The sequence below is a fragment of the Cryptomeria japonica genome, chromosome 5 (genome assembly GCF_030272615.1).
Source record: "Cryptomeria japonica chromosome 5, Sugi_1.0, whole genome shotgun sequence".
In the NCBI taxonomy this organism is placed as follows: domain Eukaryota; kingdom Viridiplantae; phylum Streptophyta; class Pinopsida; order Cupressales; family Cupressaceae; genus Cryptomeria; species Cryptomeria japonica.
This window is the reverse complement of record NC_081409.1, coordinates 87,752,469-87,896,647: the sequence shown is the minus strand read 5'-3', so window position 1 is coordinate 87,896,647 and position 144,179 is coordinate 87,752,469. Positions and strand designations below refer to the sequence as shown.

The 144,179-nt window shown below is 37.0% G+C and overlaps 1 protein-coding gene across 1 annotated transcript; it reads left to right on the top strand.

Annotated features, from left to right (window-relative positions):
* The first annotated feature begins 72,617 nt into the window (after positions 1-72,617).
* On the top strand, positions 72,618-141,816 carry LOC131054704 (translocon-associated protein subunit alpha). Its single transcript, XM_057989262.2, has 8 exons — positions 72,618-72,870; positions 99,761-99,931; positions 100,083-100,133; positions 100,755-100,843; positions 116,143-116,220; positions 116,406-116,609; positions 141,154-141,222; positions 141,400-141,816. The coding sequence occupies exons 1-8, from the start codon at positions 72,822-72,824 to the stop codon at positions 141,466-141,468; spliced, it is 780 nt and encodes a 259-aa protein (XP_057845245.2). The 5' UTR covers positions 72,618-72,821; the 3' UTR covers positions 141,469-141,816.
* The last annotated feature ends 2,363 nt before the right edge of the window (positions 141,817-144,179 follow it).

The window sequence follows — 144,179 nt, the reverse complement described above, 5'->3', positions numbered from 1 at the left end:
GTTATTGATCTCATATAATCCCTCCAAAGTTTTGAACATTTCTCTAGATGTCTTCAACTTGGAGATGATAGGCACAAGGTTATCCTTCATTGAATCAATCAATATCTTATTGGCCTTCATGCCATTCTTCCTCCATTGTGTTTTATCAGTCTCATCGGAAGGTTAAGGCACTTATTTCTCCACAAACTCAAGAATATCATTTTCTTCTAATGCAATTAGAACTCCTTCCAAGAGGTGAAGTTTGAGGCACCATGAATTCTATCTTCAACCTTGAGCCTGTTCACCATTTTTTATGCAAAGATAGATGCCCTAAGAAGAAGAGAAGAATATTTTGTTGTTTAAAATAATTATGATCACGATCTTTGCTTAGGCCCTCTCTGATATCATGTTGTTTTTATGATCAGATGTGAAATAAATAGAAATGTAGAATTGATAAACACTTTAACACAACAAGTACCCCAGGAAAACCCTCGTTCTTGAGGGAGAAAAACCCAGCCAATGATATCTCTTATATTATTGAATAATGCAGAAATCTATTTTTACAATTTGGTCCAATTTAAGGTCGATTCAATGAATATAGGTGCCTTTCTTAGGTGCGAACTACAACAGATATAAATCTCCTTGCTAAATGTCAATATGAAGCAATATGATAATATGTCAAAGATGATTATCGAATATCTCCTTGAGTGCGAATTGCTCTTCTATCAAACTTGATTTGTTGTAGAAGTGAAAACTTCTCTTGTATTTGTTGGATCTAACTTGAAGAGAATTGGATAATCAAATGAGTGAGAATTGTCTTTCTTGTATACAATTCGTAGTGTATCTTCAAGGGAAGTCGGCCTCAAGGGGGATGACTTTTCAAATAGAAATGGTGTGACCTTTTGTTAAGTCGACCTTAGACAAATGATTAAATATAAATTATTACATGGTGTCTTCTCCACTTCAGATGACTTAAATAAATAATGAGTTATTATTTACATGGAGGCGTCTCTTCACTTGAGTCGGCCTCAGATATAAATTACTTTAAAAAAAATTATTTAATATTTATTTCTTCCAAAGAATCATGAGAGAAATAACTCCCACTGCTAAACATGAACACCATCCACTATCCATATGATCCCTATCTCACAATCCAATTACCTTGTCATAAATAGAGACTAGAAAAGGTACACATATTTGAGCACCTTCCCACCATCTACCTACATCAACCCATCCAATATATCTCCATATCATTCCTATTCATCCATGAATCTCATTCCCTTTGGAAGCAATTTGGATGTCAAGCATAAGATCCATAAGTCCAAAAATACTCATGCATCTAAAGATCAACATGTCCAATTTGAAAGACATGTCAAATAAAAGAAAATTTTGATCCAAAAGCAAACAACACTATCCAAAAGGTCACAAAGGCCCATTAAGAAAAAAGAAAAATTGAAAACTTTGTGGATTCCTAAATCTTTTATAGAAGCAATGCATTCCAAATAATGAGAAAAAAGAAAAATCAAAATCAAAATCAATGTGGATTCTCATAAAAGCATTGCATCCCAAAGAAAAATAAAAATTAACATCCAGACTTGTTGTTCCAAAAGCTTCATTCAATCATCCATGTACACATCTCCCACTTTCTAAATCTATTCTTCCATCATTTCCTTCATCCAATTGGGTCCTTATGTCTGAAATTCCACATCCAATCCTCCCTCAAATTCTTAAAATCCAAAATCCACTTATCTTTCATCACTCCACCACCCTTCAAGGTGTGTATCAATGTTGATCTTAAATACATTTTTATCTATCCTTGCAAAAATCCTCCAACATCCTATCTATTATCCAACACCTATTTTCCATCCTTCCATCCCTCCCATTCCATCCTTTCATAAATCCTTCATTTGTAAAATAGGTGTTTGTGTCATTTTGTCACATGCTCGCCCATGCTCAATCTTATGTTCAGTCCATTTCTTACATATCTATTCATTATATGCTTCATAATTTGAGGTTGTTCCTATTTTAACATTATATTTTGGTTAGGATTTGTACTCGACTTGGAAGAGAATCACTTATTGTATCTTGATACCAACTATAGACACCTAAATATGCACACTTAATTAAATGAATTTTATTTGTTTAATTATCTTTTATCCGTGTATTAATTAAACTAAGGTTTATTTAATATATCCTTTTTCTTCTAAACCAACAATTAATTAAATTCAAACATTTGATTAATTCCCCTTTCTTCTATTAATTGAATAAATTCTATTTATTTGATTAAGTCCCCTTTCTCCATTTAATTAAATCTACAATTAATTAAATTCATCTTCTTGCATAAAAATAAATTAGTATTTATTTATAAATTCCCCTCCCACTTGTGTTTTTATACAAATACAAGTTGTGTTTATTTTAGTTAAAATAAAACTTTTTATTTTAATTAAAATCCTATTTGTCCCACTTGCATCCTCCTACAAAATCCACTTGCATCATAAGAATTCTTCTAGAACATCTCAAATCACACTTAACTAGCCTAATTTCTTCTAATCATGCCACATCCCTAAATTTGGGGAAGTCACTTCTCCAAAATTGGAAGAAAGTCTTCTAAATGCATTTAAGAGTTTATCTTTTTCAACAAGTTAACTTGTTGAGTTCCCCAAATTTGTAAGGCTCTTACAAATTAAACTCCAAAGTCTTCCAGACCATTAAAGGCTATTACAAAAGCCTTGAAGGTTTCTCCAGCCTTCACACAAGCTAAACCTCAAAAGTCTTCAAAGAGCTTTTAAGAGACTTACAAAACATCACCTCTTCAACATATCAACCCATCATGGCTTGTCCCTTTGACCATATTTCAACTTTGCACAAGAGTTGAACCAATGGATAATAGCCTACATCCTTGGATAAAATCTTTATCCAACAAAATAACCCACATGGGGTTAACCATTATATCTTCCCAAGCATTTAATATTTCCTTCCTCTCCTCTCAAGCAATCTCATAGTGACACTTGTCGACATGAGATTGGGTTGAAAAACTCACATGGATTGATAACTTTCAATCTTGACCCTTCTGAAGCCAATTCAATCTTGGCCATCTATTTCACCATTTTTTCTATAAATAGAGCTCATTTCCTCATATCAAGGATCCCATCTTAGTTATTTGCATATAAGCTATAGTTAAATTATCTTGTGCAGGTTATCAAGGAACTCTATTGCCTTCTTTAAGCATTTAGATCATTTTAATAACATCATAGCATAGATTATATCATGTTAGTTTCATTTCCATGCTAGTTCCGTATCATTTTCATATCAATCTCATGCTAGCTTAATATCACACTAATCTTTTTATTTTACACCATATCATAGTTTCGTATCCATAGCATATCACTAAGATCATATTTTCATGTATTTAGATCTTAGATTCATATATCTTGTATTCTTTAGGTTGTCATCCTAGAGATCAAGTGCTCTTCCAAGCTGAGAGTTGCCTTGAATCTGAAGGATCCTTGGAGATAGAGGACAATGAGACATGCTTAGAGTTTTGTTTCATTTACTTGTTTTATGATATTGATCTCTAACATAATGTCTCATTGGGGTGTTTGATTTGTTTGTGACTCTCTTGTAGGTGTCACTCTTGTGAGCATACATCAACATCATTTCATTACCATAACTCACACACTTCATTAATTGCTCTAAGTCGATGTGGTTTCCTAGGTGAAGACGTGGCTAGTGAAAAATCTTAAATCCTGCTTCAACAGCACTGTAATTCTCTTACCCACATGAGCTTCATTACTTACAAGCCAATGCACAAAAGAATGCATGATAAGAAAAAAGAAATATCAAAAAGATCAAAAGAGAAAAAGAGAAAACTAAGCAAGAAGAGAAATAACTAGAAGAGAAAAGCAAAAGAAGCATGAAATGTAATATCAAAATGCTTGGCTTTGGGAACATGCGAATAATTTCATTGGGGCTATGGATGTTTGACTAGCGATGGAGCAATATTAATGAGATTATAGCGATAACCTCTTCAGGTCTATGGATGCTCGCTTGTAATGAGACTCTATCCAGGATGCTTTTGAAGTCAAAATAACTCTCATAGCTAGTCATGTTGGATTCTAAAGATGGCATTGATCATATGGACCAGAAAGAATGAATTTGCACACACATGGGTAATCAAAGACTAAGTACCTTGATCCAATTTGGAATTTGTCTTCCCTTTTAAGTATGCTTCCTAGTCACTAGATATGTTTGGTTGAATTTTTCAAAGGTTCTAAGTGTGGGTTGGGTCTCTATCTTTGAAATTTTTTGGAAAACTTATTCAAGCAATGCTAGATATTGTGAGGATTTTACACATCACCCTTTTGCAAATGGATACCTCTATACTTGGGAGCAATTTTCATCCACTCTATCCTTCCTACCACATCTACCATTATCCTTCATCCACTATCTGTCATCCTATCTATATTTATATTCCATTTTCCATCTTTGATTTTGAGAAAAATAAGGATCTTCATAAGCATCATGCATCCTATTTGCTTCACATTATACATACCCTCTAGTCCTTATCCCTTATCATATCCATTCTTTCCTTTTGTCAGCTTCTCCTATCCATATCTTATCTCCATCCATATCCCCTTTTCCAACCTTGATCTTGATCAAAACTAAGGACAAAAAGAAAATGCAAAAATATGGTTTCAAAAAGCTCTTGATATGTCCCTTCATGTGGACCACATGTCATTCAATGCACCATGCCATTGTCTTTTACTGTCAAATCCCTTAGCTTGGAAACATCTTATCCATCACAAGATAGTCCTTGGAAATTAACTCACCTCTGATTCCATAATAACCTAACTCTATATTTTATCTATACATTTCCATCCCATCAATTCCTTCATACATTCATAATGTTTTATGCCTTTCTTGACATTGGGGAAAATAAATGCATCTTACTTGAGAATAATTCCTTACATTTATCTTTTAGCTTAATCAGTGATCTAGACATCTTTCCAAAAAATGAAAAAATCCAAAAAATCATAAAATGTCCTAAAAAATCCAAAAAAATTATAAAATGTCATGAAAAAAATACAAATGAAATCTTTAAATGTCTTCAAAAAATCCAAAAAATTATAAAATGTCTTAAAAATATCCAAAAAAATCATAAAATGTCATGAAAAAATCAAAAAGAAAAAGAAAAAGTCCTGAAGAAATAAAAATAAATCATAAAAAGACCTCAAAAAATCAAATAATGTCCTAAAAAAATCCAAAAATATTACAAAAACTTTAAAAACCTAAATATAAAAAAATAACCAAAAACACAAAAAATAATCCATCAAACACAATTCATAATAAAATATCCTTTGCAAATGACAAGCATTTCAATAGACACAAAACGTAAAACATATCAAATCATTGAGCTTAACAAATCATCTATCAACAAACAAACTACCAAGCTAATCTACAACCTAAATGATCGATTGTCTCATCAATCAATCAAACCCTATCAATCAATCATCAACATATCTTATATAGGAAAGGGTACACTCAAAAACAGACAGATCAGTCTTACATGGGGTATTCATTCTTTGAAACCAGACATTCTTATCAATCATCAAGCAATCAAAACAAGACACAAATCAGTATGGCTATTGGATTTTGTCCTATTTAGTCTTATCTTTTATTGATTTATCTTTATTGATTTATGATAGGTTATGTTCCTATGCTACTCGAGGATGTCCACAAGTGACTAGAGGAGCAGGGATGGTTTGTGGCCTTTTTCTTTGTTCGTTGTTTGTGGTGTGAACCGATGAAGTTATGGGGCACATGTATTTTGGGTGTCTGTATTGGTACATTAATTCAACAAGTATCTTATGCAAAAATGAAAGTCAAGAATAGCTATACTTGTGAATATCGCACATACCTCAACTCTTAATACAACCACCCTAGGATGAATGGATTTGCTTCTTGTTTGCAAGTGTTTGTTTCTACAATGGGATATTATTAAGACCTTGGTATTTCATACCCTAGTATACAAAGCTCCATTACTACATAATAAGGCTTAATGATGAAAATATTGCGCTATAATAAAGACACAAGAATTTGTGATAGTTTCATTTTCTTATATCAACTATTCTATTCATCAATCAATTCTATTCCCCAACATTCTCCACTTCTTACTAATTATTCTTCACTTTCATAATATTTCATCGTTCATCCAACTTTCATCTATCATTTGTCTTATACAAGATGTGTCATTCCTAAAACCAAACATTTTGATATATCAATTGTCTTATACAAGATGTGTTCTTCCCGAAACCATACTTGATCAATCCAATCAATCACATCAATCTGATCAATCCTATCAATCTGATCAATCTGATCAATCAATCAATCTATAGATCATTCCAACCATCTCTTCTATCCAATCAAACCCATTCATGTTATTAAGTTAACCATTCTTCTATCTTTCATACAACATTCTTCTTCTTTCAAGAGATCATTCATGCCTTTAATGCACAAACAATCTCTCAAGGGAGCATTACACCCTACTATCATTGGGGCACGCCGAGGCGGGAATTTTTTTTGTTTTCTTAGAAACAATGTTGTTCTAACATTGTCTCAAAGAGGGGCAAATGTAGACACCTAAAAATGTCTCATGATTAACTTACTAATTATTCGTCTTTATTTAATTGATATAACTTTCCTTCTAAATTAATTTAATCATCACATTTCATCATAATTAATTATTCAATTTCTTTCTATCTTAATCATTTAATCATTCAATCATGCAACCTCCCTTCCCTTAAAATTAATTAAATAATTCCCTAATTAAATAATTTCTTTAAAATATTTAATTAACTAACTATGTCTTCCAAATTAATAAAATTTCTCAAATTTATTTAAATTTTTTTTTCTCTTAGTCCAAAATTCTAAATAACAAAATACTAATTTCATCTCATGTGCATGATATTAGATATTTTCGAAAATCAAATTTTAAATCTAAATTTTAATTAAATGCAATTTCATGCTAAATCCTACAACACATGTAAATTTCTAACTAACACTCACCCCTGAGTTCAATTGTCAATCACCTTTTCTGACTAATTAATTAATTCAATTAACTTCCTCAATCACCTTTCAAACCCTTAATCAACTTTTTGAACAAGTTCATCCATTCAACTTGCTTTAGTTTAACTTTCAATCAATTTTCTCTCAATTAATCATTACCTTTGATCAAATCAGTTTGCATATCAATTTTCTCTCAATTAATCATAACCTTTGATCAAATTAGTTTGCATATCAATTTGAACTATTGAATTTTCCTTCCAATTTCTATAAATTTAGCATCATTCTACTATTTTGATCAACCAGTATCTTCAAATTATTCTACCATAATTCTACAAGTTTTCAAGTGTGACTCTAAGAGCCAACATTCCACAAGGAAGATAAGAGAAATAGGAGCTTAATCAATGATGGATTGTGTTTGATTTGATTGATTTATTTTCATTGTTTATTTTAGCATTATATCTTATTGTGTTTACAAATTGCTTAATTAGATTTGAGTTTTGGTGGTTAACTCGTTAAATCTAATTAATTATGTTAATTTTTTTCTTGTAATACACTAGGCCACACCATTGAAAAAGAAAATTCAGGATCTAGTGAAGATGACTATAGAGCATGATCCAAAGACTCAAGTGTCTCCTTCAACGATAAAGAGACCTCCTCCAAATATTGTACATAAGTATCCACAATCATATCAAAATCAAAAGAATGATCATGTAGAGAGTAAACAAGAGGGTCAAAGTGCTCCCTCACAAGAAGGAGCATTTGTATCAAACAGAAGATGAATATCATCAATGGTGTCTCCCAAATATGCAATGTATGACTCCACAAAAAAGCCTCCAATGTTGTCAAGTGATCATCCCATGAAGCTACGTTGGAAGAGAAATTGTATCTTGTTGCACTGAATCACAAGAAGCCAAAAATGTAGCAACACAAGCATCATCAGAAGCAATAGTAGATGTGATCTCAATAGGAGGAGAAGGAATAAAAGACAATAATTTTATCACATGTGAGAATACCCAAGTTCAAGCAGCCAAAGTTCTCTTCAAGATCAAAATATGCACTACAAGTGTGATCATCATTTGAAGAATTAAAGTCAGATCAATAGGAAAAAATTCTAAAAAAGGAGTACAACTGAGAGGCATGATCCAACACCCAAGTGGCAATTATAGCTCTACTCTCCAAGTCTCTAATGATAAATGAATCAAGAGTGAAATCCACAGTCTTCCTTGTTGTACCATGAGTAATTTGATAGATGGAAATGATATTATTTTCATGCAAGGTACACACAACACATCCTTGAAGGTGTCATCCCAAATATCAATAGGTTCCTTCCCAATTACATGTATGCATGTGTTATTCCCCATAAAAATAGGTGGCAGGGTTTAGGGTTTAGGGTTTAGGGTTTAGGGCATGTTTCAAGTCTCAAATGATGTGAGCGTAGACTACAAAGATGCCTTATGATGAGAAGCTCCTAAATTTAGAAAACATCATCCTGAACCATGACTTGTAGTAGCATAAAGATCTTGTGCTTTGTTCTTAATTGTCCTAGAACGGTGATTCTTTTCCTTGTCAATTTTTTATTTTTTTGGGAGAAGAAGATGAAGTAGACATTCTTAAAGGCAAACTAATTCTATTTTTCTCAAGAAGATTCATCAATATCCTTCTTATAAAACTAGTGTTCTTCATGTCCTAGCTTCTTTTAATATGCACAAGTAGGCTTCTCATTCTTAGATGATTCCCCCTTAGGAGAGGGAGAGGATTCAAATTCTTTTTTTAGCTTGTTTTTTTTTCTTCTTTTGCTTCTTTTTGGGATTTCATGTTTCTTTTTTTACCCTAGACTCAATTGCCACCAATTCTTGATGTGTAGAAGACTTGATTAGACCCAAGTGAATTAGCATTTCTTCCTCTTGGATTAGGAGATTTGCAAAATCATCAAACTTAGGATCAACATATAATGCTCCCAAATAAAGCCTATGTGTATCAAAGCCAAAAACAAATATTGAATGCTCAAGGCCAAGCTTGCATGACACATCAAGAACTAACTACAAATCTTGTTTTTTAATAATGCATTCCTGTAGTTATGTTCTGAATTTATTGATTTTGGAGATGTAGTCTTGGATGTGGTAAACAATTCTTGGATAAAGATTCATCAAACCATTATCAATCTGGTATCCCAAATTCTTATCAATTGCACCATATAAATTTTTAATAGTCTCATATGCCTCCTTAGGTGTTTTACATGATTCAATATGAAATTGCAAATCAAATGAGATTAGTGAACATACACATCCAAGTGTTTTGCCCCTTTCAATCTCCCATTTTGATAATGCATTCGGATCAGTTCGTTGAGAAATTATTTCCTGTAGATAGGAAAAATAACCTTTTACCATGAGATAATTTTGTATTGATTTCTTCTAACATGCATAATTATGTGATGTTTGGAGTTCAATTTGAGATATTTCCATCATTAGAACACAAAAATATATAAAATAATGAAATCAACCATTGTAAGGTTGCCCCCCAAATTCACTCAATCAAAGAAGCCCCCAAAAGCAATGATTGGGAACTTTATAATTAGTGTGACTATAATGGCCACTTGCAAAATAAAGGCAAAGTGGAATTTTGATTTCAATGATTATGATTGCCACAATTGGGCTATATTATACTCAAATCAATATGTAAAGATCAAATTATGATCTATGCATTAAATTTGCCAAAAATAAGCCAAAAAAGGTCATGTGTTGAAAACAAAATTTTTAGTCACAATGAATACAAACTGTTAGAACCATTGTGAAATACAATAAAAATTATGCACTTTCAAAAAAAATTGCACCTAAAGAGGAGTCCATGTGAGCTTGCATGAAGCCTCTAAAGTTGCAAAGAATTGATTACACAATTTTCTAAAAAATCCATATATGAAAATAAAAAAATACTTGCACCATTGTAAAGAGCACAAAATTTTACCTCAAATAAAAAAAAGAAGTCTAGGGATATCACTATTTGAAAATTGTCTACATAGCTATGGTGCTTGTATCATCGTGGCACCACCAACTTCAAATGCTTGTAGATTTGACCTCTGATATTCGATTTGGATGAGGAAAATTTTGAATTTTTCAAACCTTCTAAATCCAATGGTGACATTAGATTTGACCCAATAAGCTCTCATTTTCACCTACAATACAAAGCCATGAATACAAAAAAAAACTCAAAATGGCTAACCACATGCACTCTAAAAGCTCTGATACCATGTAAGATTTATCTATGAAGGTGTCCACTTAAGATATAGAGGCCTAATGGAAAGCACAATAGAAAGAGAGAATCAATATGACAAGAATAAATTATATTCCTATCAAGATGCAATTCCATCCATCAATAGAATGTGTTAAGTACATAGGATAACCCTTGGTGATATAGGCCAAGGTGAGACATAAGATTGCATAATATTATGACAAGTGTCTTAATCTTATGAAGAGTAATAGTGTGATATGTCCACTAAAGGTGGATCACCCACCTAAGGTGGAAAAGTGATAACATGATAAAACCACTAAAGATGGAAGTCCCACATGAGGTGGAAAGTGATAACGTGATAAATCTGCTAAAGGTAAAAATTTCCTATGTGGTCCCTAAGTAAGCTTAAGTGACATTTAATAAGAACCTAGGTGAAGAGATAACAAGTGTACCACACAAACAAATCTCTTAGATCAAACACAACATGTGTATCATGTAATAATGTTAATTGTGGATGTAAGTTTATCTATCCAAGAAGATCAAAATTCAAATATCCATTCCCAAAATAAGATATTGACTTAATAAACTATCTATTGAGATCCTCATAATGCCATCATAATATCAATTCACATGCACAAGGAGATAACCATGTTATCTGCCTCTCAAAATGAATCCTCTAGAACTAACCATATATCCATATCTCAAGACCCATATATATAACAGTTAAAGCATAAAACATAACTCATCTGAAATAATTTTGGGCAAGTACCCTTCCAAATTAAAAACCACCAAGTATACCAAGAGTGGTGAATGAGAATGATACTTTAGGATAACTTAGTCACCATGATTCACTCCAAGAACAATCTCCTCATAGGTCCATGTTAAACTCATTTCCAACTAAGTTGTAGCTCCTTAGACTTTCTTGTTGAAACCTCATCAAGAGTATCCATCTCAACACATGCCTCTAATCACAAGATAACTCCTAGCCTCACCTATGCCTCCAATTATCTATGAGCACCTATAATGATGTAGGAGCATCCTTAATAGTGGATTTTATTTTTGGAATTGACAATTTGGTGGATAACAGATGGGAATTAGATGGAGTGGTGTCTATATTTAGAACTATTTTTAGCATTGTTGGCTGATGCAGGGACATGGACAACTATCAAATTTAATTTTAGAGGCGTTTCAACCTATTTTGGGTAAAAAGGGAGAGGGTTGTAGATATAAAAAGAGGATTTTATGTGATTTTATGGGAGAAGAATAGACTTTAGAATCATGGTTTTTTGTCTGAAAATGAGTCTTTGGCATTGCAAGAAGATATAGTTTTGTATTAGGCTTGGTTGTTAGTTCGTTGGGAAATATTATAATTTTTAGTAAATCTTACAATAGGTTTTGTCTTGTTTTGAGTAAGTGAATTTTTTAGGTCATTTATTTGATCATACGAGGAAATATAGAGTGATGTGTGTATTATTAGTCCAATCAAATATCATCAAGATCTTATTAGTTCAATCAAATGTAATCAATATTTTAAGGTGTCAATGTGTTTTTATTTGAATTTTGTGTTTAGCTGCAAGGATTGGATGTCTTTCATTAAATACTTGGTCCTTGCCTGCATCATATAACCAATCAATCAATGCCAAACTCCAAAATGTAACATAGAATCATCATAAAGCAATCAATAAAATGATCATGTACTCAATACAAAGAGAACCAAACAAGATCAATGTCAAAGCTCCAATCTCAGCAATTAGGAACATAAACATGACAACATGATCTCACATATCCATAAAGAAAGAAGGTCATATTATTCCTCTATGAACATATTAAATTACATGTATCATGTCAAAACTCTAATCTACACAAACAAGAGTATATAATTACATGACAGCAAACATCATATCAAACAAGGATAAGATGTTAAAATACAAAGCATAAACAACATCTCAACCAAAGACTCTAAGAGTCCTCCATGGTTCCAATTTGTCAACATCTCCAAATCACTTTAAGATTACCCTCTTCTACTAATGAATTCAAATTTATCAAAGAAACCTCACTATATATGAGATATAATCCAAGAGTCCATCCATGACACTAACAATCACTGTAGAATATCATCCACCATCAAATGGTGAATCTAACAACATTTCCACAAGCTCACACTAAACCATGATACTAAGCTCTCCATGGAATCATGATAAACCATCCTCTAGATAACTCAACACGAAGAGATCCCAAAGGGGAGAGTCAAACCATGATCTCTAAACTAATAAGATGCAACTCCACCAAGCATCACAATCACAAGCTCCCACTAAAGTGTGTAAATAAACTATTCATGACATCATGATAACAATATCCTTACTGGGAATCAATTAAAACCATGATCCTCAAAAAAGAAGATACTCCACCATAACCAATCAAAAATAAATCCAATAAAACCAATCCATCACTGTCAAAAGCTCCCACTAAAAAGTGTAAGCAATGAAGTGTAACCAAGATATCATGACATCATGCTACAAGCCCATAAAATTACTATATAGCTACTATAAACAACATCCATCCTCTCATCTCATCTCAATGCATGAATGACCACAAACAAGGCCAACTAACAAAGTCTACATCAACACCAAATCAATCACATGGATATAGATAGTCCACATCTGATTCATCTCAATGCAAGTGAATGTTAAGGTAATTCATAACTCACATAACTCAAATATCCAAGACCAATTAAGCATGCAAACTCAACATCTTGTTAATAACCTACAAACTAAGATAACCAAAAAGATAAATTATATATCTCAAGACTCAAACACCAGATCAATGACATATCCAATTTACCAAAAGATTCCATATCCAAGTACCATAGTGAAGGAACCAAACTAAGCATCAAAGAGATAAGAAACAACTTTCTAACATCAAACAACACCCCTACCAAAAACCTCAAACATGATTATGCTATGCCAATACACAAATGCATTTGCATATCGTGACACCATAATCAATAGTAATGTTGTACCTACTCTCAACTATCACCCACTCATGACTCGAGTGTCAAATCATATTCAATCATGTCCTCAAAACTAAAGACAACCTATGTACCTTTCACCATTAAAACCCAAACTCTACAAAAAAAATTGAAAACCTATATTAGAAAGCACCAAATCTTATAATCAGTTATATCATCATAAATATCACATAAAAAACATGCACTCCCTCAAGGATTTGTCTCTTGATTCATTTGGATGCTCACACAATCACAACCAAAATATCAAGCACCTACAAGTGAACAAATGAGTACCCAAGTCTCTCTCTACTCATCAAACTAAGAATCCAACAACACCACTATGAAGTAGACCACACATATATGCCAAAGTTATGTTCAAACCATATATTAAAGAACATCTATCTTTCAAGCTCCAAAAACTAATCAAAATGGAAAAATTAAGGAACCAAATCTATACCACTACATATTGCTTGAAAATATCTTTTCATTGAGTATAAGAAGTCAAAACAAGGACAAATTCGATGAACGTTATGTCCATTTGAAAATAAGGTCTCCAATTTGGCCCTATCAGTGGTTGGTCAATGGCCCTCGGATGGTCGGCCAATGACACCAGGGGTTGCACCACCAACACCACAACTAGGCAATGAGTGGTAGGTGAGAAGGGGGGTCAAACTCGATCGGTTATAGATTTTAATTTAATTTACAACAATAAAAAAATTAAAAAATAAATATTGTGTTAAATGTTTAATATAGCCATTTTAAAAATTATTTTTGGGTGTTGCATGGAATGAGCACCCACGGGACCCGCCAACCTATGGGACCAACAAGATTTCAGTTTGTAGTCTTATCAGTACCTACTTGAGGTATGGGGTGGGGGTGTAGTTTGCAGACCTCCCACCGATCATTATTTTTTTTAACTTTTAAATACACTACAAGTAAATAATTTATATAAGGACCTCTTAAAAAAAATCATTTTTTAATTTTCTATTCTCTACAACACCCCCAATTCCAGTTATACAGTTGTATGACCATACCTCTAAGGTTGGGAGCTAAACATTTTTATTTTTTTTCAACTTTTAGAAATAGAGAAAATTTAAATTATTTTTATATCTCTACCATCTTGGATCTAATGGCGAGGTCCATTTTGCCCCAAGGGGTCATCTACAACACTCCCCCCATAAAACCCTCATATGAAAGCACATCCAAGAAATCTTTTTGACCCAACATTTATTAAGCCCCTAATCTACAACCAACTCATTATAACAAAAAACCCAAAACCCTTAGACCTACAATAAAATAACCTACAAATGTGTTTGTTTTCTTGTGTATGCCGGAAAATGTGATCTTCCACCTGCAAGAAGGAAAACACTTCAAACACACCAATGAAGCATTGTGTTAGATTGTTAGAAATCAAAATACAAGAAATGAGTTAAAACTTTCTAAAATTGCCTCATTGTCCCCTATTCCTAAGTATCTTTGGATTCAAGCTAGCCCTCACTTGGGAGAGTATCTTGATCCTCTAGATGTTAGCCTAAGGAACAAGTTATGAAGATGCAACTAAGATTCTAGAAAATTGATAAGATGAAGAGATGAAGATGAAGTATGAAAGCTAGATGATTAGGATAAAAATATGAGTTCCAAATTGAAAGATAAGGATTCTATGTGATTTAATTAAATTAATATGAGGATGCAAGACTTGTAAAAGAAATGAATTAAGCTAAAAGATGAACTAAAATGAGTCTAAATGCTATGAGATGGATGCTTGATGCTAATTCTTGGATGCTTGAAGAAGACTTTGATGCTTGGTGATGACAAAGAGAGCTCCTTAACTTGCAATGTGACTATAATTTTGATGCACAAAAGACTTAATGAATTGGGAGAGAAATGGGCTATATTTATAGGGAAACTGGAGAAATGGATGGTTGAGATTGAATAATCTTAACAAGGGCTAGGATTGAAAGTTATCAATCCATGGGAGGAATTCAATCCAATCCCAAGTTGACAAATGTCACCTTGAGATGTCTTGAGGGGATGCTAAGCAAGCATTAGATGCTAATTAAACATTTAGAGGTAAACTCAAGAAGTGACATCATTGGATAATGCCATTAACCAAGGAGGCATGCTATTACCCAAGAGGTAAACTCTTGTGCAACATGGAAAATGGTCAAAGGGACAACCATGATGGCTAAGGGGTGTGGGCTTGCAAGAGGCATTAAATGCCTTGGGAAGGCTTTTGTAAGGTTACTTGACCAAAGAGGGAAACCTCTAGTGGTTTTGTCATAGCCTTATAAACTTGGAATACTCAACAAGTTAACTTGTTGAAAAAGGTAGAGTCTTCCACACACTTGGAAGACTTTCCCCATTTTTAGGGAAATGACTTCCCTAAATTTAGGGATGTGACAAGATTAAGGGATGAAACATGATTATGAAGGGATTAGAAGACTTCTAGAAGGGGATTTAGAAGAATAATGGAAAATGTAGGATTTTGCAAGTGGGTGAGGGAAAATAGGATTTTTTGGTAAATAAAATGATTTATTTTAGCGAAAAGGGTTGCAACTTGCATTTGTAGGATTTTTCAAGTGGGGTTACTATTCACAAATAAATATGGATTTATTTATTTGTAAAGGGGATTTTTAATTAAATGTGAATTTAATCAAAAAGGGGGAAAGGGATTTTAAAATAAAATTTATTCAATTAAATGGCTAAGGGTACTTAATTGAAAGGCTAGGCTAGAAGAATAGGGTTGAAAAAAATGTTTAATTTGATTAATGGGATAATTAGAGGAATAGGGATATTAATTAAACCTTAATTTAATTAATTTGAGGAATTCAAAATGAATAAAATTTGCTTAATTGATTGTGCAACTTTTAGGTGTCTACACCTTGTATTGCCTCAAATCTTTCTTGCATAGCCATGGCTTTAAATTTGCACGGAATCCACTTAAGCTATGGTTATAACTAAACTTAGAATCTCACACCCACAACCATAAAATCTTTGATACCAATTGTTAGGTGTGTTGGATATTGTTGCTACTAGGATATGTTGTTATCATTGATGTCAACATATTCCTGTGTTTTGGTGATTTGGTGATTGCAAAGAGTTGATTTGGTTGGTTTATCTATTTGGGATGTTGAATCAACTAGAGATATTTCATTCTTTATTGATTTCATGTTGTTGTGTGGTGATTTGATCGGGTTATGGATTTCAGTATGAAGACTGTTCTTTAGTGTTCAATAGTTGGCAGAGTCTAGTATTTGATCCATTGTGCTCTGGTACGATCATATCTTAAGTTGCACATTTGGGAGAGTGTTTGGATGTTTATGTGTATCTTCATTTCAAATGATTCATGATTTGACGCTCCACAAGTTATCTTTCTAGTCTAAATTGTTGATGTTAAGTGTTCTTGAGTGTTAATGTGTGGATCAATGAAGATTTGAATAAGTAGTGTTGGTGCAGCTATTGTGGATGATTCTAATGTGCTTGTTGGTATTTCCTAATCGTGTCCTTTTTGTTTTGGTGGTCTGCATTGATCTTTGTGTGTGACATTGAAGATCTTTTGGGCCCGGTGATATTCTTCATGTTATGTGATATTTTCGATGTTGTGGCGTGGTGTGGTTGATCTTGGCAAGATTTCTGGTGGTGTTACATGTTCGAGGATTTTATTTGGGTCCATGCTATGTCATCTATGGCATTTTATTGGTCTGGTGGTTTGTTTATGTATCATGTGATGTAATTTTCTAATTAGGTGTTGAGGGTTTTGAGTCGACCTTGTAGTCAAGGTTGATGTTTTGTATAAATAGGTGTTATATTCATGTAATTCATGTGTGGTGGTTTTGTTTTCATTATTAGAGAGTGGTGTATGTGTGATTAAGCGAATTCATCTTTCGGTGTGGTGTGTTGAGCATAGATTTTTGCAGAGTAGACAAATGAGCTTAATTGGAACTGTCATCAGGCATTAGGAGATGCTATTCTTTCAGTTCATCTTAACTGGATTTTAGTCCCAATGTTATTGTAAGGTAGTGAACCTTCCCTGAGGGTTGGAGCCTTCTGGTTCATTGTATTTTGAGTAGTGAGCTCTAGGAAGTGTGCCTAAATGCATGTGCATTCTTCATTGTAATATTTGTGTATACTACTACAGAGTATCATCTTATTGTGGGTAGGTTCCCACCATGGTTTTTCCCTTAACCAATTTTTCCAAGTCAAAATCTTGGTGTTATGTGTGTTGTTGTTATTGTGTTCATCTCTATTTTTTGTTGCAAATGATTAGATCTAAAATTGTGTTTAATTTGTTTAATCCGGTGAAAACTGATTCACCCCCCCTCTCAATTTTCCTTCATTGTTGTTTACAACAAGGTATGGCATTGTAATATTGTATCCCTATACAATTTCATAGTCACTTATGCCTCACTTTAGTTTTTTAGCCTTCTATGCTCTATTTATGCCTTATTTTGCTCACACAAGCTCCAAATCCATAATATTCATCTTCTACTCTATGTCATGGTCTTTGATACAAACCTAATGAAAAGGGCACCAAAATACCCTTATCCTCTTCAATAGGGGAAACTAAATGCCCTTGTCCTCTTAGACAGGGGTGCCTAAATGCCCTTGTCTAGGCGAAAAAGGGCCCAATTTTGGACCCTCCAACAATCAGAAAATGTGAGCGGGAATTCCTTTTTGTGTCTGTCTGCTTAGTAATTTCAAACATGTTTCATGAGGTGAGGTATAAAAACAAGCCTTACCCACTCATTTCAGATATCCATCTCACATCTCTTAATAATTTTTCCATTCAATTATTTGAATTCAAGTGAGAAAGTGATCAAGCATCATCAAGGCAATGGAGGAGAGGTAAAGTATTTAGACTTCAAGCATTCATAATTTCATCGATGATGAAGTTCTCATAAAGACATCTACGCATTCCTACATGATAACATCAACACTTCTATGAAGACTTCAACACAAAAAAGATTCATAAAGGTACACTATTTCAATTCAATATTTTAATTTCAAATCTATCTTTTTTCCTTTCAAGGCATGCTTTCCATTTCAATATCAATTCAATTATAGGGTTAATTCCAAACCTAACTTTTGACCTAGACAAACCCCTATCAACCCAGCATCAATTTTCTCTCTACTATGTGCAGGTGACAGATTTAGGAGATGCACAAAACCTACCCTTTTAGAGGCAAAAAAGCAAGGAAAGGTCAATTGCCCACCATTGTTCGACACCTTTTTGATGAAATTTTAGGAAAATACCCAAAATTTCATCCTGATCCCAAAAATATATTTATCGTCCATATCTAATGTTGTTGGACAAGGGCACCTAAACACCATTGTCAGACATTTACAAGTACAAATTTTAGACACAGGTTCCTCTCTACTTCCTATTTCTAGATTTGTACTTTATGTCTACATATCTAATCGGAAATTGTTTATGCATGCTAATTATTATCAATTTCACATCTTTAAACCTATATCTTACATTCATTTTAATTCATTTCCATAGCTCATTTTCAACTCAATCCCAAGGAGTATTAAACTCGCCTTGTGCTCAGTCCTTTTCAATTAGATTTGAAATTGAGTCAATTGAATCCATTCTCCTTCCAAATGTAATTCTCAGAGATAGGTTTAATTTATAGTTTGCATATATAAACTTGTGAACCCCATTTCCAACCTTGACATTAGGAAATAATGCATCAATATCTAGTTCATTTAATCTATTTCATACATAACCCATGAGAGGAAAGCATGCACACAAGCTTACAAAATAACCATTATTCATATATTAGATAGACAAGCAACAAGATTACACATTCTATACCTTGAAAAAACCCTTAAGAGGGAAAAATCAGCCTCCAAAAGCATTCATACTCCATCTTATTAATCAATAGTAAAGAAATACATGCACTTTCAAAGTCACAATGAATACTTTTGAAACATCAAGCCCCTCAATGCATCATTCATGTGTACAAGCATGAAACCACACATCCCATGCCATTCTTCACATATACACTCTTCAGAAAAAGACTCAACACAATGACAACTAGGCCAAAAACCCCAACTAGCCAACCTTAAACCACTAATCATGTGTTTGATTTTATAGACATAATCTCACACAAATACAACCAAGTGGTTTTGTAAAATAATGGAACTTATAAGATTGGGTACTAAGTTTTCACTTTATGAGATATCTTTCATTAAATATTAAATTAATTACTTTTCCCATGTGTGACCCAAATAACATTTCCAACCCAATTTTACATGCAATACGTAGAGTAGCCCTAAGAATGTTAACCCCATTGTGATGCACATATCCCCGGGTCCCTTAGGTGTACCAAAAATAATAATAACAATAAATTAAATATTATAAACATTATGCAAGGTGTACAACACCTAATCCTAACACACATGACACCAACAACTATTGCAAAAGACATAATCAAAGATTATCCATGACTTCCTACACACTTCAACAAAACAACAACTTCGAAACAAAATCTTGAAACAAAGAATATAAAACACAATATGTAATTGTATAAAGTTTCCACTGAAAGTGATATTGATTTATGCATGGCTTCATGGTAAATATCATTACCGAAAATCAACTAAAAATGAACATAATTTCTCATGCACCATAATCTTCTACTAAAGTTCAAATGAACAACTATATCAAGTACTCTCCAAAAATTACTTTCTCACTACAATCATCACATGAATGTAATAATGGTGACCAACAACAAGTCCTACCAAATTGAATCCTCTTTAGACAATTTTCAAGATATGCAAATGTGTAACATATCAAAGGAGAAATACATAGCTAGTGCTCCAATCTCAAATAACTAAAAGATTTAACCCCACATTAGTACCATGCAAAATAGAGATAATAAGTCATAACATGTGGATTTCCAAGACTCAAACGCTAGAATCAATGCTAGATCTAAATTTTCAAACAAACCCACACATGAGTAATCATAGATCAATAAGAACCTTCCAAGCAACCATGCAAACCTATAATTGTCTTCGTTTAGAAAATCCTAAATACAATCTTCTCACATATTTACATACTCCAGATCTTGGTTAATATGTAAAACCTGCAAAACCATCTCCATAATTTAAAATCCACTTAAACAATAAGAAATTCACATCAAACATGTCATATGAATGATGAAACAAGTACAAAACTACAAACCCAACATCTGGAAAATAAGAGAAACTACAACTCAACAAGACAACCAAGTTATCTAGGAGCTTAAAACATGTAAAACATAATAGCTCCACAACTCATAGAGAGTTTTGTGGGGTAAAAGTACAAAGTTGTGTCACACTTTTATAAAGGAAATGGCCAATGCTAATTTTGATGAATAATGATGAATCAGTTAGTACCAAACCAGTACTGAGAGGGGGGGCTGAATCAATACAGACAAAAACTTTCCCTGAACCAGTTTGACTACAATGACTATACTTAACAGGTAAAAAGTAACACCGGTCTAAAACAGGGCACTATTGGTAAAACACACTGAGAGTATGAAAGACATAAATCGGTAAACACTTAGATCTCTACACAATTTAATATCTCATTTCCACTTCACCCGTATGCATAAACAAGTAATATATCATCAGAAACATAATGATTGTCGGTTCAACATGCTTTACCACTTGACAGAGAATATTAAAGAATCACATGAAAAGCATCACACATGACACACTGATTTTTTGCGTGGAAACCCAACTAGGAAAAACCACAGTGGGGATGAATACCCACATGCTATTCTTTGAACTCTTCTAAAGTCCGCTCTGTTAGGAGCCTAGTCCGATTAAAGACTTTTACAAACGGTTCTACTAGGAACTGATCCTGCTAGGGATCACCCGGTTAAAGGATGGCTAAATACCTGATTAAAGGTTAGAACCCTGTTAGAGATTACCTCGCAAGAGGATTTGAAGAACTCATTGAATTGAATCACCCTGTTAAAGGATTTACACAAAAGCCTGTTAAAGCTACCCGGTTAAGAGATTTTCCAACTACTAAAATGGTTAGAAGTCAACAAGTAATACACTGATATGATAACAACACACAATGCTAAGGCAGATCCTCTTTAACTCCTTTGCTCCTGCAATCACACTCTGTAGGTATCAACACACTTCTCTGGTCTGGCAAGAATCAAGTATATCTTCACTTGGATACACACATAACATTTGCCAACAACTTCAAAATGAAAAACATCATCGACCTTATAGGAAATAGACAAGTCGGTAGCATAAACCCTAAAACCTAAACATTTAGGATTTACAATTCAATCGATTCAACCCTGACCATTAATTATACTGCTTTGAATACAACAGTCTTGAACAAATCTCAAGACATTCTCCAACGTTCATTCTTTGCCGCTTCAAGAGGTTGATAACCCATCACGCGTTCTCCGCCATTTACAGAGACTTTGCGCATTCTTGAGGTAGATAAGATCAATCTCCATGCAAGATCCTCAAGGAAATCCTTCACATGCACAAGGCTGACGTGGCAACACTATCTGATCTTCATTACAATGCTAACTCATCACAAGATGTCATCGGTTGAATCACACATGCTTGGAATGCATCAACCGGAAACCCTAAAGTTGAGACTACCAACCGGTAGTTGTGCCAAATGAAACCCCAATACAAAGTTTCCCATATATATCGGTTCTCATTCCAACATACCGCTTCACTTTTTCACATATACCGGTTCACAATATCATACCAGTTCTCTTGCCAATTTGCTTACTTCAAAGTACCATTTCATACTTCAACATATTGGCATTAATGACAACATACAATATCATCATGTCATCAAGCTCTGCACATATGCCAACAAATTCAACTTTTTAAATTGAATCAATAGAAAGTGAAATATATGTTTTGAATTTTGAAATTATGTAAACTAATAAAATGTATATTCTTTTGTGTATTTTATTTTTGTAATTTATAAAAATTTCAAAAATAATTTGAATATACTTTTGTATAAAGTAAACATTATAATTTAGTTGTTGATAAAATGTTGAAATTGAAGTTACACAAGCCACCACACTTTATTTAATAAATTTTTCATTTTTTTCTTCAATTTTTTTTTTGTATATTGATAAATTGGAACTTTAGTGCATGGATATATATTTTTCACTATTTTTTATAAATATATATTTTTCAATAAATTTGAAAAGTTGCATATACTGAAATATAGCTTCTTTCATTTGCCGCCACCTTTTTTATTCATTATTTATCCAAATTAGAAAAGAAATATATCATCTTCACATAGATTATTTTCTCTAGTGCATCGTATTTTTTTCAAAAAAAAATTCAAAATTTTATTTTTTTTCTTGTCAACATAATAGCTCCACAACTCATAAAGAGTTTTGTGGCTTATCTTCTAGTGCTTTAATGTAACTGTAGACACCCAAAATTGTTCGATCTAATTAAATAAATATCTTTATTTATTTAATTAATTCATTTATCCTCTTCTAGCCTTATGTCTCATTTAAATAAATACATTTATTTATTTAAATTATCCTTTTCCTAAATTAAATAAATATCTTATTTATTTAATTGATCTCACTCCTTCTATTAATTAAATAAATCTTTATTTATTTAATTAATTCATTAACCTTTTCTATCCATGACACATGTCATTCATCTCTTAATTCCTATACTACCTACCCCTCTCATTATTTTATTATTTTCTTTACCTACCCTCTAATCATAGCCGACCTCTTTTACACCTCTCAATCTTATCCCTCCATTTCATATAGTGTCTTCTATATAAGGAGATGCTTCCTTCATTATCAAAGCCTAACCACTTGATCAATTGACTACTTGGCATATGCGATCCTACTTGCAACCACATTTCGTTCTTTGTTGAGCTCTTGTGCACATAAAATCTAAGAGCAAATATATCAAACAAGATCAATGGAGATAGGAAGAATGGAGATTCAAACCCTATTGGACATGTGATGGTATAATCTTTGTGATTTCATTTGATTTGCATTGTCTTAGGTAATCTTCATATGTTATGGTGGATCTTTGTTGTTGTTAGGCTAGGGTTTTTGTGGTTGAATTCATTTAGCCTTTCAATATCGTTATTGTTGTATCCATTTTCACCATATACAGTAACCATGGGCTAAAACCATGAATCCAACATGAGCACTCCATTTTGTAGTCTATATAGTTGGTGTTTCTCCATGTAACTAGGATGTCATAGGTGTCCATCCAACATGAACACCTTCTCACTACACATGACCACTGGGTAAAGGAACAAAACCACAAAGCAAGAGGATACCCACATGCTATCAAACAAGATCTTAAGATTATAAAAATATAACCAACTCCATATAGATCCATAATCATGAGCTTCTAATGCTCAACATAGATCACACTAACAATATCCATGGTTTACAATCTCACAAATCTGCAAAAAAAAGTTAAGTCAAATGACAATCATTTTAGCCCCATAAACCTTCAACAAAATTTACTTCTTTCTAACAAATTCCTAGAAGCTTGTCAGGTTAATAAATAAAAAATAGAGGAATATCAAGAACCAATTAACCTTCAACTCTAATACCAAATGTTGAGAAATATGCAAGCTCAAACACCAAAGGTTGTGAAATCAATCTCTATCCAATAAACCAATGAGACACAAGAATTGGAAAAATACAACATGAAAATTTTAAAATTAGATACAAATATAAAATTAAGTTGCATCCATTTGGAATAACCATGATTAGATCCTTCTTCTTTATGATGCTAAAAATCAGCCTTCGTATCATGCTTATTAACAATACCTTAGGTGAACTTATAACAACAATAAATAAAGAATAATATCACCACAAGATAGAAACAACGAGACATAAATCAACAACATAATATCATCACATTACACAAGAGTTATGTGGAGAAACCCTTACACGAAAAAAACTCCACCAAGAAGAGAGGTCAAGTATGAATTATCAACTAATAAATGTGATTAAATACATTCACTTTCATTCTTCTTTTTGCCCCCAACATGGAAGCACCTATGTACCTATGAACAACCTCCTTATGCCTCCCACCTATCCTTGTTCTTGTAGAGTAATTCTACATTCAAATTTTCCTCATAATTTCTACATCCAAAGAGCTAAACTTATAGAATGACAAGAGCTCAAAAACTTCTAGAAAAATAAGTTAAAAGGACATTAGTTTAGGATTCAATACTTTCCCTAAAAATTGGGTTCCCAATATTGAAAGATAAACATTACATTATATGTAATAAATGACATAATGCCAAGAGACACATGTTTCCTCTTCCAAGATCCCACTTGGAGAAGCCCAAAATTGTAACGCCCCGCTATGAGGCCCAGAGCACTAAAAACATAAAGAACAAAGAAAATACGAATAATTTTTTTTTTGTAAAGATAAAACCATTTATAAGAAATGAGATGCATTCAACATACTATTAAAAGTACAATGATAACTATCATAAGTCCTCAAGGCCCCATAATGATATTACTCAAGAGAGAACATAACCAAATTTACAAATCAAAGGAACCATCATTAATATTTACAACATCGTTAAATTGCATAGGAACATGGTAAAAATACATTGCCATGAGATTATTCATAGAATCATCAAAATTTACATTACAAGGAATCCCATAAGGATAAAATCTCTGAGAGTACAAGTATATGATAAAGTACAAAGATCTGCATCAATAAGCAAGTCTTCAATCTTCCATGTGTCATCTTGAACTTGATGAAGGACATACCAAAACCAACTTCCAGAGGCCCAAGAAATCCACATGAGGATAAATAACATAAGAAACCACTAGATATACAATACGGAAGAGTATCATCACTAGGTTGTCATGAGTTACCCTGATGGGTTTTCATTAGGTCCCAACCCCCATCCTGGGTTACCCTGGTGACCTCTACCGACCCCCGACCCCGATAAAAACTCTAGTGGACCATACCAACCTTTTGAAGGGACAAGATTGGTGGATGCCATTCTAGGCCTTCTCTACTTACCTCAAACCTAAAAGAGTGTATTAGAATAAAAGAGGCAACCGTTAATCTTTTTAGTGTTTTCTAGATACCCACCCAAGTTCATTAATTAGATTGTCACTTAATTACGGTGACCACTTTGGGTCCCCGTCAGGAGAATGTGGCTTGAGAGAGGTCGCCTGTGAGACCTCTTAATGACATGTCAAAAAGGGAGGCAGCTTACATGAGAGATTTGATGAGGACTCAGCCTCCTAAATTCAATGGTGCCAGAACAAGTCTTGAGGCAAAAAATTGGCTGATAGAGCTAGACCAGTGTTTCGCTATGCATCCCTTCAACACCAATACTAAGGCACGATGTGCAATCATGCATTTGAGGGGTTTCGCATCCACTTGGTGGCAATTAGAAGAATATAAGTTACATATGGACATCAGTACCATCTCTTGGGAGTTGTTTGTAGAGTGAGTGGAATAATATCTTGGCATGCAAATTAATGGGGAGTTGCAATTTTGGAAAGGATATCTCCTTGCTTTTTTGAAAAAACAAGGAGGAGAATTGTTTTTGGGTATTCTCGTGAAAATGCTTTGTCTGTGAAAATTTGGGGTTTCTTTTTTGGAATTCTGAAGGAAATTGAGAGATTTGGGGTAAAGTTCCTTAGAAAATTGAATTACGTCGCCTGGATCGAAATCACTGCAACACCAGGAAGACACCTTCATCCGTTTGACTCCAGGTTGGAGCCTCTTTCAATTTGGTTATTCTTCGTAGCATAATGGATTAAAGAATTTCAATAGGATTTTGATCTTTAGTTTTCTTTGTTTCTTTTTGTATGTTGTTTGAAATCTATGCTCCAACTGGGTTGTTAATTCATTGTCTATTCGAAGAAAGGGGTTGTTTATGTGATACTTTAATTGCATGTTATGCTTCTTGTTTTCGAATAATCGAATATTCTTCCTTCTTTCACAAATAGTTGCTACCGGAAAGCATATGTCCCTTATCGTTTTGTGCTTTGAATGTATGCATGGCTTATTGTATCATATAATTATGTTGAGTTTCTCTCTCTCTCCCTTAATTCGTTTTGTTATACTTTCGATTCGATTAATGTTCTGTGCAGATCGGTTGACATCAACCGGTTAGTATTTTGTGTTTTCTGAGCAAAGTTATTTTGGCTTGCACCTCCATCATTTGATTTTGGCAAAAGCGATATGTAGACTCCCTTCTAAATTATTTTGTAATTCAATGTTGTTGCTATTCGCACTACTCATTTTAGTGATCTCTTCACCCTCCTTGTTGTCGTACCATCACAAGCGAGATGTCTACCTTTCTCTGTTTTGTGCCTTTTTTTTCCATCAGCGATCTATCTATGCAATGTGTTGTCTTCTCCTTTTGTTTTTGGTTACATTTGTTATAATCGAATTCCAATCGGTTCTCTGTTTTATTATCACTAGCTGTGAATAGTGAGTTTTGGGGCCTTGACCCCCCCTGTTATTTATACTTGTGCTTTTGTGCGATGGACCCCGGTTGCTATATGTCCTTGTACAGGCTGAGCAACCGATTCTCAAATCGAGTTGCACAAACTGTGAAATTCCTAAGTCTATCGTTTTCCTTTGTAGTTAACGTTTAGCAGATAATCGATTCATTTGAGTCTATTGATTTGTCTTGTTAATCGATTTATGTCAGTTAATCGACTCAGTGGAGTTTATCGTTTTGTTTTGTTATCGTTTACCTTGAGTTAATTCGATTTATAACTTAATCTTTATATTTACATCTGTGGGTATACTCCTTCCTTGGCTCTGTTGTTGCCTTATTTTTAAGGCAGGTGTTATGTTTTTTTCTTTGTTCCTCCGTATATTATTCTCAACATTATTTGTGTTTCAAGATTATTGTGTGTCGCTTGTAAAGAAGTCGCTTGTAAAGATTAAAACAAGCAGAGAATCGAAAACAAAACAACAGAAAAGAAAACACACAACACAAGGTTTAACTTGGTTCATCACTAAGTAGCTACGTCCACCAAAAACGTAGGGAATTATCTTATTAACCAAATATTTAAATACACTATACATTTAGTATGGGCTGCACTCAGCCATTTATATAAACATATCAAATATGAAATGAAGAGTCTAGGGAAGACAAACAGTCATGACCGTTGGGCTTCATATACCCAACAATCTCCCCTATGAAGGCCAACTAGCACAGCCATGCACTGGCATCCCCTGCTTTCCATTTTGATCCTTACGGAAGTAGACCCATCAAAGATTTGAGCTTCACAAAACTTTGTTCACGGACACTGCGAATAAGTTGTCTCCAAAATAGATCCAAATCAAAAACATCTTCTCTTATGCTCCCCTTCACACGGAACAAAGTATTGAAAAGATCATTAACTTGTTCGAAAATGAACCCTCCATCCTGAAATGAATCATTAAGCACAAACATGCTATGATCATCTGTGCTCCCCCATGACAGAACATTAAAAAACCTATCATCTTCGAAAATAGTAACTTCAGACAGATTACAACTTCACCGAATAACGCTTCTTTGATCATGTCCAGAAACAGAGGAGCATTATTATTGGTCTTCACCTGTTCCAACTCTCCCTCAACGTTAAAGTGTTTGTTATCCACGTGGGCAACTTCACCGGTCAAGGCCTGAATTATCCACTTCACCAACGGCCTGACTGAACAAAGCGTCCCTATGTAAAGAAGTCGTTTCATTTTCTACAAATTGAAACCATTCGGCAGGAGATTCAGAATTCCCAGAACCGTTACATTCAAATCTGTTACAAATCCCCCTACCATTAGGTGTGTCAGGGCCCAGGCAACAAACAGATGATTTGTTAAATGATTCTCCTCATATTTACCTTTGACAGGAACGCTAAGGTTTTCCAAAATATCTCTATAGAGGCACTCAATAGTTGAGCTTTTCACAATCGGCGATACGCCAAGCTCATCATCAGACGTGTCCAACAGGTAGTCGAAGTTTATACTCGACTAAGGCATACAAAGTTGTGAATACGAGAAGGTAAGATTGGGCGAGTCCAATTGTGGCGTAATATTGGGGCTACCTTGAAGTGTATCAGAGAAGATACTTTTGTCATGGGAAGAAATCATTCTCCTATTGTCCGAAGTGCTTATTTTGTGATAGGAATTCAATGGTGGCACAAACACCATCGGTTTCACCCACCTTTCTATCTAAGAAAACCGTGAATCAAATGGCAATTCCCAGTGTTTAAGCCCATGATACTCAGCAAAATCGTCACGTTCTAACAGGTGATCCTCGAACTTGGGGATCAGACCCCCACCGCGCTCGTTGTCATGACAATTTTCTCTCACGGAATAGTGATTGCAATCACGATGCCCATTCCTATAAACAGAGGTCTCTTCAATCGAGCTATACTCCCTTTCAAAATAACTTTCTCCTGTAGGGCCAGTGACATTTGCAACTTTGGAAAGTCCATCATCGGTTCACTCGACAGCAAACACCACCAAATCGCCCTTCTTATCAAAAGGCTCTTCGGTTTCAACGACTGTTATGGGCATTTTAGGAGCAAGGGGAATCTCTATCTTGACTTTACTTTCAACGAGTGATTCAAATTGCTTCTTCATGCAGCTCCTTACAACCTTAGGCTATGTTTATGCTATCATCCACATCCATCCAATCAGATTGGTGAATCATATCTCCCTTCTCTGCCCATGACACCTTAAACCACTTAGAGCGATGCCTAGTGTCCTTCGCTCCTGTCAATGGTTGCGTTCGCTTCAACCCAAAAAATCATCTTTGCCCTTCTTCATCTAAGTCCATAGGTTCGTAGTCTTCTATAAAATTATATGTGCAATGGTTGTCATCATCATGGGAGTGCCTCTTTATTTTTGTCAAGGCCATGCCATCTGCAGAGCTCTCTGAAGCCAAAATTTTTCCCAGGCCTCCTTGTCCTGCTACCTCACTCCAATCTGCACCCTCCTCATCCTGAAAGTCAACAGCAAATTCAACTTGGGTCTCCAATGCCATACACTCTTCCTCTCGCAATCTCTTGAGTTCATCCTCTTCAACAACAACCTCTTTTCCAGCATCTTTATGCTCAGAAATTTCAGCGTCTATAGAGGGACTATCACTGCGTTCAACCTTCACCACACGAATGCCAATAACTTCCCAACCATTAACAATTTGGCCAATAAGTGCCAAAGTTGGCTCAAGAGGATAGTAAATAAGAATCCCAACATCCTTTTCCTTCGCCGGATTCTCCTTTTCAACTGAGTTCCCCTCTTTCTTCCAACCATCCCACCAATGTACGCGGCGCTCGAAACATAGTTTTACATGGAACGTAAAACTACCATAGAAATTATAAATTTTACCTTCTCCTTCTTCCTCCATCTCTGCTCAAGCCAACCGTGGCTCTGATACCAATTGTAAAGATTAAAACAATCAAAGAATCGAAAAAAAAACAATAGAAAAGAAAACACACAACACAAGGTTTAACGTGGTTTGCCACTAAGTGGCTACGTCCAACAGAAATGCAGGGAATTATCTTATTAACCAAATATCCATATACACAGTACATTTAGTATGGGCTGCACTTAGTCATTTATATAAATATATCAGATACGAAATGAAGATTATGGGGAAGACAAACAGTCATGTGACCATTGGGCTTCATATACCCAACACCGCTGGCTTGCGGTCGGGTTCATTAGGGTGACGGCCCCCTGTCTCTTTTCCTGTGAATTTCATTTTTTCCCTCTTCGTTAGTTATGTGTGTGTGTGTGTGTGTGTGTGTGTGTGTGTGTGTGTGTGTGTGTGTGTGTGTGTGTGTGTGTGTGTGTGTGTGTGTTTATATTTGAATTCAAACCTGATTTATATTCCTCTTATTGTGGTATTCGATATGTTCATCAACAAATTCAGTTTCCTTATTTTGTGATTATATATATATATATATAAACTTATTATTTCCTTCAAATATTTAATTCCATGGTTAATAAAGTTAGTCTAAAAGTTGTATAATTGGGTTAGAAAATTCTTCAAGTATTAAATGATGAATGTCAGTTTTAATTGTGTAAAATATTATTAGCAAGTGGGATATTGTTGAACTCTAATAGAGTAATTTAACTGCTTACTTTAATTTAATAATTCAAATCTCATTGTTGAAACTTCCTTGGGTAATCTTATTATCATTGTTAATTATCTTTGAGTAATTCTTTGTAGTTTCCTATCATAGGATCTATTGTACCCTTGTCTTGCCTTGGTGGCTTATCTTGTCATGGTGTTAGAGTATCATTGTTTGGGACCAAGAAGATGTGGGTTATTAAGTGTATAGCTTCCAGAGGTTAGGGGGTGATTTTGAATCCTTACTATGTTTTGTTATCCTTCATCTCTTGATGTTTTAGATCCGTGTTTATGAAGATCTAGAATGTTAGATATCCTTGCCTAGCTTGAGTTCATAATTACCTTATGGTTATTTTGTTCTAGCAAGTGAGTTGAGTCTTACTATATTCGGGACCTTGTCACCTCGTGTTTGAGAGTGTTTTGGTCTTGTGATGTACTTGTTTTTCCTAAGTGCAAGTCAAAGGGGAGTGTCTTTCATTGGGGGTCGGGACCCAAAGTGGTCACCAAGGTAACTCAATGATTTTTTTGTAATTAAGTGACAATCAAATTAATGAACTTGGGTGGGTAGCTATAAAACACTAAAAAGATTAATGGTTGCCTCTTTTACTCTCAAACATTCTTTTAGGTTTGAAGTAAGTAGAGAAGGCCTGGAATGACGTCCACCAATCTTGTCTTTGAAAGGTTGGTGTGGTCCACTAGAGTTTGCATGGGGGCCGAGGATCAATAGAGGTCACTAGGGTAACCCAGGATGGGGGTCGGGACCTAATGAAGACCCATCAGGGTAACTCATGACAACCTAGTGATGACACTCTTCCCTATTGTATACCTAGTGGTTTCTTATGTTATTTATCCTCTTGTGGATTTCTTGGGCCTCTAGAAGTTGGTTGTTTACTTTTGAGTCTCCTGTGATATTAGCATTATGAGTTCCATGTGCAGTCAGTCTAATTGAATTTCTTATGAGACATGTTGGTACTCTTGTATACTTTCTTTTGCCTTTTGGGTCTGGTTGATACCTCCTAGCATGGGGGTTGGACCTATTGGTACCACATGGTTGGGTGGAGTTCTATTCACACCCATTGGGTTTTGGTACATCCTTCATCATGTTCAAGACATGATGGTATGTGGAAGATTTAAGACTTGCTTATTGATGCAAATCTTTGTACTTTATCATATACTTGTGCTCTCAAAGATTTTATTCTTATGGGATTCTTTGTAATGTAAATTTTGATGATTCTATAAATAATTTCATGGCAATGCATTTGTACCATGTTCCTATGCAATTTAACGATGTTGTAAATATTAATGGTGGTTCCTTGGATTTGTAAATTTGGTTATGTTCTCTCTTGAGTAACATCGTTATGGGGCCTTGAGGACTTATGATAGTTATAATTGTACTTTTAATAGTATGTTGAATGTATCTCGTTGCTTATAAATGGTTTTATCTTTACAAAAAAAAATATTCGCATTTTCTTTGTTCTTTATGTTTTTAGTCTTCTGGGCCTCATAGTGGGGCGTTACAAAAAGTCATTCATTTGTCCTTTTCGATGTCATTAATTATCTCATTCTAGGCATCCACGTGTGGGGAAAATAATATTAAATAATTGTATTCACAACCCACCTTTACTATTGTTAATGGAACCCATCATCCTTTATGAATGTATTACAAACAATAGTGGGAATAAATATTATAAAATATTTTATCAATACACCCTAAATGCCCGAGGACACATTCCATAGATGTTGGAACCATGCAATATAACATAGGATTTACAAGGTAGATGACACCTTAACCGTGACACTTTCTCTATTGTCCACCCCCTTTGCACATCATCCTCTTATTTCATACATCTTTTCCCACCCTCCATCCTTGATGAAACTACATGTAGTTGGGGCATCTCATCTCCTATCACCATTCATACACTCAATGCCCCTATCTCTTACATGCATAATCCCTCCATCCTTCCATACTTGTCTAAAGACTTGGTTTTCCCTTGTCATTGTTTCCCATCCAATCCATTTATCCTCCCTCCATCCCTCCACTCCAAACATCTCAAATCAATCCATCCAAATGTATTCAATCTAATACATATATAATCTAATAATAAAATTTATTACATCATCCTAAAACAACCATTGGTTTTGATCCCAAATTAGTTGATAATCCGTTGATCCACTTTAATCCAATTATCATCAAAGGGATAATCATTCCCGATTCTTGGGATATGCATTGTTCTTATCGTTAAATTTACTATCCTTCTCCTCATCAATCCATTAATTGGTTAATCATTTTTCAATTCTATTGATATAATATTGGTTAATTTTTGGCTTGTTGTGAATGCTTACTAGCTGTTTTTGTTTGTTATCATTGTGTGCATCTATCATAGTCTTTGCACCATATTACCACAAGGGAATCATGGTTTTCCATGTTACAGTGTCATAAGACATATGTTTACATTTGACTTTTTGATCACCTACTTGGCACATTGTCACCTTGATTCCTTATATCTTGGTGCATAATATCAAGTATAATATTGAATTGAGGTTGCTTATACTATTATATCACAGCTATCATCATACATCCTTCCTCTTCATTCATCTCTCAATCATCCTTAGCTCCTTCAAACCATCTCCATTATCATTTCATTCTTCATCGTCTAACCCTCCCATCATTTCGAGAGCACACCCATGTTCTTTACACTAGACTATGCTCTTGAGGGGGCATACTAAACTCCCTTCTCTTAAACCCTCCTCAACCTTTTATTGATTAAGGTATCATGTGACTAGTCCTAATCCCTTTCTACCGATTATTTATGCGTCTTTGATATAACATCACTTTTAACAATCATGACACTATATCAAATAGGAACAAAATATAGACACCTAAAACTATCCATACCTAACCACACTTGACTTCACTTTATCCTAACTATTTATTAATTACATCGAGAGGTGTATTATGCTCACATAATGGATTGACAGATATCCGTGATTAAAAACCCCCTTGATTAAAATTGACACTCGCCATAATTACAATTAGTTTTATTATTACTTAAATAAAAATAATTTAAATGACTTTAATCCCGTCAACCACTTATAATAAGAGTTCTCAAATTAATTATTTAATTTTTTATTATATTACTTTATATATATAAATAGAAACCAATAAAATATTTACTAGATTTTATTTCAAATTAATGTAAATAAAATAAAATAAAATAATAAATTAATTTAAACAATTTAAAATAATTAAAATTAAATTAAACAAGTGTAATGTAGTGACGAGTACTTGCCATCATAATATTTGTTCTAATTTTTAATTATTAAATCGTAATAAAAATATTTATTTTAATTTTTAATTATTATAATTTTTAATCATTGTTATTTTAAAATTATATTAATATAATTATATTTATGCAATATTAACTACCCTTATTTTAATAAAATAATAACATAAGAATAGTTAATATTGCATAAATATAATTATATAAATATAATTTTAAAATAACAATGATTCAAAATTATAATCATTAAAAATAAAAATAATATTTTTATTACTATTTAATAATTAAAAATTAGAACAAATATTATGATGGCAAGTACTCGTCACTACGTTACACTTGTTTTAATTTAATTTTAATTATGTGTGTGTGTGTGTGTGTGTGTGTGTGTGTGTGTGTGTGTTAAGTAGGGCCAACTTCCATTATATTGATAGCAACAAAATTATAGAATTTATTCAAAAGAAATAAAGTATCGAGAGAATCCTATATGTCCAGAATAGTTATACTACTTTCAAACTTGACGCGGAAAGATGAAAATGGGGAGAGCTTGACAAAATTCCCCATACTACTATTCGATAATACTCGCATAAAAACCAAAAATGCTGTCAAAACTGAGAACAAAATATATTTTTTTCTTAAAAGCTTGATTCTAATTTAATTTTAAAAAATTCAATAATTATAATTATATTAATAAAATTAATCTCAAATTTAACTACGCCAAAAACCTATTACACTCACATAATGGATGCACAAATATGTGTCAATAAAAACTAGAAGCATTAAATTTGACATGTTGTGACACTTAAATGCATGAAAAGTTAAGAAAATATTTTATTTTTTTTCTCCTCTCAACTACCACTCACGCTGAGTTTAACTATTTTGGTTGCCTAATTACACTCATAATGGATGCACAAATATGTGTTAATAAAAACTAGAAGAATAAAATTTGATGTGTTTGTGACACTTAAAGGCATGAAAAGTTTAAAAATATGTTTTATTTATTTTCTCCTCTCAACTACCACTCGGTTTAACTACTAATCAATTTTGTCTATACTAACAGTTAACCCAATCTAATATTATAATAATAAGATAAAGATATAGATTTTTTTGTTTTGGTGAAGAGTTTAATAGAAATATAACTAGCACTTGCACCTCGTTGAGGTGCAATGGTTACGCTGATAGCAAGATATGTTCTCGGTAATATATTGGAGGATGGTCAAAAGCTGGAAAAAAAATTACCTTTGTTAGGAGTAATTATTTAGAATACAATTGAATTGAGCTTGAAATGTGGGGAAAAACTAAATATGAATAGATGCAACTTATGTTGGCAATATTGCATTATAACAGACAATGAAAGATTGTTGGCATTTCATAAGAATATTGAGAAGGTTGTTGATGATTATGGATATAACTGATTAAAGATGTTTACTGTCTTGATATTATTATTTTCTCATTAATGTCAAGAAATTGATTTTCTAATTCAGTATGATGTTGCCATATCTTGAGAAGTATGATATGAAGATTATAAAGATGTCAGTAAAAGACAAAGGAAAGAATATGATGAATAAGGGGATGAATAAGGTATTCAATGGGCAACTAATACCGAGTCAGACAATGATGAGATCATGATGTTTTAGATTGTTTTAACATCATACATATGTTGTAAAATATAAAGGTTAATACTATACTATGTTATCAAGCAAGGAACCTAGTCGGTAAACCCTAAGGAACCTAGTCGGTAAACCCTAAGGTTATCGCTATCGGTTAATGAAGGCGAAATGTCTACCGAGTGAAGTTTAGTATTCACCGAGTTGTTACTGAGTTGTAACCAAGATATAACAGAATGCATTAAATGTTTACATGCGGTATTTAATGAAGGAAGCTGATGAGCTGGAACTGATCAATGATTGGTGAGCCGTGGAAGAAGTTTGTTACTAAGGCAATGGAAAGTTGGCATGAAGATCTACAGCTCAGATTGAACCGCAATACCCGACACAAGTTCCAAGACTAATATGCAAGTTCCAAGGTGGGGTAAAACGTTTTCAGATCGAAAAATGCATTGAACCTAGACAAGATAGAAGATCTGATGGCTATGATTGATCATGGGAAATGTAATCAAGGAGATTAAGCGGTTACCTAATTGTTTATAAATAGGAAACTGTTGATAAACAATGTATGTGGGCAAGTGTATGCACAGGGATGCTACATAGTGATTACCGAGCACAGAAGCTTGAAGACCTGTTAGAATATCAGAGTATAGAAGCCCAGCAAATAGACAAGATTAGTTCTATGTCTAGATTGTATTGAACAAATAGGAATTTGCTTTAGCATTTTTGATGTGAAGTTGCAAATAGATTTTATTACTATTATTTTGTGAAAGTGACAAAAAATCTTTTAACCGAGTGGACTTAACAGTCTATTTGTAAAACCGTCTAGCAAGGTGACATTCTGATTGAGTGTTTGAAATCCTTTAACAAGATCACTTCTAACAAAGTGAAGATCCTAACAGATCTGAGGGAAATCCCTTAACCGGGTCACATCTAGCAATGTGTTTGTAATCTTTAACAAGATTTTCTTTTAACCGAGCATACTCTAGAAGAGTATATTTCTTAGTGGGTTCAAAATCCCACAATGGTTTTTCCCTATTTGGGTTTCCACGTTAAATCTCGTGTTATGAGGTTTATGATGTTTATATGCTTTTGAGTTTGCATGTTTAATAGTTTTTGTTATATTACTGAAATATATGTTACCGAGGTTGAATCTGATGTTTTTATGGATGATTAAGTTTGTATGATTCAACCCCCCACCTCCCTCCCCCCCTCTCATCTTGTTGGTTATTGGATCTGTACTTATATTAAGTATCAGAACTATCAACTTAATATGTAAACCAACAAGCTATGGAAAATGTTTTTGTAATACAAAATGTTTTTATGATGTATGAAGATGATTAGCTTAGGATATTGGTTATATTGAGTAAATTTGTTATGTGCTATTTTCAAGAATATGATCATCAACAATGGTAGTTATTAGCCGAACCCAAAAATATCAACTCTTGACATGATTATATTGTAGTTCAAGAAGACTTGTGCATCTTTACTTTGAGTATATTTTCTTATATGAGATACAATTATTTATTATTTGAACTATTTCTCATTATCTACAAAATCAATCACAATTTTATCACATTTCAAATGAAATATCTTTTTGTATGCAATTAATTAAAATGTTCCATATTTCATTACTTCTATGTTCTTATATTTCTTCATTTGCTTTCAAGAATTCCTTTTATTTATTATTATAAAACCTTGAAAACCCTAATGCAATTTTATATAATATACTATTTTTAATTTATTATTTAATTTTGACTTTTAATTAGAAGCAACCTTACCTAGCTTGAGGAGATATTAACCCAATAGCTCTTAGGAATTGGCATACACCATTTTGCTTACCAATGCATATCAAATATCTAAAGATATCTTAATAGTGCTTATAGCTCTTAGGAATTGGCATACACCATTTTGCTTACTAATGCATATCAAATATGTAAAGATATCTTAATAGTACTTTGTGAATAATATCATACTCCTTTACTTTTACTTGTGGCTTGAGGTTCCTACAATATGTGGTGGGACATTAACATCTTATCCTATTCATAACATGGGTGTTCTATTCTAAATTTTAATGAAATTCACACACTCTAATTTTTATGAACTCAATGATCATAATGGTGTTCAAAATTAATCTTTAAGATTATTTGGTTATAATTTTGCATGTCATATTTATGGCCTTAGTGGTAGTTGTGCCCATCAACCCTTTAAAGTCAAATATGTGTTTTGTGATAGTGATTCTTTCATGAAGATTGATGTGGGGACAATAGAATTTATTGTTCCCTAAATACATACACGTAGAATTTTCTTTATGTGGATGTGGATAGATAATAGTTTTCAATCATAAATATATATCAAGAAATAAGGCCTCATCTTAAATGGCTCTAACATCTCATAACAAAAAAGTTTCAATAGTTTCCTTTCTTCTTGATTTATGTTTGAGTCAAGTTGTATTTGACTTTTTTCTATCTTCTTATTGGTTTATATCAACTACGAGTTGTCTAAGTGAAGCTATATTTGAATGTTTTCTAGCTTTTTATTGGCATACATCAACTATAAGCCTTTATGTTAGAGTTTTCTTAGGTGTGGGCCCTTACTAAAGCCATACCTAAATCATATTAAAACAAACTCATGCATTTAAAAAATGATAATAGTAAATGATAGGTTTCAATCATTGTTGAAGTTGTCAATGTTGATGTTGTAATTTTCAACAATCAAATTTAAGAAATGTATCTAAAATTTTCCTTGTGTTTGGGTGCTATCACACACAATTGACTCTTGGGTGGCCTTATTATTCCCTCCAACAAACTTCAATAACTTGTAAATTTCTAATAAGATTTATTTAGAACTAATATGATGCTAATGAGTGCCTTTGAGGGCTTTCCACGAGGGTGTAAGTATGAATCCTCCTTGAGTCCACGCAAATGCCCTAATGTTGATTTTATAGGATTTAAACATGAAAAGGACAATGCAAAATGCCTAGGAATAATGGTTGTCAAAGATTGTGAGCCTAATGTAATTCACAACTTTAATACAATTTAGTAAGCCTTTCTAATGCTAATATGTGATCCTTTCATGATCATTAATGATATGGCTTGGTTTTAGATGGATCATAATAGATGATCAATTTGAATACAATAGTGTGTAGGCCACCAAGTAATAGTCAAATTATTCAGAAATATCATATCAAAATCATTTTTAAAATATCTAAAATATGAATCTGAAATTTCATGTATGATTTAATCTAAGAGATAAAATTGTATCCACAACTAATCCAAAATGCATAGATGAATAATTAAGCTCAAATTCATATTAACAAGTGCCCAAAATAAACCTAATCAAATACAAGAAACACATTTTTAAAACAAGAATAACATGAATATAAAACGATAAAACACAATGCTAAAAAAAAGAAATGTAAGATGTGCAACTTCCTACCAAGAATCTTAGGATAAAATATGAATCTTTAATAAACACTGATAATATTTAGTTTAGAAAAACTCAACATTAAATCTTAAATTTAATGTCTATTAACTAAAACATTACAATATACCATCCCTAAAAAGTATCCAATCTCTATCAATTTCTTTTCTAGATATGATATGTTTTGAGAGCCTTTAAAATTTGGTTGACTTCGAAAAAACAAAAACATAAAAAGAATCGACGGAGTTTCAACAAAGAATAGGCTATTGGTTAAAAATAATTATTCTCAGATAATTATATTTAAAATTCAATGTTCATCTTCAAAACATGTAGAAGCTCTCACCATATCTCTCGCCTTTGTCAATGACTTCCCTTTCTTGCACATTTTCATCACATTGATTACCCACATTTTGCATCCATATTTACCAAATCACTTTCAACTGAATTTCTGACAAAATCCCCCTTCATTATGCTTTGAGGAGCCTCCACACCTTACCAAAAAAAACTTCCATATTTACCAAAACACTTTCAATTGAATTTCTAACAAATTCCCCCTTCATTATGCTTTGATGAGCCTCCATACCTTACCTCAAAAAGCTTCCATATTGGCTTGTACATGAGGATAATGGCAAAGGTTTTTTTATTTGTCAAATGCGCTTGCTTGACAATTTCTAAAGACTCATAAGCAAATCTATCTTTTGCATCTCTTCTGTCACTGCATCCCATAAGTTTATATCCCTTTGAAATATACTCCATAACCCCCAAGCATGGCCAACAACCACTCAATTCAATTAAATGATCACTCTTTGAGCATTTTGTCAAACAGTTATCAAGCATTGTCTATGTTTCCATGTTTTGCATTAATCAACGCACTTCTTTGAGGAATTTTGTCAAACAGTTCAAATCTCTTTACTGTGGTTCCACACTTATATGGATCGAACATTATATGAAAGGTTTGGGTGTATCCACGTTATTGCTTCTCATGAGACCACACTTCTTCAACATATTGTGCAAAACCATTCACATGGGTTTTGTCTATGCTTCCATACTTCATACATATCTGCCAGAGGTCAATCGCATTCCCTTTGATCACATCTCTTTGGCGCATAATGTCAATCAGTTCACACGTGGCCTTTGTATCATCATTTTGAATGCGTATCATGTATGTTTGCGGCTATCCTATCAAACTCCACATTTCACATGCATTTCCACAATGATGCCTCCTCAAGGCATTTTGTCAAACTTTACATTCAGCTGCGTTATCTATTCCTTCACATGCATTTTGATTGATATCCCTACCCTGATTCGTTGATTAAAAAAACATTATACAAATGGACATAATCATTACAACTGCCGCCAATTACACCTAAGCTCCATACTGGCGCAGACAGAGAAGACATTAGTAGAGGTTTTGAAACGACTTTATTCCTGCCAAACAAAATTGCTTGAGAATTTCAAAAGTCTTTTTTTCTGCATATCATGCATTCATGAGACCACATCTCTGTGAGGGATTTTGACAAACAACTCAAACGCCTTATCCGTAATTTCCACATTTTGCACACGCCCCTGTTTAGACATTTCTCGTTAGCAAAAAATTCCTCATCCTTTATACGCTGGTGGATGCTCGTACACTATTTCAAAGGCTCCCATTTTGTATAAATGTTGGCAAGGGTTATTGAATCAACCTTATGTCTGTCAATTACATTTGTTTGAAGGTTTCAAATGCCTACTCAGCAAAACCGTTTTCTTCATACCTTGCGATTAAAATTAGGGCTTTATGCGTCCTTCATTGGGGAGACTATCTCATGTCGCCCGAACATTTCCAATATGTGTTCGATCCACCATTAAGTCTACACACCATTCCTTACAGACTGCGTGAGTGACCTGCATAGAAGAGGAGAGAAGTGTGACCTGCACGCCATTTATTGTTGGCTGCATAGCATTCATTTCCGGTTGCGTGGGAGAGTGGAAAATTCATTTTCGGCAAATTGAAAAAACGACCACCGAAACCGGCTTGAGACATGACGATTCCGGTGGACTTTCAACAAGGAATAGCCCATCGGTTGAAAATATTTTAAAAAAATATCTTAATAATAATTTACTATTTATTACAATATCATAATATAATAATAATAATTTAATATTAATTACAATATAATTATATAATTTTTTTTAAAGTGAAATAATGAATAAATATGATATATTTTGACATACTTTACTTTTATTTTTCTAAAAATAGATATATATTAATTTAATAATAATAATTTATTTAATTAATTCAATCGTCACCTTTATTCGTGATCTTTATTTAAAATAATTTTAATTTATTTAATAAATTTAACCTTATTTCATAAATCCTCCAACTAAGTCATCTAATCTAGAATTATTCATACCTAACCACACTCAACCTTACTTTATACTAACTATTAATTAATTACTAACTAGCAATTGCACCTTGGTGTGCAATGGGTACGTTGAATAGGTGTGGAAGGTCAATTCAAAAACAAATTGGTCTATATTCTGCATACATTTATGCAATGCATGAGAAAAATTGGTAGGCCATTTAACAAAAGTCTCGATAGAGAAGTAATAACTTCAAATCAATTATACATCTGTGAGAGTTGAGAAATACAACACCACAGGAGCCCAAAAGATCTCTGCAAGCTAAATAACCTGTTACAAGGAGAAGCAAAGAAGCATTAACAGAAAAACAAATACATAGAAAATATGCTCAAAAGATGAGAGCTCAATATTCACAAAATGTGTAATGTGATAATGATACAAAGAAAAGAACCTCTAATAGGTCAAGAAACCCTAAAAGGGAAAACCTAGGCTTGCACATAATAATTAATAAAAGAATTAATTATTATGCACATAATGTTAGCTTAAGTGTAAAAAGAGATAAGGGAACTTAAATAATTAAAAAAATGTTGTTTAATTAATCAAGTAAAGACTGATTACTCTAACAAACCCCCTTAAGCTAGACTTAGGGAGAAGCTAAAACCTAGAACAACTACTGAAAGCAGGAAAGATGGGTCCCGGCAACAAGGCCTGATCAGGTACCCAAATACAATGAAATCTCTATGAAATAGAGAAAAAAGAGAAAACTCAGTGGGAAAAAGATCCTCTCCAAAAAGAGATAAAAGAACATGTTGAAAGAAGAAGAAGGAAGGAAGGCCTCATAAAGACCCCCCAAGGACAACTTCCTTCACCCCAAGCATAGAGCACAACTGAAGATAGTGTGGTGATGCAAAAGGTTTCGTGAAGATGCCTGCAACCTGCTCGGCAGTGGGAATGTACTCCAGAATGAGAGAATCATCCTGAATCAACTGGCGGATAAAATGCATGTGAAGCTCAATGTGCTTCGTCCGCTGATACTCGACCAGGTTGCGGGAAATATGAATAGCACTCTGATTGTCACACCAAAGAATAGTGGGACTATCAGGAGGAAAACCAAACACAGTCATCAATTATCGAAGCCATAAGATCTCTTGACTGCGAGCACAGCAACTCGGTACTCAGCCTCTGTAGATGATAATGCATAAGCAATTTGCGTCTTGTAAAACCATGTGATAGGACCAGAGCCAAGACAGAAAACAAAGTCAGAAGTGGACTTCCCATTAGTGACATCACCAGCCCAATCTGAGTCAGTGTAGCCAACAATGTGAGGTTCCCCTGATGTGTAGTGATTGCCATGAGAAATAGAGCCCTGAATGTACCGCAAAATACGTTTAGCAGCTTGCCAATGACTCTCATGAGGATCATGGGAGAATCGAGAGACAAGGCCAACCGCAAAGGAAAGATCAGGACGAGTGTGTGTCAGGTACAACAAACTGCCAACCAACTTCCTGTAAAGTGTAGAATCTACTGAAGGAGTGGGACAAGTAGTAATCAAAACAACCCCTGACTGAAAAGGAGTGGGAGTAGGCTTGCAATCAAGCATGCCAAAGCGTCAAAGCATGTCAAGAGCATACTTCTATTGATAAATGTAGATCCCATCAGAACACTGAATCACCTGAAAACCAAGAAAATAGTGCAGAAGACCGAGATCTGTCATCTCAAACTGATCCATCAAAGCTCGCTAAATATGCTGAATCATAGAGGATGAGCTACCTGTGATGAGGAGATCATCAACATATAGCACAAGAATCAGGATCTCACCCTCAAGAAGTTGAATGTACACTGTGTGATCAGAATGAATGCGGGTGAAACCAGTGGAGAGCAAGAAAGAGTTCATCTTCTCATACCAAGCCCGAGGGGCCCGTTTGAGACCATACAATGAACGCCTAAGTCTGCAAACCAAAGAAATGTCCTGCATAAATCCCTAAGGCTGCTCCATATAGATTTCCTCCTGTAGGTCCCCATGCAAGAAAGCACTCTTCACATCCATCTAAAAAATGGGCCATCCCCGAGAAGCTGCAAGAGATAGTACAAAGTGAATAGAGTTCATCTTGACGACAGGGGCAAATGTCTCGGAGTAATCAATACCCTCAACCTGCGAGAAACCCTGAGCAACAAGATGTGCTTTGTACTTATCAATCAAACCATCAACATCATACTTAGTGCGATACAACCAGTGGCACCTAACCATCTTTATGCCCTTAGGAAGAGGATGGAGATCCCAAGTATGATTCCTCATCAAAGAAGAATACTCCTCCTCCATAGCACAATCCCACTCAAGGTGTCCTGTAGCCTCTAAAAACTTATAAGGATCATCTGAAATGGCATGACTCAAAAGACTAGAACCCACAGTATGAGAACGGGTGTGATGAGTATCTGAAGGATCACCAGCCATAGGTCCTGCCGCCTCAACAGTAAAGTGAGCCCACTTGGGCATCTGAGGTGGAGTGGGTGAAGGTGGGGATGGTGGATCATCAGCAGCATCATTAGATTCATCCTCAAAATAATCCTGAAGAGATGCAGTGGGAGGAGTAGGCAGAGGAGTAGACACTGGAGTCAAGGTATCCACTATGGGAAGGCGCTCATAAAATTGAACATCCCGTCGAAATAAGAACTCTCTGGAACTGGGATCAAACAACCTGTACGCCTTGACATCCTCACAGTAGCCAACAAAAATGAGGGGTCGGCTCTTCCACTCCATTTCTTTCCTTTGAGCATCGGGAATAAAAGCCCATGCCTCACTGTCAAACACTTGGAAAAAAGAAACATCAGGCTTGTCATGAGACGAAGCCTCCTTAGGAGTCATATGTCGAAGTGCCTTGTGAGGCATCCAATTCTGAATATAGTTAGCACAATTGACTGCCTCAGCCCAAAAAGATGAATCCATGGACCTGGACCGAATCATACAATTCTCCATCTCCCGTAAAGTTTTGATCTTGTGCTTAGCGACACCATTCTGCTGAAGGGTGTAGGGAACAATAAATTGATGCTGCAAATCATGCTCAGTGCAAGAATATCTGAAAGCCTGATTCACATACTCCCCCCCATTATTTGTACGTATCCGCCGAATAGAACAACCAGACTGCTTCTCTACAAATGTCTTGAAGATTCGAAATGAATCAAAGACATCAAACTTGTACTTAAGAAAGTACACCCATGTGCGTTTGGAGAAGTCATCGATAAAAGTGAGTACATACTTGGCCCCAGAAAAAGGAGTAGGAAATGACATGAAATCGCTGTGAATCAACTCCAAGGGTGTCAAAGCACGAGGGGCTCTTCCCTTCGGAAAGGGATCCCTATGATGCTTGCCAAGCACACAACCATGACAAACACCATCAGTGCAGGAAATTTGTGGGAGCCCAAGAACAAGTGTATGTGTACGCATCTACTGAAGATATCTATAATTGACATAGCCCAAGCGCTCATGCCAAAGCTTACTCACTGAATCTGCATGTGCTATAAGAGATGAACCTGCACCCATAGAGGGCTCAAATCCTTCAAATCTGTAAAGATGAGATGCAGTATCAACACTCCAATAGCCACAACCAAATCAAAGTCATGGAGGTCCCGAATAACCACATCATGTGGTGAGAACTCAACTGTCTTACTAGAGCCAGAATGACAAATCTGATAAATGGACAGGAGGTTCGTCGAGATGTCAGGGACAACCAGAACATCTTGCAGAGTACCCCCATCCAAAGAGACATATCCTGAACCCAAGACTGAAAGCTGAACTAAGTCACCCACTGCAATTTGTGAAGTACCACAAGAGGCAAGAGAAGTAACCAACTGTTGAGTGTGAGTCATATGGTGAGAAGCACGAGAATCTAATATCCAAGTGGACCCATAGGTCGAAGCTCGAGCAGTGAGAGTATGACCTTTCCCTGTGGAAGGAGAAGACGCCTAAGGTGAGGAGATGTGATGTTGTTGCATGGCTTCCTCTAAAGCATCTAAGCGTTTCCAACGCCTAGAAACTGGTTGTCCTTCCTTGCCACAAAAACTGCAAGTGTCTCCTGATTTCTTCTTAGCCTTCGAGGAAAACTCACCAGACTGTGAAGATTTCCCATGTTTCGGAGGAAATGGTGGTTTAGAATCAAACTCAGGAGGTGGCTTGGAGGAATGCTCACTACCTGCAGAATTCTTCTTTGGATTCAGTTTCTGCTTTTGCTTCTCCTTAGAGGACTGAGCAACCAATGCTTTGTTCTTGGACCCTGAGAGCATGTTTAGCTGAGAAAGATGAGACTGCTCATGAGACAAAAGCTCACAAAACACATCAAAGGTAGGCATGGTGAAACGAGCACCTAGGCCATCCATGGTGGAGTAGAAAGCAAAGGCAAAAAACTAAAAATGACCCCGAAGCTTTGAAAGAATCAAGTGGATGCACTCTGTGTCTAGCTTGATCTTGCCACATCCCTTGAGAACAGATCTGGTAGTCTTGAACTTGTTCAAAAAATCCTCAATGGTGGAAAAGGAATCAGGTGACAAGGAAACCAACTGCCTCAATCTGTAATGCCTGAATCTCATTAACCCTCCCGAAGAGAGACTCAAACTTCAACCACATAGCACGAGGAGTGAGCAACTCATCAAGGTGAAACAGAAGACTATTAGAGACATGCAAAGAGAACAAACCCATGGCCACATCCATCCTGATTATGTGTTGAATAAACTCATAAGGACGTTGCAATAGAGGTTAAACCTCATCCAAACAAGACCACAACCCTTGTGCTTGGAGAAGCCTCGTGATGCGAGGCTTCCAGGTGTGATAGTTGCGTGAAGTCAACAACTTAATTGAAGGATCTACCATGAAAACTCTGCACCTGCACTTGCTTGTGGTTTTTATATTATGTGATATTTTAGAATAGACATAAGATGCAAAAGGGTTGGTTTGTTTTGAGAGTTTTGGTGTTCTGGATTTCTGATATAAATGACACAAAGCGAGAAAAAAAACACCCCCCCACAATAGATAAACCCAAACCCTAGTACATACTGATGAGAAGGAAGTAGTGCATAAGCAAAAAAAATCATACTTGAAGCCCCTGGAAGCCTCATGATGCGGGGCTTCCAAGTGTGTTAGTTGTGATGCGAGGCTTCCAGGTGTGATACTTGATTTTTTTTATTTTTCAAAAAACTTTTTCGCCTTTTTTATTTTTGAATTTTTTCTTCTTTTTTTTTAAATCAAAAAATCGGCCTGCATGCCATAAAAAGGCAAAAAAAATAAAATTGAATTTTTCTTTCTCGAACTATGTGTCAAGGTTGTACGACCTAGTACTGAAGAAAAAATACCCCCAGAGGCTCAGGAGTCAAAACTAGGCACGTTTTATATGACTATAGGGGTTTTTGGGCCTTTTGAGCACGATGGTGAGGTTTTTTTAGGCCCAAAGTGCTCAGAAAAAGAGGCATATCCCTTGGTGCATTAAAAAACTTCCTGAAACCCCATATCTGCTTTCAATGCAAAAAATCTCAAAACAAGAACAAATAGTTGCAGATCTGAAGCTCTAATACCATGTGAGAGTTGAGAAATACAACACCATAGGAGCCCAAAAGATCTCTGCAAGCTGAATAACCTGTTACAAAGAGAAGCAAGGAAGCAATAACAGAAAAAACAAATACACAAAAAATATGTTCAAAAGATGAGAGGTCAATATTCACAAAATGTGTAATGTGATAATGATACAAAGAAAAGAAAATTAACCTCTAATAGGTCAAGAAACACTAAAAGGGAAAACCTAGGCTTGCACATAATAATTAATAAAAGAATTAATTATTATGCACCTAATGTTAGCTTAAATGTAAAAAGAGATAAAGGGAACTTAAATAATTAAACAAATATTGTTTAATTAATCAAGTAAAGACCCGAATACTCTAACAACATCCACTTACATGGATCCATGCATGGTTGAAACAAAAAAATCGAATCAAAAACATAATCAAGGTCCATTACCAATAGGTTCATGTTATGTTTACAATAAGGAGAGAGGGAGATAGTGGGAGATATAGAGGGGTAACAAGATAGAGATAGAGAGGAACATAGAGATGGAGATTGAGTTGAGATGGAGGAGAGGGATATGGAGAGAGAGAGAGAGAGAGAGAGAGAGAGAGAGAGAGAGAGAGAGAGAGAGAGAGAGAGAGAATTTTAGAAAGTAATATATAGAGAAAGGGAGAGATATAGGGGCAGAGAGAGATGAAGAGATGATGAGATAGAGATAGAACGAGACATGTAAGAAAGAAATGGATAGATAGAGGTAGAGTGACAAATAGATATAATGGGATATAAGGAGAGATAGAAAGAGAGAGATTGTGATATAGAGAGAGAAAGATAGATAGATGTGAGATAGGGAGGAAGATGGCGAGAGATAGATAGGGACATAGAGATATGACATTCAAATCTTGTAAGCATATGAGAATATACATGTCAAGATGCATGGACCAATTTATAACTAACACATCAACAAAGACGTTGACATAGGTTGACACCTGGTATGGTGGTTATAGTTTTGAGAAATCTTTGGATCAGTGGTAGTAATTTTAGCATAATAATAAACTATTTTAAATCAACATGTATAAACTCATTAAAAGACAAATCATAAAACATGATCTATATTATTATTTTAAAAAATCTCAAAAATTATTATAAATTCATTATAAAATAATATATATCATTAATTTATTTATTCACCCCTAAAAAAGTCATTTCAACAAAAAAAAACTATGATTAAAGGGTAAAAGCACAAACCTGTGTCACACTTTTATAAAGGAACCAAGCAACACAACTAAAATTGTTTAACTTTGACTGCATAAAAGTAACATTTTTAAATTGAATTTTGAAATGATGTAAACTGATCAAATGTAGAAATATTAATGAAATTTAGGTCTGTTATTTTTTTATTTTTTTTGAAAAAAAATTGATATTTTTTTTATAAATTCAAAGACATATTTTGCATTGCTGAAAAATGTTGAAAATCAGGGGTTCTAGTCGGTGTCACCAAAATAATGAAAACGAACTTTATTTTTTCCAAATAGACAACATATATATGCAGTGTTAAAAAATAAAATAAAAATTGGATGTATATTTTTCTCGTTATAATATTTTGAAGTCCAACATAGCTAAATTTGACAGTTTTCATTCGACATCACCTTTTGACTACTAAATTTATCATTAACCAAAAAAAAGAAACCCTTTTCAAGAAGATTCTCTCATCTAGTGAATTTTTTTTTTTAATATCATTTAATATTTATTTTTAATTTCTAATCAGCCTATTTTTAACTTTCAAAAGCTACTCGCAATGTTTAATTAATAAAAATATTAAAATTAATCAAAATACTAAAAGAATTATATGCCTAGATTTGTGACTTCGAGCTCTACAAAAGGGTATTTTTTGATTTTTATAAAAAAATATTTTGCTTGAAGAAAAATTGAGCAAAGTGAAAAGTTTAAAAAATACAGAGTTTTTCACTTTTTTTGCACCACATCACATGACATATAGGCTAGTCTGGCCAGACTCAGTGTGACCGAACTAGCCTTAGTTTTAACAATAAAAAAAATTTGAAATGAACTAAGGGAGTCCGGTTGGACTTCCGACACCATTTCCACATCACGCAGCCCGAGGTAGTCCGACCAAATAATAAATATAAATGTAACGTCTCTATAAAGAAACAATAGAATCAAGATAAAACTACTTTTTGCATGTTTTTGAACATTAAAACATCCAATTGTCAAAAAAGAATTTAAAGAAAAGTAAAAAAAAGTTGAAAATGTCAAAAAATTTAGAAGATATGGCATCACATTTTTTACTTATTTTCAACAAAAGATAACAAAAAAGTTTCTAAAAATATGCATAAAGGAAGAAAATTTGCTAGCAAATTAAAACATACAAGGAAAGTGCATTATACTTGGAATACATATGTACTTGAAATAAAAAGTGGACTTTCAAACACTTTAGGGTGTAACACAAAAAAGTGTACTACAAATTAGTAATAAATATTATTACCATCTTTAATATAGTGAGGAAGAGATATAGTGAATTAATTGTTATATATTATTATTAGGTGTATTATTAATGTAATTGTAGTATATTATTATTATTATTATTGTTATATGAATGTAAGAATACGAATAATGATATATTTATAAAGCACCCATCAATGTTGATAATATTACTACAAACATTGATATATTTATAAGAATGTAAGAATACAAACTTTATTGTAGTAAATTATTATTATTGTTATATGAATGTAAGAACCCATCAACTTTATCTTCATGTGAGAAATATTAATATAATCTTATATATTATAAATTCAATCATATATAAATAGATATAAATGGATAGAGTAGGAGAGAAAGGGGGGAGGGAAATACAAAGGTATAAAAAAGAGAGAGTGATAAGGATAGATGAAGAGATGGAGATACAAAGGAGAAGAGATAAAGAGATAGATATAGTAAGAGAGAAAGAGAGAGGAGTTCATCTCAAAGATCTAAAGATTAATAATTAAAATGATTAAAAATGGTCGACAACAAAATATCATAAAAAAAATTAAAACATCTTATAATATAATTATTATAAATTTCCATTTGAAGAGAGAATATCTTATAAAAAATTATCATAAAAAGTAAAAATAAAAATAAGCATAAATAATTAAATATATAATAATTATAAATTTATAATGACTAAATATTAATATTTGATTGTTGAAAAAAGAAACATTAATTTTAATAGTATAAATATCCATAATTAAATATATAGTAAATATGTAATTGTAAAAAATAAATGATTAAATATTATTTCTTATGATTTCTTTGTTAAAGAAATGCTAATTTTTAAATATATTACACTTCTAAATATTCAAGATATATCAAAAAAGAATATAAATTCATATTAAGAAATGTAAAATAAATTCATATTTTAATTTTAATTTTAATAAAAACTACAAACAATAAATAATAAATTTAATAAATAAATAATAAAACTAAATTTTAAAATTTAATAATTATAAACTAGCCTTTAATATTTTTTGAGTAAAGGCCACTTTTTATTCCCTTAAAATTGTGTGTTTACTTGTACAATACTTTTATAACGGAAGGCAAGTGCTCCTCCCTCCCTCATGTGCAATCCCAAAATTTTGAGATAACCAAAGTTACAACTTAATGACACCTTTTGTCTATGAGTAAAGAATGGTGAATGGGAAACTTCATGTTTTCACCATTTATTCTTCTCCATATATTTTGTGGTGCCTCGAATATGTTAGGGGAGAGTAGCCAATATGTGCGCGGGGTCCAGAAGGTGATATAGAACATGTGCACCGTGGGCCCCACACATGACTACCCTACTAGACAAAACTTGCACAACCGCACACCAAAAACATTACCAAAAAAATCGCATAAATATTCAACTTAAACATAACATCTTTTGGGCCATACATGTATCCATTACCAAAAAAACATCAAACATTGCATAACATTTAGAAATATTAAAACATTGTCTTCTGAATCAAACACATGTCAGCGTGGGCACTTTCACGTGCCACCATGCCAATGTTGGTATTATGGATGTGTTGCATTAGTTTTGTCATTGATGTCAACACTTACCTTTATGGAGATCTACATTATTGATTTGGCACTATGGTTATATTGGTTTACTTCATCGGCAAGGTCAGTGACTTATGCATAGTCACCGGTATATGTTCACCGACATGTTATATGGTTCACCAGCACTGATTGATGACTTGTTATCATCTGGAGATCACTTGATTATGTCAGAGACATGGTTTGGATACTTGGTTTTGGTGTTTTGTTTATTGGTCTAATCGGGTTGACATATTTGTTGTTACCGGCAGATTGGTCTAGCTTATGGACCGGTATACGTTATCTAATCCAGATCAACACGTCACGTTTTGGAGATGATATATTGATTGGATATTGTTGTAAATGTATTGAGCCGACATGTTGTATTGCATCAAGACTTATTTGTAATTGATTTAGTTGTAATAATCTTAGTGAGCTGACATGCACATTTGGTCTTAGGTTTTGTATATATGTAAGATCTCATTTGTGAGATGGAGTGTGGTATGGTATGGTTATGATAATGTGGTATTGAGGTATTATATGAGCAGATCATAGAGCAAATCAAGCAGACATCATTTGAAGGTTCAAGGAAGGTTTGAAGGTGTTTATCAGAGCTTAACCGATACTGAATCTAGCATTGGAGATGCTATTTTGAGCAGTACATTATTCTAGGATTTAACCATCCTACTGTAGTCATTGCGACTCCCATTTGAGTAGTGTGCTCTAGGCGGTTGGCCTTTCTGCATGTTCAGACCCCATTTGTATACACATACTATCTATAGTAGTATCATCTTATTGTGGGTAAGGTTTCCCACCATGGTTTTTCCCCTTATAGGGTTTCCACGTCAAAATCTTTGTGTTATGTGTTGTGGATGTTGTTTCTCTTTCTATTTCATGCATTAAGTTTCACTTATATTGTTAATAACTATTAATTTGTTAACCAACATTAAGTTTGGTTTACCAGTATTAAGTATTAAGTTTGATTATATTATAATTGGGTTGAAATTCATTGACAACTGATTCAGCCCCCCACCCCACTCTCAATTGTCCTTCTGGTTCCTAACAATTGGTATCAAAGCTAAGTCCTCTTTTTGCAGAAGCCTAACAGCTTGAGGAGATCCTATGGCAACGAACTTTTTCAGGAAGGACAGTCCTAAACTTGATGGAACTAACTATGGTATATGAAAGATTAGAATGGAGACACATCTGAATTGCATTAGAAAAGATATATGGGAAGTTACAAAGAATGGCTATGTTGGTCTTGTTCTGAATCAACCTAATCCACCTACTTTGGCTAAGGACTTGGAGAATGATTGCAAAGCAAGAGAAGCACTTCTGAGCACATTATCAGATCAACAAATTATGGGATTATCATATCGATCTACTGCTAAAGCTATTTGGGATAAATTGGAAACATTGAATGAAGGATATACCACTGTCAAAATTGCAAAACTGGAATGTTACCGGGTCAGGTATGAAAATTTGAAAATGGAAGAAGATGAAAGAATTTCTGCTTTTATGGAAAGAGTTAATGAAATTGTTTTAGGAATACAATGTTGTGGAGGTTTTTTAAGTGAAGATGAAATTGTTTCTAAAGTTTTAAGAGCTTTGCCATCGACATACAAAATGAAAGTAACTGCTATTAATGAGTTGAGAACAATGCCTAATACATCAGTATCTAGAGATACCTTGGTTGTAAAACTTTCAGCATTTGAACTTGAGGAATTTGGTCTTGTTGCTGCAATTAAGACAGATTTAGCCTTCAGAGTATCATCATCTATATTATCGTCATCTGACATATCTGATTAGAAATCACTTTATGCAAAAGAACTTGAAGTTATCAGAAGGGAAAATGAAAAACTGGAAGAACTTGAAGCACTATTTGCAAGGAAAATGCCTAAAGGTCCAGTAGGAAGTAAGTATGAAGGTAAAGCACCTTTCAAATGTTTCAATTGCAATAAAGTTGGTCATGTCGCTTCTAGATGTCCTGATAGACATGCAAGACTAAGGGAGGAAGCAAAAAGATCATATAAGCCTAACCCTGAATATCAGAGATACAGATTTAAGAAAAATAGAGATAAGTCATGTTACTATGCAGATGAAGGTGTTACAAGTGATTCAAATGAAGATCCAACAGATAGCAGATGGGATTTTGTTGCAATAAAATAAGATCAACCGACACTTATTGTCAAACCGGTAGAGCAGGCACTAACAACAAAAATTGAAGAAAAAGATGAATGGATAATAGATTCTAGATGCTCATATCATATGACTGGTGATAAAAGCAAATTCTTATATTTTCAGGAAATTCATGGAGGTCTAGTAAGGTTTGGAGATGATAAAGCTTGTTTAATCAAAGGAAGAGGCACTATATCTTTGGATTGTAAGCATAATACTGACAATGTTTACTATGTAGAAGGTTTAAAGCATAATCTTTTGAGTGTTGTTCAGTTAGTTGAAATAGGATTTCAATTACAATTCAAGAATGGGAAATGCAAAATCACAAACAAAACTGGATTGGAGATTGCAACCGGTAATCAGACCAAAGGTAATATCTTTCACTTGAATACCAGTAATAAGACATGTTTGATTGCACACATTGATGAAAATTGGTTATGGCATAAGAGACTTTGTCATGTGAATTTTGATTGCATTGTAAAGATCAATTCAACTAAAGCAGTAAGGGATTTACTTAAGATTGTGAAACCTCATAATCCGGTATGTAAGGAATGTTAAATGGGAAAGCAAGTTAGAACAACATTTAAGAGCATTACTGAGAAATCCAATAATATTCTTGATTTAATTCATACTAATTTATGTGGTCTAGCAAGAACAAGAAGTCTACAGGGAGATTTATATTTTATGCTAATAATTGATGATTATTCTATAATGTGTTGGGTTACTTTTCTCAGGGAGAAATCAGAAGCTTTTGAAAGATTCAAGAAATACAAGGCAATGGTAGAGAATGAAACCGACAAGAAAATCAAATGTTTTAGAATCAGATCAAGGAGGAGAATTTACATCTAGAGAATTTAATGCATTATGTGAATTGAATGGAATCAAAAGACAACTATCAGCACCCCGGACACCCCAGCAGAATGGAGTTGTGGAAAGGAAGAATAGAACTATTCTGGATACAACAAAAACCATGTTAATGGAAGCAAATCTACCTCATGTGTACTGGAGAGAAGCAACGAATACAACGGTTTATACTTTCAACAAAGTTCACATCAAAAGTGAAACTAGTAAGACCCCTTATGAACTATGGTTTGGTCATATTCCTACTCTTAAGTATTTCAGAATATTTGGAAGCAAATGTTTGCTACTACTTATCAAATTGCCATTAGTTTTTATATTCAAAGTCATACTATATACTCTAGTCAGTTAACACTACCGAATCATGCAGTCAGTATACACAGAGAAGTCGGTATGCACAGTCTAGTCGGTTACAGAAGAAAGCAGTCACAGAACGCAGTAGACACCAAGTTGTCTACCGAGTATCTTTTTGTGACTACCAAGCAGCAAAGATGACACACCGAGTTGATATACACCGAGTGTAACGTGTTACCAGATACATTGAACCTGGACATGCATATGAAAACGTGTTACAAGATCGAGGCACATCTAACCGTTATTACATTGGAAATTGCACCAGAAGATTGTGTATGATTTTGAGATCAATCTAACCAATGAAATATTTTGTATAGTTATTCATTCAATAAATCTTGTTTGTAAGATCGAAGCAATGAATTAGATCACCATCTTAAGAGATCTATTTATACAGCATGAGTTAAGGGTGTATATATGTGTGTAAGAAGACTGTTACAGAGACACAGAGGTCACCGAGAAGGTTTTCAGAGAACAGTCGAAGAACAGAGTAAACAGAAGGGTTTACCAAGTTACTATATGGGTTACCGAGGTATGCTATAAGCAAGGTAATCTATTCTGAGCACATAGAATCTGCTATAACATTTCAAATGTAAAGTTGCAGATATTTGTAATGATTTTATTATAATATTGTGAAGTTGTAAGAGAAACCTTTAACAGGGTAAAAGACTATGATCAAGTCTATAAATTGTAAATCCTCTAACCAAGTGTAGAATTCAGACTAAATGTTGTAAAATCCTTTAGCAAGGTAGATCTAACAGATCTTGTTACTCCTAACAGGGTGAGCTATCAGAAATAGCTAAAATGTAGCTCTAACCGAGAACTCTTTATTATTGCAGTAGTGAAGTTGTGGGTGCCATCCCCACTGCAGTTTTTCTCTCTAACCAAAAGTTTATGCGTAACCGAAATATATGTGTTATGGAGTGAATCATGTATGATTGTTATCTATTTGTTTTAACTTTATTTTATGTTACTGCACTACTTTGTTTATGCATAACAGTAAAGTTATTAATCAAGAAAAGTTTTGGAGTACTGATTCACCCCTCCCCTCTCAGTACATTAGCTTTCCATATTGGGCCTAACAATTGGTATCAGAGCATGAATCTTGGAAAAGGGTTTAACTACCTAAAGAGAAAGATCTTATCAATGGAAGGCTACAAACAATCTCAGAGGATTGTATATCTGCAATAAGAGCTGGATCATGCTAATCAAGTGATTGCAGACATGCAAAGGCAAATGCAAAAATCTCTGAAAGTAAGAAGAAGATTATCTGATGATTTACAGGATTCTCAAGAACTAGTGGAACAAATTGAGACATCATCTGAGAACAATATATCTGAAGAGACAGAATAAATGATTGGAGTATTGAAAGAAAAGAACAAGGCATTAGATGATCAACTAAAAGCAATGATAAGAGAACATGAACATTTCAGCACACAAATCACTGAAAATCTAGATGCATTAAGGACAGCTAAGGATAAAGCAAGAGATTTAGAAAGAGAGAAACAACAACTTGAAGTCTTAGTATCTGATAAAAATGATGAAATCATAAGGTTGACTGGGATTCAACAAAATATGACAGATCAACTAGGTTATGCACATCATGAAGCAATTTTGAAGAATGATGAAAATCAAGCATTGAAACTTGAAGTATCGAGATTGACCGATGAACTTGAAATAGAGAAGAAATCCAAAGAAACACTGAAGAAGAGTTATGAAGCATCAAAGATGTTGGATGAGCAACTGAATACAAGAAGACCCAACAAAGATGCAGGACTCGGTTACAAAAGAAAAGACTCTACCGAGAAAGGAATTCATACTACCGAGAGAGGAGAATCATCAAAGCAAGCTGGAAAAAGGAATAACATCAAAAGAAAGAAGCCTATTTGCTACTACTGTGGAAATCAAGGTCACACTGCCAACATATACCAAATCAGAAAAGGTAAGCAACCGAATATCACTAAGTCCAATGATTATTGTTACAATTGCAATAAATATGGTCACACATCTAATCAATGTAGGACAAAGTCTGTTAATAACTATCAGAAGGCAAAATTCAAAGGGTTTTGTAAAAACTGCAATAGATATGGACATAGTACTGAGAAGTGCTGGCTTAAGAAAAAGAACTACACGTGGTCTGCACACCGAGCAAACACTAGAGGTTACCGAACTTACACAGATCCTCACCGATAATATGCACCAGTACCATGGGATTACAATACAAGGATATGGTGTGAATGTTGTGGAAGATATGGACATATTAGTGCCAACTGTTTTATAAAGTTTGGAATGAACAATCGAAGATCATGGAGAAATCCTGGTATGGCATGTTTTCATTGTCACAAAGTTGGACATTTAGCTGGAGATTGCAGAGATAAACCTAGAGGAGACACTGAAGAAATAAAAGAAAAATTAAAGATGATTTGGAAAAAGAAGGAAATTGTGTCAAATGAAGAAAGCACCTTACCTACCGAGTTAGGTGCACCTATTCCAAATTAATCAGTAAAGGTATTAAGGGACTGCATTCTTTGAAGTTTAAAATCATAATAGTTCCTATTCTATTATGTACTAAATTGAAAATCTGCATAGTTAAGATGCGTTAGTAAGTTTGAAATTCTATCAAAAGTACTTTACAGGAAACTTGTCAAGTCGGTGAATATAGGAAGCTTGTTAAGTCGATAAATGAAGGAAACTTGGTTACTCGATTAAAACGAAAAAAAGGGACTAAATCAGTTAAAGGTGAATCGAGTGCATTTAATGTTTTTGACCTAACCTGCACGGAGCCCGATAAGGTATTTTGTGTACTTAAAAGCATTTTCACGGTCATTTGCATTCACCAAGTTTTTGAAAGAACAGAGCAGAGCGAATCAAGGCGATCAAACTTCATTCAGAGTGAATCCAAGGTATTTACATCAAATCTCATCGCATTATTAAGCTGGTTTACCGATCTTATCAAATTGTTATTATCTGTTGAGTGTAAAGTGTCTGTCGTTTGTAAACCGTCAAACCCTAAGGATAGTTTGCTAAGTTTTTACCTGAAATCTACAATGGCGCCCAAGATCCAAGATCCCATTGTTGTCAAAAATGTAGAGAATCCCTCACTGAAATACACTTTGACTCCTAAAGTCGCCTCCGAACCGTATGACAAAACCGCCTTTTCACTCATCCCGGATTGAGTCTTGTTAGTCAAAGATGTTAGATTCTTCACCAAATGTCGTGTTGAAGAACTTGGTCATGTTGAAATAAGAGACGACTATGATGAATTATGTACCGATGGTGTATTAAACAACAAGTATGAACACATCAGAATGAAAGGATTGACTGAAGCCCTAACCTATCCTCGTGTGTTCAAGCCCCAATGGGTCAAGTTTGTTTTGAGCAGAGTTCATGATGATTTCATGTGGCTAGAAGAGCAACCATTCAAAATCACCAAGGAAATCATTCATGTGATCACCGGTTATCCTATCTATGATCATGCACGAGCACAAAAGATGATATCACAAAAGGAATTAATCAGTTTAATTGGAGTTGAATCTGATTATAGAGGATTAAAACTGAACAATGTCACTGATGTAGAACTTAAGTTTTCCATTAGAGTAATTGGTTACTGTTTCTTCCAATCTGCAAGGGAAAACATTGTACCCTGTGCCGCAGTTGATATAGCTTATAAAATTGTGAAAAAGAGAATGAAAATTGATTTATGTGAAGTGTTACTGAAGAACTTGTTTGAGAACCTGAACACAATAAGGAAGCCGAAGAAGAACAACTCGGCAAATACACTAAAGTTTGGTTCACTTCTTGTCTGCATGTTCTTCTACTTTGAAAAATTATTTCCATCAGTCGGTAAAGTAGTTTGGGAGCTACACCAACCAATCACCCATCAGATTAACGACTTTATCAAGAAATTAGGAGATAATTTCAATGATATAATGGATGATTATTTCAGCAAATTTCAATAGAAGATGCACAACAGGTACCAGATTCCACCCCAGCTAGTGGAGAAATATAAAGATGACATATGCTTTGAGGTAAATACTGATTACTGTTATGTGAATGTTGTGGAACCGAGGACTCAATCTTTGCCACCTATGGGTTACGAGATTGACTTTGATATCACACAACAGCAAATTGATGCATATCTTTCATTACCAAGGCATGCCACCGAGCTGAGGTATGGAACCTATGAAGAGGTGAAGGGAAAAGTAAAAACGAGCATTGTAGTACCCAAAGCTACAAGGAAAGCAACAAAGATGATAAAGGTTTTAACAGAGAAATTCAGAGAAGATTCTTCCTCTACACCTGTCAAAGGCACTCTTGCGATCACCGGAGAGGAATCAGAAGCTCAAGAGGCAGCAATAACACTGAGCACCGAACTGCCTAAGGGTAAAGTGTTAAAAAGAAAGAAACATGACATTTCAAAGGCCCTACCGACTCCTCCAACAAAGAGACCTAACACTAGAGCATCAGCTGCATCACCGAGTAAGAAACAAAGAATGTTACTACTCCCAAGGTAACCAAGACCTACAAGAAATCCACTCGGAGACTCATTTTGGCAAAAGAGTCTAGTGATACAGAATCTGAGGATGCCAACAAATTCCAAATTGTCAAGAGCAAGAAGGTAAATATACAGTGTTGAAAACTTCTGTGCCAATCTAAAAGAATATGGTGGATTTGGTTCTTTTAGATATGTCAAGTATGAAACAAGAAATAATGATGAGAAGAGACAAATTGAAGAAGCTGTCATTTGTACACTTCTAAAGTTTCGGCTAGCTCCATTGGAACTAGTAAAGTCACTTCCAAATGAACTTTACTTGCATATTGATAACAGGTGGAAGTATGCAATGGACTCAGAGAAAGAAGTCTAGTCCATCTATTTCCTGATATATCTGTAGCAGAAATAAAGGAACACTTGACAACCTACAATTCAAAATTTCTTGTCAAACATAGAGCCTTAAAACTGATGAATGGGTTATATATTGATGTAGAAAATGAGACAAAAGCAAAATGGCAGGAAATCTTCAAAATCAAAGATGTCGGTGAACAATCTAAAGTTGAAATAGTTGATGTCACCGAGCAAGATCCTGATGTCACCGAGCACGATCTTGATGCTACCAAGAAAGACCCGGCTGACTCTATTCAAATTGATGAAGATGTCATGGATACAGAGGACCCAGAGCAGGAAATGATAGAAGGCACTACATATGCAAAACTTGTATCTAGTGAATCCATATTAGAACAAGTTCAGCCTTATCCACCGATCACTCAACCTGTGTCTACCGAAGCTCCTCAAGATATAACACAAGACACTGAAGGTCACAAATCTACAATAGGAGAAGATACTACTCTAGACTAGACCTCTCAAGCACCCTCGAGCACCGAAAATGTAGCAGCTGAGACACCCAGTACCGAGACACCGAAAGACACCACAGCAGCTACCGGAACCGACCAAAGTGTTGCCTCTACCGAGGGTCAGCAAGCCTCTCAAGCTATTGTCTTGGTCCAACCAACCAAAGGTAAAGAGAAGAAGGTGAAAAAGCATAGTTTCAAAGTTGATTTATCTAAACCAATAGTGTTGCCCAATGTGGATATATCAAAATTAAAGGGGCAAGCACTCATTGATTTCGGTGAACTATGCAAAGCAAAGGCCGAACAAGAAAAACAGATGGCCATACAAAAGAAGAATAAAGTACTTCAGAAGGTGAAGACACTACTATCAAATATGCTACCTACAGCTACAGTGTCAACCGATGCAGCCATCCATATTCAACTGGATGAACTCCTTAATCAAATAGAAACATTCGGAGTTGATACATCTGAGTACTTGAGCAAGCTAAAAGACAAGGAGCTTACTGCAAAAATGATAAAAGAGGTACAGAAAGCTCTAGCTATTGGCAAAGTCAAACTTGTCAAATTCATTGCTGAGTTGTCCCCTCAACTCAAGCATATTCTTTATTTATTTCAGAAACTTTGTACATTTTCTATATTCATTAAAGATATCAAGAATAAAACTAATGCAATTGAGAAAGAGATCACCGATCTCTCAAATAAGTTGATCCCTGAGCCCAATTCAGTTCAAAATTTTTATACCAAGCTTCAACAGCTCATGGCTCAACAGTTGGAACTCATAAATGAAGAACATAAGATCAGGATGGATATAATGACACTCCAGACATTATTCCTTCCTCATCTTTCATCAGTTCAAGAATAGATTAACCGAGCCACACGCCTATCCACTACACAAGAGGGAAGCACTCTTGATGGTTTAATATCACTATTAGCCGATATTCAAGCACAAAATTCTTTAATGGAAAGTGTCAAAGATGCACTCTCTGTTGCACTCACCGACACCCGGAAGAAGTATAAATCTATTTTTGATCTGTTACCACCCCCAGATGGAAATTAGGTTTTTTTTATGTTTGTCAAAAAGGGGGAGTGATACTATATATTTGGGGAGTGATACAGTTTTGGTGATACAGTTTTGATATAGTATTTGGAGTATTGTATACAGGGGGAGTATACCGAGCAGAGTATGCAGAGTATCCAAGGACAGTAAGCAGAGCACACAAACACAGAACCGAACATGCAAAATCAGAGTTATGTACAGTATAATGATAAGGGGAGTATATCTGAATATACTATTTCATTGACTATTGTATATACTGTCAAGTATAGTGATTTTGCAAAGTATATAGATTTTTGAGTTATGACTTTAAAAGTAGTTTTTGTCAAACATCTCAACTAATGTCAAAAGGGGAGATTGTTACTACTTATCAAATTGCCATTAGTTTTTATATTCAAATTCATACTATATACTCTAGTCGGTTAACACAACCGAATCATACAGTTGGTATACACAGAGAAGTCGGTATGCACAATCTAGTCGGTTACAGAAGAAAGCAATCATAGAACGCAGTATACATCGAGTTGTCTACCGAGTATCTTTTTGTGACTACCGAATAGCAAAGATGACACACCGAGTTGATATACACTAAGTGTAACATGTTACCAGATACATTGAACCTGCACATGCATATGAAAACGTGTTACAAGATCGAGGCACATCTAACCGTTATTACATTGGAAATTGCACCAGAAGATTGTGTATGATTTTGAGATCAATCTAACCAATGAAATATTTTGTACAGTTATTCATTCAATAAATCTTGTTTGTAAGATCGAAGCAATGAATTAGATCACCATCTTAAGAGATCTATTTATACAACATGAGTTAAGGGTGTATATATGTGTGTAAGAAGACTGTTATAGAGACACAGAGGTCACCGAGAAGGTTTTCAGAGAACAGTCGAAGAACATAGTAAACATAAGGGTTTACCGAGTTACTATATGGGTTACCGAGGTATTCTATAAGCAAGGTAATCTATTTTGAGCACATAGAATCTGCTATAACATTTCAGATGTAAAGTTGCAGATATTTGTAATGATTTTATTGTAATATTGTGAAGTTGTAAGAGAAACCTTTAACAGGGTAAAAGACTCTAATCAAGTCTATAAATTGTAAAGCTTCTAACCAAGTGCAACATTCATATTAAATGTTGTAAAATCCTTTAGCAAGGTAGATCTAACAGATCTTGTTACTCCTAACAGGTTAAGCTATCAGAAATAGCTAAAATGTAGCTCTAACCGAGCACTCTTTATTATTGTAGTAGTGAAGCTGTGGGTGCCATCCCCACCGCATTTTTTCTCTCTAACCAAGAGTTTCTGCGTAACCAAAACATATGTGTTATGGAGTGAATCATGTATGATTGTTATCTATTTGTTTTAACTTTATTTTATGTTACTGCACTATTCTGTTTATGCAATAACAGTAAAGTTATTAATCAAGAAAAGTTTTGGAGTACTGATTCACCCCTCCCCTCTCAGTACATTAGCTTTCCATATTGGGCCTAACAATGTTATATTAGAAGAGATGAGCATATTGGCAAATTTGATTCTAGAAGTGATGAAGGAATATTTCTTGGTTATTCATCTAAAAGCAAGGCATATAGATGTTATAATAAAAGGTTATAGAAAATAATTGAAAGTACTAATGTGAAGATAGATGAACATTTTAGAGGAGATTCAAGATCTGTAGAATCGGCAGTTGAAATGATTATAAATGAACCAGCACAGATTGCACCGATACAGAGTGAAGACCCAATCACACCGACATCATCAAAAAACTCAACTGTGACTGAAGAACAACATCATGTAAGTGAAAATCAGAACAAACCCAGGTATGTAAGATTGAATCATTCAGAGAATCAACTAATTGGAAAACAAGAATCAATGTGTTATGACTAGAGGGAGACTAGCAAATGAAGAGGTATGTTTAATTTCTCAAGTTGAACCAGCATCTGTTATTGAAGCATGTCAGGATGAACATTGGATAAAAGCAATGGAAGATGAATTAGAACAAATTGAAAAGAATAACACCTGGACATTGGTTCCCCGACCTAAAGACAATAATGTAATTGGAACTAAATGGTTATATAGAAATAAACTTAATGAAGATGGTGAAGTAATAAGAAACAAAGCAAGATTAGTTTGTAAAGGTTATTCACAGAAAGAAGGAATTGATTATAATGAAACATTTGCACCGGTACCCAAAATTGAGGCAGTTAGACTATTTCTTGCATTTGCAGCTTATAAGAACTATAAAGTTTATCAAATGGATGTAAAATGTGCATTTTTTTATGGAGATCTTGAGGAGGAAGTTTACATTGAACAACCTAGTGGATTTTCTTTGACAGATAATAAGGATATGGTTTGAAGCAAGCTCCCAGAGCTTGGTATGCTAGATTGGATAAATATCTTTTGAAGCTTGGTTACACAAAAGGTAATGCTGACAACAATTTGTATTACAAAGTTACCAATGATGATATTTTGGTTATTGAAGTATTTGTAGATGATATCATTTTTGGAGGTGAAGATGGATTATGTAAGGAACTTGCTAACAAGATGTAGGAAGAATTTGAAATGTCTATGATAGGAGAGATAAAATAATTTCTAGGCTTGCAGATTTCACAAACAGATAAAAGTATATTCATATGTCAAACAAAGTACTTGAAGGAACTTTTGAAGAAATTTGGTATGGAAAATTCCAAACTAGTAAGCACTCCTATGACTACAACTAATAAAATGACATTGAAGGATGATTCAGCTCCTATTAATCTGACAAGGTACAAATCTATGATTGGAGGATTACTGTATTTAACACAAACAAGACATGATATAATGAATGCATTATGTATCGTATCTAAATTTCAAGGCAATCCTAAAGAAAATCATGAATCAACAATTAAAAAGATTTTCCGGTACTTACAAGGCACAACAAATCTTGGTTTATGGTACCTTAAGGATGACAATTTTGATTTATGTGCATACACTAATGCAAAGTGGGCAGGAGATGTAGATGATAGAAAGAGTGCCACTGGCAGTGCATTCTTTCTTGGCAAAAGATTGATTTCTTCGATAAGCAAAAAACAAACTTGTACATCATTATCTACACCAGAATCAGAATATGTTGCAGCAACAACTAATTGTATTCAGGTATTATGGATCAAGCAAATGTTGAAGGATATAAAGGTAAAATGCAAAGAACCAATAATTATCTATTGTGATAATTCAACAACAATTGATATATCAAAGAATCTGGTATTTCACTCTAAGACAAAGCATGTTTCTATTAAGTATAATTTTCGGAAAGAGAATGTTGAAGCAAATGAAGTAAAATTGGTTTATGTGAATACTAAAGAGCAAATTGCAGATATCTTTACAAAGCCTTTTCCTAAGGAAACATTTGAATATCTCAGAGAGTAGCTTGGGGTAATTTCCCCACCGACAGAGACTTGGATGATGAATTTTGGCATCAAACCAGCAAGGACTAAAAAAAAAATTGTTTTTCAGCTTTGATGGAGGAGAGCTACTTCTCAGGGGGAGTAGTTGGCTGAATGTTATATTTTTGGAAACTTAACTGCTTTGGCATTTGATGTCAAAGGGGGAGAGATATCTATGAAAAACATTATACCTTGGAGGAGAGATATACTCTTTGGATATATGTATTTTTGGTTTATGTTTGTGCTATAAAACTTTGTATTGATCTACCCTTGGGAGATTGTTGGTCTATTTGTTTTTGGCATTCTGTTTTTGGCACTTAGATGTTTTTCTATCTAGTGTTGCCATCAATGCCAAAGGGGGAGATTGTTGGTATTATGGATGACTTCATCATGTGTTGCATTGGTTTTGTCATTGATGTCAACACTTGTCTTCTTGGAGGTTGACATTGTTGATTTGGCACTATGGTCATATTGGTTTATTGTTGAACCGACATATTATGGTCAGTGGCTTATGCATAATCACCAGTATATGCTTCACCGACAAATTATATTGTTCATCGACAGCGATGATGACTTGTTATCATTTGGTTATGTCAAAGACATTGATTGGAAGCTTGGATTTGGTGTTTTGCTTATTGGTCTAATCGAGTTGACAGATTTTCCTTTACCGACAGATAGGTCTAGGTTATGGACCAATACACGTTTGATATTCCAGATCAGCATGACACATTATGGATATTGTTTATTGATTGGATAATATGGTAAATGTATTGAGCCGACATGTTGTATCACATCAAGACTTATTTGTAATTGATTTTAATTGTAGTATCTTTAGTGAGCCAACCTATACATTTGGTCTTAGGTTTTGTATAAATGTAAGATCTTATTGAAGATTGGATATGTACATGGATATGGAAATGGTATGAGCAAATATAAGCAGATCCTTGTGCGAATCACGCAGACATTATTTGAAGGTTAAAGGAAAGGTTATGAAGATGTTCAAAGCTTAAACCGGTACTGAATCCAACATTGCAAAGGCTATTTTGTGCAGTACATTATCATTGGATTTAACCATCCAATTGTGTAGTCAGTGTGACTCCTGTTTTGTGATTGAGCAGTGAGCTCTAGGCGGTTGGCCTTTTTGCATGTGCAGACCCCATTTGTATACACATACTATCTACAGTAGTATCATTTGATTGTGGAGGTTTCTCACCGTGGTTTTTTCCTTACCGGATTTCCACGTTAAAATCTTTGTGTCATGTGTTGCGGATGTTGTTTCTCTTTCTATTTTATGCATTAAGTTAAACCGGTACTGCTATAACTGTTAGTCTGTTTTACCGACACTTAAGTCTGGTTTACCGACATTAAGTTTAAGTTGGAATAATTTGCATTTGGATTACAATTTATTGACAACTGATTCACCCCCCCTCTCAGTTGTCCTTCCCATAGTCCTATTGTTCAAGCTTCATTGACTTGTTGCACCTTGTTGTCATTCAATATGTAATTGCACATTCATTCCATATCAAGCATCACTGTTGGCACTGATCAATACACGTCGATTTATAAAATGACATGGTTAGTTGGTTCGATCTCAGAGTATTCAGATTCAAAAGAGTATAACTGATATTAATATTCAGAAAAGATTGAATGACTAATATAAACTTATTCATATCAGTTATGGTGGCCTATATTTATTAAACGTTGTTTCCATTGGTAACATTCATGTTCATGTTGTTCTGTGCAGACAAGATGCCTCGTCATGCTTCAAAGAGATCAACATGCACAAGGGTGCGTTAAAAAAAAAGGGGTGTCACTTTCAATGTTCAAGCAGAAGCCCCGCCTCCTGTTCAAACCCAGGTAGATCCTATACCCCCACCAGCAAACCATCCAAGTGAACGTCCTATTCCGACCACGGTGGACCAACCTAGTCCACCTTCAACTATAAGAAAAGTAACAATGCAACAAAAGTTGTGGTCGACAACTCACATGGAAGGTGCACTTCGAGATGTTGAGGACAACGAAATGTCCATACGAGGTGCATTAAGGAAGTGGGCATCCCAACTGCAACACTGTCAAAATGGTTGGGTGGTCTGACCACCATGTCCAAGACAGGTCCACCAACCATCCTCACATATCAAGAAGAGGAGATTGTGTAGTGGTGCCAAGAGATGGTTGGTTGTGGTCATGGCCTTGAAATCATAAACTTGAAGGCAGTTGTCTCTCATATTTGTGAGGGTAGACCAACCCCTTTCAAGGATGGCATGCCTGGAAACTCATGGTGGTCTGGATTCAAAGCTAGACATCGTGAAGTCAGCTTGCGGATGATCGAACGCCTTGACAAAGACTAGGCATTGTGTCTTAGACTAGCAATTGTTTCTGCTTTTTGCGACACGTTATCAAAAGCATATGTTGCTAATCCATATGGTCCTACCTGCATTTGGAACTGTGAGGAAACAAGAATTATGGTCGATAGAAATGGGGCAATGAGGGTGCTTGTGAGGAAAGGAAGTTGGAACGTGTCTTATATACTTTAGAAGAGTCATTAGTGGATCATAATTCTTTGCTGCGTTAATGATTCTGGACAAAGCATTCCAGGGTTCTACTTGTTCAAAGGCAAGAGGCAGATACATAATTACATAGCTAAATGTGAACCTGGTGCTGGCGTGGCAACGCAACAACATGCGTGGATGACCAAGGAACTATTCATGAGTTGGTTGCACCACTTCAAGTGCTTCGTCCATGAGGGTGTATCATCAACAAACATGTGCTTGTTGATATTCGACGACCACGACAACCATGTTGCGTTGCCAACCATCCAGGAGGCAAGGATGTTGGGCATAGACTTGCTGACATTGCCAACTCACACATCTCACAAATTGCAGCCACTCAATGTGAGTGTATTCTCTCCATTCAAAACATACTTCAAATTAGAAAGAGTCGCATGGATAGCAAGGTTCCCCAATCTAGAAATCAGGAGGGTTGAACTAGAAGAATTGAGTAGCAAGTCTTTGGCCAATGCATTGAGTGTTTCAAACATTACTGCGGGATTCAAAAGGATGGGGATATGACCCCTCAATCTTGATGCCCTCGCCCAAGACATGTAGGCCAACACCACATTCCACATTAATGATGGGGAAGATGCATCTGCAGTGCAAAACATGCTAAGTCTATTGGGAGCCCATGTCTCCCTGGAAGTGGTTGCGGAAAAAATTGTAGCCAGCCGTCAAACAGATTCAACTGCACAAGTAGACATGGAACAGGAAGCTACCAACATTGATGAAGATGTAGTTGACACTTTGGACGAGAGTCTTGGCCTTCTATTCGAGTAAATTGCACCATCCTGGGTAGTGGAAGGGGCGGCGAATCTCGGTGTTGAGTTGGAAGACGAAGACGAACAGGGGACATCTAGCTTGCCTTCACCACCAAAAGGTGTCATTTCGGAAATGGTACATTACTATGAAAACTGTGGTGACTGTGACTGCGGAAACGATGCAGGTTTGATGCAAGAAGCAACACGAGACTGTAATGTGGAAGAGGAGAGCCTGATGTCACAAGTAAGGGAGACGCCTCAATCACAATAGTAGAATACACTTTTACGATTCTTAAAGCTGCTCGTTCACATTGTGAACTAGAGAAGTGGCAGGGGGCTTCAAATGGCATCCGTTTGGCATGGGAAGGGCAATTGATAACTTTTGATGTGTTTGTCGAGGGTGTCGAGTTTGCAGAGACGAGGAGTAGAGAAATAGAGGAGGGGAAACAAAGAAAGAGAGAGCATATTAAAGCAAACAAGGCAGCAAGTTTGTTGGCCAAAGAAACTAATGCACTATTGAGAAAGGAGAAGGCGATCTTGCAGAAAGAAAAGGAAAGGCTAAAGGAATTAGAGAAGAAGGAAAAGGCTGAAAAACTGCAGTGAGATAAAGCAAGGAAGGAACACGAGGCTGAGGAAAGGGCAATCTCAGAGCAGGTCCATGAGTTGGCAAGAAAGAAGTTGTTGAACAGTGAGTCCAATTTGTCCATGCCTTTGCCCGACTGACACCCTGTTATGCAAGATCTAATTAACACAATGTTACCCAACTTTCCAACAGGCATGAATTATTCGCCTACTTCCCCCTCGCCTACTTTTCTTGGCACATCGAAATATATTGTAGGGGTGCCACCATATGGTGCCAGCCCTAGATATTGTAACCTAATGCCACTTGAATTGAGTACTAGTGACTCTATTGATGTTGACGAGAACGTGGCACCCATAGCAGCACCGCGACCATCAGGATCAGGGTCAAGAATATTTTTGCTTTGTTTTTTCAATTGAAGTTTAAGAAGACATTTTGAATAATAGTTATTGTTCAATTTTGATTGATGTAATAGAGACATTGGTGTACATATTGATTGGTGACGTACAAGTAATGTGATGATTGACTGTTTCTACCAATTTGAATACTTTATTATGTGTCAATGATTTCAATTGTTTGAGGGTTATAGGGTTTCAATGGTTTCAATGTTTGAATGACTCAAATGCTTTCAATGGTTACATGTACATTCAATGCATAATTGGTTTGTATAGTTCAAGCGCTCCAATGTTTGAATGTCTCAAATGCTTTCATATGTTACATTTATATTAAATGCTTGATTGGTTTGCAAAGTCCAATGGTTTCGGGTTGGAAAGGGAAGTTTGATATGTTGGCACAATTCACATGTAATGGGATGATTGAGCAAAGGTGTGAACAACTACATGCTACATTTTTCGTCTATTGACAGATGTATATGGCAATAGTTTTGATGTATCAATTTAGCATAATTGAGTTGGGTGCCCAACTCGAAACCTTGCCAATCCACCAAGCTCAAAAACCTTGCCATTGGTGTGAGATGTCGAAGTTGTGCCATTTTGTACCATCGATCGAGTTCGTCATGTGACATTTTTCTACACAGCCACCCAATCCACCAAGCTCTCCCTCCATACTTCCTCCGACCACTTTGAAAATTTCCTTGCAGTGCCATTAACTATGCCTCACCTCACCTTCATGCATGCAGGTACTCCAACGACGACACACAACTGTTTGAAATTCTTAATACTTTTCAATTGTGATGCACCCAATCCACCAAGCTCTCCCTCCATACGTCCTCTGACCACTTTGATAATTGAAGAGCACGAAGGTTTTCAAACAATGACATGACCTCATTATTTGGGAGTAAGAGAAGTGCAAAACAAGATAAAAGGTGTTTTTTTGTGAATGTAACACATAGAGGATCAAAGTTGTTTGAGCTTAATTGTTCAATCCACCTAAGAACTATTTCAAATTGAGTAAGGTCCCTGGGTTCTTATACAAGTATTTTGCAAGGTTGGAGGCTTCTTATTCCAATTGTTGACATATTAGCCCAATCATCACACTACATGTGAATGGAGTTCAACAAAGTACTTGGGCAGAGTTCAAAGTTGGTCTCTTAGTCCACGTGGCATGACACATTGTCCCCAAAGTTAGGGTGTGCACGTAGTGGATCTTCACACCAATGTATATATACATGTTCAAGCACACATGTATATACACGTACATGCACCTTCGTATATATATGTACATGCACATATGTATATACACGTACATACATACATAAATGTACATGTCTATAGAGAATGTCTTGAAATTTGAGTTGTAAGTCATATAGATTCATACATGTGTGTACACATGTACATACATAGACATGTGCATACACGTGTAAGTACATAGACATGTGCATGGGCATGTGTAAATACATACACATGAGTATATACACACACATGTATGTATACACATTTGCACATACATGACATTGTTCATGTCTAAGGGTTTGAGGGTTTCTAATATACTGTTTATGCAACCATGACAACCATTAATGAGTTCATTAAAAGAACAGTAAAATTATCTTGACAACTAACTCACAATCAACCAAATAAACTTCATTTAATTAGATTCATACACATGTGTACATACATAGACATGTGCATACACATGTGTAAATACACAGACATGTGCATGGACATGTGTAAATACATACACATGTGAATACACATCAGTATATACATAGACATGTGCATACGCATTTGCATGTACATGCCACTGTTCATGTCTAAGGGTTTGAGGGTTTCTAATTTACTATTTGTGAATTATTTGAAAGAAACATTGAAACTACTGAAACTTGACAAGTATTGAAACTATTGAAACATGACAACATTGAAACTATTGAAACATGACAACATTGAAACTATTGAAACATCACGAACTATTGAAACATGACAACATTGAAACCATTGAAACATCATGAACTATTGAAATATGACAACCATTAATGAGTTCATTGAAAGAACAGTAAACGTATCTTGACAACTAACTCACAATCAACCAAATAAAATTCATTTAATTAGATTCATACACATGTGTACATACATAGACATGCACATACACATCTGTAAATACATAGACATGTGCATGGACATGTGTAAATACATACACATGTGAATACACATGAGTATATACATACACATGTGCATACACATTTGCACATACATGCCATTGTTCATGTCTAAGGGTTTGAGGGTTTCTAATTTACTGTTTATGCATTATTTGAAAGAAACATTAAAACTACCGAAACCTGACAAACATTGAAACTATTGAAACATGACAACATTGAAACTATTGAAACATGGCAAACATTGAAACTATTGAAACTTGACAACATTGAAACTATTGGAACATGACAAATATTGAAACGTGACAAATATTAAAACCTGACAACCATTAAGTCGCAATCAACCAAATAATCTTCATTTTATTGAGTGTAAACCCTCGGGCATGTAACCATTGAAGCATTGAATCTACATTTAAGCATTGAAGAAATATTTTGAAATTAGGTAAAAATTGAGACAATGAAACCCTTCGAACCAGTGATGGACATGTAACCATTTAAGCATTGAAGCAATGTATTGAAGTGAAAGCATTCAAACCCTCAAACCCACAAACCCACATACTCAAAAAGACTCAAACATTCGAATATTCAAATATACACTTGAACCATTGAAACCGAGAAACCCATAAACCCTAAAAAATTCCAACATTCGACAAATTGAAACCCTTGGAAATCGAAGGCATTGAACTATCCAAAGCATTTGAGCATTGAAACCATGTAACAAATATATCAATTTAAATCCTCAAACCCTCAAACCCTCAAACCCTCAAACAAAATTCCAACATATATCAATTCAAATCCTCGAACCCTCAAACCCTCAAACAAAATTCAGTTGTACATCGATTAGAAGCCATGAATAGAATCAAAGATGCAAGAAATGTAAACCTATCTTCTTGTAGCAGTGAGCAAAAAGAACAACGAACTTTGAACACATGATTATGATTCCCTTTTGGCATGTAATTGTGTTCAAGAACACACCGTGTTGTGCTCAGAAACACAAAGACTTGTGAAAAGACAGAGAATGAAAAAAAAAAACCGAAATACCAAAGGGAAGTAGCCTTCAAACAAAAAACCGAAATCGACATGCCTTAGTGAGGACATTTCCTCACCTAGGTCGAAGGGGGAGCTGTTGTTGGTTTGTTGCAACCAACGCAACGTGTCCTCGTCATAGCCGAACCCTGCAAAAACCAAATGAAACGTCAAAAAGTGGAATGAGGGCAAAAAAGTCGACTACAACCCAGAATTCGAAGGACAAAAACAAATCACATACCCACCCAAAGGTGCACACGTTTTGGGTCCTTGCCGATTTGGTTGTATGCGATGGCGAACAAGAGGTGAGCTGATTGAAACCCTTCACCAGAGAAAGCACGTGAAATGTGAGGAGACGAATGCCATGAATGCATCTCTGCTCGAAAAACATGATGGGGCAGCTGGACGTAGGGTGAGTGGACGCAGAGTTAATGCGACATGTTGGAAAGTTTGAAAGTGGTGGCGTCGTTTTTGGAGGGAGAGCGCAGTGAAATGGGTTCTTTTAAAAATTCGCCACGCATAAACCACGTTCTAGACTGTTGGATATTGTCGACAGGTAACGGGGTGGGTCCGCCAACGTTCTGGTCGGGGGTACAAAATGACAATTTTTCGACACCTCAAACCAATGCACAATGGACACGTGACAAATGAAAGGAGTGGACATCCAATTTTTTATTTCGGGTTGCCAAATCACCGGTTGAGCGGGCGAAGGGTCAAACTTGGTCTTTGGGTCCACGTGGTGTGCCACATGCCACGTGGACCCCCGAAGTTAGGGTGTGCACGTACTGGGTACTCTCCCCTATATTGAGAAGGGACTATTTAAAGGGAAAAAATAAAGCTTTTTAAAGTAAGATCGATGCCTCAACCAACACAACAAAACTGGAATGCGAGCCACAGTACGACCGTCACTGCTTCAGATTGGGAAGGAAGCTGCCTATTATGGTACTAGGCCTACACGTCGGACTTCTAAGACGGAAAACAATGTATTTTTCCGCGCAGTGAATAGAAATATTCACGCCGAAGGCGTATCCTATATGAAATGGATGAGCTCCTTTTGTCCATCAATGACTCAAAACTTACAAAAAGTTATGCAAAACGATTGGAATCGTTTAGCCTACTAGATATTTTCATTTTATTCATTAAATCTGCTCATACAATGAATGAAAATATCTAACGGACTAAACTATTCCAATCATCTTGCATAACTTTTGTAAGTTCTGAGCCATTGATGGACAGGCGTAATAAAAACTTTGAGCTCCATAATTACTTAATTTTTAAAAAACAAATTCTTACGTGACCTCGCGTGCGGCATATGACGAAGTATGATGAAATTAAAGAAGCTCTGCCATTAAAAAAAGAAAAATTTAGTGGAGGGAGTAGGTATGTTTGACTGCTAATAAAATCCAAAGTCTGCTCTAAAATCCCAAATTTGCAGAAAAAACGGACGAAAGAAGAAACATTGAAAAAGGAGGGAGGAGGGGTTTTAATTGATTTCGGCCATGGCGACTCACCGACTTTTCATGTTTATACTCATCTCCCTGCTGTTTGGTAAGCTTATTCATTTATCCAAAACGATCTGGTTTTTTCAATCTATTTACATTTATTTTTGCTATCTTCGAGAATTATTATGTTCAAATTTAGAATTTGCTTTTAGTGAGTTTTTAAAATTGTTATAGCAACTTCTTGAAGAGTTATGGCTGAATTTTTGAGTGGAACACAGTCTTTATAGTAGTTACGAAATTAGTCCTTACCAAGAAAGAATAAGCAATCAACAAATGGTTCTTTAATGGTTTTTGTAAGTTATTTTTTTCTTGGTTTTTCTGTGCTAGACAATTGTTTTGGAACAAATTCTTCCTGCAAGTAAATAGCTTTGTTTAGAAACGCAAGAAAGTCTTATAATGATTGATTTAACTATGCTAATGGGACGAGCTAAAGTAGTAAATTATTGTGGTTTTAATAGTTGAGATTTGTATTCTGAAGACATATTATAGATGCATATGTATAAATGTTGAAGTTTAATCAAATCCACTTGCAAGTTCTTAGTGTAAGTCTTCATTAATTTGGACCAAAAATAATACTTTTTAGTGGACATCCCATTAAGAGACGTAGTAACTAAAGATGGAAAAGTTATGGAAAATACTCTAAGAAGTGGGTCAGGTGCTGCACAGTAATTTCAGGAGTAGTTGTTGGCGGTCAAAATGGTACCATACAACTTTAGGCTCTGGTTCAATTGTCGGAGATACAATATATTACTGTCAGTTTTTATCTTACAAAATTTTAATTAAATTGGATTTTGTACAAGCTTTCTCTAAGCTACCAGCCTCTTGCAGGTTCTCCTCCCACCCCCTCTCTTAGGGGTGTGAATTGGGTCATTCCAACAGTTATAACACTCACTTTTATGCACTAAGAAGGTCTCTTTTTGTTCTAATCTGTTTTAAAAAAGGGTCTATCTAACATGTGTAATGAAAACCTAAGCTTTATGAAGCAATTTGAAAGATGAAAGTGCAACGATGAAGCTTTAAGAAAGCATTTTGGTTTGGTCCAATAAGGACCCGCAATGATGGTTAGTGTAGAAAAGTAAAACGAGTGTAATGAAATTGATAATGCAATGATGTGCTTATCCATGAAGACATGTTTGATGTGTAGACTTAGAAAGGAATCACATCTAGGGTGGAGGTGACAAAAGGCAATGTCGAGGAGCAGGGTGCGCTTAATTGGCAGCTAACTGCTAAGCAGGCTGATTGTCTTTGATATGCTGCCGGAATATATCCCCTAATAATGAGTCTTGCCGAAGCTGTTAAATTAAGTCTTTAAGCTGAAGATTTGTGAAGAATCCAAGAGAAGTGCATGTGATGATTGGTTGGTTATTGTGGTAGTGTATATTGCTCTTATACGTACCTGTTCTAAGTTTGGTAAGCTGGATCTAAAAGGCTGTTGAGCTTGCAAACTCCTGAAAGCATTAGACAAAGCCGATAAGGTTCTAACGAAAAGAATGTATCCTTACTGTCAAAGGGCTGCTCAGGCTAATGTGACAAATTTGGCACATGCCAAACTCATTGCAAAGGGACCTAGGGGTCAAATGGTTGGATTAGGTGGTGGTTGCTTACTCCAATGACCCCTATACAGCAGAGTCATTGGTAATTGGTGGATGAAGTGACTTAAGAAGAACACCTAATGGACCTAAGGCATTGGGGATGGGATCAGCTAAATGCGGCCCAACTTGAGTCTACCCCAATTTTAATGATAATCAATATGGAAGTTCAATGTGTCTTAGTGACCTTATTTATCTGTTTATATTATCAAATATTTTTGTAGTGTGGGAAATGCACTATCAAGCTTAGATCATTGTTGTTGCCGGGAATAATCATTATGTTATGTTGTTATATTATGTTTATGTTGTCGTCGGTAATAATGAGTTACGGCGGTCAGTTAGTTAGCCGACAGGTAGGTAGTTGGAGTCGCGACGGTTGTGTCGTACCGCTTCGGGTATTATATATTGTGTACCTTTTCTTCGAAAGGATCATGTTAGTCGTGTCAGATGTAATGTTATAAGCACTTATTGTACATGGACTGTGGAATTAATAAGAGGTTGGTTATTTAATATATTTCCATTATGTTCTGTGCATTTACTTTCTGCATTTAACCGTTTACCCGAGAGGGCAAACATTTGGCGCCGTTGCCTAGACGAACTCGGGAACGGAAGACACGGATGGCGCACAGACACAATGGGCCTACCCGTTGGTGAAGTAAACCCGGAGGCCAATGACCTGCGGACAGAACTTTACACAGGAGAAGACACGGCAATGCGAGAATTTTCAATTTTGCTCCAGGTAGCCATTCAGACCTACGTTCGACGAGAGGCGGTGGAGGCAGAAATCCCACCAAGTGCCGTGTGGACAGCGCTGGAGGTTAGCCCGACAGTAAACTGGTTGATGAACCACCTCCCTCGGTTGCTTGCACAGGCATCGCTGGCACAACAGGCCCGCTTGGAGGAGATTGCCCAGGAAGAGCGACGACAACAAATCCTGCAACGCTACGAAGAGAACAGCCGACGGGAAATAGAACGAGATGGCGCCAGGCCAGGAGGAAATTGAACCTTTGACTTATGCCCAATAGACTAAATAAGGACAAAAATAAAAAGATACAGAGTGACGAATGGGAAGTGGCACAAACCGCATTGAATCTCAGACAGCAGATAGAACGAAGGCGTAGGCTAAAGCAGCTTGCCGAGGGACGACCGGCCGAGGGGTTGCCCGAAGGGAACCCAGGAGGTGTCACGGAGGTTGCGGAGGCAGAGATAGACGGAGAGAACTACACTGTCTACACTGTTGTAGGGTTGCTAGAAGGAGTCACGAAGGGTGCTGAAGGAGAACTCTACAGTTCGCTAGAATACCACCGTAGGGTAAGAAGCCGCGAAGAGTTGGTGGAACAAACAAGGCGAAATCTAAACCTGATCGACGCTACTAGAGACTTGCTAAAGAATTTGTCCATTTCGGAGGACAATCGGAGGGAGACAACGGAAGGTGACGGTACGACCGAAGGTGCCGAGGGAGCACAAGGGTACCATATGAGAGGCAATTTGTTTGGTTCGGTGTCAGCAACTTTTTCCGGAGGACCCACGAGTGGAGGTTCAGTTGCAGGAGGCGGAGGATCGCCAGGTACAAGCACACAAGGAATTAGAGGAGTGAGACCCAGCGGTGGGATGGCGAGTAAACAAAAATTGCCAAAGTTCACAGGGGAGGGCAAGGAAGACCCCTTACGGCACTGCCGTACATGTGAAACCATTTGGTCCGCCAATGGAGTAACAAACCAGGATGACTGGGTACAGCAGTTCCCAGCCACGTTACGAGGAGTTGCCATAGATTAGTACTCCGATGTGGATAAGCAAAAAGTCGCCACGTGGGCCAATCTACAGAAGGAATTCACGGGGGAGTTTCGGCTGCTCCGTGATGACAATGAAATTGTAACGGAGATATACAGTACCAAACAAGGTACCAAGGAGATAGTACGGGCATACAGTCGGAGGCTGAAAGAACTCTTGGGTAAAATGGAAAGCCAACCCGCAGATGGATTGAAGAAACGATGGTTCGTTGAAGGGTTGAAATCCTCCCTACGGAGGAAGATGAAAATTGTACCCCCGACGTCATATGACGACGCTTATAATAGGGCGATGGACCTGGAGAGCGAACACAAAACATCAAAGAAGAAGAAAAGTAATAAATCCTCATCCGAGGACAATGACTCTTCACAGGAAAGCAGCAGCGACGACGAGGCTGGCAAACGGGTGCAAGCGCTCCAGAAAGACATGGAGCGAATGAGAAAGGAATTCAAAATAATGAGAAGCATTGGACGGAACGAAGGGGACATATGGTGCAGTGAGTGCAAAGAGGAAGGGCACACAAAGGGTACTTGCCAAAAGAAGGCATTCTGTGAGATTTGCCAAGTGATGGGACACTCCACCAAGGAGTGCCCGTACAACATGAAAACCCGAGGTACGCAAATGAGCCAGGTGTTGTTCACGGAGCAGGCCACAACATCCGCACCAGCGGGTACCGGCCAACATACTAACACAACGACATCATCTGGAGGATACCGGGACAACAGACGCGGCGGCGGAAGGAATAGCAACAATACCAATAATGGAAGCCGTATCTAGTATGACGCCAAGGGCCGGCCAATTATCCAATGTAGGGCCTGTAATCAGTGGGGGCACTTCGCTCGTGATTGCACGAAGGAAGCCACCCCTCAGCACCTCTGCCGTTGGTGTGGGCCAGGCGACCATGAGGACGCAAATTGCCCGTAGGCAGGGGTTAATCTCCTCAACATTGAGAAGGCTGAGAAGACTCGTGAGAAAGAAGTACTGGCGATCACCCGCGCCCAGACGAAAAAAGCAACTTATCCTGACCCCCGTACGGAGAAGGAGAGATTACGGGAGGCAAAGGCCAATATTGAACGTGAGATGACGACCGAACGACGGGACAACGAGGTGGCGAGTACATCATTCCGTACGGAAGCGGAAAATAACATCATTGGGCAAATATTGCAGATGGAGGTGCCGATAAAGGTAAAAGACCTTCTAGACTCTATGCCACAATTGAGGACTGCCATCCTCACCAATGTGCAAAACACTGCATCGTCGAGTGCACCACAGGTAGGGGTTCCCGCCACCGCATCGTCGAGTGCACCACAGGTAGGGGTTCCCGCCACCGCTACGAAGAGTACACCACAGGTGGAGGTTTCCGTCAGCCCTTCGACTGACCCGATGTTACTAGCCGTGAACAGTGGTAGACACCCAGCTGTGGTAGAAATGGGTATCCGTGGGACCATTCTGAAGGACACCATTGTGGACGGTGGATCTGGGGTGAATGTACTACCAGAAGAAACATGGAAGCGGCTGGGGAAGCCCACCCTATGGCCACCCACATTCAACCTGGTGGGAGCGGACTAACACGGCATTAAGCCACTCGGCCTGTTGATGGCCTAGCAAGTGACAATTGGTACGCAACCATTCTTGTTAGATTTCGTGGTCATTCCCTCGAAGAAGAAAGGCTATGATGCCATCCTGGGGAGAGAGTGGTTGATCAACGCGAGGGTAAACCACAACTGGAAGAAAAATACACTTTCCATGGAGAAGGGAGGGCGGAAATATACCATTGACCTACACACCCAAGATGTCGGCGAAGAGCTTGACTCTTCCGACTCGGACTCAGAGGACTCTAATAAAGGGGAAGGGGGTCTCGATGAAAGTAAGGGCAAGAACGCGATGGAGCCGAACAGTGAAGGGGTGCTCGAATTGGAGGGATGTTCTGAAGATGAGGTATGCTCACTTAACGGGCTCTTCCACTGGCAAATGGGGGATTACGAAATGTTCCAAAGCTACAGGCTAGAAGTAGAGGAACCAGAGCAACTAACAGAGGTGTACCTGTCGGAATACAGAGAATATTGGAAGCGAGACGCCCCAAACCCTGGCGACGTAAATAATCCGAAGAGTGTCGGCAATGATTGGAACCCTGTGTGGAAGGCCGCAGCCTTCAAAATCTTTATTATCCTTCTTCTTCTTATGTACGGGAAGGAGACCATGGTCCCTGTAGAATTTGTGGTTCCAGATCTTCGGATGGCCATGGAAAATAAACTTGCCACCAATAGGTTCAAATGGTAACCCTACCACGAGAAGCGTGTAGGGGACCCGAGAGGTCGGAAGGACACCCGGGAGTCTGGAGGGGGACCCGAGGGGATGGAAGGGGACTCGAGAGGCCGGGAAGGCGACTCACCAGGTATAGGACCAAAACAGGAGACTCTCGAGCGAGGAAAATCGAGAAAGATGAAGGGCAATCCCAGAGACACGGGACCCGAGCAGACGACTCTCTAAGACATCTAAATTAGGAGATGAGGAAAAAAAAACGTACGGTCGTATGACAGGCGACCGTACGGTCAAAAAAATTTTAAAAAAAAAGAAAAAAAAAGAAAGAGAAAATGGCCACCGTACGGTGGGCCCACCGAAGGCGGCATCGCCGCACGATGGAACCACCGTGCGGTGGAACCACCGACGGGGGAGCCATCGTGCGGTGGAACCACTGACGGTGGCACCATCGTGCGGTGGAACCACCGAAGGCCGCGCAAGGATAACACGCCGCACACCAAGGATAGAAAGAAGACACTGCCGCGCAAGGATAAGACGCCGCACAACCCCGCGCAACAAGAAAGACGCCGCACACCGCACAGCCCGACCACCGCACAACACCGAACACCGCCGCATAGCAAGGGATAAAGGAGCAGGAAGACGCACCGCACGGCCCGACCACGCACCGCACGGCCCGATCAACACGCACAACAAGGGTTACGCGCAGCAGCCGCAAAAGGAAAAAGAAAAAAAAAGAGCCACACAGCCACGTAAGGGCAAAACGACCGCCACAGGTAGACCAAGCAGCCGCACGATTGGAGGTGCCAGTGTTGTTGTATGCCCAAGGTGCCATCAAGGACATTACAGTGCCTAAAAAAAACAAAAACAAAAAACGACGACGGATTGAAAAATGATTCGATGACATCTGGAGCCTGGACACTGAAAATATTGGAGTGTAGAAGAAGGGTTTTGACATCATAAAATATCACAGAAATGATGCGCGCCATGGACTTTCGTGGGGTTTTGAAGGTTGTAAATTGGTGTTGGCGGCGAGGGGCGCTGCCCCTCGACCCCGCTGGGGGCGTTGCCCCTAGACCCCCAGTTTATTTTTGAGCTACAAAATACCACTGGAAGTGTTGTGCTTGTTCGTCTTGTGAGAAAGAAGCCTGCACGGGAAGCGTTGTGGTTGTCCGTCTCGTGAGAAAGAAGCCTGCAGCTAAGCATTGGCGGGTAAGCCATAAGCCGTAGAGGGAGACGGATTTGGAGGTTGGGAACAAACAGAGTTTGAGGGAAGGCATTGCAGGTCCGCACAGTTGTATGACACCAGGGAGTTATTCAGTTCAGCTTTTAGCCTTTGGGGAGTGTGATGGAGGATTTGAGGTGTCTCCTAGCATTTGTGCCAGTGGATTGTGGCCACCTCCAGGCATGATTGGTACGCTTTGAGGAACTCGGAGTATGTCTCGGCTAGACGTGAGGTTGCCTTGGTGGATGCACAGAGGGCTCGGGAGGGGCTGACCACCAGGTTGGAGGCAATAGTCACGTGAGACTTAGTTCAGCGTACCCAGGAGAGCAGCACGGATGGCTATCGAGGAAAAATTGGCTAGGGAGACAGTATCATTTGAGTAGTAGTTGGTGGAAGCTGAGACTGAAAAACATGTTTTGCAGACAAGTTTGGGTTAGGCACAGGAGGACTGTGATGGCAAAGGAAGCAATATTGGTGAAATCCGCACTTGAGCATTGGATGGTAGCAGAAAAGGGTTTTCAGGAGAGGACGCAGCAAGTGTATAAGATCCGGGCCCGACTGGCGTCAGTAGTTCCTGCCGTTCATCTCTATTTTGTATTAAGTCGTCGGAGTCGACTTCTTTTCTTGGGGGGGATGATGTTGCCGGGAATAATCATTATTTTATGTTGTTATATTATGTTTATGTTGTCGTCAGTAATAATGAGTTACGGCGGTCAGTTAGTTAGCCGACAGGTAGGTAGTTGGAGTCGCGACGGTTGTGTCGTACCGCTTCGGGTATTATATATTGTGTACCTTTTCTTCGAAAGGATCATGTTAGTCGTGTCAGATGTAATGTTATAAGCACTTATTGTACATGGACTGTGGAATTAATAAGAGGTTGGTTATTTAATATATTTCCATTATGTTCTGTGCATTTACTTTCTGCATTTAACCGTTTACCCGAGAGGGCAAACAATTGTTAGTCGTAGAAGCCACTTTGGAGGGGTTTATATTCCATTAAATTCACTTTGGATTTGCATCCAATCTCATCCTTGTGTGGCTCACGCTAACTATGTTAATATAGCCGCTTCAACAAGAGAATATAACTTATGGGTCTTGAACCTGGGTTGTCATTGTGGAAACTATTCTGCCTGCCTTGCCAATGGACTATGTCTTTGAGGATATATTTGTTGACTATGATGGTACATGGAGAAATATATTTTTGTTTGCCTTGAGTTATACTTCATGTGTGAGTTATTGCATCACTGACTCTCCATTCTTTGTTTCCTTTGTATTTATTGTCTTCCTATAATCCTATCAAAATTTCTTTTCACTTGAATACCATGATATATATAAACTTTAAAGTTAAAAAATAATAATGTCAAGTGTCAACAATCAGCCATCGTTGATCAAATATCATATGGGTCATCAAAATATCATCAACATCATCATCCTCCATATTAGATGATCTACATTGTGGTATATTAGACGAACCCTAAATAGTAGTAGCAAATGAACACTTGCAAATGCGTAGGAATAGGACAACAATCAGCTTTGAGCAGTCAATGATCAATTTTCAATTCTATTCGTACAATGGCAAGCAAGAAAATAAGTTTAGTAATGGAGTAAAATGTTTTTGTTTTTCATTCACAAGATGAAAATGAGTTTGTGTTTGCCTTTTGGATGTTTTGTATGTCATATTTTAGGTTTAAAGAGGCAAATGACACTTTTTGGAATAAAACAAGTAATTTTTTTTCTTAAAGCCCAAATGTGGTAGATTGACTTGTCTAGACGTGAAATTTGGCCTGATTTCTCCTGAGTTTGTCCAGGACAAACCCACAAGCTGTGGGCTAGATCATGCCTGAACCCACAAGATACTGGACCCACATCTTGAACTGGGACCCAGGGCTTCCCCTAGGCGAACTGGAACATAGTTATTATAGTCAGTTGCAAAAGAGATTAAATGTGCATTAGCGATGGTGTGGTATAGTGTGGTATAGTGTGGTATCATTTGAGAGAGAGAGAGAGAGAGAGAGAGAGAGAGAGAGAGAGAGAGAGAGAGAGAGAGAGAGAGAGAGAGAGAGAGAGAGAGAGAGTGTGTCTCTCTCTCTCTCTCTATATATATATATTTTGCCATCCCCCCATCGTCTCCAACAAATGGCCCTCAAACTGTCATCTCCAAAACGATTCCCTTGCCATCCCCATACGAGAAATGATGTGGAACATAGCATTTTATAGAAAAGAAATGCACACAATAAGATGGAAAACAAGATTTTTTTTCTCTGTATAGCATTTTTCAAGGAATTCTTGTGAGAAAATGAGCTTTGCATGGTGAGATCCTCCTTGTTTAGGAGGATCAAAAAAGGTGCAATGTGCTACAAGGTTATGGCTATTCCTACTCTTGAAGCATGTGAAGTCCCAAAAAAACACTTGCACAACTGCATTTAGACTTTGGGGCACCAAATGAAATTTTTTGGTCCAGCCATCTCTACGCTTTTGTAGGAGTGCTTCCGTGGGGTTTTTATATTCATATAAACTAAGATGTGAAATGAAAGATCGATGAAATTTGAGACAAGTTTTTTTGTCATACTTTTGAATTTTATGACTGTGATCCTTAAATTAATCAGGTGCTACATACAAGTAAGTCCTTGTTCTTTGCAATAAGGATAATTTTCTTCCAAAGAAGTCACAAAATTGCAACCAGAAAATTTAGGAAATTGAAATGGTACCGACGGAAGACAACTAATGGATGATTCCTGTTGAGGTGTTTATTATATTTGGAATCAAATAAGCCTTCAAGACACATGTGTGCCATGTCAGTCACATTAAATGTTAATTTTTCTCATAAATGGCCATTGTTAGCAAGAAATTTGGGGACGTAGATCAGAGTTCTGAACCCCAATGAGTTTCTAGTGTTGTAGTCTTTGTATCCCAGACTATTTATTAAGGGAACAGGGAATCAGATCTGGAGAGAAGATTATCCATCATAAAAATATTAAGAGCTGCATAACATATTATATTGAGATCCAACATAACAGACGTATTTGTATTACTTGTATTCATTCCCTATATTATCTACACCCTTATATTTGCTCATATACTCTTACAAATTCATATCATATATATCACTTCTTTATATTCTATCTTTCTTGATACATCTATTATGCTTCTCTTTTATATCTTCTCTATTAGTGATCATATCTTACAATATATTTGCATCTATAAGATGGGACACGACCCATACTTAGTATCCCTAGTCTACATGCTATGTTTCAACTCCTAGGCTCTGTAGGTTTGATGCGGCAAGATGTGGCATGTTCTTTGGAGTCTGTCTGGCTGTTCTTTCCCTGTCATTATCATCCCCCCTTCTAAATCGTGATTTGTCCCCAAGTCAACCCTGTCATGCTGGAAGGATATCCTTATATATCTCTTGGAGGCTTTTAAAATTGTTGTCCCATTGATTCTTTGCCAAATATAGCTGCAATAATTGTTGTTCTGCTTCTAGAATCGTGGTGGGTATTTGGATGTTCTAAGATAAGTGTTGTGCCTCTTGAAGTATGCTGGTAATATGAGCCAACATTAACTTAACAACTTCTCCCAATTGATGAAACCGGTGCTGGGCCTTATCCCTTTGCTTTTGTAATTCTTGATATTGGCCATGTAAGGTTTTTATGCCTACCCGGTCTTGCCCATCTAGATCCTTAAGTGCATCATAGTTAGTGGATCTTTTGATAATCTGGACTGGTAGTGTTTGTGATGAGTCCCCTTTGAGATGAGGAAATTTACTCCGTATCTCCTTCATCAATTCTTTTATTTGGTTCAAGCTGTCCACATGCTATTTTAGGATCTCCTCTCAGGCTATTTGATGTAGGATATCTCCTAACTGAAATTTGTGCAATGGTGAAATGCTTCCAAAATCTACTGGTGATTCAACTAGAAGCAACTGAAAGAGCTGTGGAGGGGCCACCGGTTGGATCTACTTCTGCTTGGCCAGGAAGTCCTTGATAGACTGCATAGGGGATGTCGTGGAAGAGGATGGTGTACTGATCTTGGAGGCTAAGAAGATTGCTTGGAAGATGTGGCTTTATATTTTGCTTCTTCCCTGTGTAGTTTTTGATAGGCTTTTGTGGTGGCCTCTCTTAATCTGCCCTAATTGTTTTTATAGCCTCCGATTTTTCTAACATTAGCCTGTCTTGTCTTTGCTTGGACTTAAGCTCTTTTACTTTTATTTCCAATACCCTCTTCTTTTGCAATTGTGTGAGATTAGGGGCCACCTCTTCTATTGCTAGTGTCTTTAATCTTTCTTCCTCCTTGATTGCTTTCTCCCTTAGCACTTATTTATAAAGGGTTTGCAAAACTTTGCATGAACAATAATAAAAAAGTGAACTAAAACTTCTAAGCTAAGAATAGTTTGCTTGCACATATAGCCTCAAATACTGGGTTTGTGCATTTGAGGGCGGAATCGGAGGTGGGTCCGATAAGGCTTTGGTATGAGCCGGGTTTGTCCCTGGGTTCGGTCCAAGTGCCACGTTTAGCATGGGTGTAAAACTACGTTGCTTGTGTTTACTCCCGCGTTTTGTCACCCAATTAACTTGGCTTTGCTTGTGGGTGAAGAGGGATTCTGCTTATGCGTCGGAGCTTACGAGATTCGATCCCCTAATCACCTTAGTAATAGGGGTAGGAATATTGAGTGCATGACCCTATACTGGGTTGCACACAATTAATTTGCCACTCTCTAATATATCAATTACATTAAACCATATGATAATCAAATGTTTCATATTTATTTTGTAATGTCCCCACTTTGAAAGAGAATTTATTGGCAAATAATAATAATAATAAAATTAAAATTCACAAGAATAAAAATTAAGATATAAAAGAATACAATTAAATATAACTAAAATTTAATTAAGTTATTGAATGATCAAAAGACATGGAATGAAAAGTTGTGACTTCCTCAAACATGAGATATGAAAGGGAGAAGAGTACCTCATTTGAGGGGGGATAATTTGAAAAATAAGAAGTGCGGATCTGATTGTGAAAGGTTGTGTCCCTTTCAAAGGGTAGAAATAATGAAGAGTCGCACTCTTTCAAAGGGTAGAAATAATGAAGAGTTGCACTTTTTCAAAGGGTGCTAATGGTGAAAGGGTGTGTCTCTTGCCAAAGGGCATACATGATGAAGAGGTGTGAGCTCTCCCTCACATTAAGTGATATAAAGGAAAGGAATCAAAAGCCTCCAGGGATATCACCATTGATCAGATCAGATCAGAACTGTTATTAAGTTACAAACAGTAACATCCTTGTTCTTGGTGGTATGCATAGGGATGTGCTAATATATGAAGCCTGATCATGTTCTTATGCAGTATTTAATAGTAATATTAATATAGACTGTCACGTCCCCGCCATGACACTAGACCAAAACAGTAAACAGATCCTAACCGTAATATCAAATTGTCTTATGCAAGTAAGACTTCACAATTTCATTGATCGTAGAACATGCTACAATTGTCTATCCTCAACAGTCGGAGATATTGCAGGGCAGATATGATAAGATTTGATATATATTAAATAATATTTATATGAAAGAACCGATCCTCTTCCCTTCTAGTAGTGATCTTCTCTAGGATGGAATGAGGGATCAATTAGAATAAACAACAGTACATTAAAAAGAGCGGTTAAATCATTAAGAGACATAGGGTTAGTAGCAAAGGAACACATCCCATTCCAACGGTCACCACTTTGAAGGAAGGTAAGACATCATTGGATGAGATGGGATTTGGCATGTATAAGAAAGTAAATATACAATAGTTCAATTCTATACAGTGGTTGTGGTATGAGTTCCCCATGCATAGCATAATGAATACCGTTTATTTCTGTATGCTACTTGTTAGGTCCCGAAGACAACTGAGAGGGGGGGGGGGGGTGAATCAGTTGTCTAACAAATTCAAACCAAAAACAACTTTACCAACTTAATGCTTAATACCGGTAAACCAGTCTTTAAAGTCGGTAGACAGTTTTATCAGTTAATTGTAATACCGGTAAAGATTAATGCATGAAACAAAAAGACAAAGTCATCCACAACACATAACACCAATATTTGTACGTGGAAACCTTGTAAGGGGAAAAACCACGGTGGGAAACCTTACCCACAATCAGATGATACTACTGTAGATAGTATGTGTATACAAATGGGGTCTGCACATGCAGAAAGGCCAAGCGCCTAGAGCTCATTGCTCAAACACAAATAGGAGTCACACTGACTACAATTGGATGGTTAAATCCAATAAGGATGTACTGCTCAAATTAGCATCTTTCTATGCTGGATTCAGTACCGGTGTAGTTCTGATTGTCTTCACAAAAACCTTTCTTCAACCTTCAAATGATGTCTGCGTGTATAGCTCTTCTTATTCTCGCATATACCTTCACACAATTCTTTTTCGCATTTCACATATGATCTTACAAATAAGATCTTACATTTATATCATAACCTAAGACCAATTTTAGTAGGTCGGCTTTAAAGGATATTACAATAAAATCAATTTACAAACAAAACAATGTCCGATGCAATAACCGATTCAACATGTCGGCTTGATGCATTTACAACAATAATGAGACATCTCCATAGTGTGCCGTGCCGATTTGGAAAAGATAAACCTGCCGGTGTATATCCTGGACCTATTTGTCGGTAACAACAAATATGCAAATACAAAATATGCCAATGACCAAAACTCCAAGGCAAAGTGTCCAAACGATGTCTTCGACATAACCAGGTGTTTTCCATGCTATTCCAAGTGTCGGTGAACATTATATCTTGCCGGTGTACCAGATACCGGTGACTGTGCATAAGTCACTTGCTTGCCGGCGAATGTTGCTGATTCTTCAAAGTGCCAGAGTTGATAAGTGTTTAGTAGGTGTTGACATCAATGACAAAACCATACCAAAATACCAACACTACTGACTAATACGGTATTACTGTTTGTTTACCTCACTGGGTAAACAGGAAGAATACAGAAACTGAACAATAATGCACAATGCAAATACAAGAGAAGTACCAGAATAAGCTTGCCATTAATGTCAAAGGATTTTCATATTATAATCTGTCGTCAATATTACATGTTTTCCAACACCCGGAGGTGGTACAATATATGACAGCCGAAGGGGTGCGACACAACCGTTGCGACTCCAACTACCTACCCGTTGGCTAACTAACTTACCGCCGTAACACATTATTACCGACGACAACATAAACATAACAACATAACATAATGATTATTCCCGACAACATCATCCCCCCCAAGAAAAGAAGTCGACTCCGACGACTTAATACAAAATAGAGATGAACGGCAGGAACTACTGACGCCTGTCGGGCCCGGATCTTATACACTTCCTGCGTCCTCGCCTGAAAACCCTTTTCTGCTACCATCCGATGCTCAAGTGCGGATTTCACCAATATTGCTTCCTTTGCCATCACAGTCCTCCTGGGCCTAACCCAAACTTGTGTGCAAAACACGTTTTTCAGTCTCAGCTTCCACCAACTGCTACGCAAATGATTCTGTCTCCCTAGCCAATTTGTCCTCGATAGCCACCCGTGCTGCTCTCTCGGCATCCAACTCCTGGGTACGCTGAACTAAGTCTCACGCGACTATTGCCTCCAACCTGGTGGTCAGCTCCTCCCGAGCCCTCTGTGCATCCACCAAGGCAACCTCACGTCCAGCCGAGACATACTCCGAGTTCCTCAAAGCGTACCATTCATGCCTGGAGGTGGCCACAATCCGTTGGCACAAATGCTAGGAGCCAACTCAAATCCTCCATCACACTCCCCAAAGGCTAAAAACTGAACTGAATAACTCCCTGGTGTCATACAACTGCGCGGACTTGCAATGCCTTCCGTCAAACTCTGTTTGTTCCCAACCTCCAAATCCGTCTCCCTCTACGGCTTATGGCTTCCCTGCCAATGCTTAGCTGCAGGCACAACACTTCCCGTGGTCTTCTGTAGCTCAAAATAAACTGGGGGTCTGGGGGCAACGCCCCCAGCGGGGTCGAGGGGCAGCGCCCCCGCGGGGTCTGGGGCAGCGCCCCAGCGGGGTCGAGGGGCAGCGTCTAGGCTCCAGATGTCATCGAATCATTTTTCAATCCGTCGTCGTTTTTTTTTCTTTTAGGCACTGTAATGTCCCGCCATACCACCTCCAATCGTGTGGCTGCTTGGTCTACCTGTGGCGATCGTTTTGCCCTTACGTGGCTGTGTGGAATTGTGCGAAATCCCGCTCTCCCTAAGCGGCGGATCAATTTGTAAGAACCCTCGACCCCATCCGTCCGCTTCACTACCTGCGGTAGCTCGTGGGCTGTGTGTATTGATCCGACCGTGCGGTGCGTCCCTTTCCCTAGCTGCGCGGTGATGTGCCTTCGGCCGTGTTCGGTGTCTTCTTCCTCCGCGGGGTTTTATTGCCAAGGTCGGCTGTGCGGTGTGGTCGCTTCTTCCTTTCCTTGGCGGTGTGCGGCGTTTTATTCTTCCGCGGGCTGCTTGGTGACTGCCTTCGGTGGCTCCCACCGCACGGTGGTGTCACCGTCGGTGGTTCCACCGCACGGTGGTGCCACCGTCAGTGGTTCCACCGCACGGTGGTGTCACCGTCGATGATTCCACCGCACGGTGGTGCCACCGTCGGTGATTCCACCGCACGATGACCATTTTCCCTTTTCTTTTTTTTTTTTTTTTTGACCATACGGTCGCTGTTGTACGACCGTGCGATTTTTTCCAAATTTTTTTTTTATTTTTTTTATTTTTTTCAAGTTGTCTAGAGAGTCTTCGGCTCGAGTCCCCTGTCTCTGGGATCGCTCTTCATCCTTCTCGGTTTTCCTCGCCCAAAAGTCTCCTGCTTTTGTCCTGTGCCTCTCGAGTCGCTTGCCCGGCCTCTCAGGTCCACTTCCATCCTCTCGAGTCCCCCTTCGGACTCCCGGGTGTCCTTCCGGCCTCTCGGGTCCCCTATGCGCCTCTCATGGTAGGGTTTCAATTTGAACCTATTGGTGGCAAGTTTATTTTCCATGGCCATCCGAAGACCTGGAACCACAAATTCTACAGGGACCATGGTCTCCTTCCTGTACATAAGAAGAAGAAGAATAATAAGGATTTTGAAGATTGCGGTCTTCCACACAGGGTTCCAATCGTTGCCAACACTCTTTGGATTATTTACGTCGCCAGGGTTTGGGGCATCTCCCTTCCAATATTCTTTGTATTCCGGCAGGTACACCTCTATTGGTTGCTCTGGTTCCTCTACTTCGAGCCTGTAGCTTTGGAACATTTCGTAATCCTCCATTTGCCAGTGGAAGAGCCCGTTAGTCGAGCATACCTCATCTTCAGAACATCCCTCCAATTCTAGCACCCCTTCACTGTTCGGCTCCATCGCGTTCTTGCCCTTACTTTCATCGGGACCCCCTTCCCCTTTATTAGAGTCCTCCGAGTCGGAAGAGGCGAGCTCTTCGCCGACATTTTGGGTGTGTAGGTCAATGGTATATTTTCGCCCTCCCTTCTCCATGGAAAGTGTATTTTTCTTCCAGTTGTGGTTTACCCTTGCGTTGATCAACCACACTCTCCCCAGGATGGCGTCATAGCCTTTCTTCTTCGAGGGAATGACCACGAAATCTAACAAGAATGGTTGCGTACCAATTGTCACTTGTTGGGCCATCAACAGGCCGAGTGGCTTAATGCCATGTTGGTCCGCTCCCACCAGGTTGAATGTGGGTGGCCATAGGGTGGGCTTCCCCAACCGCTTCCATGTTTCTTCTGGTAGTACATTCACCCCAGATCCACCGTCCACAATGGTGTCCTTCAGAATGGTCCCACGGATACCCATTTCTACCACAGCTGGGTGTCTACCACTGCTCATGGCTAGTAACATCGGGTCAGTCGAAGGGCTGACGGAAACCTCCACCTGTGGTGTACTCTTCGTAGTGGTGGCGGGAACCCCTACCTGTGGTGCACTCGACGATGCGGTGCTTTGCACATTGGTGAGGATGGCAGTCCTCAATTGTGGCATAGAGTCTAGAAGGTCTTTTACCTTTATCGGCACCTCTATCTGCAAGATTTGCTCAATGATGTTATTTTCCGCTTCCGTACGGAATGATGTACTCGCCACCTCGTTGTCCCGTCGTTCGATCGTCATCTCACGTTCAATATTGGCCTTTGCCTCCCGTAATCTCTCCTCCATACGGGGGTCGGGATAAGTGGCTTTTTTCGTCTGGGCGCGGGTGATCGCCAGTACTTCTTTCTCACCAGTCTTCTCAGCCTTCTCAATGTTGAGGAGATTAACCCCTGCCTACGGGCAATTTGCGTCCTCATGGTCGCCTGGCCCACACCAACGGCAGAGGTGCTGAGGGGTGGCTTCCTTCGTGCAATCACGGGCGAAGTGCCCCCACTGATTACAGGCCCTACATTGGATAATTGGCCGGCCCTTGGCGTCATACTGGATACGGCTTCCGTTATTGTTATTGTTGCCTCTTCCTCGACTGTTGTTTCGGTAGCTGCCAGACGAGGCGTTGTTGCTCGCAGGCTGGGACGTGCCGGTTGACGCAGATGGTTCTGTAAAGAGAACCTGTTGGTTACGGGTCCTCATATTGTACGGACACTCCTTGGTAAGGTGTCCGGCAATCTGGCAAATATCGCAAAATGCTTTTTTCGGACAAGACCCCTTGGTGTGTCCGTCGGTACGGCAGTCTGTGCACCATAAATCCCCTTCGTCGCCTTTGCTTGTGCTTCCTTTGGTTGCCTTTATCTCTCTCATCATTCGCTCCATATCTTTCTGGAGAGCCCGTACCTTCCGATTAGAGTCGTCATCACTGCTATCACTTTTGTCAGAAGAGGAATCATCCTCCGACGAGGATTTATTTTTCTTCTTCTTGGACGTCTTCTGTTCACTTTCTAAATCCATTGCCCTGTTATAGGCGTCGGAGTATGAAGAAGGAGGTACTATCTTCATTTTTCGTCTAAGGGATTTCTTTAGACCTTCCACGAACCACCGTTTTTTCAGTCCGTCTGCCGGCTGGTTCTCCATCTTTCCTAGCAGCTCTTTGAGCCGCCGGCTGTAGGTTCGAACAGTCTCGTCCTTTCTCTGTTTCGTGCTGTAGATTTCGGCTACGATCTCATTATCGTCTCTTAGGAGACGAAACTCTGCTTGAAATTCCTTCTTCAAGTCTGGCCATGTGCCAATTTTAGCCTTATCCGTATCCGAAAACCAGTTGATGGCTACGCCCCTCAGGGTTGCAGGAAACTGTGTTACCCACTCGTCCTCCTCGGTAACACCATTCGCTCCCCAAATTGTTTCACAAGTGCGACAGTGGCGGACAGGGTCTTCTTTCCCATCCCCATGGAACTTTGGAAGTTTTTGTTTTTGTGCCATACCTTGCCTTTTTACTACTGGTGGCTGTTGTCCTACTCCGGATGGGTCAGATCCTATAAGGGGTGCTTGACCGCCGTGCCCCGGTGTCCCTCTGACACTCCTGGCAGCCCCGGTGTCTTCTCCCTCTCCTGCCTCCTCCCCACTCCTTGGAGTTTTCCTAGCCTCTGGTGTGTGTGGCAAGTCCCTCAAATCCCTCAACTGAGTTTTGGTATACTCTATCCTGCGGCGAGTTTCCGCAAGTAACTCCTCCCGACTCCGTGGGTGGCCGCTGGCCTCACCGTCCCCTTCGGAGCGTTCCTCCTCTCTTCGCTTATACCTTTGTCGCCTTTCCGCTTGCTGTTCAAGGATCAAGGCCCGTTGGGCTACTGCACGTTCATCTATATATTGTTGCTTATTTTTGTCTTTATTTAGTGTATTGGGCATTAATTCCCAGACCGCTTTCTATATACTTGACATAAAAAGTAGAACACTTTTATTCATTCATAATGTGGAAGACAAGTTTATGCCAACAATATGACATAATTATTACAGTAAGTGTTCTTTTATTCCGTCCCGTATGGCTCACGGTTCAAATGCCCCTGACCTGGCGCCATCTCGTTCTGCTTCCCGTTCCTTGTACTGTTGCAAAATTTCTTGGCGTCGCTCCTCCCGGGCAATCTCCTCCAGGTGAGCTTGTTGTGCCAACGATGCTTGTGCTAGCAGTCGGGGGAGATGGTTCATCAACCGATTTACCTCCGGACTCACTTCCAACGCTGTCCACACGGCACTTGGTGGGACTTCCGCCTCCGCCGCCTCTCGTCGCACGTAGGTCTGAATAGCTACTTGGAGTAGAATCGAAAATTCTCTCGTCGCAGTGTCTTCTCCTACGTAGAGTTCTGTTTGGGCATCGTCGACCTCCGGGTTCACCTCACCAACGGGTAGGCCCATTGTGTCTGTGCGCCATCCGTGTCTCCTGTTCCCGAATTCGTGTCGGCAACGGCGCCAAATGTTTACCTCACTGGGTAAACAGGAAGAATACAGAAACTGAACAGTAATGCACAATGCAAATACAAGAGAAGTACCAGAATAAGCTTGCCATTAATGTCAAAGGATGTTCATATTATAATCTGTCGTCAATATTATATGTTTTCCAACACCCGGAGGTGGTACAATATATGACAGCCGAAGGGGTGCGACACAACCGTCGCGACTCCAACTACCTACCCGCCGGCTAACTAACTTACCGCCGTAACACATTATTATCGACGACAACATAAACATAACAACATAACATAATGATTATTCCCGACAACACTGTTTATGATCAGTATTGTATTGGTAATTAATTAGTGATCAATGCTTAAGTATTGCATTGGTGTTTGAGGATCGAATAATCTCGAAAAAGGGGAGCATAAAGAACAGATCGAACTTGCAACCATCAGGGAGATAAGGCGATACTCTGGGTTTTTTCTATTAAAGAGACAAAGATATTCCCTCTCTAACCCACTTTTAATAGCTAAGAAATGTAATCTAGGGTAAACTAGGGCATTTTATAAAAGGGGACATTACATATTTATTATTGGTTGAGTAGTTCAAATTTATTTACACACACATGCATATGCACACGCACACGCACACACACACACGTATACGCAGGCACACACACACGCACATGCATGCATACACACATGCACATGCATGCACACACACACACACACTTGAATGTAGTTAAAATTTATTTATTTATACACACACACACACCTACACCTTAATCAAATTTAGTTAAAATTTATTTATTTACACACAAACACGCGCATGCACACACACACACATTCATTAGTCGGATGTAGTTAAAATTTATTTATTTTTCACTCACTCTCTCTCTCTCTCTCACACACACACACACACACACACCTTAATTGAATGTAGTTATATATATATAATTATGATGTTTGAACATATATACCCGTACCCAAGGATTTTTTTTTTTTGCCGTACCTGCGAATCTGTATTGGTCCAATAAATACAATATAAAATCAGAGATAGATTTTTCATTAGATAATTACAATTGAAATGGATCTTCTAGAAAATGATCCAAAATATCACATGTCCTCAAATAAGAGATCTGAAATAGCAGTCTAAGGATAAGAGAAACCTCTAAATCCTCATGTAACTAAACATAGCTACTTGGCAACCTCACCTGATGGTCCTTGTTATAGTTACAAGACTCAAACCATGCAAGCTGATTTTTGACTTGGACTTAAACTCCACAAAGATTTGGCAAATTGAGAAACCATGAAAGATAAAGATATTTATTATGCACCCTTCAATAAATAACTTTAAATACACAATAAACTAACTGAATAGAAGCTATCTTGATCACACACACAACTATACATTAATTACATTACTACAAAAGTCGATTTTAGCTGAGGGAAACAATATTTTTAAATATCTGTTACCCACATTTTTTACCTCAACAAGTTATAAACTTTTCCATGCTCATTACACTCTAAATATATTCAAGTTTTTTGTTTCTTTGGTAAATTTGTCAAGTGGGAAACAGAATTGGGTTTGGAAGAAAACAATTCAATCATGGCTATCTAAAGGATCCGGACTTAGTTGACCTTTGGCCTGCTACTGTTATTCCATACAAAGACAATGGGGGGTTGGGCCTCTATACTAGGGGAGTGCCTATAGTCCTTAATTGCTAGAAGAAATCCTTGAACAATTAAATGAATGCAAAATGAATACAGAGAGTGCCCAACCTAGAGCCAAGTTACATTGAGATCAATATTGGATCCTCTTATCCTACTTGATAGAAATTAAACTATAATCAGGATTTATACTCAATTGAACATTCTATACAAAGAAAAGTACAAAACTATCCATTAGGTACTGTGAACCATTCAATATCAGAGAAAAGAAACTGAGCTAACATATATGCTAGAATTATCATCCCATGTAATTCTTGAATAAAGCCATGGCAAGCTATGACAAGATTCATCTACCTTATGGAAGTGGAAAATTTTGTGCAATCTCTTGGGACAGCCGCAATATAAGCAGAAATAACAATACAATTGTGAGGTCAAGAAATTAAGGAATGCCTTGTGGATTGATCCAACAAACCAATAGAATAGGGCACTTGGAAAAGGGAGGGTGACAAGGGTGCTTTTGTTCGAAAATTTTTAGTCATCAAGGATCGTGAGTCTATAAAAGGGAGGGAGATGGGGATGCCCTTATGGTCTTGAACAAGCCAATGCTACAAATAGAAACAATCAATTGGATGTTCAATTGAAGAAATGAAGGAAAACTTACAAGCAAAAACAAGAATTTATTAAAAATAAAAATTGGATAGAGAAAGAGCTAGTTTTATCATTTATGACAGCATTGCAACTTATGACTGTCATGAAACTCTTTTCTCACATTAGATAGGACTTGAGTGACATATATGATTTTTAAATGTAAACGTGCTGTTTTACTCTCCTAGTCAACATAGCATTTGTTTCAACATTAAATGACCATTAAAACCTAACTGAGATTATGTATGCTACATCAGCCACACAATAAATGCAAATTAACAAATTTAAGTTCCTTTAATTGTCATCATTAATTACTCAGTTATCGGGTTCTTGTCTTCACGCCCAGAACTGGAGTCAGGTGCGGTACGGATCTTGATGCGGTCCGGGTTTGCACTTGGGTTCATCCTAGGCGCTCGATTTCCCTTTGGTTGCATCTGTGTCAGACAATTTGCTGACTTGCCACTCATTATTGCCTCCGATATAGTGGTTCTTGATTGATGTCATTAGATGTAAATTTGTAGAGTAATAGGGGTCAAGAGCTTTAGGTTCTTTGTCTTAACTTTTGCTAGAGCATTCTCAAGATAATGGAAGTTGTTAGAGTGAGAAATCTCCACTGGGACATGTTGTGATGTTTTCACACATCGCCCCATTGCAAATGGGGACCCCCTACATTTTTAGGTACACTTGGTCTTTTGGTTGTGGTTCTTTGGGTCTTTTTGCAGCAGTCCCTTTGGTCTCCTCGGTTTGCAAGTGGTTTTGATGAAATTTGATCAAGTGTGCAAGTCGTTTGTGCAAATTTGGCTAAGTCTGGAACTCGTTTGGTCTATTTTAGGGTTTTGCCCTTTAGAATTAGGTTTGAGGTCTTTTCCTTAGGGTTTTGGAAAACCGAGTATTGCATTGAAATCAAGACCCTTCAAGGAAGCTACCCGTGAAATTTGAGCAAATTTTGAGCACTTACTATTTTTAGTAAGTTTCATTGCATCCCATATTGTCTTAATTTGGCCAAAAATAAGACTTACGATTATTAGTAGTTTATATTTTTAGTAAGTGTCATCCTACCCCGGTTTGCCCTAATTTTGACGTTTTGAAGTACTTACTATTTTTAGTAAGTCTATTTTTGGCAGGTTCATCATAGCCAGAGGTTTCAACATTGAAGACAAAGCATTCTTGAAAATATTTGTCTAAATCCGAAAAGTCAAAAAAGTAGGCTTTTGATTAGACAAATGGCTAAGTGTGAAATTCTTTCCTAATGTGGAAAAAGATCAAAAAATCTCCTAAGGCAAAGAGGAATTCACTTCAATCCTGAAATGGCATCCCAATCTAGAAAGATGAAAAAATGGCTAAGTCAGGGAAGAAAATCGAGAAAATCGTTTACCCTGGCAAAAGTGGCATCCAAGTTAGAAGAGGGCGCCGAAGTGACCTCATGGAGGAAAAGCAAGAAAAATGTAGAATCCTCCACATGGTATGATTAGCGCCCAAGGCCAAGAGGATAGTGCCAAACTTGGGTGATGGAGGATTTTTCCTCCAAGTGCATTTATCCTGCATGGGGTGGATTCAGCGCCCAAGTCCAGGTAGGGAGCGCCAAAACATGGTCATGAAGGAATTTTCCTCCAAGTCTAACTTTCCTCCATAGCATCAAAACAACGCCCAAACATGAAGACATAGCGCCAAAATGGGTTCTTGCAGGAAAACCATCCTCCAGGCTAGAATCCTCCACAACATGGAAAATGTGCCCAAGTTTGATGGAGGGCGCCAAAGTGGGGTTAGGAAGGAATTTTCCTTCCAAGGTCAAAATCCTTCCTCACATAAAAAATTCGCCCAAATAGAGAGGTAAAGCGCCAAATTGATGGTGCAAAGGAATTTTCCTCCAAACACACTTTTCCTGCACAAGGTGGATTTGGCGCCCAATCTGGAGGTAGAGCGCTAGACTGAGGTATAGGAGTTTTTCCTCTATGGCAAAATCCTCCACAACATGAGATTGGTGCCCAAGGATAAAGTTGGGAAGGAAATTCAAAGCAAGGAAGAAATTCAAAATTTCCTTCTCAGGAAGAAAATTTGCCAAAGTTGGTGAGGAAATTTCAAGGCAAAGAAAAATTGGCCACGAGAGAGAATTTTCTCTCTCGTCAATTCTAGAGCTCAGAAATGAAAAATTCCTAAAAAATAGGAAAAGTGATTGATTGGTCAAAAATCTCCTTTAGAATGAGATAAGCACAAAAATGCAAAAAAATTCTTTTAGGACAACAAAAGATCTCTCTACAAAGATTTTCCCTCCTCGAATTCCGGACGTACAAGAATCCTTCAGAAGTGGAAAAGATTGTTAAAATTCTTCCAAGGCAGGAAAATCTTCCAAAATGTCTTTTGTGAGCCTGGAATGGAAAGATTCTTGTAAAGGATGAGTTGGCGACATGCAAAGAGAATATTTTTTATTAATGAAGCACAACTTGAAAAATTGTAAAAGGTCCTATGATGGTGGGGTCCATTTTTGCATGGCAAGAATCTATTGAGTGCATGGCAACATGCTGGCGCATTTATTGCTAGTGGACATCTTGATCGAGTAGTGGCATACTTAATGCATGGTGGTTACCATATTCTTGGAAGTGATGGTGCATTTATTGCACAATGGGTGATCTTTTGCATGAGGGTGCATTTATTGCATAGCGGGCACTTTTGAATGTAATGGTTAGTTAATGCTTTCTGGGTGCCATTTTTGGCAAGAATGTAATCAATTGTTAATGGGCATGATGGGTCATTAATGTTTATTCCTACCTTGTTGCATTATGTGTGGAATCTTTTGGGTCAAACCCTAATTAGGGTTTGCATGTAATCAAGGCTGGAGGTCTATATAAGGGGGTGACCCCTTCATTTGTAAAGAAGGGAGATTGTATGAAATTGTTGCGATAAGTTATTGAGATAATAACAATGATGTATTGTTCTCTGATGGTGTTCACTTAAGTTATTTTTCAAAACTTGCATGGTTTCACCTTCCTCACTTAGATTAGAATTTTATTTTCAAGTACTTAGGCGAACAAAGTTGATTGTAGTGTTCTAAGGAGAAGATCGTATGCTCATACCTTTTATTGGTAGATGATTTCCATCAACAGTTCAAGGTTGGATTGAGCTATTTTTATGTGTACGCTTAACCTGAATTGTTGGATGAACATTGTTCTCTGATGGTGTTCATTGGTGGTTTAGAATCTTTTAAACACATCCCTTGAAGATTGCACTTGTTTCATGTAGTTGTCCACTAGTGGCGAAGTGAGGCATGGTTGATCCTATCCTAAACATTGCTATCTATTGAGTTTTTAGATTTAGTTTAGTCTTCTTAAACCCTTTCCCCTTTAATTTCAGTTCATTCCAGTTCAGTTTATTCGAAGTAGAAGCATCATAGAATTGCTATATTCGATGATGAAGTTCCAGCCACAACAAAGAAGTGAAAGAATGATCCAAACGTAAGTCCCCTTGAATTACTAGTAAACATCAAGCCAAACGAGCCTATATCCACATAAAGTCGCTAGTATGCAGTTGGAACCTTGGAGTCAATGTATGATGTTCCTGCAATCTTAGCATACATTTGATTTTGATCAAGAGAGGATAAGGTGACCGTTGGGAAACTTTATTTTGTGTTGGTGTGGTCACAAAACACACGTCAACAGGACATTGCAAGACTCTTCTTTTCACAGGTGCGAGTCTGGTGGGACAATTTGTGGTTCTAAATTGAAGTAAAATGTGAATGAAAGGGTAATGTTTAATTTTTAGTATGTGTATTTAATAATGTTTAGTAAAATATGTTTTGTATTTATTAATTAATTTTAAGTTTTTAATAAATTCATTTATATAATATTATTATATATAATAAATCTATTATAATATATATTTAATATTATATATATACGCATATATATGTATATATATGTGTGTATGTGTGTGTGTGTGTGTGTGTGTGTGTGTGTATGTATGTATATATTTATATATACATATGTATATGTAGATATGTATATGTATATATACATATGTATACATATACATATACATATGTATGGATGTATCCGTACCCAAACCCAAGGAATTTTTTATTTGCCATACCTGCGAATCCGTATCCGTACCCGTACGTGAATTGGCAACTTAGATTAATTACCAATAGGGGAGCATTAAGTGTGCTTCAACCTCAGCATATGGGATTAGATGCAGAGTGACATAGACATTGAGAATGGAGATGCTGACATCAATAACTGATCTGGTGATGTCAGCAAGGATTTTTTATGATCTTGACTACCATCTTAAGCATTTTGACTGCTGTATTAATGAGTTGATTGTTTCATTGGCCAAAATCATTTCCTTGACATCAGTAGATGATACATCTACCTTTGATTGAGTTTGAAGCAACTATTGCTTCAACCAAAATTTAATGCTATTAACTGAAATCTGAATGTTAATTATATAGACTTGAACTTTTCGTAATCTTTGCTGGTTTACATTTGGGGCTGAATGTTGCTGCTGTAGTTTTCTAGGGTGACATTGTCAGGTATTGGATTTTGTGAAATTGTGAAATGAAGTTATCAATGCAATGGTTTGCTGTTGTGAAGTATCTAGGGCACCTGACCTAATCTACTGAAGTTCTTGAGGGATTGAATGAAATCTTCCAACTCAATAGGCAACAAGGCATCGTGATTAATGATTCCTCAGACATAAATAAACCTTATGAAGAGAGTTATTTCTGCAGATACCTTTGATTGCAAAATTGAGGGAAGAAAATATATACCACATAAAATGAAATCATGGCCATTCCTAATGAATGCATGTAACCGTGACATGCCTTGTAAATTAATTACACTAATTAATTTTAATTTAAGATTTTCTATAATGGCCAAAGCCCTATTTGCATTGCATTTTCTTACGTATATGATAGGTTGCACAATACCTTGAATCATCTATTCAGAGATATTGCCCATAAAAATGGTCCTTATATTATTTAGAAGGAAGCATATAATGGAAAAATCATTTGTTTCTGTGTTAAGTGCTTGCAATGTAAAATTTAAGTTTTGATGATGCTGAGGATTCTATTTTCTGTTTTAGCAACTAAATCATTTCTAGTCAATTCTTCTCCTCTGGTGTTTTAGTGTTTTACTCTTGTTGTGAATTATAAGGACTAGTATTGATTGGTCTGTAATGTTTGATGGACTTTGATCAATTGCTGTAAATAAAACAGTAGAATGGGGTGATTGAAGTTTATCAATGTATTTGTCACAGGAAAGTGCTCTAGCTTCCAAGCATTTAATAAGGCGAAACAATTCAATATGACTGATTATGTCATTTTAGTTTCAATGGACAGAAACAGTTATCATTAGATCTTGGTACTTAATGGTCCAGAGAGTCTGTAAACTGTGATCTTGTTGTATCACATCTGAGCTAACTTTTGTATGTATAGTTGGCATATGGCAGGTGGCATCATCTAGTGAAGCAGAAGGGACTGATGTCACAGATGACGGAGGGGAGCTTGGGATTGTTGGAGATGGTGTCCAAGACTTTGGGGATCCAGTCCTTGGAACAGCGCCTGGAGTAGTTACAGTTTGTTTTTTCCCAAAGAGTTCTGATAAATGTATGCTGATGAATGGATCTTAAAGGACACAACACTTTGTTCCAATATTTCAGTTGAATTTGAATTAATTATATGTACTTTATGCTCATAAAACTTATATTTTGTATCACTTTCACTTATAAAAATCCTGAGATCCAAGTCTGTCTTGCAGCAATTCCGGCAGGAGAAGAAACAGAGTTACTTGTTGGTGTAAATAATGATGGTAAGATGACCTCACAAATTGTGGTCCTATGGATTTAACTCTTCTTTCTTGATTGATCAATGTAGATTTCTTTTTGTTTACTACGTTTATGTCACTTGCTCTAAGTTTTATATTTTACTTGTTTTCTCCTCATGGTTCACAGATGAATAATTTACCTATCTGACATTTTTGTTCCTAAATCTCTTTGTACATTTTTTTTAAATTCACATAGAAGGAAGAAGAAACAGAGTTACTTGTTGGTGTAAATAATGATGGTAAGATGACCTCACAAATTGTGGTCCTATGGATTTAACTCTTCGTTCTTGATTGATCAATGTAGATTTCTTTTTGTTTACTACGTTTATGTTGCTTGCTCTAAGTTTTTTATTTTACTTGTTTTCTCCTCATGGTTCACAGATGAATAATTTACCTATCTGACATTTTTGTTCCTAAATCTCTTTGTACATTTTTTTAAAATTCACATAGAAGGAAATGTCTTGGCAATCATATTAGGCACGTGGATACACCATTACATATTTGGATACCTGCTCAGCTAGCTTGATTGCAGTCTCTTATTAATTTTTTCTATTTTTGTATTTGTGGAAATATGAAATCTATCTTTTCTTTTGTTAAAAAATACAGGTGAAGCAGTTTTAAAGGTGCATTCCATAAAAGCTAGCATTCATTGGCCATTTGATCACAAGCTATTTGTTCAGAACCTTACAGTAAAGGTAAATTCCTGCTCTTGTGGACTACATTAGTTTTTGTATCACATCTCACTATATTTTCTATCCATGGATTCTGTCTTACCATTTTTTGTTTGTAGTTTTATTTGTAGATTCTTCATAGAAATATGTGTTACTGTGCAGATTACAATCATTGTTATCACATTTCCATTGCATCTTTAAGAAAACAGTTGATTTTTTTTTAAATTTAACTTTTAACCAATACTATTAAATGATGCACTCTAAGCGTGGGGAACATATTTCACCATTCCTACAGGGATAGGGACATAGATATGCATTAAAGTGTAAGCACTTGTGGTCTAGGAAAAAGGTATTACTTGTGTAATATCTGCTGATGAAGCTAGGGGCTTGATAAGTAGAGTAGCTAAGTATTTTTGTCTTTTATCATTTAAGGCAGATCTATTCATTAGATGCATGATATCAATGAACTATCATGTTATGTTTTTAGGCATAGGCTTTGATATTATGAGGCTGACCTGCTATATCAACTGCTTGCATAGAGTTAAAGATGCCCTTCCCATGTTCAGTCCAATATCATGGCCAGGCCTATAAGGCTACATAACCAAATTTGTCACTTCCTTTCTAGGATATTGTAGTCCTATGAATGGCTTTTTGCACACTGAGTTGTTAGTTTGATGATGTGTAAAGCCATGGATTGGAGACTGTAATGTTCCGTTTTAGGATTACTAGGGATTATGGGACAATAACTTAAATTCCTCACACTTATGCTACCTAATTTTTGCTATTGAACTATGTAATGGAGTATATGAACAATATCACCTTGCTATTTCTGATTCAACCAATAATATATATACGCAATATGATATTGATTTATATATATATATCAATATGTCTAATAGCAGTTCTAATGTATCAATATGGAATATTGTAATGTCCCCTTTTGGGAGGACACTAAATCCTGCCCAATATTCTTGAATTATTGCAAGTTATGTATATTTAGTCTGTTGTAGTAATTTGGATAGATTCAATTCGATGTTGTTTCCTTCTTTAAATGCACAGGTCTGCTGTTTATATCAATCTGATCTGCTATCTATACAAAGATATATATATATGTGTGTGTGTGTGTGTGTGAGAGAGAGAGAGAGAGAGAGAGAGAGAGAGAGAGAGAGAGAGAATCCTTTCTATTCCATTAGGTCTGATTCTCTGATTACCGATTTAATGTTTCCTCGTCTTTTCCTTCAATGCCTGCTTTATTATTGTTTGCAGATTTGTATTTGTGTTCTGATCTCTTTGATAAATGTTCATATCATTCTTCTAGATTTTCTTATAATTCTGATTTAGGTATGCTCCTAAATATGCTTTTAACGCATCAGATATTTTGTTATATTCCATGGATCCTACCTTCTCAAATGAAAACTTCTCCACTTTATATCCTCCAATGTGAGGGAGAGTCGCACCTCTTCTTATTGGTCACAACCTTTCACAATTACCACCCTTTGAAAAGGTCACAACCTTTCATCATTGTTGCCCCTTTGAAAGAGTCACTTCCTAATCTTCTTCCCATTAATCCTTAATTCCTTTGCTCCCTTCTTCCTTTTTTCCTTTTTTTTTTCCAGGTGAAGTTCTCCTCTCCCTTTTATATCTCATGTTTGAGGGAGTCACAACTTTTCATTTCATGCCTTTTAACCATTCATTAAACTTAACTAAATTTTAATTATATTATTTTTTATTTTTATTCTTTTATATTTTAATCCATTATTATTATTTATTAATAAATCCTATTTCAACAAGGGGACGTTACAGTCTGCCCTTCCCAAAATTGCTTGTCCTCAAGCAATGTAGGTTTCTAAGAATTGAATAAATCAACCCGTGCAGATTGGTATTTCTTCTTTACTTTGGTTGACCTAATACTTGCACCATACTATGGATATCTCTTTGTGTTAAAGCATGGGTGATCTTAACATATATTAAGATGAGGATTAGAAGCATGACACACATCGATAACCTCAAATGCAACTTATATCTTTCTAGTTATTCACATATCTAATACATATCAAGTATAAACCAAACACAGAGCATACACATAAAACACGAAGTATACACATGAATATATGCAAACGCAAAGCATACACATGAATATATGCAGTCACGGAGTATAAAAGCAAATACACATGTTAGATCCTTTTTTCTTGAGCCAGAAAGTGGGCCTAACCCCATCTTTCCTCTTGAGCTAGAAAGTGGGCCTAACCCCATCTTTCCTCTTGAGCTAGAAAGTGGGCCTAACCCCAATCTTTCCTCTTGAACCAAAAAGTTTTCTTGAGCCAGAAAGTGGGCCTAACCCCAATCTTTCTACTCCTATTCCAATTTGAGCCAAAAAGTGGGCCTAACCCCAATCCTTCTGCTCCCAATCCATTCTAAGTCAAAAAGTGGGCCTAACCCCAACCCTTCTGCTCCCAATCGATTTCGAGTCAGAAAGTGGGCCTAACCCCAATTCTTCTACTCCAAATCCATTTCGAGTCAGAAAGTGGGCCTAACCTCAATCCTTCTGCTCCTAATCCATTTCAAGTCATAAAGCGGGCCTAACCCCAACCCTTTTGCTCCCAATCCATTTCGAGCTAGAAAGTGGGCCTAACTCCAATCCTTCTGTTCTTAATCCATTTCAAGTCAGAAAGTGGGCCTAACCCCAATCCTTCTGTTCTCAATCCATTTCAATTCAGAAAGGCGGCCTAATCCCAATCCTTCTGATTCTAATTCATTTTGAGTCAGAAAGTGGGCCTAATCCCAATCCGTCTACTCTTGTATGCTCATTGATGTGTCGTAAAATTTATCCAATACACTTCAAACATTTGCTTAATATGTCCCATAGATCTTGAGGATGTAAGGGTGCCATAATTACTAGATTGGCTCCTCCACAAAGCTCCATTTGTTTATTGTCCCTTCTTCTCTTGCTTGGATGCTTTTAAGATCTTCCTCATCTTGCCTTGTTTTCTTACTTGGATTTCCTTTTGTTTCACCGTCGAACATTGCCACTATATTACGTAATTGGCTTTCTTCCTTTCTCTTTCGATAGCCCCTAAAGCTCGTTGACTTAATTGCATTAACTAATTTCCCTCAGGCTGGCAGGAACATGCTCTGATACCACTTGTACTGTCTCCTTTTGGGAGGACACTAAATCTTGCCCAATATACTTGAATTATTGCAAGTTATGTATATTTAGTCTGTTGTAATTTGGATAGATTCAATTCGATGTTGTTTCCTTCTTTAAATGCACAGGTCTGCTGTTTATATCAATCTGATCTGCTACCTATACTCAGATATATATGTGTATGAGAATCCTTTCTATTCCATCAGTTCTGATTCTCTGATTACCGATTTAATGTTTCCTCTTCTTTTCCTTCAATGCCTGCTTTATTATTGTTAGCAGATTTGTATTTGTATTCTGATCTCGTTGATAAATTTTCATATCATTCTTCCATATTTTCTTATAATTCTGATTTAGATCTGCTCCTAAATATGCTTTTAACGCTTCAAATATTTTGTTCTATTCCATGGATCCTACCTTCTCAAATTAAAACTTCTCCACTTTATATCCTCTAATGAGGAGGAGTCGCACCTCTTCTTATTTGTCACAACCTTTCACAATTACCACCCTTCGAAAAGGTCACAACCTTTCATCATTGCTGCCCCTTTGAAAGAGTCACTTCCTTATCTTCTTCCTATTAATCCTTCCTTAATTCTTTTGCTCCCTTCTTTCTTCCTTTTTTCCTTCTTTTTTTTTTCAAATGAAGTTCTTTTCTCTCCTGTTTATATCTCATGTTTGAGGGAGTCACAACTTTTCATTTCATGCCTTTTAACCATTCATTAAACTTAACTAAATTTTAATTATATTAATTTTTATTTTTATTCTTTTATATTTAAATCCATTATTATTATTTATTAATAAATCCTATTTCAACAAGGGGACATTACAAATATGCTATGAAGTATGATTTCCTATCACTTATAGTGATAGGGGTTTGCTGCTTCTGATAATTATGTACAATGATGCTATTCCTGATATAGACAATGTGTATATGGAATCGATATGGTATTGTTTGCAGCAATATGCTTTGCTTTGTCTGATATAACAATAAAGTATGCAATTATGAAAATATCGCTTTAAGCAATGGGTTGCTGTTTCAGATCTTTACTTGTATGCTTGCAACTAAAGATTGATGCTGTTTCTGATATACACTTTCTAGACTTGGAATCACTGGTGCCGTCTCTGATCTGCAATTATATACTTGTAACCGATTTAGTGCCAAAGGCAAAACTGCTCTCAAAGAGCAAATCCAATAATGGATGAAGAAAACAAGAATAAACTCAATCGATCATCATTGTTTGAGAGATGGTGAATGCTTTTATATATATTGTGATTGGAGTGATGCTCAAAAGACATGTCTTAAGAGTAACTCCTTTCCTTAGTGCTAAACGTACCTCTTCATGATTAATTGCTACTATTTATATATTCTGTTTAGTTATTATCATACTTCCTCATTGATCAGACTTCATTTACTCACTTCCTTGTTAATCTTCTTAATAATCGATAATTGTTGCCTTAATTGATATTGTTGAATTGTTTATATAACTTCGCTGATAGTCTCTTCAACTTATTTGAATGGTCAGGTTACTTGTTTTTGTTATCGATATTTATCACTGACCGTGTCTCCAAAGCATAACTGTTATGGAAATGATATTGACTAGTTATTTGTACGATCTTGCCGTCTTTATTGATGCACACAAATAACTCCGTCGAATAAGTTATTGACTTGATCGCTTCACGTTTAATGGTCATCGTTTATCTCAAGAATTGAACAATGCTCTTAAATGATCAACCTCGTCTCCATGCTCTAATAAAGATGTAACCAGCTGAACCGTAATGCTTCAATACTCTGTCACGTTAAAAGTGCTAAGTTGCTGTATTGTTCCGATGCTTGCCTTAGTAATAGTTATGACTGATCAATTGGATGCTTTGCTGAGTATTGTTTTGATTATAATAACGGGTCTCAATCTTGGTTCCTTCACGATTGCTCCTCACATTTTTTGACCAGTTCATGGGAATCATTCTAAACGGCGTCTAAGTAGGAAGCTACTCCTTGATTCTTAGAGTGCCTGAGCAATGAAATAGCACCTTCCTTTCGCAAGGATTATATAGAAGATCCGATATGTCCTTAGTCAGGATTACTGTCAATATGATTATTATCGGCGATGTTCAATGTTAATATTGTAACAATTGATATGAGTAAGAATGTGATATCTCTAAGGAAAATCGCCTTAGTCATAAGACTTCATGATTTTCCGAATATCTTATTTCTAATTGCTTATGTACATTTACTCTAACTAGCTATCAATGCTCAAGGTTTGCCACTCCCTTGATCACAAATTGTTTATTGCTGGCTAACTCTCTAGCTTAAAGATGGGGACATTACAGATACTTTGCTTTATCCTTGTCTAAGACCCTCCTTCTTTTTAACCCCTTGTAGAGACTATCGTCATCTCCTTTGGCATAAGGAACACAAATTTGTTGTCTTGAAGCCGAACAAGCTCCTCACTGCCCTCCATCACTCCACTAAGATCTTTTAGTGTACTCTTCTCGGAAGGAACTCCCCCATACTTTTTATCACCTTGTTTGCTCGAGTACCCTATGCTTATTCTCTTTAAGTTAATGATATACTTGATCAGCCATCTACAAGAATCCCGTCATGCACCAATGGTCCCCTATGCCTCCTACAACTCCCTAGCCTCCACCCCCTCTTCCTTAATACCTTATTTTCTATAAGCCATGTCTAAAGAGCTATTTTGACGCTTTATTCCAGCAAAGTGGTTGAGTGTGAGGAGCTCCAAGATATGTTTCTCAAATATGGTGTGGATTTACTTGTTTACCCTATTGCACAACTATGCAACTAGCTTGTCTATTTTTGGTTCCCCTCTACTTAGTCACAATATATTATTTGTCCCCTTTCACAAATTTGGGGATTGCTCAAATCCGAGTAATAATAGGACAATCATGCTTGGGCATACTTTAATGAAATTTTATGCCATAGTATTGAATAAGTTGCTTTTTGAGGTGTTGGAGGACATGAATTTAAGGGCCAGGGGTTAGGTTTGCTCTAGGAGAGATTTCTAAACTTTTGACCGCATTCTCATGTTGTGTTGTCATTCAAGAGGCTTGTCATTGATGTTTTAAAATCATTTTTTGTTATTTGGACTTGAAAAAGGCCTTTGTTTCCATCCAGTCATATTCGTTGTTCCAAAAATTGGAGAATATTAGTACTGTTGTGTAATTTCCCCACTTTGAAATAGAATTTAATAAAAAAAATAATAATAATAAAATTAAAATTAAAAAAATTAAAATATAAAAGAATATAATTAAATATAATTAAAATTTAAGTAAGTTAATGAATGGTCAAAAGGCATGAAATGATAAGTTGTCACTCTCCCAAATATGAGGTATAAAAGGGAGAAGAGAACTCATTTGAAGGGGGGATAATTTGGGAATCAAAAGTGCAGATCTGATTTAAATAAGAAGTGCAGATCTGATTGTGAAAGGTTGTGTCCCTCTCAAAGGGCAGAAATAATGAAGAATTGCACTCTTTCAAAGGGTGCTAATGGTGAAAGGGTGTCTTGTGCCAAAGTGCATACATGATGAATAGGTGTGACCTCTCCCGCACATTGAGAGATATCAAAGCATCCAGTGAGAACACCATTGATCAGATCAGATCAGAACTGTTATTAAGTTACAGGCAGTAACATTCTTGTTCTTGGTGGTATGCAGGGGGATGTGCTTAATATGTATGCTTAATATATGAAACCTGATAATGTTCTTATGCAGAATTTAATATTAATATTAATATAGACTACAATATGTATGATAGTCATACTTAATTTCATATACATTCATAATACGTAAAGAAATTAAATCTTTTAATGCTCTAGTCCTTAGTCTTCTGCTAATGCCTATGTAGGAATGGAGGGTTTGTGTAGGGAGAGGCGGAGTAATTTGGTCACTAGATGGGTAAATTCCAAGATGGGTAAGGACATATATTTCTGAAACCCTGAGGGAGTGTCCTGAAATGGGCATGAACATATGTTCGTAAGAAACCTTGAGGGAGCCCACTTGTAGACTGTTTCCAAGTACCCTAGCACAGTAATTCCACCATCTTCCGTAGGGTTAGGGAAGAAGTGAGGGTGTACCCTAAATTTAATTAGTTACATATTGTATCATATATACTTCTAATTTCAATAACCTAATTTAAGACATAATGATGTTAAATAATGTATGTAACTATTGGGAAACATGTAGCGTTCCAATAGAGGACATTACATGTTGATACTTTCATAGTGCTATCATGAGGCTCTACAAGACAATTGTTGGGTGTTTTAAGATTCCGCATGACCTTTTTGAATTTGTTTACAGTGCTATTGGAGCTAAGCAAGTTTTCCTTCTCTCACCAATCCTCTTTGGTATCGACATTGATGAGCTTGAGGATTTTTCCCAGACTATTTACCCATGCAAATGATGGTTGTCTACTTCACCATTTTGTGATTGCTACTTTGCTCTTTGTTGATGATGTGGTCATTCTCTTTCATTCTCTTGACAACTTGTAAAGACATGTAATGACCCAACGAATAATTTTGGCAAATAAATTTCTGATTTAAGTATTATAACAATATCTGTAAAACCCCCAATTTCTTCACAATTTACACAATAACATTGACAACCGAGTCTTAAAAAATGGGGCCAGCAAAGAAATGTAAATCCCAAAACTTTTTCTTATATCAATGAAATCTGAAATACACCCAAAATACACTGCAACACTAGTATAAACAACAGCTGCAACAGCAGCAACAACAAACGAAAGTTACTATGCTTAGATCCACAACAAATACTATAAATTACACAAGCTTGAAACAGCTGAAACTTGCAACTCTGGAAACCTAGTCAAAACCTCTAATTGAGTTTGTCCTATAAGGACATAGGTGTTTGTCTTTTGACTCTTGATACCAAAGGTCTTTTTGTCCTCTAATCTCCGGCAACCCAAGTGCTTTTGTCCTCAAATCTGATTGCTTGAGCACAAGTGCTCAAACAGTTTTTGATAAGAGTTTTTGTATAGAATGAAATTTGGATTCTACAATGAACGCATTCACTCATTAAATCATTGAAATCTATAGCTCACAATGAACCCCTCCTAAAGAGAGGCTTAGATCATGCAAAGGTCATAGGTAGTTGATGAATATCAGTGTTCCGCAAGGATTTTTGTCCCCTTAAAATCCCCAGGTTTTCAGGATGGGGACATCTTGTGACCTTTTTCACACATCGCCCCATTGCAAATGGGGACCCCCCTGTTTTTGCTTTTAGGGTTTTGCTTTGGCATCATAACTACTAATCACCAGTCTTTTTACAATGAGGAGTTAGAGTTTTTGAAGTCATCTGGAGCCAAGTTGAGGAATCATGCTCAAAACAGCTCTTGAACGTTGTCAAAGTGCTTAAAAGGTCCGAAGGACGAGGATCGCAATTGGTTTGGATCATTTCTGACAACTTTGTATTATTAGAAATTTTTGCTTTTTTGTTTTTTTCTAAAAATAGAAAGTTTTGTTTTTGGCACTTTGGGCACAATCCGGGAAGTAGCTTTTTGGCTTGCTTTTTGCTTTTTTCTGCTTTTTTGAAAGTAGAACTTGGGTTTCGTTCCTCAAGTCATTTGATCAGTACCAATGTCTTCAGATTCAAAATTTTTTGCCTCGAGTACAAAAAGCAAGGTTATGTTTTTTTTGCTTTTTTGTGGAATTAAGGTTTTGATCCTTAGGCCATATCATTACTGCCCATGTTCTCAGAATTGAAAAATTAGGTCTTCAAGTGCAAAAAGCAAATTAAAACCCTAATTAGGGTTTTGTTCCAGATAATCCAGCATTGATATGGCAGACCCAAGTTGGGCATGGCAGGTTTGAACATTAACATGGAAGATCAAGGTTCTTGGTATAAAGGTAAAAAAATCGCACAAGGAAAGAACATGGCTGATGGTGATCAAAGTTCACCATGTCTTGACTTCCTCCAAGTCTGCCACGCCATGGAGAGGATGGCAGCTCATTCATGAACTCCGCTTTGAACATGTCCAACATGCTGCCAAGTCCGCCTTGGCAGCATGTCTTCCAAGTTCGCTCAAGCAAAGGAGAAGTTGGCAAACAATAATCAAACACCTACCTTTAGTTAAGGAACTCATGGCGAGATTCAAGCAAACTCCTACATATGGTTAAAGGTTAAGCCAAGCAAACATGGCTTGTCATCTTCAAGTTCGCTTAGACAAGACGAGTGTGGCAAGAGGGAGGTGAAGTCCGCCCCAAGGAGAAGGATAAAAGCAAATAAACCATGCACTCCAAGCTTCAAGTCCACCTTGGCACGAAGACCTTCAACTCCACCCATGGCATGAAGACCTTCAATTCCGCCTTGGCATGAAACCTCCAAAGTCCGCCCAAGTGAAGTTGGTGAAGATAACAAGAGACCTCCAAAGTCCACCTATGTCCAAGAAGACATGGAGTCCGCCAAGGATTAAAGCACAAGTCAAACATGGCTAAGACCCCTTAAAGTCCGCCCAAGCATACATGTCCAAGACACCTTAAACCCCGCCCACTCATGGCATGACTTCATCGAAGTCCACCCAAGGCATGAAAGCATGGCATGCAGCTGAGGAACATGGCAAAGTAAACTCCAAGTCCGCCCTAGGCACTTGGAAGAATGTCTAAGACTAAGCAAAGTCTGCCTTGGCCAAGAGAAAGTATGATAAAGCACTCCAAGTCCGACCTGCCTTGAAGTCCGCCCAAGTATCAAACAAGATGGCAAGAAGGCTTCCAACTCTGCCCAGGGCAAGCACAAGCTAGACTCCGCCCAAAGCAAGAATGTCAAAGCATCCTACAAGTCCGCCTAGGCTAAAGAGTAATTTGAAAGCAAGACATGGAATAAAGTATGTCAAGTCCGCCTTGGCAAGGTAAACACCAAGTCCGCCTAGATGGGGAGATTGAATGGCCAGACCAAGTGTGAAGTTCGACCTAGGAAAATTGTCTAAGCTATTAGCAAGTTCGCTCCTCCATTTGGCAAGGTAAAGAAGACAATGTCCAAAGCATGCATGAGGTCCGCCTAGCATGTTGAAGGGTATGACCAAGACTACCTTAAGTCTGCCAAGAAAAGCATAAAGACATGGCATAAAGGAAGCCAAGTCCGCCTTGGCTTGCCAACTCTCAAGTTCACCTTGTAAGGATAGAAAAGCATGGTTTAGATTGTCCAAGATAAAGCATAAAACATGATGGCAAGACTTCATCCAAGTCCGCCTAGACATAATTGAAGAAGAAAAGTAATGTGAAAGAAACCTTCGAGTCTGCTTTTGATGGGAGGAGGTTGGCAAAGATAAATTTGAAAAGAAGATTGTCCAATCAAAGGCAGTCCGCCTAGGCAAGGAAAGGTGGAGAGTTTTGACATGATAGAAGAAAAATAAAATTTGCTAAGCTAAATTGCATAAAGCACAAGTTGACTAGGCATAAATGGAATATGTGAAGATACCTAAGCAAGACATAAAAATTTGCCTATGGCTCAAGGATAAGACATGAAGACAGTCGACTTGCCATGCCGAAGAGAGAAAATGACTAAAGGGAAAAACAAATTTGACAAAGTAGCACATGAAATCAAGGGTCAAACAAAAGAAGGGTTGGAAAATAAAAGTTTGACACGCATAAAAAATGGCTAAGTGTGGAATTTTCCACAACCAAAAGAATCAAATTTTGATTGTGTTGGAGAGGAAACATGAAGAAAGAAGAAGAACAAAGAGGAGAATAAAGAGGAGATGAATAAAATTCTTGTCCAAAGGTGGAGTTTGTTCTACTTAGCACAAGCCAAATCCAAAATTGAAGGCAAATCCACAGGCAAAATGTGTCCGAGCATAGAAATGGTCAAAATCTTGGCTAGGTGCTGGAGGGTCTACATGAAGGCAGCACAAAATAAAATTGACTTGCCAAAATTTGGCTATGTATGGAAGATACTTAATAGAAAAAGTTCCAATTTCTTTCATTGTAGCAAAGGCATAGGGGAGTTCTTCTCCAAAATTAGGGCACATGAAAGAACTTCAAGGCATCAAGAAAGAAAAGTCTTTAGACTTGGCAAAAATATAGAAAGAAATTCCAGACTTGAAGGATTTCATCCCCTGAAGAGTCAAAGACAAGCTCCTAATCAAGATCAGATAGTGGCAAGAGGACTATTCCAAACAAATTTCCATACTTGGGCAATTTTTCGGCACCAATTGGAGAATTCAAAAAGGACATTCAACAATCAAGATCAACATGTCCAGGTTCAATGAACTTGACTTATCCAGAAACTTCTAGAAGGCACACTTCACAATGTAACAACTTTCTATTTTATTATTGGTTTACATTTAGCAAGAAGGACAAGTGTCCTCAAATCTAATTTTCTCATTGGTCGAAGGGTAGTTAGTTGTAACAAACCCTAATTAGGGTTTCATTTTGTAATCTTGACCGTTGATTGAAAATCAATCCTAGCCATTGAATTGTAATTGGGGAGCCTATAAATTGAGCTTGCCCCTCATTTGTAAATCATGGGAGCATGGTGCAAAACATGTTGACATAAGTAATTGTTGCTTACAACTGCCAAAGTAATAAGTAATGCATTGTTCGAATTGATGGTGATTACCTCTCTTATTTTGGAGATGTCATGGTTCTTATCCCTCATCATAGTTTAGATTTTATTTCATGTATGTTAGAAGAATGCAAGATTTGATAAGTATTGATTTATGGTGAATTTCTGCTCATACTTTTGATGAACAAATGATTTTTGTTCATTGTGTAAAGTTAGTTTGAGCTTATTTTGTTGAGGATTTAACTTCTACTTTGAGTAATATTGTTCAACTGTTGGTATTATTCATAAACTTCTACTTTGAGTAATATTGTTCAACTGTTGGTATTATTCATAAGTATGAGAATCATAAGCACATCCCTTGAAGATCGCACTCACTTTGTGTAGTTGTCCTAAGTGTTGAGACATGGACCAGCTAGGACTCGAACCTAGGACCTTCCATACGCTGTTGGAGTGCTCTACCACTGAGCTACTGGCCCCTCTTGGACCAGTCCATTGTCGATCCGGGTGTGGCTTATTTCCAACACCAACACCCCCCCTTAAGCTACACCTCTTGTGTGCATGGGGCTCCTAGCCTGGACCTGGCTTTGATACCATGTTGAGACATGGACCAGCTAGGACTCGAACCTAGGACCTTCTATACGCTGATGGAGTGCTCTACCATTGAGCTACTGACCCCTCTTGGACCAGTCCATCGTCGGTCCGGGTGTGGCTTATTTCCAACACCAATACCCCCCCTTAAGCCACACCTCTCGTGTGCTTGGGGCTCCTAGCCTGGACCTGGCTCTGATACCATGTTGAGACATGGACCAGCTAGGACTTGAACCTAGGACCTTCCATACGCTGCTGGAGTGCTCTACCACTGAGCTACTGGCCCCTCTTGGACCAGTCCATCGTCGGTCTGGGTGTGGCTTATTTCCAACACCAACACTAAGCGTGGCGAAGCAAAGTGTTATTATTGAAGTCACCTAGTCAATACTGTCTCTTGAATTCTTAGGAATAGATTAGAATTTCTAAACCTTATCTCCTTTTCAATTTTCTTGAAGTTCATGATCCAAAACCCAAACGATAAATCTCCATTGCGAATTGAACAAGCCAAGTGTAAGCCCCCCTTGTATTTCAGCATACATAACCAAGGAAGCTATCCAACACAAAGTTGCCCGTTTGCACATATAAACCTTTCTAGTCGCTGTGTGGTCTTTCTCGCAATCTTGGCACACATAGTGATTTTGTTCAAGAGAGGGTAGAGTATCCTTGGATATTTTATTTTAATGTTCGGTATATGATAAAATGTACACCAATAGGACATTGCTAGGACATGGGTACTTAGAGGGGTTGTCCTCGCGTCATCCTACCACCACTGCTCAAGACCCCAGGACATTTTAAGGATGCCCCCCTCAAGGAGGGAATGTTTTCAAGATGCTTCTTGGTTTGGGGACAGTTTAGGGACTTAGAATGTCCTCAGATGTCCAGGGAACTCCAAGGAGTCTCCCATTTGTCACCCTAGGAAATTGTTAGTATGCTGGAAGTTAAAGTATCCTTCCAAACTTCCTTCGATGAATTTGCACCTTACATGCCTGCAAATTCCCTTGAATGAATCTGCACTTTACATGTCTGGCAATTGGAACTCCTAGTGAATGCTTTGTTAAAATATCATTGGCTTTCAAACCTTTTTATTGTTTCCTTTGGTTGCAAGAACAGTTCTGTGGTGGCTATGAAAGGTGGCACTGGAGGAGCTCAATGACCGAATGACATAAGGGTCCACATTCATCACAGAGAGCTCAGAATGTATGTCATCGTCCACACAAGTTAATTGGGCTAGTTTAGGCAGATCTGGGTGGAAGAAAGGAGATGAGGCTGCATCCCCAGACAGGGCCATGCCCCACAAGCTGAGTCTTGCCCATGCAGGGGTCACGCTCCTCATAGGGTGGCCATACTTTTATTTTTATTTTTTTCTTTCTATTTTTCTATTGCATTCTCTGTTGTTGAATTTAAAAAACAAAAATATATATTTCATTCTGTATTTTTTGTTGTTAATAGTTTAAACTTTACCTTATATTTCATTTTATATTGCTTTTACAGTTTCCCTTATATTTCATTCAGTAAATGCTGTTATTTCAGTTTGCCTTTAAGCAGGATCGTAATATTAACTCTCTCTCTCTCTCTCTCTCTCTCTCTCTATCTATCTATATATCTTGGGGAGCATGAGTGTATGTCTTACATTAGCTAATTTTCAAAATCTTACAGCTCTACTAGAAAAATGAGAAGCAAATTCAGATACTCAAGCCTCCCTTTGATTTCATTGCTGCTATAGATGTCATTTATTTAGAGAATGTTGTGGAGCCATTGATTTTCCATGAATGTTCTGGCTGTCATTTTGCTGGGGTATTAGATTTGATCCCCAGAAACTCATTGCCTTTTTCGAGAGATCTACCTCATTTAAATTTTTTTTTTTGTTTCAAGAAGAATTCTGCCCCAAGTGTTTGCTTTCAAGGACTTTTTAGGGTTACCTGTAGTAAGGGTTTGAGATACATTGCCTTCCACATCGTCATCTTCTTTCCTTCCCTTGACTTGCTGTATAGGTTGCTAAATCTTCTTTCTCTACCTTGATTTGACTTGAAGGATTCCTTCCTTTTAGATAGGACAATAGCTCCTTCCTCCTTTACTCCATTTAGGCATCTCATCCTGAATTGCCAACACTGTGAATTTTCTTTTTTGAGCCCTTAATCAAACCCCATATTTTGAAGCTCCAAAGGCAAACAATATCGCCTTTGAGAGTCTTCAAGTGGTTTGTTATCTTTCCAATACAATCTCCTTGAGAAGCAGGAGGAAATGGTTACAGGGTGATTCGTTCATTTTTTTTAATCTATTTGTAAGTTGTGGTTGGGTGCAAGCCATGTCAAGCATTTTTTCTATGTTCATTTCAAATCTCCTTTTGTGGTCAAAAGGCATGAGAACAACATAATTTTTTGTTCAAGGGCTTTTCAATGTTCCCTAAATTCTGTAGAAAACACCTGCATTCTCTTCTGTAGCTGGCCCTTGTGCCATTGCATTGTTGCCCTGATGAGACTCTCAAATCCCTAGGAGAGCCTCTCAATCAGGAAGGAAAATGTCTTGGACCATTGAGTGCTGACTTTGTTTTTTACCTTTGCTTTACATCTCCATCCGAATGATGTATTTATGCCAATAATATCATCATTTTTCTGTTCACAAAACCATTGCACCTCTAATGATGCAAGTGCTAGTTTATGTTAGTTATTTCTTTTTTGGTAAAATAATAGTACTAACTTTGTGTTGTCTTCTACCTGTCAAATAACACTTTCAAAAAGATACAAAATATACATTCTGTAGGATTTGTCAAGATACTTTCACATGATTTATTCATTTCATTTCTCACCTAGTATTTGTTTTTTATGCCTATAGTGCTTATATTATCATTTAATGTTCTTTTATTGTTGATGACTGTAAGAATCGTGTGATTAATGATGACTGTAAGCATTGTCTGATTATTGATAAATGTAAGCATAATGTGATTATATTCCGTTTCTTCTTAACATTGCGACCATACAACAACATAACCACCTTTTGAGTTACAAATTACAATAAAATGATACTGATTGCACCTGCTGATTCCTTAGATTGTATTTTGCAGGAGTTTCAAAATGACACTGTGCCTCAATCTGCACAAGCAACATTCCTGTATTCCTTTGTAGTGAGCAAGTTTTTGCAGGTTGTGGTCACCAATAATTTTGTTTTCTCGAACTGAAGTTCCGTCTTCTCTATATGCAGTTGGTTCAATTTGCTTAATTATGAGTTGAGACATATATATCAAACTGTATGGTTTTTGTGGAAAAAAGGCTGTACTAAAATGTTTCTCATTTCATCTAAATTGTGATTATTCAATGTTCATTACAGCCAGGCTCATTTGACCTTGTTGGTAGCATCTCGTATGAGGTAGATGAACAGCTATTTCAGACTGTATTCTACAATGGTACTATTGAAGTAGTTGAGGCTAGCGGCATCATCAGCATTGAGACTGTATTTCTCATTACTCTTGGAATTTCATTCATTGGTCTTCTTGGTGTATGGGTACAAGGACAAATACAACGCATTTCTCAGGTATGTTGGTATTCTTTTCTATACTGCCTTAGGTTATGAGTCTTTATTATTTCATGGACATAAGATTAAGCTTGTTTTGACTCATTATAAGTTTTTCGTGTATATATTTACATATATGTGGGTGTGTCTTACACACACACAAACATACAAATGGGTACATATTATAGTTACTTGGAGGCTGGAGATGTCCCTATAAGGGAGAAGGGGACTGGGATGAGAACACCATTATTTTAAAGACATCTTATGGGGTAACTTAGACATGGCTATATTCATAAATACATATATATGTATATTTGTTCTAACGTTACATACATAATAGTTTTTTAGCACAAGCTATTACCATTGGAGTACCCTGCTTTCCCTTCTCAATCAATTGATAAAACTTTGGTGCATGTAGGCTTGTAAGCCCTTTTATTGTTTCTCTTCTTGATAGGACCTCTTTAAATTTTGAGTTTTTTTTTTCTACCACAAAACAACTCATAAATTTTCATGCAAGAAATAAAAACATTTTAGTCTGTTATTATATTTCTTCGAGTTCTTTCAGCTCTTTTGAACTGGATTCTTGCATTTGAGGAAAAAAGACCAATTCAGTTTATATGACATGTCTAAGAAACTTCTCAAGAAATTTTTCTAGTTTTCAAGGGATGCTTCAAGGGACTACATAGGGATATGCTAAAAAAATCTTTTTGGAGATGTCCCATATGTGCTTCCAAGACTGACCGATTTTGATATGGCAGGGTAAGTACTTGGGGTGTAGGTGCAAGTCCCCAAGTAACTCCTATATATGCATAATATGTTAGGGACCAATTTTGATATGGTAGATGAGTACTAGGGGTGAGGGTGTGAGTCTCCTTGGTAACTACTATATATATTTGCAGTTGTGTATGTATGCATATATATGCTTGTGTGTGGGCACCAAGTTAGAAAACTTAGACTTGGCAACCCAAAATTTTGACTTGTACTCAGGATTCAGCAAAACTTGGCAAAAGAAGAAACACAGTTACCAAAAAAATAGAAATGAATGCATTGTAAAACACATAAGTCTAAATTTTCAATGATCAATTTATTATAAATTAAATATTACATGTTATATGACCCTTAAATCAATAATTGGTAGTTCTATGGAACCCCTAAACATGGGGTCTGTTGTCATTTTATGACAACCTTGGCCCATCAGTGAGAACTGATCAGAGATATGTTCCATGGACCAGTTATGCCCCAATTGATCAAGTGCCAAGTCAGGGAATTAGGAAAATGCTCAAGTGTTCTTTTGTCATGGGTCGGACTTTGGGCCTTCTCCCCTTGCATCTTGCCTTTAGTCTTTGGGGTCCGCTGGCCCACTCTCCCTCCCTTTTCCCAAAGGATTTCAGATTTTGGATTTTGGGGAACTGGTCTAACCCTTACTCTTTTGGTAAGCATTAGATCGTTTCCCCGAACCTCGAAATATGAAAACCCTTCCCTCATTGGATTTCAGGGAACTGGTCCAACCTTTACTCTTTTGGTAAGCATTAGATTATTTCCCCAAATCCCCAAATCCCAAAATATGAAAATCCTTCACTTGTTGGATTTTCAGATTTTAGAATTCAGATTTTAGTGAACTAGTCTAACCCTTACTCTTTTGGTAAGCATTAGACCATTTCCTCGAACCCCGAAATACGAAAACCCTTCCCTTGTTGGATTTCGGGGATTTGGTCTAACCCTTACTCTGTTTTTAATCGCTAGGCTGTTTCATCGAACCTCGAAACACGAAAACCCTTCCCTTGTTGGATTTCGGATTTCGAGAAATTGGCCTAACCCTTACTCTTTTGGTAAGTGTTAGACCATTTTGTCAAATCCCGAAATATGAAAACCCTTCCCTTGTCGGATTTTAGATTTTGGGGAATTTGTCTAACCCTTACTCTTTTAGTAAGTGTTAGACCGTTTCCCCGAACCTCGAAATAGTTTAACCCTTCCCTTGTTAGATTTGGGATTTCAGGGAAATGGTTTAACCCTTTCTCTTTTGGTAAGCGTTAGACTGTTTCCTCGAACCCCTCTATGTAACCTAGGGACGCGTCTCCGGCTTGAAAACCCCCGTCCTAGTCCCGGGGACATTTCGGGGACTTGGGGACGGCCAAAGGACATTTCCCCCCGTCCCCAAATTGCCAAGAATTTAGAGGGGACGTCTGCCCTAGCTATGGGAGACGTCCGTACGTCCTGGGGACGGTTAGACGTCCCCCACATCTAAGACTATTAAAAAATATTAAAAAAAAAAAATGTCGTATTGTCAATTTTTTTTTTATAAATTTTCTGATATGGGCCCCTATTAATTCAAATTGTTATTAAAAAAATTAAAAGGCAACATTAATTAAATTTTAAATATCAAACAAAAGGCAACATTAATTAAAATTTAATTCATATCAGACCTTTAAATTAATTCATATTACAAATAGAAAATATTAAATTGTTAAACATTTAAAAATTTAAAATTAATAAATAATAAATTATAAATAGGAAATCAAAATAATAAAATATTAATTCATTAGTACTATTTTGATTTTCATATCGTAATTGACAATGAAACTATATGGCAGCAGTGTAGCCTTTGGGCATTTTGATATTTTGTATGTTATTTCTTTAATATCTATTATGATATGCATATTGACAATGTGAATGAATTGAAATTCTGAATTATGAATGCATAATTGCATATCGAGTATTGACAATGTTGTATGTTTAGAATTTACATTCTAAAATGTTTTCATAGTACATACACATGCTATATCCATGTTTTCATATGAATACAATCTATATATGCATGCTTTATCCATGTTTTCATATGAACATTTAGAATTTTCCTATATATTTTAAATTTTCCCTATATTTTATATAGCCGCCTCCTTTGCCGTCCCCCCGCCGTCCCCAAATTTGGCAAAAAAAATTGCCATCCTGGAAACATGTCCCACTGTTCCTTGCCGTCCCCGTCTCGGAAACTCGGGGTAACATAGAAAATATGAAAACCCTTCCCTTGTTGGGTTTCGAATTTCGGGGGATTGGTCTAACCCTTACACTTTTGGTAAGAGTTAGACCATTTTCTCGAACCGTGAGAACCCTTCCCTTGTTTAATTTTGGGGAACTAGTCTAACCATTATCTTTTGGTAAGCATTAGACCGTTTCCCCAAACCTTAAAATACGAAAACCTTTTTCATGTCGGATTTCGGGTTTTGGGGAATTGGTCTAACCCTTACTCTTTTGGTAAGCGATAGACTGTTTCCCTGAACCCCAAAATACGAAAACCCTTCCCTTGTCGGATTTTGGATTTTGGGGAATTAGTGTAACCCTTACTCTTTTGGTAAGCGTTAGATCGTTTCCTCAAACCCTAAAATATGAAAACCCTTCTCTTGTCGGATTTTGGATTTCGGGGAATTGGTTTAACCATCACTCTTTTGGCAAGCGTTAGACCATTTCCCCGAACCCCGAAATATGAAAACCCTTCCCTTTTTGGATTTCGAATTTCAGGGAATTGGCCTAACCTTTACTCTTTTGGTAAGCGTTAGACCATTTCCTCGAAACCCGAAATACGAAAACCCTTCCCTTTTTAGATTTTAGATTTCGGGGAACTGGTCTTAACCCTTAGTCTTTTGGTAAGTGTTAGATTTTTTCCTCGAACCTCGGAACCCAAAGTCCCTCTCTTGCCTCCCTCTTGTCCCTTTGGTCTTTCAAGCTCCGAGATTCCTGACTCCTCATCTTTAGCAATGTTTTCTTGAAGGCTCAAGGTCCGATCTCCAATGACCAACAACACTTTTAGATGGTGTGATCGACACTCAAGGATCTTAATGCTTCACTAACTCCTACAATTTGTCTACTTTCATCTATGTTACCCCGAGTTTCCGGGACGGGGACGACAGAGGACGGCGGGGGGACGGCAAAGGGAACGGCTATATAAAATATAGGGAAAATTTAAAATATATAGTGAAATTTTAAATGTTCATATGAAAAATAGATAAAGCATGTATATATACATTATATTCATATGAAAACATGGATAAAGCAAGTATATGTACATTATAGAACCTTAACATACCACATTTGTGTTCAGAATTCATTGTCAATACTCAATATGCATTCATAATTGAAAATACATTGTCAATATGCCAACACTTGTTTGCATGTAGTTCATTGTTTATTTCTGGTTGAAGGATATTTTGATAGTCTTCCATTTCTATTATGAGCTACAACCGCTTCTTTATGCACTACAAAGTTTTGGATGTTTGTGAAATTCTATACCAAGCTGTTATTCATATTTCTGAGTGCTTTTGGCTATGATTCAGACCTGTTTACCTTTCATAATTGTGAAAAGTCCAATATTGCAGACCTACAACCACTTTTTTACGCACTACCGCGTTCTAAGTGTTTGTGAAATTTATTACCAGGCTGCTGCTCATTATTTCTAAGTTCTTTTGGAAGTGATTCAAACATGTTTACCCATCATATTAATGAAAACCCAATTTTATAGACCTATAATAAAATAAAAAATGTTTTTTTTGAGTATTTGAGTCTTTTTTTGTTTTTTAAATGTGCTAGGAAAAAGGGGACGGCTGGCCGTCCCCGGGACGGTTAGGGGACGTCCCCTTTGAGAGTCACTGCCGTCCCCAAGTTTCCGGGACGTTTCCCACAAATTTTGCAATTTTGGGGACGGCGGGGGGGACGTCCCCTAACCATCCCCAAGTCCCTGAAACGTCCCCGGTATGGGGACGGGGGATTTTAACCCGGGGATGCGTCCTCGGGTTACGTAGACTTTCATTCATGGAGCTACAGGGGCACATTTAATGTATTTTGTAGGCTGCCATCAACTAGAGTCCCAGTCCATGCCTATTTATGGTTCCTTGATGGTCTTGATGTCAGGTCTGCATGCTTTGACCTTGGATTGTCAGGCAATCCACCTTCTAGTAGTACTTTTCTTCTTGGAATTGCCTTGTCAGGGTATAATCAGGTTTCTTGCACGCACAATCATGTTAGATCCGACCACTTCCCTATCTTCTTAGACTAACATTTTCCTATAAATGCCAGAGTCAGGGTTTCCCCTCTTTGACCGGTGGTTTCTTCTTTGCGACCAGTTTGCTATAAATAGGCTGTTAGGCCTCATTGTAAAGGGTTCTCTCCCTGCTAGCTTGAGCCAGCTTCTGCTTTTCACTTCTCTTGAAGACTTGTATATTTCTTTCATTTTTGCAATTGTAAGTTTGGTCGTTGACCTGAAAATGAATTAAAATCATCATTCTTGCCTCTCTTTGACTTATGGCTGTAGCTAATCTGGCTCCAAAAACACTATGATTTCTGCATAACAAGAGGGTAAGTCGAAAATTACAAATCTCGGCCGTGCTCGACAGATTTAGTTGTGTCTTTTATTTTTCGGCTGTGTATAACACGAAGGTTAGTCAGCCATTTTAGAGCCAGATTAGCCGCGTCCTCGATTTATGCATGCTGTGTATGCTTTTCTTACCTTCATGATAAGTGTGTGTTCGTGGCTTTCTCTCACATATATGCTATGTTAACTTGTTTTTGATTGTGACTTGTGGGAAACCTTCTTCCCTTTTGACATTTAGCAAATCCTAACTTCCAAACATGCGTTTGGTGTCATTCATGCAATTGAAATTTGTGCATCTTCAACGTATTTTGATTGATTTTTTGTTTCATTTTGGGGCGGGGAGAGACATCTCTTATCTTGGTGCATCACCTCTTTACTTTCGGCATTTTCTCACCTTTTTCTCCTACAAGCAGTTAGAGTAGGTTTAGAAGTAGTATTTGAAGTGTTGGGTTGGCTCAACACCTACACTTGGATTAGGGAGGAAGTTGGCCTTTTCCGGAGATTCAACCCCTTGCACAAGGTCCCACACTTTGGGGTTGTTTTCATGTTTCACGAGGTTGATGAGTTGATAGCTCAGCAAGGGTGCAAACTTTTGTGACAACAGGGACCAAAGAGCTTGTATTGGGGACAACATGGGGACAGCGACATGTAGGGGTTTGAGGGCAGCACCCAAATGAAGGCCTTCAAAACCACACAAACCTTCATGACACATGCCATCTTTTATAAATTTATCACTATTTTCAATTTTTCTCTAGCACCAAGTGCACACTATTTTTGATCAAATTTTCATTCTTCCTATCCCTTATCTTGTTGTGTTTTTGTCACTGGATGCCAAAACCATCTTTTGTTGGGTAAAACAAGATCATAAATGTCAAAAAATGACATGAAATAAGTTGAAAGTTGTCATTGATGTCAAAGGTAAGAAGACAATGCTGTCATTAATGTTGAAACTTGAAAGTATATGGACAAGATTATTGTTGATGTCAAGGAGTTCATAGATCAAAGGTTGTTGGTATGATTGTCATTGATGTCAACGAGTTCATAACTCTCAAGGACATTGTAAAAGGCCATAGGCCATTAATCAATGGATAGGTTGGTAATATACGAGACCAAGCGAAATCAGATTACACAGCATGAATAGATGAAGTTGATGATATGAGGTTGATGCAATTGGAACCAAACAGTTGGACAGTGAAGTATATTGGCATGATACGGGAAAATAGACATGACACATCCAATTATGTCATAAACGAGGCACAGGAATTTGGGCATCCATTTGTGATAAATTTGGATGACTTTCCAGTATTGCAGTGTGCTGTAGATAAATCAATTGAGCTTGAACCACATGCTGTTGTCAATGGGGAGAATACATCTTACCTGCAGTGTTGGCCAAATGGGAGCAATGTCGTTGAATCTCATATGGATGCAAGTGATGAAGAGGTGATTGAATCAGAATTATTTGTTAGTGAATCAGAGTTATTTGTTAGTGGGAGCACTAATCTTATCAGTGAAGACATGCATGTGAAAATTATGAGGAGTTACATCATTCAAATGATGAAATTTGTGATGTAGAATCTGTTAGCTGCAATGAGAACAAGGTAATATAGATCAAGTGATTCCAAAGGCAGCGATTAAGTTAATTAAGATGCAGAAATAGATATTGAAAAGGCAGCACTCATTTTGTTTAAAAAGTCAGCGATAAAGGTTAAGAATTGATTAGACAAAAGGAGCAGACATTAGAATAAAAAAAGGGCAGTGATTCTACTTTATTAAAGAAGGTACTTAATTGTAATATACAGCGTTTAACATACAATAAGAATGATCAGTGGTTGATATTATTAGGGCATTTATTATGCTTTAAGTGGAGTAGCGAATATTTGTTTAAAGAATGTGCAACGAATAGTGAGAATAAGGGTGCAACGATTAAGTTAAAGACAGCAAAAGGATTAGTAAGAATGTTTAAAATCTGCCTCCTCATATAAGACAAAATTTGTCTTATTCAAAAAGGTGAAGTATTTTGTCTTATTCACATTTGAAGTGGTGCGATTCATTAAACAAGTTTGTGTAAACAATCTTTCAAGTGGAAAAGTTGCGATTTGTTTTTTGATGGAGAGTAATGATGTTTGAAGGTAAAAGTAGGTGTCTCTAAGGGAAATTGCTTCTCTTGGGAAGATATAAAAGGGAATTATGAATAAGTGCTTTAGGGTTGCATGTGAACAAGAGTTATATCATCTATACACCAGCACATCCAAGCATATAAAGAGCAGATTTTAAGAAGTGCATATATACAGATTTTATGAAGGATTTATGTGTGATATTATAGCAGATTTATGAGCAGCCTTATAGTAGATTTTTGAAGGTCTTATGAGCAGGTTCATGAAGAAGTTATGAGCATATTTATGAGTATGTATATGCAGACTTGAAGAGAGGTATAAACAGATTTGTGAAGGGGGTTTCATGTAAGGTTAAAAGAAGATTTTGGAGCATAGTTATGAAGCATATTGAAGGGAGTTTTTGAACAAACTTATATGGTGGATTTGAGCAAACTTACATAGCAAATTTCAGCAAACATATGAGCAGAATAATGAGACTTTTGAACATATTCATGAAAGATTCAAGACAGAATTGTGAAGAATGTATTAGAGAGGAGTTTTGAGCAGACTTGTGAAGGAGTTTTTTAAGAAGAAAAAGACTTTGTTATGTTGAGGTTGGTGCCTCATATTGGAGAGGTTGGTGCTTCCTAAAGGAGAGATTGGTGTCTCTCGCTAAGTTGATGTTTAGTTGTGGGGGTTGGTGCTTCCTAAAGGGGAGGTTGGTGTCTCTCGCTAAGTTGATGCTTAGTTGTGGGGGTTGGTGCGTACGAATTGAGGGGATTGGTGTCTCCTGTGAGTTGGTGACTATAAAGTTTGTAAAAGAGAATCTATATAAGCAATATTTTGCTGTGGTTTTCTCCCATAATGGTTTCCACATAAATTGTTATTAGAATATTTAATTATATTTTACTTTGTTATATTTATTCTTTTATTAATGGTCATTTAACGTTTTAGCTTTTTAAGCTCATTAAGTGAAACTATTGCTTCTTTATTAAAGACGCATAGTTAGCTTTTTAAGCTTTAGTTGTTATTTTAAGCTTTTTAGCTTATTAGATTTCACTTTAACGACTAGTTCTTAATTAAGAACGTTGTCTTGTAATCTCTATATATACGGTTGTATATTGTTGAATAATCCATCCAATTATTTTTCATGGTATCAGAGCATGGAAATAAAAAAAATTCGAAAGTTTTGTTGTGAAAAATTTTGAAAGTTTTTTTAAGAGATTAAAAAAAAGTCTCTTTTTTGGGCGAATTTTTTTGGGGCATTTTTGGAGGGTTTGTAGTGTTCTCAAATCGTGGTTCTTTTGCAGGGTGATTGTGTTTCTTTACAGAGCGGAAATCCTTCTTTGGGTGAATATTTTTCATCGACTTTTTTTCAGTCAACGTTTTTCGGTTTTCGCAATTTTTGCAGGGGGCGTCATTCTTTGCCTGCTTTTTATGTTTCCAGTAGAATTATTTCCGCGAGTTCTCTACACTAAGTATTTCCAACGCATTTTTTGCTATTTTCACTGCCGCGTTTTTTTGGGGGATCATAATTTCTGAGGGCGCTATTATTTTTCCAAGCGGATTTTTTATTTTTCGCGATTTCTGCAATTTTTTCGTGCCGGCCTTCTACGATTGCTGGGTCTTCTTTTTGCGCGGCAGCGAATTTCGTGGATTGTTTCCACGATTTTCTAGGCTCACCCTTTTTTTTAATGATTTTTTTTAACAAAAAATCTGTTTGCGATCTCTGCCTATTTTTTTAACGATTTTTTTTCGTGTATAATCTTTTTTGTTCTTTTCCAGAACATTAGGGCTTTGAAGATTTTTTTCACTAGAAAAATCAGCTATTTTTTTTTGCAGGAAATTTATTTTTTTACTAATTTTTTAATAAAAAAGCAATATTATTTTCTGGCAATTATTATTTTTCTGATTATTTTCAGGAAAATTTCAGGTTTTGAATTAGTAGAAAATCTTAATTTCTAGGTTTTTCAGCAAAACCTCGAAATTCATGCATTGGGATTCATGCCTCGAATTCCTCTCTAGGGTTTCAGATTATTTTTGCCACAACTACAACACCTGGAAACAGCGCATGTTGACCATTTTTGAGTATTCGTTGCCTTGATCAGATTGTTTTGGGCAAGGAATCTCGTTCTAAAGCAGCAGGTGAAGATCAAGACAAACATGATGCAAAAAATTGAGAGGCAATCATGCTTATCAAACTCTCAGTCACAGATGATCAAATCCCTCAAGTGCCTTAAGGTAAAACAGCTAAAGAGATCTGGGGTCTCTTGAAAGATCTTCATGAAACATCCGACAAGAGCTGAGCTTTCTTTCTGAAGAATATGCTGTTTTCTATCATGATGGATGAGAAGTCATCTATCCAGGCACATCTTACGAAGATCAAGGACATCTGTGACCAGTTGGAAGCTATAGGATGAACCATGGTGGAAGAGGATATGATAGTGATCACGCTGAAAAACCTTCCTAGATCCTATGAGCATTTCATTGATACACTCAATATCTCATCTACTAGTGTTGATTTGAAGTTTCTTGATCTCTGCAACAAGCTTCTACAACAAGATCGATGGAAGTAGCAGTTTGGAAGCAATGCTAGTTCATCCATTGAACAGGCCTTCACAGCCACAACTTCGAATAAGAACAAGGGTAAAGCTCTGTCCTTCCAGTAGAAAGGAGAAGGTCAAGGTCAACCTCAGTAGTTTTCGAAGAAGAGGAGCTTACAGTGTAACTACTGTCATATGTTTGGCCATTTGGTTAAAGATTGCAGGAAATTGATAGCATCCCAACAATCCAAACAGGGAGGGTCCAAGCAGAAAGCCAATTCTGCCACGCATCCTGATCAGAAGGAATCTGCCTTCTATGCGTTCATGGCCCAAACCCCATTTGATGATGTTCAATCATTAGCCTGGTACATTGACTCTGGAGCCTCTTGGCATTTCACACATCGTCAGGATTGGTTTACAGAGTACATGCCTTTCACTGATTCAGTGATCTTTGGAGGAGGCGAAGAGTATATTGTTGTTGGCAAGGGCAACGCTCAGATTTCATCTGGTGGGAGGGATTTGATATTCCTCAATGTATACTTTGTACCTGGTATGAATCTCAATCTACTGTCAGTCAGTTAGATTATGGAGCATTCACCACAGCTGGATGTCGTCTTCGGGTTGCACAAGTGCAACATTGTTGATAGGGAGACTCGCACTATAGTTGTAGTTGGCATTGAGGATCATGGTCTTTATAGACTTGTTGATTCTTCTAGTTCTCAAGAGCTCTCCATGGCAGCAAGGAGTACTTCCATCAACACTCTTTGGCATCAGTGATATGGGCATCTGAATGTTCACTATCTCTCTTAGTTGGTTCGAGAGGATCTAGTTGTAGGATTACCTAAGATTCAAACTCAGAATCATGGCTTGTCAAGCTGGAAAGTAGCATAGGACTCCGTTTTTAGATGGAGACGCTTGGAGAGCATCCAAGGTCTTGCAGCTCATTCATGCAGATATTTGTGGTCCCATGAACCACTCCATTAGTCATTGGATGCTGGTATTTTCTATTGTTTGTTGATGATTTCAGCAGATGCTTGTGGGTGTATTTCCTCAAGCAGAAATCAGAGGTGTTTAGCATGTTTTAGAAGTTCAAGGCCTTGGTGGAAAAAGAGTCTGGATGTCACATAGTCACTCTTTGCTCTGACAATGGAGGGGAATTTTTTTCTACAAAGTTCACCAACTTTTGTGCATCACATGGCATTAAGCATTAGCTTACCACACCTTACACTCAACAGAACGGTGTTGTTGAGCGCAAGAACCGTACAGTCACTGAGATGGCTTGGTCTATGTTGGAGCATAGAAATGTTCCAAAGCAGTTATGGGTGGAAGTGGTCTTCACTGCAGCCTACCTTCTGAACCGGTCTCCCACAAAGGCTGTTAAGAAGATGACTCCAGAGGAAGCTTGGTCTGGCAGGAAGCCCAAAATTAGTCATTTGAAATTTTTTGGCTCTACAGCTTATGTTTGGATTCCAGGTGCCAAGTGCACCAAATTGGATTCCAAGAGTCAAAAATTGATGTTCATCAGCTACAGTGACAACCATAAGGCTTATTGGCTGATTGATGTAGACACTGATCGTGTCATATTCAGTCGCGATGTAGTATTTGATGAAGAATGAGGGCCTTTTCAGCCTTCTTCTCCTGATTTGAGCATTGAGGATCAGTTTCCAGAGACTTCAGATATGGGTGTTCACCTTCCCTCAGCTCCACCTGATGGGAGGGATTTAGTTGACTCTAGAGTTGTGGGGTCTCCCAGGCATGACATTGCACCACCAAACTTTCCTCAGGACCTTCCGGATCCACATCCAGAGGAGCTTGCTCCAGATATTCTAGGTAATCTTCTTCATCCTGCAGCGGATGTTGGTACTTCTACTTTCTGGCCTAAGTGGTGGGCCAAGACCATTGGTGATCTTCATAATGGTGAGCTCATTGAGGGTAGATCAGCTAGAGGCAAGAGCAAGCAAAACACAGTTAATTTTGCTCTTATGGCCAACATTCACAGTATTTATGAGCCTCAGACATATACAAAGGCTAAAGGTGTACCTGAGTGGGAACAGGCTATGGCAGCTGAGCAACATAGTCTTTTGAAAAACAACACTTGGGTATTGTCAAATCTTCCTCCAGGGAAGAAGCCCATTGGCTGCAAATGGGTGTTTAAAGTCAAGTATAAAGTTGATGGAACCCTTGATAAGTACAAGGCTCGATTAGTAGCAAAAGGGTTTTCACAGAAGAAGGGCATCGACTATGAGGAGACATTTGCTCCCACAGCCAAGACGAGTACCATTTGGCTTGTCCTCGCTCTCTTAGCTTAGTTTGGATGGAAAGTCCATCAAATGGATGTCAAGAGTGCCTTCCTCAATGGTGATTTGTAGGAAGAAGTCTACATGACGCAACCTCTAGGTTTCAAGGTTGTTCATAAAGAACACCAGGTATGTAGACTAGTCAAAGCACTCTATGGCCTCAAATAGGCTCCTTTTGCATGGAACATAAAAATTGATAAGTACTTGCTTGATCAAGGCTTTCAGAGGAGTCTTGATCCCAATTTGTATGTCAAGCATACTAGTGATGATATTCTATTTCTAGTAGTCTATATTGACGATCTCATCATTACTGGCAGTACAACACATTTGATCATGCGGGTCAAACATAATTTGTGTAAGTATTTTGATATGACAAGTTTGAGACTTCTCCATTATTGTCTCGGTGTAGAGGTTTGGCAGATTGATAGCCACATATTTATTTCTCAATCAAAGTATGCCAAGAGCCTGTTGGATAAGTTTTGAATGCAAGACTGCAAACTTGCATCTACACCTATGGAGATAGGGCTGAAATTATCAGCCAAATCAGATTCACCTATAGTGGATGAGTCTTCATTCAGGCAACTAGTGGGCAGCCTCATCTATCTCACTGCCACTATACCTGACATCAGTTATGCGTTGAGCTATATTTCTCGCCTCATGTCAGCCCCAAAAGCTGAACATTGGGTTGCAGCGAAGCATGTGCTAAGATATGTGAAGGGCACTCTTGATTTTGGCATTCTGTATAGTAGGAGCAAAGATCCTAGGCTGGTTGGTTTCATAGACTCAGATTGGGCAGGTTGTGTTGATGACAGAAAGTCAACTTCTGGGTATATTTTCAGCTTGGGCATAGGTGTCGTCACATGGACCAGCAAGAAACAACAAGCAATAGCTCTTTCCTCGACTGAAGCAGAGTATCGGGGAACTGTCAAGGCAACATGTGAAGCAATTTGGCTACGTAGGATGCTTGCAGACATGCAAATGTCTCAACCAGGACCTACTCCCTTGTTTTGTGATAATCAAGGGGTTCTGAAATTAGCCAAAAATCCAGTCTTCCATGAGCGGACCAAGCATGTGGAGCTTCATTGTCATTTCATCTGCAAGCATGTTGAAGATGGATCAGTGATATTGCAATACATTCCTACAGAAGATTAGACTGCAGATATCTTCACCAAGTCTCTGAGCCCAGCAAAGTTTCTCAAATTTAGAGGGCAACTTGGTGTAGTAGGTAGGATGACCATTAAGGGAGGGTATTAGAATATTTAATTATATTTTACTTAGTTATATTTATTCTTTTATTAATGGTCATCTAGCTTTTTAGCTTTTTTAGCTCATTAAGTGAAACTATTGCTTCTTTATTAAAGACGCATAGTTAGCTTTTTATTATTTAGCTTTTTAAGCTTTAGTTGTTATTTTAAGCTTTTTAGCTTATTAGATTTCACTTTAATGACTAGTTCTTAATTAAGAACGTCGTCTTGTAATCTCTATATATACGGTTATATTTCGTTGAATAATCTATCCAATTATTTTTCAATTGTGTGAGAAGCATACAAGAAATACTGAGAGGGGGGAGGGTGAACCAATATTTGAGAACTTTTCAAAACTAAAAATGCATGAAACCACATAAAGCATAAAGAGAACAACCATTAAGACAAACACAAGGATTTCTCATGGAAAACCCTTTTGGGTAAAAAACCACAGCATCAAATAGCTTTCATTAACATAAATGGGCACCAACCTTGAATACAAAAGTGAGCACCAACTCCAAACAGATGAGGCATCAACCTTAGTTTGAGCACCAATTCAAAAATACACTAAAACTCAAAATACTTCTCAGAACTTCAATCCCAATCCAAAATTACACAGCACCTCTGTATTATCAGCAATAGATATATCAATGAATACAAGCTCACAGCAAACCAAAACAGTAACATCCTTTCATCTCACGAATCTCACAGATAAGCTCCACTATCTTCCCCATACCCCGACTTTGATAAACTTGATTTCACTTTTTGAAATACTTCCACAATCTTGAAATGTTTTTCAGCTCAGTCATGAAGACTTCGTAAATGTACAAACACATAACAAAAAAAACTTCTCATCACCATTTCTATTAAAATCTTCACATCGTAGTCATGTCTTTTCCGATGAACTTTTTCCAAAATATCTGAACGCTTCAACCATGAATACCCAGAAACTAACTCTCATATGTGAAAAGCTGAATACAATTAATGATGGTAATCTCAACTCACAGCCATTTCTGTTTTTTGAAAAACAACGGTGTTCTCATATACTGGAAAAATAAAATCTCACCTCCCAAACTTGGCTCGATAACTCTATTTCCTTTTCCAGTGCGATAACCATACTCGACTCTATCTGAAAAGATACCTCCAACTCCAATAACACGCAAAGCAGTTATTAATAAAAACCACGACTCTATATATGAAAATTCTGACCCCCCCCCCCCAAAAAAAAAGCGTCTCTTAAGGACCACGAACTTATCAAAGAAGATAAAAACTGCCAACCACAAGAGACGGCTTGGCCATGAACATCTCTTTACTTTTCTTGGTGTAAAACAAATTATTCAAAAACAGTAGCAAGGCATCGTGTCTGCTACCATTCACGTAATTCACTAATGAAGATTCTCATTGCATCGTGTCTGCTACCATAAGGTTTTTCTTTAGAAAACAAATGGCTCATAAATGCCAAAAGACGTTACACTTAGCTGAAGCTGTCGGACCCAAAATAAGGAGGAATAAATATATAAGTAAATCTGAAACCAATTAACGAGCCACTTACGATACAGATGAGTTTAAACACTTACACCACCATATTTAAAATTATAAAACTTGAACCTTTTGAAAGTTCAAATGATGACATGGCATATTAATCTGACTAAGCAGCTGACAAGCAGACAAGTAAGCACACAACCAGCTTAAGTAGACAGCCAAGAAGCTCAACTAGACAAGCAAGGAGCTCAACCAAGCAACCAACCAGTTCAAGCTCACAAGTAGGCAGCTCAACCAGACTCCCAGGTAGCTCAAGCAAGTAGGTAAGCACCTCAAGCACCTCAAACAACTCAAGCAAATTCTCTATTACTTTGAGTAATCCTCTGAGATTTATACGACCTTGATCATCAATGACAAAATATCCAACTTTGTGTGTTCCACTTGTGTTGTGTAATTGTTGCATCTTATATTGTTGATATTGTGCAATTGATATGCTTATGGTATTAAGTTTGAAAAAGTAAAGAATTGTATTATACTGATTCAACACCCCCTGCCCCCCCACCCCCCCTGCCCCCCTCAGTATGATTGTGTGCTCTTCAAAATATTGAAAATCGTGTGGGTTCTATTTTAAATTGTCGCTAGTTGAGCTCATGCTAAATACTTGCGAGTCTCAGCTAAAACCTTGGCTGATTCATAGGGAAAACTAATTGAGAACTCAGCTTGGCTTGCCCCTAAACTGGTGGGCAAGTTGCATCCATTTAGTGAAGCGAGTTGGAAAACTCACGAGTCGCAGGCTCGCGGCAATTCAGCCGAGCACTCACTCAGTTTTGCTACTATGGTGGGGACAGCTGGAGTGGATTAATAGGCTGGGTAAGTGTTTTATTGTTTCATTCTATTTTTGGCTACATCGTCAGATTCCTTCAACATTTCTTTTTTTAAATCTGCAATGAGAATGGTATATGGGGGTTGATATCTCCCAGTGGGTTCAACCCAATTCCACATCGGTCTAATCTGAATAGTCTGTACCAGCTCTATCCCTTGAAATAATACAATGCACTTCAGTTTTAATAATACATTAATTATGAATGGCACCCATAATGATCACAAACAGCTTTACACAAATTTTCAGTTACAAGAGGCAAATAGCAAGACCAAAGGTCTAAGTGGACTCAAATTGGGGCGGTTCACCTTAAAAATACTTTTCACAAAAGCATGTTGATGCTCCTTAGGGGGCATAAAAACATGTCACACTCTCAACATAATCCCAGCTATCTCTGCATTGGTAAAGGTTGACAAATAGAGTTCACAATATATACTTGCCCTTTATGTGAATACTTGCGTCTTCTTCATCTTTGCTATCAATTTGGAAAGACATCAACTACATTCAAATGACCTAGGTCATCACATTATGATGAAATACAGAGAGTTTGATATAGATTGTCTTTCACAGGGAATGACTCCATGATCTTGACATTTGAAAGCCTTACATCTTGAATGCCACTGCACAATCAAAATGGATCAACATTTGAACTACCGAGATAGCCCACCCATTTATGACTCTTGGGTATCAACGGATGGAAAAGTGACAAGTTTCTCATCTATAGAGTTCAAGTTGGGCAGATGACTAATTACTAAGAGTTAAATTGTTTATGTTTAATCATACTATCATCCTGTCAGACCAATTATCTGCAAAGAATGTCCTTAATACTGTGTTTGTTCTTAAACAAGCAGTGGGTCACTATGTACTTCACCCTTACATGCATTTGTTGTATTTGCTTTTAAAAGGTCATTCTGAGTATATCTTTTACCTTGGGGCACTACAAGTGCTGCAATTATAGAACCCAGGAGTATTTGCTTAATAGTAAACTCTATAAATCGAGCTATCTGGTTTTGTCAATGCAAATGTCTTGGAGCCAGTTGTGTCCTCCTAAAGACTTATAATAGAATGATAAAATGATATGTTGACAGCAAGAAAATGGAGAGGGTAAGTGCAGACATAAATAGAGAGGAAAGCTTCAGACCAGACAACCATGTCACTATCATTCTTGATGAGAAATGCAAGACTTCTGCTGATTGAAAAGTCAATGATGCTGAGACCTTATAGGCCATGACATGTTACCATGAAAATCAATCAATCAAAAGAGGAAGATTGCCTTTACTTATGCTTTCTCATTGCCCAACTCTAGTTTTTTATCTTTCATACCGTTCACTCTGAGAAAGTAACTTAAGCTTCTGAGCTAATATCCAAGTCCAAGAAACCCTGCAATCTAAGCCTCTTGTTGTCACCCCCAAGGATAAGATCCCTACTCACATAACTACAGTCTTTCACTCTATAAGGCCCAGGCTGAAACCCCTCCATCCATTTTGGACAATGATAACCAAGCTTGAAACAGGAAAGACGCCTCTGCAAATAATCTGCACTCAAATGAAATTACTGTCAACACAGCATTGTGCAATATTAATGACTCTTTAGAAGGTCTAGCCGATGTCATGGAATCCAAAAATATGGATTATTTCAACCATCAACAATGCATCAATCTAATTCTGAGTAATGTCCAAAGAATTAAGGAGAACCAAGCGGCATATATTATTTGTCTAAAGAAGCAGGAAGAAGGCCTTTTGACTGTTTGACATTGCTATCAAAGTGTTTTCAACATGGTTGATGCCATATCAATAGTTTTGAGCAATTAAAGAGCAAAAAGAGAGTTTACAATACCTGTACGGAAAAACCAGCATCACGTGCCCCCCAAGAGATCCCCCACCTCAGAGAATTTCTAAAATGCACTAGTTCATCATATCAACTGGTCACTGGAATGCAATCCAATGTGGTAAAGAGGAAGGTGTTGCTGTGGGATGGTTCTGAAATGCTGAAAATAAGACTTGGGACTGGCCCTCGAATCAGAAAGCGACATTGTGTTTTCAATTGTCGAAATCGTTGAAGATATGCATTACTTGAAAGTCCTAACATATTGTCTCATGTTTTATTGGCTTATACTTCTGTATTTTAAGCAAAGTTCCCAGACTCAGACTCGGCAAGGCCGACTCAATTCATGACTCGGCAAAATTAAAAAACCCTTGAAATTTAGAGATTTTTAACGATTTAAAACTTGTTTCATGCACCCATTATTGAATAAAGCTTAAAGACACTATAACAGAAGCTAATTTGATCACATACATAAACATACATCCATCACATGCATAGAAATGTAAATTGTAGCTGAAGGAAATAGAAAACATAGATATATAGAGTTATAAATGTTGTCAAATGTATATAAAATCCATGACATCAAATGCTCCCAAACATATATGTAACTGCAAACAAAAACAAGTCTACGGCTGAGGCTCTAGCTCATCCTCAGCCTCAGCCTCAGAATGGTCTGTCTGCCTCCTACAAAGGCGTCTAGGGTAGGTCCAGGATGACTGAGTAGCCATAGTCTCCGTTTGTGAGGTGCCACAATGATCAACATCAACTGTGCTTGTGCTGGATTGTGCTCTATCCTCCTCCTCTGCCATAGCCACAACCTTAGCCTCTCTGTCTGCCCGGTCAACCCACTCATGGTCCTCAGTGAAGACGGGATCAGTAGACTCAGTGTTCCACTCAGACTCTGGATCGATCTCCGCTAGAGTGATAAGAGAGGAGTTAGTGTCCAAAACCTATGGCCTCTTGTTTTCTTTCCTCTCTCTCACTTTTCCTCTCTTCTTCTCACAACTAGCAATTAGAAGACCTTTTAGGGTTAAATGAAAAAGAAATACAAAAAAAAACATGTCAAAAACCTTTTCTTTTTTGCAAGTCAGAACGTGACCTGCCGCGGCGCTAGTCCTGGAGCTCGGACTCGACGAGTTTGTCCATAACTCGCATGCAAGTTATGCGAAAAACTTGCCGAGTCCAAGTCACGAGCTACCAAAACTCGCCGAGCTTCATTCGACTCGCCAACTCGGGAAATCCGCCCGATTCATGTCGAGTTTTGATACTCTGTTTTAAGCTTATATTTTGGTTCGATTTATCTCTAGCCCCTCTTCAGTTGGTATTGATACTGAGTTTCTAGGCTTTTTCTCATCCTTATGGATACTTGCTATCCGTTCCATTTTTTGATTTTCATCTGACTGATTTGCATCTAGAGTTTTTTAACTTTAATAATATAGGGGAATGTAGCAGTCAGATATTCCAAGGCTTGTAGCCTTTTATGGTGCTACAGAGGCAAAGAAATTTGGTGTATCTTCAGAGTGAGAATCTTGGTACTACTGTCTATTCTAGATTATTCTTGTACATGTTAAATTTGGCAACTGCCATCTTTATAAAAATATGAAGATGTTCATCTCTTGCATAGTAAGTCATCATATTCAGTTAATTGAGAAGGTGAAGAAGAGACCACTTACCATTTAGAGTTACTTGATTTTGAGTATCATGATCAACAGGAATTTTCTTCATTTTATAATTTACAATACTCCAGCCAGACATTTTCTCTACAGTCGAATGCAATTAAGTAATTGTTTGAATGTTCGACAAAGATCCTTAGTTTACAATTGCAATGATTTCTTTCTCTTTGCTATTAAATCTCTGTGGGAACTTGCAAATGTTTATTGGTGTTTTTCTACTCTATTAATGTAATTCACATCCTTGACAAACTAGTAAACAACTAAACATGTTGTCAAGCAATACCTCAATATATTCATTGATAGGCCTCATTTTGTCATAGATTTCTCATTTCTTGCTACCTCTTAATATAGCTGCAAAATTAGATTTCAAAACTCATTGTCATTAAATCATTATTCCCAACTCGGGGTGTAGAGTACACCTGGGATTGTCCTAGCCAGAGCTTTTGCACAAGTAGTCAAGTATTGTGTTTTTACAAAGGTACTCCAAAGCGTGCTATAGCAATGAGAATCAATACCACTAAAATCTCCCAGGGTGAGAGTGACCTTTCCAAGTGCTGTGATTCAGATAAGTACTCTCTTTTTATTCAAAGATATTTATAATTATAAATGAGATTGAGTTGATTTAATTAAATTCTTTAAAGATGTAACTTGTTCTTTTTCTTACCATATTTCACATTGACAGATGCCAATCTATATATTACTTTATAAATGTTATTGATGGTGTTTTTAATGTGCTTAAGTCTTAAGCTAGTTCACATTGATAACTAAGTATTTTTGTGCATTTGTATCTAAATTATAAATATACTTCATAATATTCAAATTTCAATGATAACACCAACAAATCTGCTGCCATTAAAATTAATTTTGGTAGATTAATCTATCCATTTTTTGATATAAAATAAATCCTCTGCCATATAAAATTAACTTTGATATATGATGTGAACTCTGAGTAGGTTATTTTTTCTAGTCATTCAGATGTTAAAATTCCCCCCAATTGTCAGGAGTAATTTCCATTTGGCTTTACCCCACCCTTATCCACAATGTGGTACTAACAACTATATGACTTCTGATGTATATATACCAAATCCCGAGTGCATTTCCATTTGGCTTAACATGGTTTTTTTTGCATTATTGTGGGTTTTCTATTGTTTTACTTGGAGCCTTGTCGTTTAATGATTGATCTTGACTTGCTTGTACTAATGGAAATTCATTTGTAGTGTTTAATAATTTAATTAAGTTTCAAGGCTTGGGGATGGATTTTGGGAATGACAATTTGTTTTCCAGATTTTTGGGACAGCTATTAACCTAAATATAAATTTTAATATTTGAAAATTCAATTAAAAAAAGTAAAAGAAGTTGTAATTTATCTTTTATTAAATAATATGAGTTTAATGAGCTGAAATGTATTCAAAGTTTGAAAATTTGACAATCAACTGGTTCAAATATTTCTACTATTCATGAAGTTTAAGGTACAGTGTACAATGCCAATCTAACTTATCATCTGATGCAAATGCTGTGGCATACTCATTGCTGGAACAGCTAGGCTCAAGTAGCTATTGGACTCTGATCGACCCTATACAAACAACTTAATCCTCATCAATCCATGTTGGCTCCTTTGGCTCTACATCTCACCATATTGTGGGACTGTTGTACTCAATCCTCTTGCAATCCATGTGACACAGGGTGCCATATACAACCACAACCACAAGCTACTTTGTTCTCCTAGAGGAAAACTTGTACTTGATAGAGTGGATGGCATTGTATGTAGACTAGCTCCTCTTAGTAGTAGAGGAACTACAAACCTATCATAAGAGTTGAATGACCGGTGTGCATATTAGTGTTAAGGCCCATACAAGTACCTCAAACTCACTAGGTTCTCCTATGACAAATTTTCTTTATTTTTCTTTGTCAAACTCATGTAGCCCCAAAGTTGAGAAAATTTGGTCCATTCATGTTGGATCTGTGTGGTTTCCTTGGGTTGCACATCTTTGTAATGGCCATCATGAAGTCCCTCTTCACCTCCATGTCATTTATAGGAAGTTTACTTGGCCTTTGTACCTACCATTTTGGGTTCACTGCATATGTGGCTATGTGCAAAGTAGTGTTGAGCTTCTCCCACCTATGTTAAATGATAGGTTGTGTTCATTGTAGAATTGCAAGGTGGGACTTCTCATTGAACAACCTTCATTTTTTCAAGTATGCTCTTGATCTACTCATATACCTACTCAAAGAGTCCTCATATTAGATCATCATGGAAACTAGGGATATGATGAAGTTATTTATTTGGCATTTGACTAAAAAGTGTTTCTCTTCACTTTTCCTTCACCAAGCCCTGCTTTGCCTTCATCTCAGCCCATCAATTTTTTCACGTGTAATACCAATTGCAAACACTCGTGAAATTCAATCATCCTCTTCAATGGGATGAAGTTGAATGCATATATGGTTTCAGTGGGTTTGATGAATTCCTTCTTATAGGATTGAAATAGTGCACAAGATGTGTGGTCATTGTTGATAAACATCAAGACATCTGTCTTATTGGCTGCAACTTGTTTGATCCACTCATTTTTGCTATAATGTTTTTGAGTGTATTGTTCATGCTATGCACACAAGTACACTAGATAGGCTCGTAGGCAGCTTCCTTAGGATATTTCGTCAATGGCATCTCTAAAGATTTGAAAGTGAAACTTTTCATCCTTGTAGCTTCTCAAACAATCGACTATCCTAAGGAAGTAAGGACCCTGCTTGCATGTGACCATGATATTGATGAGTGGACGGTTTCTAATGTCCATTCAACCATGCAGGATAATGATGCATCCATGTGAGATCTATGTGGCCCTCAATTCCTTCATTTATCTTGGACTAGTTTTTATTCAAGATAGTAGTCTATTTTGTTTTCTTTGGTGACACATGTTAAGGCCCTACTTGTGCAACCTTGGACATAGCCTCCTTAAAATAAGGAGAGCAAGCAACATGGAATGTTGCAAAGAAGAATTTGTAAATGGCATCATCTACCTTTTTTTTGTTCTGTACATTGAACATATTCGCCACAATGTTTGAGACAATCCATGTCGTTATGTTTTCCCTTAAGCTCTACTACATCCAATGCAAAATCAGAAACTTGCAAATGTTAGTGCTAGTAGAACTAGTGCCAGTGTTGGTGCTGAGGTAATAGGAGTGGAGTTGCAGATTGCTTGGCCAAATGGGCTTCTGATCATAGGCAGGGCTGGAATATAGGGGATAAGGGGCAATTATCCCTAGATATGTCTCAATTGTTGGATAAATTAGTGGATTCTGACAGAGCTGTGTAATTCTTCTCTGCTGGGCGTGTGGCCCTTCTTGTTTTGTTTGAATAAATTTTTACCCCTTTAGTTAAAAAATTTCATTCTCAGCCTTCTGTTGAAATGAAAGCTTATCACATACCCCAACCCCTTTACTAGTGATGTGTAGGAGGTGTGCATTACTCTTGCAATGCTTCCATAGCATTCAAGGGCACAACTATGACATTTCCATAGAGTCCCACCAAAATTAATAGTTTTGATGGCATCTAATCTTGTTGCAAATTGTTCATAAGGGGTTTTCTTTTTGAGTGACAACTGAAATTTGTGGCACTTTCAGCTGAACTAGCACTAAGTGTTTCCTTTTGCTGTTCTTTTCCTCCTGCCACTTCTCTTGTCAATTTCCCAACGTATTAAACTCCACTTTATTTTAAGCTAAATGAACTCATATTGGCCCTGCAAACCCAAAGTATAACTTACTGTCTAGTAAAAAAATGGAAGACTCAAGCCTCAAGGATTTTCCTTCTATTTTTATTCAGGTTTCATGGGGTGCAGAAGCAGAGGATACATAGAAGTTGTGATCCTTCTGTGAGTTATTGAAGATTCCTGAAAAACAATTTGATTAGTCCACTGCAACTTTAAACAATCACTAGCTGACAAGCTGTACAAACAGAAGGATTTTCCTATGCTATTCTTACTTCAGGTTGCATGAGGCAGAGAAGCAGAGGGTAAACAGAAATTGCAATCCCATGTAGTATTATTTAATATTTAGTATTTATGTAAATAAAAACAAAAACACAGCTTTATGAATGATTTTCATATAATTTGAACTTTCAAGTAGCAAGAATACAGGAAGATAAATGATCAATGGGAATTGAGAACATACCTCAAGGAGTTGATGTTGGTCTTCTTCCTCTTCCTCTTCTTTTCATTTTCCTTTTTCTTTTTCTTCTCTATTACTCCTCTTTTTTGTTGATTGCATTATAGTATGTGCTAGGGTTCTTATATGTTTTTTTAGGTTGGGCTCCCTCTTTAAAGTTTAGGTATTTTTTTCTTTTTCAAAATTTTAGAGTGACCATTTTTTGAAATGATATCCAGGATTCCTTGACATTACCAAGATAGTTGAGGATGGAGGGTGTCCCCTGATGACTGCTCATTAGATTCAAATTCTGCCAGATTTAATTGTTAAAATTTAGTTGCTCTCTTAAGAAGTACTTTCGCTGGAGGTGAGTGCTATATTTCTGCCCTGAATTTCTCACAAGTTTTAATAAAACCTATATTTTTTCTTGCACCATCTCCTTTGACATTGAACTTCTTTCTCCCATTCATTTTGTTTGCCAAATAGATAGTATATGCCCAGTGAGCATTTAGGAACATATCTTCTGCAATTCAGAGTTTGCAGGTTAGATTTAAGATTATCATTGGAGCGATGAAACAAAAACAATTTTTAATTAGTTGATGTCTTCACTAATATATTTGGTATGAATCAAAGTCTCCGCTTCTTATGTAGTGCACCTATCTAGTTCAAAACTTCAACGACAATCCAGTCATATGGACACATACCGAATAACCCCGCAATATAATTAGGTACTTACACATCTTGGCAGGGAAACGGATCTGATACCATCCTTGGGAACTATACATGACAAAAATAGTTCCCAACAAAAAGGACGGATGTTTGTTACCTGCTAGGTTTGAATGTTCCGTTAAATACTTGGCATCCAGCATTCTTCCTTTTTCTTAATAGTTGCTATACTGTGGTTGAAGTTATTGTCTAAATAGGTCTTTATTAGAACCTAAGATTAATGAATATATTTTATTATTTATTAGGTGACTCAAGGCTCAGTTATATTACATATGGTTGATCGTCTGACACTAATTTATTCATGTAGAAAACCAAGAAGACATCAAAAGTAGAAGTTGGGACCGGAAATTCTGACATCGCAAATGAATGGTTAAAGGTACGTTTCTATCTGTTTCTCAAGCTCAAGGAAAATGTAATAGTATTCTGAGATGAAGCTTGTCACTCTTGTTTCAAGAGTGGGATATTGGCACTGGAGGATGCACACCTGGTTACCTGCAAATTGCAATTGTTTCCTGTTCCTTAATTTTCCTCTTACTTCGGTGAATGCTTACAGGGAACTGCATTTACACAAAAACCTACAAGCAATTTATCTGCCTCACACAGGTCAAAGAAAAAGAAATAGATGCAAATTACAATTGGTTATTTGGGTAAAAGGGAATGATCAGGAGCTAGTCGTTTAATATAGTGGCAACTATGGGATGCAAAAAGGTATATGTTGCAGTTCAAAGAGTGTAGAAATTTAATGTTAGGAGGTATATGTTTTGAGTTAGACTACCAAGCTGCTCTCATTTGCTTTTGAATGCAAAAGTTGGGGGTAAAAGAGATTTCTTACATTCCAACAAAAGTTTCTTGTAATGTTATGCAGTCCGAATTTTCATAAAAGTTATCTTTCCTGATCTGGTCCCAATGTATTCTGTTGACGTTTAGTGCAAAAGGCCCTTATTTTTAAAAATTTAATTGTGTTATTGAATTGCCTTTTAAGAATTACGATCCTTTTAAATTGACCATTAACTGAGATGGTACCTAATTATGGCTTTAGGAAACGCTAGTTTCAATGAGCAAAGTGCATGGTAGGCTGCTTAACTAGACTCTTTGAATAGTCAACATTTTTGCTATGGTTTTATTTTGCGGGTGGAATTCAAATCACAAGTGATTTTTGAATACTGGTGTCGAGAGTTACAGTAAACATGTAAAGTTATAGCGGCTGATACATGTACAACTTGTTCTACAGTAAAATGAACATAGGTAGGAAGTTGGGAACGTATAGTGGAGAAGATTATTTGCTTCTGAATCCTGGTAACAAAGCATCCGGGGATTGCAGTTGAAATGCTTAATTGGATAATTTATTAATTACATATTACATGACTCTTTTTCTGATGTTTGCTTCTCGTCTTTACTCTTTTCACTTCTTTAAAACAGCATCCACATGGATTATCATATTTGTGATTTGGTGGACTTGGCCTGAACTTGGGGAGGGTTTCAGGCCATCTTCCGGGGAATCAGGCAGACATAGCTGAGGCTGATCCATGTTAAGTAGAAATATGTCCAAGTAACTTTTATAAAAGAATTATTGAAATAAGTTAATAACAATCATGAAGATCAATTATTGAGTAATTCAACCAAATTAATAGTAAATAATATTTGAGATCCAAATTCAATAGATTAAAGCACTCTGACATTCGAACTTTTTGAGGAACAATTGAGGATTTTTAATTCAGAAAATAACTGAATTCATTAACAACAAAAAATATGTAAATTTATCTCAAATTTAGTAGGAAATTGCTAAATGTATCTTGTATGTTCAAAATTTCAAAGACATTAAACAATGTTTTGATTAAGTGAATCGGGAATCGCTAAATCAGGAAGGGACATTTGAGATCTAAATTTAATAGATCAAAGCAATTGGACATCAGAAGCTTTTCTGGAACAATTGAGGATTTTTTACTCAGCAAATAAGATTCATTAACACCAAAGGATATGTGAATTTATCTCATATTAAGTTGGAAACTGCTAAATGTATCTTCTATAACAAAATTTCAAAGACATTAAACAATGTTCCTTTGTTTTGTATGGATTAACAGTTAAGGTACATCTTATCACTTATTATTTCTCTCGATATGTTTGTTCAACATTATTATAATATATATATTCAAACGGTTGCCCAACAATTCTTCACCGGGCCAGTGAAGGAGATTCGAACTTGGGTTACCATCCAATCAGGATGAAATTTCTCTTGGTAGCTGATGTGAATGTTGATGGTGTACTAATTAGAGCTTGTCTAATTCAAATGTAAAGAACTTTTTAGGTGGCATACCGTGAAATTTATGCATTCTTTGTGGAGCACAATAACCACCAGCTTAATTTTTAAAATGTTGATGGTGTACTAATTAGAGCTTGTCTAATTCAAATGTAAAGAACTTTTTAGGTGGCATACCGTGAAATTTATGCATTCTTTGTGGAGCACAATAACCACCAGCTTAATTTTTTTTTTCTAATTTATGCATTCTTTGTGGAGCACAATAACCACCAGCTTAATTTTTTTTCACTAAGGCTAGATTTTTGTCTTAGTATTAAGGGTGTAGAGATCTCACCTTGTTAGTAAATTGGTCATAATTAGAAACTTATTACATGACATAATAACAACCACAAGATAGGTAAGGTCACAAAGCATGTTTTGAATTTCCGTCAACGTAATTAATGAAGAGAGAGGCTGTTAAGACATGAATTTAAAGGCTTACACTTCAAAGCCATGGTTCCAAATGGATAAATCGATAAAGCTTTATAAACCATCCATTATTAAAATTACTGATATAAGATTATATGTCTCAATTATTATCTAGTACTTGCATTGGAAGGAGGTGGAAAGGTTATGCTGATAGAAATTATATATAAGTTATTATGTTAGAATGCAATTTTTTATGTTTTAAAAGAAACATTAATATGATTTACAGTATCTTTGGTATAGAATAATATTTTTTTGAATATACAATTTTGAAATACAATCTTAATCTTAGGTTGATTTGCTGACAAGCTATCATTTCTCTATGAACTTTTATTTTATGTTTTTAATGATTTGTTTGTTTGATTAACAATTTGACAATTTTACATGTAGAAGATATAAAACAAACAAATTGAAAAATACAGTAAACTCCAAGAAGTCATGAGACCCTACCCAAGCGATTTCACACACATTCAAACAAGATGTTTTTTGGAAACCTTATGAATATTAGTGATACCTTAGCAAGATTAAATAACAATTACAAGTTTGGGTAACATCAATTTAGTGGGAAAACTATCACAATGTAGATGACAAATAATCAATTTCATTAATGA

What these genes read in the sequence shown, in the direction of transcription:
- LOC131054704 (XM_057989262.2), top strand. Translation starts at nt 72,822, where the DNA reads ATGGCGACTCACCGACTTTTCATGTTTATACTCATCTCCCTGCTGTTT. An exon ending in TGTTGGTGTAAATAATGATG is followed by an intron (nt 100,134 to 100,754) that starts GTAAGATGACCT and finishes TAAAAAATACAG; the next exon opens with GTGAAGCAGTTTTAAAGGTG. An exon ending in TTCAGAACCTTACAGTAAAG is followed by an intron (nt 100,844 to 116,142) that starts GTAAATTCCTGC and finishes TGTATTTTGCAG; the next exon opens with GAGTTTCAAAATGACACTGT.